The sequence below is a fragment of the Xiphophorus hellerii genome, chromosome 15 (assembly GCF_003331165.1).
Source record: "Xiphophorus hellerii strain 12219 chromosome 15, Xiphophorus_hellerii-4.1, whole genome shotgun sequence".
Taxonomy (NCBI): domain Eukaryota; kingdom Metazoa; phylum Chordata; class Actinopteri; order Cyprinodontiformes; family Poeciliidae; genus Xiphophorus; species Xiphophorus hellerii.
The window spans coordinates 146,106-251,344 of NC_045686.1; the positions used below are offsets into that span (position 1 = coordinate 146,106).

Genomic DNA, 105,239 nt, shown 5'->3' on the forward strand with positions numbered 1-105,239 from the left:
AGCTACTGAAGCTTTTTAAACCCCTAAATTAATTTATAGACACTCAGTCTGCAACAGTTCTGACTCCCATCATCGGATCCAAAGTGATTTACAATCTATTTGCTAATTTTTCTCACTTTTCACTCCTCAGCAACTTTGTTCCAATTCCCGTGAAAGCTTGGGGTGTATTCCTAGCGCTGCGTTTTCAGATAGGATAAATAAATCAAGCGCAGACCCAACAGAGAGCAGGGAAAGCGACTGGAACGAGCAGCATGGAACAGAAACAGGCATATGGTGAAGACGCTGGAGCTTTTCTGCTGTATGAGAGGAGGACGGCTTCTCGCTCACACAGACTCCCAGATCTAATTGAGTCAGCTGTTCATACGCTGATGATTAAGGTGAGATTTTACTGAGTAAATGTTTACAGAGGCATCGCAGCTCTTCCCGCCTCAGCCACAGCTGTGGCAATGTCCCAAGAACCTCCAGAGAACGCAGTTAGCCGGTTCACACCAGGTGACAGCGCTCATCTTTACGCTACCAAGCCGCTAAATGATCACACATTAGAAAATTACATTTCCCCACACAACCCCAGTACTTTCTAACACTGAAATGATCTGCTGTTAGGTGAGTTCATGAAGTACAGCGCATTTGTCAAACTCGAGGCCCAAGGGCCAAACCTGGCCCGCTGTAGCTTTTTATGTGGCCCTCTAGACTCCACATTACATCAGTAAGCTCCTCCAGTTTTTCACAAATCTGCAAAATTCACACAAAATTAACTGATTCCCACATTTTTTTCTGATTTTACTGACATTTTTTCTCAAAATTGGCCAAAAACATTGAGCTTAAGTGACTGCTGCCTCAGCCTTACTTGATGTCAAGTTATATTCTGTGATCGACAATTAGATCAATTAATAAAAAGTTACATTTGACGTAGCGTAAAAATTTCTTACAAATATTTCTAAATTAGCACCACAAAATCTGTGATTTTGTTTGCAAAAAAACAAATAAAAACACAAATACGATCATAAAATCCTGGATGGACTGATCAATGTGAAAAGATGTTCAATATTTTATTTGAAGAAACACTTAGTGAATGCTGAAGCAGCTGTTTATTGGTATTTTAACAATTTAATGGCTGTTTCACTGTTAGGGAATTATTTACATAAAACAAGCTCCTATATGTAGCTGGAAAGTTTCTTGTAACTTAGTTCTGTCTTAATGGGCGTGGCCCACGTAGTTGTTGATCTGTGGACCAGAACGTCGCCGGCGTCAACAGAACCGGAACCAGAACCGGAGAGGAGCACAGACTGGTTCTGATTGGCTGCTCACCTTCACGGTCGGGTAAGTCCGCCGGTTCTTCTCGCTGGACGCCCCCGGCAACCCGCCGTGGGACGGGCCCTCGCACTCGTAACGGAACCGGAACCCTCTCTGCAACGGCAGAACCAGAACTGGGTCAGAGCAGAACCGGGTCCAAACCAGAACCAGCCCCAACCTAACCCCACTGAGCATGGGCTGCAGGCTGAGTCATGTGACCTGCATCACTTCCTGTTAGTAAATGACTGTTGGACTAACAGGAAGTGACACGCTAACGGCCGGAGGGGGAATCACCTGTTCCCCTGGAATTCCCACCTGAACGGTTTTCTGTCCCCAGAGTTTTCCAGCTTCACTCTGAGGTTCTAACAGCAGAACTTTATAATTTATTTACACATTTGATTAAATCTGAACATAAACATCCTGGAAACACGAACAGATCTGATCACTTCCTGCTCTGTAGTTTTAGACAAGTCCTCTCCAGGCGGCCAAGTTTCTCATTATTTTAATCTTAATCTGTGATTTCAGAGTCTAAATAATATTTTATCAGATAAATAAACTGAATATTTGTGTCTAAAACTAAAAATAATCTGTGAACTCTTTATTCTAGACAGTCACGATGTCCAAGAGAGAAATAATGACGTCGTCAGCATCACGACTGAAATACAGAAACAGGTGTGGGCCGAACAGCCCAGAAACACAGCCTGAGGTATGGAAGGCAAGTAGGGACAAAATTCAATAAATAAATACATAACTAAATCCTAAATAACATAACTAAAAACATAAAACAATTTAAAAGGCAAATGTGTTAAGAACATATTTTAAACCTATAATGAGTTTAACATTATATTTCCAGAAAGCTTCTGTATGGAGGGCCAAAAGAGACAAAGTTTATTAAGTTAATACATCACTAATTAAATGTACATAAATAGGTTTATGTTTAAATTAATCAGTGGACAATAAATGTATTAAATATGTAAATAAATCATTAAAATAAAAACAGATCCACATTAGCCCCGCCCCTCCATGTTTCTGGTTTGACAGCTCAAATCATTTCATGGCGACGCTGCAGGAACCAAACAATAATTAAATGAAATCGCTAAAAATAAATGGAATTAATTATCTGCAGCATTAAAATAAGTTTTTATTTTAATGATTTAATGAATTTATCCTAAAGTCTCAAGGTTCGGATTCTGTTTCAAAAATTTAAATTGTTTTGTTGTTAGCTGTTAAACGTAGCTTCAGGGGTCAAAGGTCAAACAACCCGAAGGTTCTTCTTCCTGTTTCTGGTCATCGTTACAGAGGTTCTGATTAACCGGGTCAGAATTATTTTGTTGGACTAAAGGCTGTAAAAGGTTCTGGAACCGGACCACAGGTCTGAGTTCAGACAGAACCAGAACCAGCAGGTTCTGCTTGTTGCGGGTCGGACTCACCTGTTTGGGTTCCTCAATGATCTGGATGTATGGACCGTGAGCTGCAACACAGAACAGAACCGGGTCAGAACCACTGACTGACCGACAGTTTCCCTGAAGCTCCTCTAGAAGGTTCTGGACTCCCTGGTTCTGGGTCGGCCACCGGACCCCTGGAGGTTCCGGGACGTGTTCTGGAATGGGTTGGACCGGCGGGTTCCAGGTATTAGAGAAGGGTTCTAGAAAAGTATGCTGGGTGCCGGGGCTGTGGTTCTGACCCGGAACGACCTGACACATAGAACCAGAACCAGAGAGCAGATCTGGTACCAGCAGCCAGTGGGTCCGGTACCAGAGAGAGAGGGATGTGAAGGGTTCTGGGAGCTACTCCCTGTGGAAAGCCACGACTCCACTGACCCGGTCCAGTTGATTCTGTTCTGGTCTGCCGGGCCTGCAGTATGTTTAGTGGGCGGGGCTAAAGCCGGAGCAGCTCACCTGTCTCAGGTATGTACGGCTCCGTCTTGATCTCCATCGGAGGAATGAAGTCATAGGGAGGAAGTTTACTAACTGCTGCAGAAGAAGAGACATCAGATCAGAACCATCAGAACCCGATCAGAACCTCCAGATGTCAGACAGGAACTCACCATGTTGTCGTCTCCGTAGCTCACGAACTGAGGTTCAGTCATCCTGCAGCAGGAGCACAGTAAGACACCGAGTGAGTGAGTGAGTGTGTGTGTGTGTTTGGGTGTGTGCATCCGTGTGTGTGTGTGTGTGTGTTCTGGGTCGACCCGGCAGAACCGCCTCAGATCCAAATAAAAGCTAACAAACAGAGGCTCCCCCTCCCCCGCCTGTTTCAGTCACTTCCTGGAAGCCGACTACAGGAAAACCCCCAGAATCCCACAGCAGAAAGGGGCGGGGCTTCCAGCCTGCTGATGATGTCATACTGCTGCTATGGCAACCAGAGAGGCAAGCAGGAAGAGCCAAAACCATTATGAGAACCAGAACCAGGGGGACAGAACCTCCAGGCCTGATGATGATGAAGGAACATAGCGAGGAAGAGGAGACACCAGCCTGCAGCCAAAACCAGAACCAGAACCAGAACCTCCAGCAGTCAGAAGCAGACCCGGCGTTCTGTGTTCATCTACTTCCTGTCTGGTGGTTTTTTTGACTTCCTTTGACTGTCTCTCAGAGAAAAACCCGGCTGCCTGTGAGTCAGAACCGACCCAAGGCCCGGTTCCCCAGCGCCGGGACGGCCCCCAGCGTGGCGCCAGCCAATCAGAGCGCAACGGGAGGACAGAAACCTGAAGGGGGAAGTCGGCAGGAATCCACGGCGGGAGATTTTACTGATGGTTTCTGTGAAACCCGTTGCCGTGGCAACGCCTCTGCAGCATGCCGCAACCTCTGGTGACACGGTTCTGGAGATCCAGGAAGGTTCTGGTTCTGGACCAAACGGCAGTCATGATGCTGACCTCAGGTTGGTCACATGGCGCTCTACTGAGCATGCTCAGTCCAGTGTTGCTGTAGGACCAGCAGTACCCGGGGGGGTTCTGGAGGTTCTGACCCAGGTCGTTGTGATGAAGACGTACCTGAGCGCTCCGGCCATGTCTGGAGGTGAGGAAGAGGAGGACCGGATCTTCCTCCTGCCGGGTTTTTCCTGCAGAACACAAACAGACATGATGAGAGTCAGGAGATCGGATCACCACCGGCCCAGAACCTCCTCTGAACCCGATAGGACCATCAGCTGCTCAGCAGGTCCAGAACCTCTAGAACCTCCTGGTCCAGCCTGGAGCCAGAACCAATCAGAACCTGGACCACACTTGGACCAGAACCAGAACCACCATCCCAAAGGCCAGGCAGGCTCTACAGCTCAACCGGGTCATGGAGAACCTTCTGCTGGTTCAGGACTTCCTTTTACTCCCAGATTTCAAAGTAAAAGCATTCCACAATAAAAACATCCGGAAAATATCAGCATATTTATGATAAAAACCTGAATTATTTTAAATTATTTTACGGAAGAACTGTCACAGACATCAAATCACGAAGCCATGTAAAATTAAAATCGATCATTAATCGATGTGATTTCGTCATTTTCCCCAGAACCTCTTGAGAACGGAACCAGGATTACTGAAACCCAGCTTAACCAGTAAACATTAGCTGACCCCATTTTAAACGGGTTTGGCGCCAGTAGAACCGGGCTTCTTTCATCCGAACCAAGTGATACTTTAACTTCAGCTTCGGTTCGGATAACTACCGAACTTTGAAGGTGGATTCAACGGATTTTGAGCCTGGCCTCGCGTTTTAGCTCAGATTTAGACTCCAATTTAAACCCGTCCGGACTGTTTTGGCCCCAGTTAGAACCCAGTTGGTTCCGTTAGAAACCGTTTTAGCAGTAAAAAATGTGAGTTTTTACCTGGTTTCTTTCTTCGCTCTGACTGTCCGCTTCTGTTCGCAAAAACTCCCGAACTGAACCCAGAAGCGTCAAACTGGCGCACGAGGAGGACGGGGGACTTCCGGTTCGGAATTTTCAAAATCAAACCTGCGACGTGTTTGTGTTTCTGCGCAGCTTCTTGTCTGTTGCTCGTTTGAGTAGCAGGTGTAGGACAGCTGCTGTCCCCCTGCTGTCCTCCAGGGACACTGTCCCACCTCCTGCTATGGTTCCCGGGGATGGGTTTGCTCCTCCGCCGGGCCTCCGGTTCTCCAGAATTTTGCTGAAGAACCGTTCTGTTGGTTCTGCTGAGTTGGACCGGAGACACATGGACGACAGAGGACCTGCAGGACTCGTTCTGGACACCGCTGTCCTTCAGGGACTCAAACAGTAAAGTAATTTCCTGAAGTTCGGCCATTTTTACTGATTTTATTTTGAAACAACAAACAGGATCGGAAGTGCCTGTCCCACTCGTTTGCTCCGGCTTGACGCAGCTCAGAGCCGTTGTCATGGTGACCTCAGGCTGTCAGTGGAGTCGGAAATCCCCGAACCTGAGGGGAATTCCGGAGCCTCGGCAGGAACACGGACATCTAATTGGTGGAAACATAAGGTTAAGTCCCGCCCCCGAAGAAACGGCCAGTGGAGGAAACGATCAAATAAGCATCATAACGGGATTTATGGTAAATCAGTAGAAAACAAATAGATTTTTATACTTTTCTGCAGTAATTCAAATTAAACTCTTCACGTTTAAAGACAGTGCTCCAAAGATTTTAATTAAAACGAACAAACAAAATTGATGCATTTAAAGCTTATTTTATTCTGAGAAAAATCCTGATTGCTTCAGTTTAAACACGTCGCAGACTTTCAAAGGCTATAGTTACGTAACAAAATGAGAGAAAACAACCGGAAGAGGTTTATTTGTGCTTTATTTAACTTCCTGTTCTCACAAAAAGCTAAACCAACCCCTGAAGACGGAAGAGCAGCTTCAGTTAAAGCAGGCAGATCAGAAAAATAATCATTTTTCACGCAGCATAAACAGACTGCCTCAAGCTTTCACAAGGCGCCGACAGGGGGCGCCACCTGCGTTTGCATAGATTATTACAGAGAAACGGAACGTTCAGAAACAGAAGAAATGAACGGAACTTAAGATCCGGATCAGAAAAATAAAAAGACTTTCCGTCCACAGAGGACCTGAACCTGAGGGAGAATTTAATAGAGGAATAATTTTACAGATTTGCAGCAGATTGTGTTATTGCCTGACCTTTACCAGCTACATTCATTTTAAATCTTAAAAGATTTTATTTGTTTAGGTTGTTTACAATCAAATTAAATATCTTCAATAACACAAAGCTGATTAAAATATAAATATAGAAGTAATGAACAGAAGTTCAGTGATTTCATAATTCTCCATTCATTTAATTTCATTTTACAAACATTTTATACACTAAATTTAAGACTCAGAGCCGGCCCAAGGCATGTGCAATTAAGGTCATATTCAACTGCTGTTATGTGGATTTCTCTCTTATTTATTTCAGAATTGTACATTTTCATTATTTTATAGAACTTTTTAATTTGTCTATGAAAGATGTGAATGTAATTTGGTTTTATTTTGTAACAGTTTAATCACATTTTACACATCTATTCAAAAAACTAAAGACGTTGTTTGAATATTACTTATTAATATCCCACAATTAAGCACCACTCGTCTTTTCAAAATGCTAATTATAATGTTGATTTTTAGACGTTAAAAATGCATCCATCCATTTTCTAACACCTTGTCCCTAATGGGGTCAGGAGGTCAGGAGGAGCTGCTGCCTCTCCAGCTACGTTCCGGGCGAGAGGCGGGGTCACCTGGACAGGTCACCAGTCTGTTGCCGGGCAACACAGAGACACACACACACACACCTAGGGAGAATTTAGAGACCAATTAACCTGACTGTCATGTTTCTGGACTGTGTGAGGAAGCTGGAGAACCGGACAGAACCCACCAGGGAGAACATGCAGAAAGACCCCTGGCCGGGAATCGAACCCAGAACCTTCTTGCTGCAAGGTAACAGCTCTACCAACTGCTCCACTGTGCAGCCCTACGTTAAAAATCAACCTCCATAATAATAACAGTATGATGACAGCCAGTTATAAATGATGCTAAAGGCTCCATGTAGCCTAGAAATGATGACGTTTGGGTGTTGACATGTTGGTCTGGGGCCCCAAGAGAAGATCTGCTCAGGGCCCCAAAAAGGCTTGGGCTGGCCCTGGAAAATGTGCAAAGTCACTTTGGTAAAGTTGATTATTTCTACAAAACAAAAATAAATCTGTTTTCAGACGATTCTGAAAATAAAATCTAGTTTTATGTTAAATTGTTAAATATTTTGTTGCAGCTTTTCAGGGCGATCTTTGGTCAAAACACATTCATGATCAGACAGCTGGGAACCCGGTTCTGGTTCTGGTCGGGTTCTGTCCTCTACTGGAAAGGTTCAAGAGGTTTTGGATTTGATATTGGTACCAGAACCGGGCCTGAGAGTTTTGGGTCGGTTTGTTGCTGCTCCACTGGCGGAGCCTTTCTTCCACCGGCAGGGTGGAAGAAAGGCTCCGCTTTCCCCCCCCCCTCCTCCCATCCTTGTATTCTTCTCTGTTAATCGTTTTCTAATAGATGACTGCGTGTTTTTTAAAAACTCAATTGTTTGTAAAAGTTTTGTGTTTCTTTTTCTTGTTAAGAAAAAGAAACAAACAACAGCAGAATTTAAATTGGAGGAAAGAGAACCATCTGGAGTCAAGAACCCGACCAGAACCAGAACCTTTAACCGGGTTGATAAAGTAACAGAAACGTAAACGAGGTGTATGAAAACATGGGACCAGAACCATGTGGAGGTCCAGTAGAACCAGTCAGTGGTTCTGACCCAGTCCATCTGACTGCAGCAGAACTTTCATTCTGCCAGGGGGCTTTTATTTTGGAAGGAACTTCCTGGTTCTGTCCATCAGAACAACCTGTAGTTGGAGTCAGGGCGTTCCTTGATCCGGCCCGGTCCACATGGTTCTGATCCGTCTGAAGGCCTCAGTGAGAGGTGGCTCTGCGGTCCGGTGGGCTGTGAGGAAGAGGAGCGATGAAGCAGCAGGAGCGCCAAGGGAGGCGGGTAGCGTCTGGAACCGGAACCGGAACCAGAACCTTATGTGAAGATGAGCCCAGAATCACGGTACACCTTGAAGATCTTCTCGATGGCGTTGACGTACGCCGCCGTCCGCAGGTCCAGACCCAGCTGGTACCGGCTGGCCGTCTGCATGATTTGCTGCAGGAAACAAGACTTTCAGAATAAAAGCTCCAGCCACCAGGGGGCGCTGCGACTCAAATGATGCAGCTGCTCATATTGTGTGTGTGTGTGTGTGTGTGTCACCCTGGCAGAGCGCTCCATGGTGTAGGCCAGGCCCGAGTGGACGATGTCCTTCTCAGACGCTCCCTGCAGCAGAACAGGAAGGTCAGCACTGAGGAAGAGGAGGACGACGAAGATGTTTGTCTCTCCCTGAGGTCCAGGTCTCAGCCAATCAGAGGCGGTTAGGGGCGAGGCTCCCCTCTGATTGGCTGTGGTAAAGCTGTTCCTGTATGTGGGAGGGACTTTGTGCTGTACCACCAGGTTCCTGTGTGTGGCGCTGCTGAGACCTGAACCGTTCACCGCAGCTGACCGAGAGACTGCTGGTGTGTTCAGAGCCGACACACTTCATACGGGGTGTAAATACTTTATACGGGGTGTAAATACTTTATACGGGGTGTGAATACTTTATACGGGGTGTAAATACTTCATACGGGGTGTAAATACTTCATACGGGGTGTAAATACTTTATACGGGGTGTGAATACTTTATATAGGGTGTAAATACTTTGTACGGGGTGTGAATACTTTGTACGGGGTGTGAATACTTTATACGGGGTGTGAATACTTTATACGGGGTGTGAATACTTTATACGGGGGGTGAATACTTTATACGGGGTGTGAATACTTTATACGGGGTGTGAATACTTTATACGGGGTGTGAATACTTTATACGGGGTGTAAATACTTTATATGGGGTGTGAATACTTTATACGGGGTGTAAATACTTTATATGGGGTGTAAATACTTTATATGGGGTGTGAATACTTTATATGGGGTGTAAATACTTTATATGGGGTGTAAATACTTTATATGGGGTGTGAATACTTTATACGGGGTGTGAATACTTTATACGGGGTGTGAATACTTTATACGGGGTGTGAATACTTTATACGGGGTGTGAATACTTTGTACGGGGTGTGAATACTTTATACGGGGTGTAAATACTTTATACGGGGTGTAAATACTTTGTACGGGGTGTAAATACTTACGGAGATCCGGGCCTGGAACTCCGATGTGGGAACGACTGGAATGGAGCCGTTCAGTTTCCCAAATTTCCTCTCCAGACTCTCCTGGACGGACACTGAGGAGAAACGGGCCGGTCAGAACCAGAACCACCATGACGATGGTGATGATGAAGAGCGCGGCGCTGACTCAGCAGGTGGTAGTTCGAATCCCTCTCGTACTTGAAGGTGAGCCGGCCGTAGCTCACGTGGTTCAGGTTCTTCAGCCACTCAAAGTACGAGACGGTGACGCCCCCCGCGTTCAGGTACATGTCCTGGGTACGACACCGCAGCTCAGACCAGAACCAGAACCAAAAACCAGAACAGAACCAGAACCAAAAACCAAAACAGAACCAGAAGCCCCCACTGACCGGGATCACCAGAATGTCCCTCTCCAGGAAGATCCGATCCGCCTCAGGCGTGGTCGGCCCGTTGGCTCCTTCTGCAATGATCTGTCAGAACCAGAGAGAAACCGGGTCAGAACCAGAGAGAAACCGGGTCAGAACCAGAGAAACCAGGCAGTATATTTGTCAGGGAAACATTTGGATCTGACCCAGAGGAACAGCTGACCTCCAGCGTCAGACGGGTTTATCAGAACTCCAACAGAACCTCCAGTGAACCGCTGACTAACCAGAACCAGGCCCAGTCCAAAGCCAGCCGGTCGTTTTAAAACCATTCATTTATAAGAAAATCTGATCGTATGAACTCATTTATGAATGAATGAATGACATTGTGAAAACATGAACTCCCATGTTTTTCTCCATGTCCTGCTAAATAAACCCAAATATTGCTGTTCAGTTTTTACAGTGTAACTTTACAAACAGGATTTGTTTATTTCTTTATGTTTTAATAAAGTGATTTATGAAAAACAGGAAAAAACATCATTTCCCTTTGAAAACAGGAAACCTGCCAGCTACAGAGTCCAGATGGACCAGAACCTGGTCGACCTGTGGCCCGGTTCTGCCGGTACCTTGGCCTTGACGCGGTGCGCGTTGCGCCGCGTCAGCTGCTTCTCGCTGGCGGCGGGGATCAGGATGTCGCAGTCGGCCTCCAGCAGGCTGCCTTCGTACGGCGTGGAGTCCGGGAACCCCACGATGGTCCCGTTGGCCTGGAGACGGGGAGCAGCGTTAGGGTGCGGTTCTGGACCGGAGCGTGGCCCGCGGGGGGCGCCGACCCACCAGCTTGTAGTCCTCCAGCTGCTTGGGGTCGATGCCGCGCGGGTTCCAGATGCTGCCGTCCATCTCGGCCACGCCCACACACCTGGCGCCGAAGCGGTGCAGGTAGCGCATGCTGTGGAGCCCCACGTTACCGAAGCCCTGCGATCAGAGGAGCAGCCGGTCGGCTCGGAGCGGAGACGCCGGACCCTACCGGGCCGGGCGGCGCCGGCCGTACCTGGATGACGAAGGTCTTGTCCCGGACGCCCGGCGCCAGCCCGACCCGGTTCATGAAGGACGCGTCGTTGATGAAGTTCTCGATGCCGTGGAAAACACCGCGGCCCGTCGCCGAGATCCGGCCGTGGATCCCGCCCTGGCTGATGGGCTTCCCCGTCACGCAGGCGTGGGCGTTGATGTCCTGAGGAGGATCAGACGGGTCAGAACCAGAACCAGGGTCGGGTCAGATGGGCCAGTTGGTTCCGGCTCAGACTCACGTTGTGTCCCGTGGTCGTGGCGAAGGTATCGGCGATCCACGACATCTCCCGCTCCCCGGTGCTCATGTCCGGAGCCGGAACGTCGATTCCGGGCCCTGTAGAACCACACGGAGGGTCAGAACCAGCCGGGTCCGACAGAACCAGAGGCCCTGGCTGTGAGGTGGGCGGGGCTTATGAACAGGAAGTTGGTTTCCTCACCGATGAATCCCTTCTTGGCGAGCTCGATGGTGAACCGCCTGGTGATTTTCTCCAGCTCAGTGTCCTGGAAACACAGATTGGACCAGAGGAAGTTCTGAATGGTTCTGGTCCAGATGAACCCGTCCAGAACCCTGATTAAGACGTCCTGTTGGTCTGTAACTAACACCTCATCATTTAGCAACGATTAAATCGATTAAGCTAATCAAAAATTGGCTCATTCTGCAGATTTTTATTTGATAAATAATTAAATTCCCTTTATTGCTTTAAATGCAGTAACATGATTCCATTTGATCTGTGGATGAATTATTGATTAACTGATTAATAAGTGGAATCAAAGGTGATTAATAGATTATTTTCCAGAATATGAAACTAAAAATGTTTTTAAATTAAATGTTTCTTGTTCAGTTTTGGGTTTTTTGTTCTTTCATCTTCAGAGTCTCTATCGATCACTGATCGATTTTAATATCTGACTCTGCTCTGCTGCGGCGCCCCCTGCTGTGCGTCTGATCCACTGAACCGGTCCGGTGGGTTTATTCAGCGTCTCCACAGTTGAACCGGTTGGACTGGACCAGAACCGGGCCGTTCTGATCCAGACACGCCTTTGTTTAGCTTGTGGGCGGTCCGGTTCTGTTCTGGTTCTGAAGAAAGATTCTCCATCCGACTACAACTGGTACCACTGAGCTGGAGTCCAGAACCAGTTCAGAACCTCCAGGTCGGTTCTGTTTCACCTTCTGACCCAACGAGACTTCATTTAATATTAATAATGATAATAACGGGTCGCACTGTTGCTTTGAAGGTTTTGGGTTCGATTCCTGGCCCGGGTCTTTCTCCATGTTCTCCCTGTTCATGGTGGTTCTGTCCGGTTCTTCGGGTTCCTCCCAGTCCAGAAACACGACTGTCAGGTCAGTTGGTCTCTAAATTCTCCCAAGGTGTGTGTGTGTGTGTGTGTGTGTGTCTGGTTTGTCCTGTCTGTCTCTGTGTTGCCCTGCGATGGACTGGCGACCTGTCCAGGTGACCGGACCGAACCGAGTCCAGGCGACCCGTCCAGGTGACCGGACCGAGTCCAGGTGTTTCCTCTTTGTTCTTTGTTTCTGGTTCTGTTCGTTTTGGACTCGATTGAACATTTATTTCACTTTCTTTAATATTTAAGTTTAAATTGAGTAAAAACTTCTGGATAAACGATGTTTTGGTTATTAAAGACTCTCCAACAGTTTCATCCATCAGGCTGTGATGATGCTGAATTCCCTCCCCTCAGCATCAAAGCGGCCAAGAAGAAGAAGAAGAAGAAGAAACCCAGAACCTTACACAACTGCCCTCCCTCCTAACATAGAGGGCAAATTCAGCATTTAAACTCTGCACTTCTGCCACTATTTTTTATCTGTACATCTCCATATACTTATATATATACATATACATTCTCAGTTGTAAAACTTTTATGCTATATGTCTAGTTATTGTACATCTATTTATTAATTGTTTAGGATAATTTTAGTTAGACTGTGTCTTTTATTGTTACTCAATGTTAGTAACGCCCTGTCTTGTATCACTGTGGGATAGTGAGAAACGTCATTTCGATTCCCTTGTATGTCTGGACATGTAAGAGGAATTGACAATAAAGCTGATTGATTGATTGATTGATTGATAAAACATAAAAACTGATACAAATTAATTAATAATCATAGCCTGGTTCTGTTTCCGGTCCAGAACCGACCCAGACTCCGGTCTGTAACGTCCGTTTGATTGAAAAACACCAGAACATGAATGGTACCGGCCCGGTTCTGTCAGAACTCGGTTTTGTAGCTTGGACCTGCTCACCGTGTAGTTCTTGGTGTTGATCTTCACTCCAGCTTTGGCTCCACCAAACGGAACATCTGGAACAGCAGGCGGTTCTGGTTAGGCCCGGTTCAGGTCCGGTCTGCGTGTGTGTGTGTGTGTGTGTGGTACCGACCCACGATGGCGCACTTGTAGGTCATCAGGGAGGCGAGAGCCTTGACCTCGTCCACCGACACCTCGGTGCTGTACCGGATCCCTGAAACAGAACCAGAACCGGGTTCTACTGGAACCAGAACCAGACTGAGACGTTAAACATTTCCATCCCTCCTTTGACCTGCTGGTTCTGGACCCTGTCCCGGCTGACCCGGTACCTTTAGGCTGAACGGTACCAGCCTACAGGTACTGGTTCTGATTGGTCTGTTTGGGTTTTAATACACAGGACTCAGAACCAGAACCAGGCCAGACTGGACCGGACCCAGTGGTTCTGCTGGTCCTTCCTGTTTTTTTCATTTTGACCGTAAAATAATTAAACGTGTAACAATAACAATAAACCCGATCATACAGAATTATGTCCATATTTAAAACAAATCTGAATTTTTCAGGATGAATTTAGCCAGAAGCAGGGATTATTTATCATCATCATCATCATTATTATTAATATTTATATTTCCTCCTCCTGCAGCAGGTACCGGCTGGACTCTGCTGTGTCTGTTCTACATGCTGACTCGGTTCGGTCCGGTTGGGTTCGGCTCTCACCTCCCTTGCAGGGCGTCCGGTGCTGGCTGTGCTGAGCCCGGTAGCCCTCGATCACCTCCCACTCGCCGCTGTCCCTCCGGATCGGGAAGCAGACGCTCAGGACGTGGTTACACGGCTTGATGATCCGCAGGATCCCGCTGACTCTCTTCCGCTTCTGCTCCGGGGTTTCCCGGGTCCTCAGGTCCTCCACCAGCTTGTCCTCCACGATCGCGGCTCCGCGGTCGAAGAAGCCCTCCACCATGGTGAAAAAGTTGGGGTCGTCGCCCCGGTCCGCGGCCTGGCTGTAGCCGCGGCGCCGCAGCAGCGAGGCGGACGCCGGCAGCGCCGAGTCGGCGGCGGAGGCCAGGAGACCACCCGCTCCCCGGGTCAGCAGTTCTCCCAGGTTGCGGTACATTTTGCGGGTGAGCTGGTGGAAGGAGGTCCAGGAAATGGAGCCGCCGAAGCGGAGAGTCTGTCCCGGCAGCGGCGGCTCCTCCTTCCCGCCGCCCCTTCCTGTCAGCAGCCGCCGCGTGCCAAACAAACGCACGCGATCATTTAAAGGGCGCGCCGGGCGGGAGCTGCTGCGGTTAGCCGTTAGCTTAGCTCAACACGAACAGCAGAAACACAGAGGAAAACTGATCATTACGGCTCAACCAGTGAGTTAATCACACAGATAGAGCAGATATCAGTCTGGTATGAAGGTTTCCATCACGTTTGACTCCTTTAATTAAGTTTTGTTAGCAGCGTAAAATAGTTTAATACTAGCAAGCGTTTAGACCACACGTACTTCCGGGAAAACTTTCAAAACAAATGTTCATTAAATAATAAATCCCAGATGCTGTATAATATTTCAAGCTATGGTTAATTTCAACATTTGGTCTTTAAATGATGTTGTTTACAGTGTTTTCCGCTGTGGGGCGTTTTGACAGGTATATGGCTCTTTGCCCACGGCGACACTCCCTTCAGGATCAACCCACTTAATAACAACACGTTGTCCTGGAGACAGATTCTCCGTGGAGAACATTTCCTGAATGTTTCCCTGCAGCGCATTCCTCCAGCGAGGCTCTGGAGAAGCCTTCAGGTAAAAACGGGGCTGTTAAACCCTTCACCAGTATGCCCAATATGTTGTCTGACCAGTAACAGATCAGTAAACCTGTAAAGTATCAACAAGCAGCAACCATGAAGTTGTATTTACTTTTAAGGAAATGACAAACATTAAAACTATTATCTTAACTTTATTAATCTGAAATGTGACTGATTAGAGAACACAGAAAGAAGCTCAAACTATGAGACAGTCAGGCTGATTCAACCTTTAACCTTCAACCTTTGGCTGTTTATAGGAACCAGAACAAATGATTGGTCCAGCAGCAAACTGTAACAGTCAGAGTAAAAAGTTTAAACCTCAAATTAAATCCAGATTAGGATATAAGCTGCAGTGTGACGACCCGGTTTGGTTCTGGTTCCGGGTCGGTTCTGATTCTAGAAGCTGTCTGACCCAGCGTTCTCTCCATTAGACCAGTTAAATCTGAGTGTTTATTATAATTCAGCTCAAACTGTATATTGTTTATAATATTCCCTGAATGTGATTGGACTGATTTGTTATGTTCTGTATGAACTGGACCTTTAGTCTCCCAAACAACCTTGAGGTGAACATTTTGTGTGGTTAATAAATAAATGTAGTTATTTTTGTCCTCATATCGCTTCATTTTTATTTATTTTTTGTTAATATTGCCAGCAGTGCAGCATTACGCTGCGGCGCTGCCATCTGCTGGTCAGACTGGGAACTGCAGCAGTCACAGTCCAAAAGGCCCGGTTCTACAAACGCATCAGAACAAAAAACTGGACCTCAGTGTTCCTCTGATGAACCTTGACCTCTTGACCAACCAGAACTAAATAACCAGCTGCTGTCCCTTCAGAATAAAAGCATCCAGCCCAACATGTTTGACCTAATGACCCAAATGGTTCTGGTTCTGTTTGTCTCCTCAGTGGACACCATGCATCAGCGGCCAAAGATCCACATCTTCCTCGGCGCTCCTCCTCCTCCTCCTCCTCCTTCACCTGGTATGGAGGAAGAGGAGGAAGAGCGTCCTGCAGGATGGAGACACCTGGAGCTCACCTGGAAGGCGGGCCGTCTCCGACCCGCTGCAGGTGAGGGGGGTTTAATCCCGCTCAGGGATTCAGGAGTTCTTCCTGTGTTCTGTCTGTGTGACCCGACCCGTTCTGGTTCCGTTCTGGAGCAAAATGGACCAGCCACCAAGTGCTGCTGGTTCTTTGGGTCGAACCCAAACGGATCCTGAATGTCGATCCTGTTCTTTCAGATGTTCCTGGGAACGAGGATCAGAGTAAGGAGAATCCAACAGAACCGGGTCGGGCCACAAGGTCTGCTAGAGGACGATCTGATGGAGGACTGGTGCCTGAAGCTCTGAGGACCGAGGAAGACTCAGATGGTTCTGAGGAGGATCTGTGTTCTGCTTCGGTCCGGGAGTATCTGGACCGCTGTTTCCCTCTAGCTCCACCAGAACCAGAACCAGAGCAGCAGCCTCTGTCCACCAGAACCCAGTTCCTCAGCACCTGGACTCTCAGCCAGGCCCTGATCCTGAGAGGAAGACACGCTGTCCAATCAGCACTCAGCCCAGACGAAGCCCCGCCCATTCCCCCGTCCGGCTCCTCCAGCACCCCGGAGCTGTTCAGCCCGGCCGCCTCGTCTCCTGGAGACTCCATGGAGCTGTTCAGCCACACCTGTCCGGCCTCCAGGGCGGAGCAAGGTGGGGTCGTCGTGGAGGTCACCGCAGACGGCGTCCTCTGCTCTCAGGAGTCCGACCCCCAGGCGTCCCCCGCATCGCCCCCCTGCAGCAAGAAACCACGACCCTCAGAGGAGTCGACGTCTGCAGCAACAGAGAGCTCCACCTCCACCACCCGTCTGGACAGGTGTGACCAGGTGGGACGCAGGTACTCTGTCCTGGTGGTGGTGGTCCACCCCTGCCATCTGAAGGAGGTCCAGGTGAGTCCAGGTGTTCAACAGGTGAAAAAAACAAATGAAATGTTTGTCCTCTGAGTTTGGAACATTTTCACCATTTTGGTAAAAAATTAAGCCGTGGTTAGCTCTGCGAACTAACAAGCTATCTGATCCGTGTTCTGATCCGAAGGTGCGGTCGGGTCCGTCAGCAGGAAGCCGCATTCCTCTGGCCTCCATGGTGGTGACGGACCAATCAGGAGCCGAGATGAAGGTGGTGCTGTGGAGGAGAGCGGCCTTCTGGGTTCTGACCGTGAGTCCTGGAGAGGTTCTGCTCATCACAGGTACACACACACTCTGGTACCAGACCCGAGAGGCCAGTTCTGGTGTCGGTTTGATCTCAGGTGTGTGTTTGTGTTGTAGGGCTGCAGGTGAGCGAGGACAGGTGGAGAGCAGAGACTGTCCTCCAGTCTACCTTCTCCAGCAAACTGCTGAACCTGGGACACGCCTCCACCTCAAAGCCAGGTACGGCAGCAGCCAATCAGCAGCCAATCAGCAGCCTCCTTTGCCCAGGTGTGACAAACTCTACCTTTCTCTCTCTCTCTCCAGTTAGCCAGCAGGTTAGCGCCCGCGCTCTCCGCTCTCTGTGTGGTTTCGTCAGAGTGCGGCGCCCCCTGCTGGTGTCCGTCCCCAGCCGGCCCCAGCAGGATCTGAGCCGGCTCCCTTACGCCACCCTGAGGTCGCTGCGGGTCAACACGCTGGTTCACGCTCTGCTTCGTGTCACACACTCTCACATCAGCTCAGGTGAGCCTGTCACGCTGGCAGGGGGCGGGGCCAGCGGGACGCATGTTAGCTAAAGCACCTGAGGCAGGTGAGGCTTACAGGTGAAACCTGTTAGTGAGACTTACTGGCTCCTAGCAGGTCGCCATGACGGCGGTGCTGCTGGATTCATTCCTGAACAAACATCAACATCATGAAGCAACATGGCCGCCAACTTTACCTCAGGAACTTTGCCCAATTAACAGGAAACTTAAATCATGTTTTCTGATTGGAGTCTTTCACTTATTTTCAGTGTTTTATGTTAAGTTACATCTTGTATTTTTGATCCGACATCTTGGTGGCAGATCATCACAGCAGAAACTTAAAGAAGCATTAATATTATGACTGGGCAGTTATATCATGTTATTACTGAGTTATTACTGTCTTATTACAGTGTTATCACATTACCATGTAGTCATGTTAGTAGCGCGGTTTAATATTATCCTCTTGTCTTATTATTGTGTTATCAGGATATTATGTGTTATTATCATGTTATTATCATGTTATTATCATGTTATGTCCATCCGTGACGGCTCTTATGTTTCTGTCAGAGTGGAGAGACGAGGCCGAGTCTCGGAACCGCTCTGCGGTCCAGATGAAGGCGGTTCTGATGGTGCAGCAGCCGGGCGGACAGCAGGGGGCGCTGCTGCTGTGGGGGGCTGCGATGGACTGGCTGCCTCGCTTCAGTAAACACAAAGGTACAAGGGGTCAAAGGTCACAGAATGACTTAAAGCACAGCTTTATGTGGAACCGGGTGAGCTGGGCACTGGGCTAATCCAGTCTGGGTCAGAACCCTGGACCGGATCAGGAGCTCTGTTCATTTCTGCCCTCAGATGCTGTGTGGGACTTCAGAGTGCTCCTGGTGAGGGAGGGTTTGACCTCTGACCTCTCAGAGCTGCACTCCACCCCCTGGAGCTCGGTCCGGGTTCTGGACCCGACAGACCGCCGGGCGCTGGACTTCCTGCGGGCGTGGCGCCGTCCAGGGCCAAGTGACGCGGCTCTGGAGCTGGATGTGGACACGCTGTTGTCTCAGCAGTACAGCGGTAAGTCGGGCTGGCCCGTCAGAACCGGAACCATATCAGAACTGGATCAGAACCCTGAGCGGGCTGAAATCGAAGCCTCTTCGTTTTGCTGCAGGTGAGGTGGAGCTCAGAGTCCAGGTGCTCAGCTTCCAGTTCCAGGAGGCTCCGCCCTCCCAGAACCCAGCCCAGCCGGTTCTGGACAGCTCCACGCCGCGGGCCGGCCTCCTGGCGGCGCTGAGCGGTGACATCACCTACACCGGCTGCGGCTGCTGCACCACCGAACTGGACACGGACCGCAACGGGATCTACACGCCGTGCTACGCCTGCCTGCCGCTCACCGCCCTGCGCCGCTTCTACAGGTACCGATGATGTCAGCTGTGATGTCACAGCTGACATCATCGGTACCTGCCACAAACAGCCGTTGAATAATGTTTTAGCCGCTTAATAATGCTAGGATTAGCATTAGCGTCCACTAATTACCATGTTAAATGAAGTTTAGCATTGTCTTTCACTAATTACTGTTAGCACTGTGCTTTAGCATTAGCATTAGCATCTGCTAACCACCATGTTCAGTGATGTCAGCGCTGAGAAACATGGCCGACCTGATGACATCACCTCTGTGTTTCAGGCCAGGTGTGTTGACGGTGAGTGGGCGGGGCTCCGCCCACCTGACGGTCCGGGTTCCTCCTGTTCCTCTGCAGAAAATCCTCCAAGCTCCTCCGGACCGACTCCAGCGCAGCGCAGGTGAGACACTCAGGTCGCATGTGAGGTTCTGACCCGGTTCTGACCCGACTCTTTTCCCTCCTCCAGCTCCAGGTTCTCAGATGCGACAAGTCCAGGTGGCGGCGGAGAAGCTGCAGGCGCTGCTGGCTCTTCCCAGGAAGTGGGTGGTCATCACGGTGCGGAGCCACTTCCTGTGCGACCAGAACAGCGTTCCCCTCAGTCAGGACTTCACTCTGATGGACCTTCAGGTTCCGACCCGGTGAAGAACCCACCTGGTGGGCGGAGCTTACAGTCTCCTCCAGGTGTGTGGACCGGACCTGCTGCTGGCGGGTTACATGACCCATCAGCAGCAGGTTTATTATTATTACTATTTCTGCATAAATCATTTTATCTGACCTGAGTTCAGATCTTCTGATTATTTAATATTTGTTGAGTTAAAGAAGCTGAAATGAAATAAAGATCAGAATAAATTTTATTAAAACATTTTTATTCCTTTAATACATTTTAATATTTGGAAGAGATACAGGAAGAGGAAAAACAGCAGGAGGAGAAAGCCAGGAAGATGATGATGATGATGATGATGATGATGATGATTTCATCAGGATGAAGGTTCAGTTATTAGACGTTTGTTCTGCCACCTCCACCAGATCATCAAACAGGTCTGAAAATAAATCAGTTATTTCCATAAGCAGGAATAAAAACTAATAAAGAATATTTACTGTTTCTAATTTAACACAATAAATCTCTACTTAATTTATTTTTTTTCAAAGAACCTCCATTTTATTTCTGGGGTTCAGCCAATCAGTGTGAAGGAGAATGAAAGCTGCTCCTGATTGGCTGCTTTGTGATCACCAGCCAATGAATATTAAACAGCTTTAATGTTTTTTCTTTCACATTTCAGAAAAATGACAAAATTTCCACATATAATTTATAGTTTGTTTCTAGAGAAAACAAATGATTTGGTTTTAGTTAAAGTTACGAAGAGCCAATGCAGAAGGTCCAGGAGCCACAGGTTGAGAACCCCTGAAGTAGAACTAGAATAAACAGAGTTTCTAGATGTTTCACGTTTATTTTGCTGGTTGAGATGATCTGGGGAATCTGAGGCTCTGCTGTGGCGCCCCCTGCTGGTCAGCCGGAGGCTCTGGTTTAGATTTTATGCTTCAACATTCAGACGGACGTTTCCCTCCAAGATGAATCACAAAAAACTTTTATTCTTGTAATTAAACAGTTTAGTCCAGATTAGCCAAACTGCAGGTTTGTAATCTAATTAGATTAACACATATGGAAAATGATTAAATAAAAAAATCAAGAACTTAATTTGAAATATGTCAACAATTAAGGATTTTTCTACACCTCTAGTTCATCACCTTTTAAATCTATTTATTGCTGATCATCAGCGGATCCTGTGCAACGATTCAACTGCTGGTACCAGGTTCTGACCGGTCCAGACCCAGAGCTCATCCTGGTTCTGCTGTTTGGTGATCTGGTGAAAAATCAGACCTCAGCTCTGATCTCCATCAGCTTCCTGCTGGATTCGCCTCTAAAACGGCGACAGCTAACCTTCTGCTAGACACTGCGAGACGTTTAAAGTTCCCAGAGGAACTGTGGGAACTTAAAGCAGTTTAAAGTTCCCTGGGTTTGACCTCAGGTTGGCAGTTTGAGGCTCTGCTGGAGCAAACTGAGGGTTAAAAATCACAGATTTGGTCTCTGAGAAGCAAAGACCTTCAGAGGATCTCCAGTTTGATGGACTGGTCTGTCCCCTACAGAGACAACCTCAGAGTGTTGGACACCTGAAGACATGCAGGACGTCTGCGTGGGTCTGGATCCTCAACACCAGAACCGACTGACGTGTTGGGAGACGGACTGGGAGAGAATCATGGATCTGAGTTACCTGTTCCTCATACATACCTCTTTCAATAACCGCGACAGTCTGGCCTGGGTTTCCCCAGGCCTCGTCACCTCCTCCCATAGCTCCGCCTTCCTCCATAGCTCCGCCTCCTCCCATAGCTCCGCCTTCCTCCATAGCTCCGCCTCCTCCCATGGCTCCGCCTTCTTGCCCCTCAGCAAAGAGGCCTTGGAACCCGCTCTTCTTCAACCCCTTGTCTTCATCATCATCTTTGTGAAAGACCTTTGAGAAAAATCCTTTATCTTCATCCTTCTTCTTTTTCTTCTTCTTCTCCTCCTCCTCCTTGTTGCTGCCTTTAAATATGGACTTAATTCCTCCCTTCTTCTTGTCCTCCTCTTTGTCCTTGATGCCCAGAGCGCCCTTCACTGCGTCCTCCACCATGTCTCCTGCAACACAACCACAAACATCCAGTTTTACCCTCAGAGGTTCTTCTCCTGGTCTGCAGACATGAAGGTCTCATCCATGCAGAATCAATTATCCTGGTTTAATATCAAACTTTATTTAATGAATAAACTGTGCTTCCTGTTTTGAGGCTACAGATCGGGTCGCTCTGTGCCAGCCACATGGACGACGCCATCCCCACCAGAACAGTGACATGCTTCCCAAAGAACATGTAATATAGGATCAATAAAGTATTTCTGACTTTGAAATAAACTGGAGAGGAAACATCTACATGTGAAGAACTGACCTGAGGAAGGAGAAGCATCACCTGACTGAATGTTTCCAGTGTTTCTAACGGTTGTTAAATCATTATTTGATGTTGGATTCGCTGCAGCAGTTCATTGAAATAAATCTGTTTTTATGGAGATTCAGCCTTTCACAAAGAAATGAAAAGTTCAGAGATCTTCACTTCTGGTTCCTCCTCATCAGAACACCTGAGAAAGCAGCACCAGGTGTTTCTGCGTAGAAACACGGCGTCCAGATCAGCATCAGGAATCCTGTTCATCTCGTCTTTCAGTCGTTGGCAGCTCTTAATCCTGGGAGATCGGCGATCGGCTGATCTATCCCACTGATATTATCTACCTCAGCAAAACTCTGGAAAAATCAACCGCTGTCCTTTTCTGCTCTGCAGTGAGAGGTTTACCTGTTAGCCCCGCCCACCAGGTTAGCCCCTCCCACCACATCATGTCCGCACAGTTAACAACTGTGACCCCCTGTTAAAACCTTTTTTCTATATTTTTTAGTGACATTTCAGACAAAAAAAATCTGAGTCGGCAGATTGGACTTTATAAAGATCAGTGATCGACCAGAAAACTGGTGCAGTTCAGGTCCAGAACAGCTCAGAACCAGAACCTGGTACTGATAAACAGCATTGGTATAAAGTAATGCGTCTGTAACCATGGCAACTACAAGCAGGTCAAAGTTCAGATCCTGTAGGACAGGCTGGAGAGGTTTGATTAAAAACCAACTGATTTGGACCTGGAGCGTCCAGGAGACGGTCCAGGAGACGGGTCGGAGGACGGGTCGGAGGACGGTCCAGAGGACGGGTCGGTGAGGACAGTTTGATTTAAAGCCCTCTGATTGGTTACCTGCGTCTGATCCCGCCCCTTTACCTGAACCATTCTGTTCCTGGGATTTTAAAAAGCAGACTGACTCACAGAGACACATCGAACCAGAGGAGCCGGAGAACCGACCTGCCTTGGTTCTGTTTGGGTTCTGTCTCATCCAGAACCACCTGGACCAGGTATGTACACCTGCCTCCGCCTCAGAGGCCAGATTCCCAGTAAACACAGAGCTGAGGAGCCTCAGGTCCTCCCAGAAGCCCAGAGAACTCACCTGCCCTCAGGTGAGTCCTCCAGGTCGGTACTCACCCACTTTGTCCCCGATGAGCCCGGCCACTTTATTCATCTTCACTGCGTCTCCGCGTCCAGCGCCGTCCAACTCTGAGGACGCGTCTCAAGTGACTGGATGGGAGTCGAAGAAACGGGTGTGTCTGCAGGCCGGCCAACCTGTTCCACCTGCTGCCTCCTTCTGAGCATGCTCAGTACGGCTGACAGGTGGAGATGATGAGTCCTGGTCCACCCAGTCTGTGAGAACGAGCTTTAATCACAGTGAAACTATGACACACAGTGACACACACACACCAACAGTGACAGTGACACACACACACACACACACAGATTAACTCATGTTTGTATTTGTATCTTTGCAGGAATTTTCCATTGACTTCCATTCATTTCTAGAGTCCAACCAAAGGTTGAACTTTATCCAAAACCCGAACGCAGCAACAGCCTGGACCCCACAATGTAGTTAGTGTTAGGAAATGATCCGTGCAATGCAACAAATGCCTGGTACACACACACACACCCACACACACACACACACACCCACACACACACACACACAACAACCTCAGTCAGAGAGAAACGGCTGCAAAGGAAACTGGAAATCAGTTTATTATAAATTTGATTCTGAACTCATAAAAGCTCAGTTTCAGAAACCAATCAGACGCCAGTTTGTCCCATTAGCTCCGCCCACTTCAGGTAACTTCTCCACCTGTTGGAAAACTCTGAACACTTTTCGGGTCATGGAAGCCCGGTTCCCAGAACCTGCTGATTCTTTTGGCTTCTGCAGATTTCATAGAGAAAATAGAACAAGATGTTAGTTTATATTTTATGTCAAACCAGAACCGGATCCATCCAGAACAAGTCCAGAACTGGACCATTTAAGAACTGGGACCAAGTCCAGAACCGGGACGTGCCCCCCGCCCCCATTCATCCCACCCAATAATTTCACTCCACTTGCGAAAAATATTAGACTTTGAAATCTTCCGCTCACGTGCTTTTATTTTGAAGGTGCACCACAGCGCTTCCTGCCCCCTCAGAGGAGGAAACACGGTCTGTCGGGGATGTTGCCATGAATTTCGCTTGTTTAAAGCGTCTTGTTGTCAGTTTACGTTCATATATACTGTAGAACCAAATCTGTTTGGTTAAGTGGTTTTAATTCTGGAATAATCACATGTCCAATATTTCACCACTAACTTTGTCTGAAACTGAGTTACTGTAGACACAATGTTGTATTTCATCACAATGAAACTGAAATGAAAACATTTCGGCTGGTAGAGAAATGTTTTTACTGGCCACTGATTTTTTCTTTTGATTACAAACCCCACCTGTACAAGCAAATTATATAAAATATACGATTTATTCTGAACTCTATCAACCCGATTTACTGACAATAAGTTCACCATACAAATAAACGTATACAGACTAATTTCTTTTGTTGTATAAAGTGTAACGATGGCCACACAAAACCTGATCATACTGACCACTTAACATGTGTATTATATTATATTATATTATATTATATTATATTATATTATATTATATTATATTATATTATATTAGTGCTAGAATAGTGAAGCTGTTGAAGAAAGGTGAGGACAATTAGTTTATTAAAACATGTATTAACCAGTTTTAATTTTTAATAAAGTATTTTATTATGAGGAGAACAGGTCAGGGAGGAGACTGGGGAGCCAGGTGGAGCTTCAGGATGTAAAGACATAAAAAGTATATTATTAAAATAGAACCAGAAAGGAGAACAGGTGAGGACTGATGTCAGGTTGATTTTTTTAAACTTTTCAATATTTTAGTTATTATTTCTATAGTATTTATAAGAGTAATGTTAGGAGACATGAACAGGAGAGATTTTAAAATAAACAAGTGAAAACTTTTACTGTAAGAAACGGATTCTGCAGTAAATAGAGTTGAGATGTATAATAATGTAAACATCTGAAAATCAGTTGTTAAGATTCTGTTTGATGAAACAGTTTATGTTTAGTTAGTTCAGATTCTGATTCTGCATGAAGAGTCTGTAAAGACATGAATCCATGCAGGAACATCAGAGGCAGAGACACAAACAGAACTGTAGATATTATAATGAAACGTTTGTGGCTGAAAATGACAGGAGAGAAAAACATTTAGTCTTTTGTGCCTCAGTGTTTTCATGGCTCATGTTTGGTACGTTGCTGAATGCAGGTCTGGACAGAGAGACGAGTTATGAGAGAGGAGCTGTTAGAGCTGAAAAGCATCATTTTAATTATGTTTGTGGCCAAACATGTAGAGAGTTGTTCAAGAAGAACCAAACTTATTTTGAGACTTTGTTTTTGTTGGTCAAACTGCTGAACTGAGATCAAACCTGCTGAGACCCATTTACTCCAGTCAACTGATATCAACGCATTTTTGACCAATAATCAAATGTATTTCAATCAATACAATTGAATTGACTCAGGCTGCTGAGTCGGATTCATGTTGATGCAGGACTGTTAGCAGCGGAGGGCTGGACTTTGACTAGGACGTTACAGAACCTGGATTTCTCTGCAGTGGTTCTGTTTGGATCGTGGTTCTGAAGCTGGAGTGTTTTCAGCTGCAGGCTGTATGGTGACCACAGCATCACTCCTCCTCTGCCGTGTTTGGTGGAACGTGAGGCGTCTGATCTGCTGTCTGGGTTTCTGGTTCTCATCCCGTCGTGTTCAACAAACTTCCCCAGAATGACGGACTTCCTGTCTAAACAGGAAACTCTAAAATTAAATCACTGCCCTTGTTCTGTTGAGGAACAAATCTATAAATATTTGAGCATTTTAATCTTTTTTAAATGAAGTGCAGCTGTTTCCTTCACTTCAGATGAATAATAAACTCGCCCTTCACCTTCCAGCCTCATTTAATCCCAGAATGTTTAGATTTAATTCACTAAAACAGGAACTTCTGGTTCATTTCCCAGAAAAATAGTTTCATGTCTGGAGAGAAAAAACTTGAAGAGTGAGAAACTAAACTTTATTTATTCAGTTTAGTTTTTACCAAACAAAATTAAACAGCAATAACCAAACATCAGAAATCAGTTTTATATTTTAATATATTTAATTTGACAGTTTATTGGTTCCAGAAAACAACAAACCAGTAAATGTCTAAATGTAGAATTTATTAAGCCAGTTACATTCCCAGTAAGACACTGGGAGGCTTACTGGGTTTAAAACAGGAAGAGAGATGAAACAAGAAGAGCCGAGTTCAGAAACGTCTGAGGCAGAGACGGCTGGTGAAGATGATGAAGATGATGATGACTCCGTCCTCCATTTTCCTTCAGACCACCAGCTGAGGACAAACAGAAACCAAACCTGAAAACGACTCCAGAGAAACGAGACGGGCCAGAACCGGGTAACAGAACCGGGTCCACTAAGAACCGGGTAACAGAACCGGGTCCACTAAGAACCGGGTAACAGAACAAATTTTCTAAATCTTTTGATAATAATGTGATTAAATATCAGGAAGTTCTTTAAACCGTTAAAATAGAAACGGCTGTAAAATCTGGACATGAATCTTCAGTTATTCTGATTGGAGGAAAAGTTTTGTATTTATTTCGTTTTTTATTTTTCCTCCTGATTCTTGTCTTCTTCCTCCAGGGTAAGGTGTGTCAGTGCAGCCTTTGGACACCAGGGGGCGGTGTTCTCCAGGCGTGAACACCTGCTCTGTTTCAGGTAAACTTCTTTGTTGTTAAATGATGTCGACTCACCTGCGTTTCCTCCTTCCTGCCCTTGTTGCCATCAAATTACAGCGCGTCTCCCAGACCAAAGCATCCTTCATCTCCTCCTTTCTTCTTCTCCTCCTGCTGCGGCTGCTGCGGCTGCTGCGGCTGCTGCGGCTGCTGCGGCTTCTGCGGCTGCTGCGGCTGCTGCGGCTGTTGCGGCTGCTGCGGCTGCTGCGGCTGCTTTGGTCCCTTTTTTCCGCCCACGAACTCATCCACCTTTTGCTCCACAAACTCACCTGCAGAAGAAGCAAGAGACGAGTTCTGACTTGATTATACTGAAAGATCCTCCTGGTAAATCTGATCGCAGGTTAATTAAAGACGCCACAGGAATTTTCCTCAGCTGTGGGCGGAGCTCCGCCCCCTCCAGGTGGAGCTCCGCCCCGTCCAGGCGGAGCTCCGCCCCCTCCAGGTGGAGCTCTGCCTGGGTGGAAAGCCGCCTGACGGTGAAAATGTTCTGAATGTTCTGGTTGGTGGTTTCAGCTGAACCTGCACCGGGTTTTAAACCGTCAGCGGCAGTGAGGATGAACAGTGGGCTGGTTTCTATCAGCCTGAAAGGTCAGAGTTCATCTTCTCCTCAGACCGATTCAACTTCCTGTTGGAATTTCAGATGAATATTCTGGTTTTCTTGTTGAGTTTGAATCATTTTTATGGTGAATTTAAAGACCAAAACATGTTCATAAATATACAATAAATAAATGTGAAGTTAAAACGTTTGTGCTTTTAGGTTTTCTTTGTTTTTTGAGAAATGTTTGTATTTTTCAGGTGATCATTTCATAAATGTTTTATTGATGTGTTTGACTTCCTACAAAATCTGTTCAATTTAAATAATTAGTTCAGGCTTCTGGGAAATAAAGAGCAAATTATCATAGAGAATTTTTAACTTGTTTGGAATAATTATTTCCACTAATCATCCAATCAGTAAAGATTAATACTAATAACCTTTACTGACTGACTTCTTTTACTAAGAAATAAGAAACTAAGAAGCATATTTGTCCAAAAGACTAAAACTAGAAGTGCGGACGTTACAGCTCCGGTCAGAACCGAACCGACCCGGTTCTGTCAGCGTTCTCCTTCATTTAGCTCAGACACTGAGGAACAAAAGGCCGTTTGGTCAGAACCAGACGGCAAACAGTAAATATCAGGAGATCCTTCAGACCAGATGCAGCTGCAGCTTTGACCTTTGACCTTGTAGTTTGAGGTTTGTTATTGACAGAAAGCTTCAAGGTCAAAGCAACTCAGATCTCAAATCCAAAAAGTTCTGGAACGAAACATCTGAAAAAAAAGTTTCCTAAAGCAGCTCCTGTAAATACATATTAAAGAATTTAACATTTATTTTTATTTAATTCGCTCTATTAGTTATTTAACTTCATATCAAACTTCATATTGGTTTGTTGTGACGGAGGAATCACATTTCCTGATGTTTGGAGGGATAACAGAGCAAAGCAGCTGAAGATTAATGTTGCAGATTTTATTGATGTGAATTAGAAATTTATCAGCTTTTGTCTCTTTTCCTCCATTTTTATTGACTAAATATAAAAACTTAATCCGTTTTTAACCTGATCAAATCAACCTTTAGCATAAAACCAATGAGGAAACAAAAACATTCTTGGAATAAAATAAAGTGAGTTTTGTTTGAGACTCACCTGCTTTCTGCCCGGCAACTTTGGCGAAATCGTCGCCTCCAGCGGCTTTTTTCAGGAAGTTCATGTCTGCTGCAGGCTGATCGGTGATTATCGGTGATTATCGGTCAGGAAGTGATCAGTGATCAGTGATCGCTGTGCTGCTGGCTCTGGATCAGCTCAGTCTCTTATACCTGGTGGCGACGCCTCGCCGGGGAATTGGGCGTGTTTCTGTCGGACCCGTCAGACCGGCTTGGCTGCAGAGTCAGAGCTGAATTTATGTTCCTGTTCTTTGCCTGCAGCTAAACCACCGGAGATAATTGCTGTGAGGCGAAGAGGGAAGACGCTGAGTCACCCGCTCAGGAATGACAAGAGGCGCAGAAACTCTGACCGGGTCCAGCCCGGAGAACCAGCCGGTTCGGTTCCCGGTACGATCATCATCATCACACCTCCAGCCAGGTGGAGTCAGGTCAGATGTTTTTACAGACGCAGCTGCTCCACCCTGATGATGATGATGATGATGATGATGATCCTTTCAGGTGGCTCTGCTCTCTGATTGGCTGTGAGCAGCAGGTATTGCTGCAGGGTAAGGTGTGTATTTACTGTCTCTATCTGCTGTATCAAACAAACAAGCAAATTTGCTTGGCGTTGCTATGGTAACGGCCCCAATAGACACTGAAAGCCTCCGTCTGGTTCTTCACATGTTTTATACCAAAATCTGATCTTTATGTCTGTCAGGTTTTAAGGAAATGTTTACCATCTTTTTACAAAACATAAATAATTTGATATGAAAACATGAATTTGATCAAACTTCCTGATCAAATTCATGTTTGATTTTATTTCATTATTGTAGTCATTTTACTACATTCTCGTTATTATTCTGTTATCCGAGTTTCTAGTTTTGTGTCTATTTTGTTGTTTTAAACTGAATATGCTTTATGGCCGTCTTGCTGCTAACAGCTAACAGTGTTTCAGTGCAGAGGAACGATCTGAGAGGAGGAGCTGCGCCTCGGAGGCGGGGCTACGGCCACTCAGCCCTTTAGCAGCTAACTGGTTGCCATGGAGATTAAAGAATTTCTCAAACATATATGAAAGAATCAACGCAACACAGCAGGTATGTTTTTGATGAGAGAAAAACATTGTAACATGATGAAGTTGATTTTACATAAAACTGCCCCTTTAAAATTCCAGCTCTGTGATTTGGGTCAAATTCAGGAACCAAAATGTTTGGTTCATAACTGGCAGCAGCAAAATCACCAAAAAGCCCCGAGATAGAAAAATTAATCAGCTGCTTCCTGAAGCCTGTGGAGTTCCTGTCTGTAAGGATAACAATGTAGATTTGTCATTTTTGCAGTCAAACATGTTTTATCTGTAATTATTATGGATCTGATTAGTTTGTAACACAAACAAACTAGAAAAAAATTCCTGATTTTCCTTATTTTTATGTAAATATGGAGTGTTGAAGGTATGAACTGGGAAATGAAATAATAACTGTAGGTTAAAATCTTGTTTATTTCAAATTAGTTAAGAAAGAAATAAAACACAAAACAGTTTTTCCTGTCAGGTTTTCCAGTGTTGATCCAAACTGCAGACAGTCAAAACTTCGTCATCAGTGACGCTCTGATGACAGATAATCCTCTGCTATTCACCGATCGCATGACCGAAATATAATCACCGATACATAAACTCCTCTGGACGCGACAGGATGAGTGTGACTGTGCTTTGAGAAAACAAACTTAATCCGGCCAACAGAATATATTAGTGATGAACAGCAGCAGTGATCAGACGGGCCTCAGAGTGCAGCGGATGTCAGGCTGAATTTACAAGTTTAGGGGCTTGTAAAGATGATTAGCCACAGTGTGTACGTAGTTAAAAAACTCTGAACTGCTTCATGTCTTTGTGAGCTAAAACATAAACTAGCTTAAAGATGCACATAGCATCAGTAAAAGCACAAACCTGTAAATGTGTCATATGAGCAGGTACTGGTGTAAACTGAAGTACTGAGTTAGTTTTATTCAAGCTGAGCTACAGAAGACACATGTGGTATAATTCATCTAGGACTCGTAAAAGTGCATTTTACAAGTTATAGGGTCCAATATGAGTAGGACCACAGATATGACCATAGACCAATAGGACCATGTCTGTGGTCAGTAGGTCAGTAGGTCAATAGGGAAAGACATGCAGCAAATGTCTTCAGGTCTGGACTCCAAACTGTGACGATGGCGTCTTGGACTAAGGCCGCCGCCGCCGCCGCCGCCGCCGCCGCCGCCGCCGCCGCCGCCGCCGCCGCCCATGGTGCTTTGCTTTTAATTCACATTCAGTTTGTTGTTGTGCGTCTATAGGAGAAGATCAAAGGAAGTTACCTTTTCATTGTTTTCACAAAACTGTAGTCTCAAATTGATTGTGACCCCATTTAAAGCGTCGCTACAGAATGAGACCAAAGCAAAGGCGTAACCCTGAAATCAAGACCAGGAAACCCCAGGAGACGTCCTTCTGAGGCAGCTCCATGTTTTTAACTGTCATTGTTATTATGCTGTTATGAGATGTGGTTTTATTTTTCTGTTATTTGGGTGAAACAATTTGTGAACTTTGTTGCAATGTTTCTGTTGCTACTAAATAGAAACCGTAGTTTAGGAGCTGATTAGCTGGAAGAGACAAGTTTTCAAGGTGCTGCTACTCATTTAGTTTTTTCAAGACTTTGCCTGAGGTGGACTCATTCCCTTTTATAAGCAGTTACTGAGATAAGCTATTTTGTTATTTTGAACTTTCTTGTTTTATTTCCATTGTGTAGAAATTCGTGTTTCAGTGGCAAATGTCATTTTGTACAGTTCCATGGTGGAGTTTAAAGAAGTCAAGAATAAAAATGGCCGTTATGATGTGAACCTTGGTGGAAGTGATGATGTTGGTTCCACAGGCTGACATCTGGACCGAGCAGCAGAACCGCCTGGATCAGGTCCAAACACCAGATGCAGTCAGGTGGGTCAGTTTGGACCTTCTTATTAATCATTTCATGAGTTGTACTTTTTACTGCCAAGGAAATTTCAGATGTTTTAAAGCAAAACTGTGTTGATTGTTAAGAAATGGGCTGAATTTGAAAGATCAAATTTACTTAAGGTTCAAATGAATATTCTGATAATCGGGTTCTGTGTCTCTTACTGATCCATAGGATAAATTAGATTCAGACATTTTTATTTTTCTTCTTGACCATCAGTGAGATTCCTGTTTGTTTGATTTTTGATTGGGTGTTTTTCCAGGATGGACTCCGTCATGTCGGCGTCCGGATGCTACAGGTAAGAAGTTCCTTTACAGGAGATTAGAAAAGTTCAAATGATGGAGTCACTCTGAGCTGGATGTGGGACTGGGGTCGTCTGGAGGGGCCTGGTTGACCTTTTGACCTTTATCCTTTCATTAATATCTTCAAAGCCAAAGCAGCACAAACAAAAAGTTTTGTTCATTTTTATTTTCAAACAAACATTTGACATGAATTTTGTCTGATTTGCAGAAGGTGGGGGCGACTTCCCTCAGGTATCGACACCAAACTGTGGCAGTTTTCCTTTGTGATGCTTTTTGTTTTACTGCAGCTTCTTTCGGTTCTCGTTTGTTTCCCTTCGTTCTCCTCTGCAGGAGCTGAAAAGATTTCTCTGCTGGGTTAATTGGCCTTAAACCTGCCACTGCTGATGAAGCCCTTTGTTTGGTTGGTTTGTGTTTTGGGTCATTGTCCTGCTGCATGATAACATTATGACACATTTATCATAATGTGTGGTCCAGCTCTGAACCATCAGCGTTAAACACGACACACCTCAGTCACACCTTCCAAGAGTTTCGCTGACTTGGAAAATGGTTTTGTTCAAACAAAGTTTGTCCCGAGTTATTTAACACATCTTCATGTAACAACCAGGAAATAAAGGCTGAGCTCTTATTCTCATAGTTTGACCTCAAACCAAAAGGTCTGATGGATGGATGTCTTGCTGTTCCAATAATTTTGTGTGTCTGATACTGGTAATAATAGTAATAATAATAATTATTGGTTAAATAAGGTGACCTTTATTTAACCTTTATTTAACCTTTATTTAACCAGGTCTGCCTCGCTGGGATCAGATGAGTCCTGGCCGGTTCTGGTCACTTCTTATGGACCGTCTGGAAACTGAGCTCCTGTCAATGTGAGGAAATGAAACAGAAAACCTTCAGATGGATTTTAAACTCTTTATTTCTTGTAGTTTATAAAAGATTCAACCAGCTGAGCCTGAATCAGAGTAAACTCCATCAGTCTGTTTCTGTTTCAGTGAAGCTTCATGCATTAGAGCCGGATCAGGGGGCGGGGCTTACAGGTAGACAGCACAGGTGAGCAGCAGGAGTTCAATACATCCACTCCAATGAGCCAATCATCTGAAAGCACGAAATCATCCAAGCATAACCAGGAGGGAAACCATGTAACCATGGCAACAAGGCAGTCAGAGCTCTGATTGGTTAATGAGGTTAACGATGCAGAGGAGGAACAGCTGATTAGCAGGTTAGCTTTGAGTTTCTTCTTCTCTCCTCTGTGACGGCGGCTTGCTGTCTGGGAGAAACAAAAAGAAGAATTTAGAAGAAACTTCATGAATTTTACTTGAATCTTAAATGAGATAAAAACCAGAATCTGTTTAATTTACTGAGTTTGTGCTCAGAAGCAACGAGTGACTGAGTTCATAAGGTCTCAGACTTTTAAATATAAATTTATAAACAGCACTTAAACAATACTGCATGTTTAAAACAGATCAACTTGTTTTCTACACAGGTTTCCTAATCTGCAAACAGTCATTGGATGGAAACTTTATTAAAAGAGAGACAAATTAAAATGAACGTTTGTCTCACACACTGAGTTTTTATGAAACAACGGTTCACCACCTGAGATCAGAAACTTTCTCTGGCCGAATGACATCAGAGTCAAAACAGAAACTATTCTGGCATTGGTCTGAAACTGAGCGAAAACTACAAAACATCCAAAGAAAAACTGACAGACCATAATGAGGCTCAAAGGAAGAAGACCTGGTGAAGGCCTGGTGAAGGCCTGGTGAAGGCCTGGTGAAGGCTTTCAAAAGGCCTTCACCAGGCCTTCACCAGGCCTTCATCAGGCCTTCACCAGGCCTTCACCAGGCCTTCATCAGGCCTTCACCATCCCTTCACCAGGCCTTCACCAGGTCTTCACCAGGTCTTCACCAGGCCTTCACCAGGCCTTCATCAGGCCTTCACCATCCCTTCACCAGGCCTTCACCATCCCTTCACCAGGCCTTCACCAGGCCTTCACCAGGCCTTCATCAGGCCTTCACCATCCCTTCACCAGGCCTTCACCAGGTCTTCACCAGGTCTTCACCAGGCCTTCACCAGGCCTTCATCAGGCCTTCATCAGGCCTTCACCAGGCCTTCACCAGGCCTTCACCAGGTCTTCACCAGGTCTTCACCAGGCCTTCACCAGGCCTTCACCAGGCCTTCATCAGGCCTTCATCAGGCCTTCACCAGGCCTTCACCAGGCCTTCATCAGGCCTTCATCAGGCCTTCACCAGGCCTTCACCAGGCCTTCATCAGGCCTTCACCAGGTCTTCACCAGGTCTTCACCAGGCCTTCACCAGGCCTTCATCAGGCCTTCATCAGGCCTTCACCAGGCCTTCACCAGGCCTTCATCAGGCCTTCACCAGGCCTTCACCAGGTCTTCACCAGGTCTTCACCAGGCCTTCACCAGGCCTTCATCAGGCCTTCACCAGGCCTTCACCAGGTCTTCATCAGGCCTTCACCAGGCCTTCATCAGGCCTTCACCATGAAGGCCTGATGAAGGCCCCTCCCTCCACCAGGCTGGCCCCCTGAATCAGTTACTTGACATGTTCACTGAATCTATAAAAACAAAAAAATAACCCAGTCGGACATTTCCTCATGTTTCTGTCTGGGATCGTACAGTGCCCTCTAGTGGTGACCTTTGTAACGGCACTTTGGACAGCTTATGTAATACCAAATTTAAAGTCTTTGATATTCTGCTGTCCCCAAAGTAGTTCACCTAATCAGAATGAATAAATAAATTAATATGCAAACTAACTTTCTCCTGTTATTTATTAAACTCATTTATTTGAGGAGTTTCTCACCTACTGAGCTGCAGGTTCAGGCTGATCTGCTGCTTTAGGGACTGCAGTCTGTTCAGGAGACAGAGAGCAGGTCGTCATCATCATCATCATCATCATCATCATCATTATCATCATCATCATCATCATCATGACTGAATCAGTTTGTTAGTTTTATTAGTGGAACTGATGGAGACAAATGAAGCAGAAATATGTTGATTAAAACTATTCTCTGTAATTCAGCATTAATTTTAATAGAGCAGGAAAGTAAAAACATCTCAGCTACAATATATATATATTATATATCTATAAAGATATATATACTGATATGGCAACAGATCCAATTTCTGTGTCATTCCTTAGACACTGGAAGTAAAGGAAACGTGTAAACTGCGAATTTTAACAAAAAATTCTTTATCTGTAAAAAAATAGCGAAAAATACAAAAATGACGATACATCAGTTTAACACTTCCAAAACATAAACAGCTTACACGGTCAAAAACTGTGTTGCTCCGTGTCTTGGTAATCCGTCAAGCTTTTCTAATACAATATATGGCCCGACAGGAAGCAAGCCTTTCAAAATAAAGCTAAATTTCACGATAAAAATGGCCTGAACAAATATCAGTCTTCTTACTAAATATAATAAAATAAAAAACAAACCATCATACAAATAACTTAAATATTTCCTATTTATGGCTCTAACATAAACAATAGATATGTTTTCTTACAATCTGTTTTATAATTTTATTTTTATAAGCTGTTTAATTACAGCTTATAAAAATGACAAGATGACTAAAACTGGTTGCTATTATGAATTATGATCAGTTAAATCCACCCAATAATTTGGTCTTCTGTTAGATAAATGATGAGTTTTAAGAGCATAAAGTGTCATGCTGCGTCACAGCAGCCCAACCAATCAGGCACCTGCTCTCCTGCTGGCCCCGCCTCCTCCTGAATCAGCCAATCAGAGATTTACCAACAAAAGAAAACATTTTTAAAAACTTACATGGCAGAAATTATATCAGGAATTAATCATTCAAAAATAGATTAATATAATTGATAACTTTAAAATATATATATTTTAAAAATTAAAATGAAATAGATGAAGATTTTTTGTTTTAGGTTTACTGTTCACCGATGTGACGTCACTCACCGTCTGGACCAATCCGCTCGCCAGCGCCGCGTTCTCCACGCTCTCCACCGTCGCCTGGGCAACCTCGTTGGCCCCGGCAACCGCAGTGTCGGCAACAACGTTGGCCTGTTCAGTGGATTTCTGAGCAACTGGGCAACAGAAACCAGCAACATTTAAAACATGAAATATTTTAATCTGAGTTTAACAGAAACATTTACAGCTTTAAACGACCTGATCAACTCAGAGATCTGAGCAACTTGGGGGACAACGTGTCCATCTGGGGGACAACGTGTCCATCTGGAGGGACAACGTGTCCATTTGGGGGACAACGTGTCCATCTGGAGGACATCGTGTCCATCTGGAGGGACAACATGTCCATCTGGGGGCAACGTGTCCATCTGGAGGACAACGTGTCCATTTGGGGGACAACGTGTCCATCTGGGGGACAACGTGTCCATCTGGAGGGACAACGTGTCCATTTGGGGGACAACGTGTCCATCTGGAGGACATCGTGTCCATCTGGAGGGACAACATGTCCATCTGGGGGCAACGTGTCCATCTGGAGGACAACGTGTCCATTTGGGGGACAACGTGTCCATCTGGGGGACAACATGTCCATCTGGAGGACATCGTGTCCATCTGGAGGGACAACATGTCCATCTGGAGGACAACGTGTCCATCTGGGGGACAACGTGTCCATCTGGGGGGACAACATGTCCATCTGGGGGCAACGTGTCCATCTGGAGGACATCGTGTCCATCTGGGGGGACAACATGTCCATCTGGAGGGACATCATGTCCATCTGGAGGACATCATGTCCATCTGGGGGGACATCGTGTCCATCTGGGGGACAACGTGTCCATCTGGAGGACATCGTGTCCATCTGGGGGACATCGTGTCCATCTGGGGGACAACGTGTCCATCTGGAGGACATCGTGTCCATCTGGGGGACAACGTGTCCATCTGGGGGGACAACATGTCCATCTGGGGGGACAACATGTCCATCTGGGGGACATCATGTCCATCTGGAGGACAACGTGTCCATCTGGAGGACAACGTGTCCATCTGGGGGACAACGTGTCCATCTGGGGGGACAACATGTCCATCTGGGGGGACAACATGTCCATCTGGGGGACAACGTGTCCATCTGGAGGACATCGTGTCCATCTGGGGGGACAACGTGTCCATCTGGGAGGACATCGTGTCCATCTGGAGGACAACGTGTCCAACCTTTAACTTCCTGGTTGATGTCTCTAGATGTTGCTTCCATATTTCTACCTAAGGTTTTTCCCTCCTGCAGTGAACAGCCCTCAGCATGATGCTGCCTCCTCCATGCTTCACAGCTGGAACCTGAACTTGAACCAGATGACGGACGTCAGAGTTTCTGCTCAGATTTTTCCATTATTTCACAGAAGGAAGCAGAAAGTTTGAGATTTTACCCTGAAATACGAATCAGGTGCTAAAAATGTTTAGCATTTAGAGAAAATGAATGTTAATAATTAAAACTGTTTAAAAATATGAAATATTTGTTGTGTAAGGACAAACAATAAGGAAGACGTTTATATGTTTAAAATGTGTAAATATTTGTTTTTCTGTGGATTTACTACTGAGCATGTTTATAAACTAAAATATTATTTTATTTGAATTAAATGTTTTTGATTATTTAATGACTAATTCTAAGATTGATGTGGAAACAACAGAACTTTGTGAACAAAAATTAAATTGATTAAACTTGTATTTATTGAACTAGTTTAACCTGAGAGGTAAAATAATAATATAATATTATATTATTTTTACAAACAGGAAGCAGGAAAACATGAAATAATAGAAATAAATGATTAATTTCTGATCATTGTCTGACCTGTGTTCACGCTCGTCACCATTCCCTCCATCGTCTTGTTTCCTGGAAAACATCAGAATCAGATTCAAAACATTTCACTGTAAAACTGAATTTAAATCTGAGTTTATTTATGTAGATTCATCTGGAGGAAGATCCTGATGTTCATCACATCAGCAGCTGAGCCCAGTCCAGTTCTGGTTCTGACCCAGTTCCACCTGCAGAATCATTCATTCATTCATTCATTCATTCATTCATTCAGCTGATCAGGTCTTTGAGTTTTTCAGTCTGAATTCAGAGATTTTTACAGAATCAGCAGCTGATTAAAGACTCCAGAGGAACTGCGGTCCAGGTTCTGTTCAGGTTCTGTTGGACCAGGACCAGGTTCTGTTCAGGTTCTGTTGGACCGGTCCGGGTTCTGGGTTTTTAGCTGGGTGTGTGTTATCGTGGGGCCGGTGGACCATGTGTCGGGTCGGACAGAACCGGTTCTGTCTGATTCCCGGTCAGCTGGTCTCTGTTTCCCAGCAGCAGCGCGAGGCGTTCAGGGGAATCTGAAAGATGAGCTTCTGATGAAGCAGGAAGTCGGAGATGATAAATATTTGATTATTTTCTGGTTTCATTTTATTTTATAAAACTAAATCGAAACTTTGATCTTTGGTGAAAATCTGAACTTTAAAATAAAATGACAGCAAACAGATGAAATGTTTTATTATTGTTACCCAAAGCAGAACATGAATTTTTCAGATAATTTAATAACCGCCTGCATGTTTCTGCAGCAGATTAATGAATAATAAATGAGCTGCAGTTTTTTTATGACTCTAAAAGCTGGAAGTTGTTTATACTCAAACCAGGAATGGCTGGTCTGACTTTGGGCTTTTAATTTGAAAAATCTTTTGACGTTTTGCCTTCATTAAACAAAGCAGAACATGAATCAGGTCAAAGGTCAGATCAGAGCCTCACATCATGAAGAAATGATGAGGCAGAGTTAGAGATGAACTCTGGATTTATTAAATTAGTTTGAATATTATTTCCAGATATCAGATTAAATTTGTTTTATTTACTTCTTAAAGTTTTCTTCTTTATTTTCTGTTGCATTATTATGATTATCTTTCATTTACTTATTTTATAAATAAATAAATTATTTATTCATTTACTTATTTTATAAATAAATGAAACTGAATGAGTGGAAACTTCAGGTTGAATCAGATTCAGTGAATCTGATGAAACTGAAAACATTCATGTTTTTACAGTGTATTAATATTATTTATTAACATTTTGATGTTTTCCCTCTACATGATTTTATTATCTCATTAATTTTCCTCTCAGATGATGAAATAAACTCAATATTTTCCTGTGCAGATTTAAGCCGTCAGCCATGATGACTCGGCGTTTCCTCTCATCCTGTTGGATTTCATCTTTAATATTTTAACACTCAGCGTCTCTTTGTCTCCGTTTTAATCTTCTATGTTATATTTCATTTATTTTCTCCTGAATATATTTAATATTGGGACATTTGCTGGACGTTTTAATAATTTTCCTCTTTTATTTTGTTTTTCCTTCCATATTGAACGTGAAACAGATTTTAAATATTTCTCTGGATTTCCTCTAATGCTTTCATTTAGTTTTTATTTTCAGTCTTTTAAATTATTTTTAAGAGTTTAATAAATCTAGTTTTTCATCTTCTTGTTTTCTTCCTCTGATCTCCAATAATAAATTAATGTTAAATATTATTCATGTTTTAGTTTAATAATCTCCTTCAGTTTTTCATCCTTTATGCTACTTTAGCCGTTTTTCTCCAGATTTCACTGTAAGAAGTGACCCTGTCAGGGTCAAAGGTCACGGTGGTCTTACCCACATACACGACCCCGTCCTTGGTCTTGGTGGCGGCCTCGCCCACGCCGGCCTTGGTCTTCTCAGCGGCGGCGACCACGCCGTCCTTGGCCATGGAGAATCCCTTCCTCAGAGCGTCCATGATGAAGATGATGAAGATGAAGATCCTGCCTCTGTCCTCTGATCCGTCCTCTGATCCGTCCTCCGTCCTCTGCTGCGTCCGTCTCCGTCTGCCTGCGATCCTCCTGCAGGAGGCGGAGCGTCGGGCAGGGAGGAGTCGACACGGAGGCTCCAGCAGGACGAGGATTCAGATTCCAGGAACTTCCAGAACTGAAAAACGTTTTATGGACATTTATTGATGTTTGTGCAGAAACAAACAGCAGCAGAAGAACCGCAGCTCAGGAAGGTTCTGGTTCTGGTTCTGGTTCTGGTTCTGGTTCAGTAGGTGTGACCCTCCAGGATTTTCACATGGAGACACGAAGATGCTGCAACTCCCTGCAGACACGAACGTGTGAGCGACCCGCCCAGAGTCACACCATCATCATCATCATCAGGTCACATGATGCTGAGCAGAACCAGAACCACTGCTGCAGGTCCAGAAATCTGCTGGGGTCAGAACCGGGCGGTTCACACACACACACACACACACAACCCCCCCCCCCCCCCCCACACACACACACACACACACACGCACGCATGCACACACACACACCCACACACACACACACACATGAACGCACATGTTTGTGCAGCTAAACCTAAACCTAAACTAACCATTACATATCTAACCAACCAAAACTCAATTCACACCTTAGTCCTAAATCTGACCCCTGATCCAAAAACAGCGTTTCCCCTTGTGGGGCCCAGTGGGGCCCCACAACATACTATATGTCAGGAAAATGGTCCCCACAAGGTATTAGAAACAAACGCGCACGCACGCACACACACACACACACACACACACACACACACACACACACACACACACACACACACACACACTGAGTGACTCAGCAGAACACACTCTGCGCTCTGATTGGTCGATTATTTTTAGAGGCTTTTATTTCATTCCCCGTCCAAATGGACTGAAGGCAGCGTTATGGGATGCTGACAGTTACCATGGTGACGAGGCCGACCCATCATCTCTGATCAATACCGACCATCAGGCGTCTGAATCCGACCCGTTTAGCAGCTAAATATCGACCCAAATATGAATAAAAATGACAAAGTGTTTTACTAATAATTGCTCTACTTCATATTAACATTATATTATTATTAAACTTATTATTTTAACTTTTATAGTTTTAATCTAAATCATTTCTGAGCTCAGGAAAATATTCATATTTATTATCTATTACTGAACGTTTTTGTTTCTACTATTATTAAGATTAATTTAAAAGAGAAATAAAATAAGTAATAATTCATAAAGTTGATCATAATTCACTGAAGCTTAATGAGTTAATTATTCCTCCATGTTTCATTATAATGAACTATTAGATGTTATGTTGAAAATGATCTTTAGACCTAATAAAAAGTTAAAATGTTTGTTTGGATTCAGATTCTGTGATAAATGAAAAATGTTTTGGTTCTGTTTAAACCCAAATATCATTGAAATCTTTCATGTTTAGATTCTGTTTGGTCTTTTATTGTAATCTTGTGACTCCAGAGAGAAACTGAACATGAGACGATCAAAACATTCATAAATAAAATGTTTTGCAGAATCTGAGACTAAAACCAGACATTTATCATCCACAGAGAAGCAGTTCATGTCTCAGATCAGCTGAGTGAGGAAAGTCTCTGCTGCCTGCTAATGGGTCTCTGAGGGGGTCAAAGGTCAGGGGGCATTCCTACTGACTGCAGGCAAACCTGATGGGCCTCCAGAGGTTCTGCTGACTCATCAGAACCTTCAACAGGTCCAGAAAGGACAAACTCAGCCGGAGGGTCGATAAACTGCATGAACAGAACAATTCATCTGGATCACAGGCTGAGTCAGAACCAGAATTCTGCTCTGAGGTCCAATAACGTAAAATACAGTAAAGCAGAGAACAAAGTGGGTCCAGGAGGACCTGGAGGGTCCTGGAGGACCTGGAGGGTCCTGGAGGATCCTGGAGGACCTGGAGGGTCCTGGAGGATCCTGGAGGACCTGGAGGGTCCTGGAGGGTCCTGGAGGATCTGGAGGGTCCTGGAGGATCTGGAGGATCCTGGAGGATCTGGAGGGTCCTGGAGAATCCTGGAGGACCTCTTTGGGCACCACTGCAATAAAACAACTTTATTATTTATCTTAATAAATAATAATCAACTGATAAAATATTTTAAATTAAATGCAATAACTTTTATAGAAACATTTAATCTCCAGGTTCCTAAAAGTTTCAGTTATTAGAATATTTAAAGATGAACTAAAAACAGGAAACAGTTTAAACTGTGAAATAAAATCTAACCAGGAGGAGGTGCTGCCCCCTGCTGGTCAGACAACCAACATCACATCAGCCTTACCAGAACCACCAGCCGGACCCATTCTGTCTAAGAACCGATCATGTTTCAGTTCAGAGTCATAAAAAAATAATAAAAACGACTCAAATTAAAATTTACTTTCCAAGTTTAACATGTGAATAAAAAGGTAAAAGTTTAACATAAAAAATGTCCTTTTTATTTTTAATGTTAAGTTATGAATGAGTCAATAGATCTTCACTAACCTCTCAGACCAGCTTCATTAAATCGGACCTGGTTCTGGTTCTGGTTCTGTTGTCAGAATGAAATAATGAGACTAAAGCATCTGAACCTTTTAATTCCAACACAAATATAAAGATTAAAACACAAAACTGCTTGTCAGTGAGAATCAGAACCTCATTTCTTCTGATTCACAGAAACTAAAAACGATGATAGCGAATCTACTTCTCTGAAAATTTATGTTCAATAAAAACCTGAACACAAACAAAACTAAATGTTTGAGATTCATCCTGTTTGGATCAACTGGACTGAGCCAGAACCCAGAGTAAAATATTCATAACGCATTTCAGAAGTCATGTCATAAAAATCTGCATCACTGTTAGATAAGTTATTGTTTTAAAATAATTAGAAAATGTGACATCTAAGATGTTTTCCTTATTAAACAAGCAAAAAATTTTCATTTTTTGAAAAATGTGTCAAAATTTGGTAAAAATGTTGTTAAAAAAACAAACATGTATATTTCTTGTCTGTATTTTGTGATTCATGGGGAGCTGCAGCAACAGCGGCCTCCTGTGGTCAGAAAAGGAAGCGCTGAAATGAAAGCTCTGCTCTGAGACATGAAGACAAGGACAGTTTCTGTCCACAGGAGACACTGGGACTAACTGAAGCAGTGCATTATGGGAAAACATGGAGGCTGAAGCAGAAGAACGTTGAAGATCAAACTGGAGGAAATCAGAAGAACAAAGAACCAATCCTGAGGCTCAGGAAGTGACGTCACAGAGACAAACTCCCTCTTTGGTGTGTAATTATGTTTATGTTGTAATAAAGTCTCTTATTTGGTTGTTTTGTGTCTGATGGTATTAAACTGCTTAAAATATTTTATAATTTTAATATTATAAAGGAAAATGTAGGTTCAGGAAACAGAATCTAAAATTATGATTATTCCAATTCAACTGAAACAAATCATATGAAATTTGAGCATTTTTATAAAAATGAAAATTTTTTCTCATTTTCTTTGACTTGCTGAAAAGAACTGGGATCCACAAAGTTTTCAACAGCAACAACAATAAGTTTTATTTTGATGCTGTTTGTGTCTCAGAGGGAAAAATCATTTTCTCAGCAGAGCAGAAAATAAATCTATCGACCATTTCTTCTTCGTTTCACTCATTTTCCTCACACTTTAAAAAAACAGCACACATTTTATTCTAACTTTATTGATCCAACATCGGTAACCAATCAGGAATCACCAGGAGCTGCAGCGCCTGGTTCAGCCTGATGGGGTCAGAGGTCACTCTAAATCACCAATCACACACCAGCCTGCAGCCTTAAAGGAGCCATGTCTGTGTCGCTCTTTGCCAGCCTGGATCCAACTGAGGTTGAGTAAAAACGCTCATTTCTTTTACTTTTACATTTATTTTTACTTACTTACTTTCTTATTGTCTGATTTGACTTGGTTTACATTTACAGTATTTCAGTTTCCAGTCACAGTTTTAATAAAATCAATAAAAATGGCATCAAAGCGTTTCTGATTCTGGGTCCAGTGAACAAAAAGAGGAGATGTGACCAGGGCGCCGCTGGGGGGCGGCAGAGCTGTTGATGCAGCGCAGCATGAGGAAAACAAACCAGGAAAAGCAACTTCAGCACCACTGGCAGAGAAACGGACTCAAACCAGCAGCTGAACGTTTTGTGATGATTGATTGGAAGAATTAATTCAGCAGTTCTGCTGTTTGAAGACAATATTTGCTTTAGGTTCATATTTTTCATATTTACTGCTGATCTGTAAATCCCACCAGGGGAGGAAACGGGAGGCAGGACCTCCTCCTCCTCTTCCTCCTCTTCCTCTTCCTCCTCCTCCTCCTCCTCCTCCTCCTCCTCTTTAAAAGCAGCTGTGGTTCTGGCCGGGCTTCACACGGCCAGCAGACATGGTGGCAGTGGGAGAACTGGTGCTGGTTCTGGGTTTACTGGTAAGCGCTCACTGTGAGGTGAGAGCGCGGGACCCTGAGGTGGAGGAAGAGGAGGAGGGAGGAAGAGGAGGAAGAGGAGGGTTTGTGACAGAGACCCTCCTGCCAGCAGGAACTGGGATTTCTCCAGTCAGAACCGGGTGAGTTTCTGACCAGAACCGCCTCAGATTTAGAGGCTTTGTTGCTGCTGGTTGGACCTCCAGAACCGGGTCATGTAGGTGGACCTTATATTGAGTTCTGATTGGTTCTGTTTGGTTCTGTTGGGTTCTGTTTGGTTCTAGCAGACATTTAGTGCATCTTTAAATTCATTCTCTCTGTTTGGTTCTTTTGCCTCATGAAACGGATCCTGTCTGCCGGTTCTGTTGGTTCTGCTGCAGCACCGACCCGACCCTTCAGACAGTCGGGTCAGAACTTGGTGGAACCATCATGACTCAGGGATTCTTCCTGCGGTTCAGCCCGGTAGAGGTGGTATCATGGTGTTTGGGATGATCTCTTTGGACCCATCAGAACCTCTCATATTCCCTGCAGTCGGATCGGTCTGATTGTTTGGTCCAGGATTCGCACCAAAGATCCAGAGTATTTCCTTCCCTGTTTGTCTAAAATGACAACATGTTTTAATAAACATGTTAGGCGGGGGCAAGTAGGCGGGTAATTATGGTCAGAGTGAGGTAATTTCAGACGGGCACTAAGGGCAGCCTGGGGTCCTTCACCAGCCGGCCGTCTGAAGATAAAGGGAGTAGTTAGCTAATGTCAGCGACTCTTATTGTTTCAGGTTGCTGTAGAGTCTTGATAACACACACACATAGTAACACACACACAGTAACACACACACACACACAGTAACACACACACACCCACACACACACCCACACACCAACACACACACACACACACACACACACACACACACACACGCACACACACACACACACACACCAATGGCTTCATGGGGAGTTCTAATGGGAAGCAGGCTTCAACAGTTTTCTGTGTTTTTAGTTTCAGTTTGATCTCCTGGGGGGGGTTCAGAGGTCAAAGGTCACCATGTAGTTGAGCTCTGATAAAATGGAATCAGAAACGTTTGACATTTTTCTTATGGCAGAGAAAATGTGACGTTCTGGAGGAACTTGGACCAGACTTGACCTGAGATGAGACTCGCAGCAAACCAAACGTCCAGCGGCCATTATGTCAGAGAGACGAGGGTTAGGAGGAGACAGGAAACATGGAGGAGAAATGGTTTAAAGGGCCAAAGAGCCAAAGGAAGGCCACTTCTCAGTCTGAGGTCTTCCTCTCTGGAGGCTTTTGTGTTGAAATATCAACATGAAAAATGAGCCGCAGGACAAAATTCATCCTCAAACAATCCAAAGTTTTCATAAATCTGTTGATTTTAACCTTCAGTGACCCTCTGAGCCGCAAGAAAACCTGGCAATCAGAGCAGGAGCTGCCGACTGGAGGGAGATGGACGGGGAGGGATGAAACGTTCCCAGTTTCCCAGTAAGATCAGCTGGGATCGCACGGAAAATCTCTGGTCCAAGTTATGAGAGACAACTCCAGGTCTGAGCAGATCTCCTGCTGTTCCACCTCTGATCCCAGCAGAACCGGGCTCAAAGCAGAACCAGGCTCAAAGGTTACCCTCTGATCCAACCCTGGGCCCAACAGAACTGGGCTCAAAGCAGAACCGGGTCAATGTTCCACCTCTTAACCCAACAGAACCGGTCTTATTTCTTCCCAGCCTGGTTCAGTTCCTCCACATAGCGCCATCTTGAGACGCTTCACCCAAAAAGCCGTTTCAGTTCAATCATCATACTTTACATCCCAGTTTTCTCCCAGGTTTGGAAAACAGTTGAAATAAACTCAGTATTAAAATATCATCAAACTGTAAAGCATTATGGGAAATGACTGATTTCTGACTGAGAGCGTCGGACTGCGAACTCTGAGTGAAGCCAGTCAGTCTAAAGATACATTTACTCCATCAGTGTCAACATTAATGCTAAAGTTCCCTCTAACTTTAACAGGATTTATTGGTATCTGATTTACCAATAATCAGATAACAAGCCTGAGATCTGATCTAAAGATTGATTTTAGTGATTTATAACTGGAATGAGGAAAAACTAACAATTAGTTGTTCAAAGAACTGTAACTATTGATAGGTGTGGGATTAATTAATCTGAAAATGGCTGCCTCTGCTCCAACATGGACGCCACGTCCCAACCGGCCAAACTCTTCTCCTGGGTGGGGTTGACATATGCCAATGAAAATGTATTTAATTAGAACATGTTGACTCATTTACGGTAACGTAATCGAAATGCTGCAGCCAGGCAGCATTAGAGTCGAAACAAATCAATCTGATTATCAGAAATCAAGTTATTAACAGGCAAAGTCTTTAAAGATAGAGGTCATGTGTTCAGTTAACCACATTTAATCATTTTATTTTCTGTCAGTCATAAAATGAGATTTCCACGACTTGCTCTTTCAGGTTAAACTTTATTAGGTTTTTACAGTGAACGCTGCCTGAATGCAGCAACAGCCAGAAACAGCAGAGAGGCGTGTTAAAGTTCAACTCTGACAGGTTGGAGGAGGTTTGGTCCAAACTGAACTAAAACTCATGAGCTGCTGTTTGCTCTGCAGCAGATGAAAGATCTGATATTAAACATTTGTGTCATCAGACGGATCCACCAATCAGAACCAAGCTTCAGTTTTTACTCCACATTTCACTGCAACCTGCCGGCTGATCATCACTGAACCAGAACCACAACAAGGCTTTCATCAGGGAACGAGGCCTGCGTCTTTAACTGATGGCTTCATTCCTGATTCAGCTCCATGTTCCCAGTGTTCCCAGTGTTCCCAGTGTTCCTCACTGAGCTGCAGGAAAACTCCATAAACTCTCTGGGAAACGTAGAGATGAAGTGAGGGAAAGTTTTCAGGAAGTGCCAGATTCTCTGAGGTTGAAACATGACCCCCACAGCTCTGCACAGGAAGTGACTCATTAGGAAATGACACAACAGGAAGTGACTAAAGGAGTTTCAGCGATTTGTCCACATGTTGGAACAATGGGACAGAAATGTGTCTGTTTTCTGGGCCTCGGGTCAGATCAGAAGGAATCTGGAGTCTGCTGTTCAGGTTCAGCTCTTCACGGCGGCCATGTTGGTTCACCAGGAGAACATCTGCTCCCTTCAGGCTGGATCTGAGGAACTTCTGATCCAGATAAATCCCAGCCAACATCTGAACTCCTGCAGGGTTTAAAAACAGCTCAGCAGGAGCCAGAAAGGAGCCAGAGAACTTCCACAAACACTGAGCTGGTTGGGAAACATGAGGCGCGTTTCGTCAGGAAACCCCAGAATAAACATCCAAACCAAACACAGAGCGGACGCAGTGACCAATCAGCTGCAGGCTTCGCTCCCAGCTGGGTCACATCAGCAGTCAGAGCCACAGATGTTCCTCAACAGATTTATCACCTCTGATTTAGTCTGACAACAGAAATCTAACAAAGCTTCACTGATTTCATATCAGCTGCAGATTGTTAAACGTGATGAAGATGATGATGATGGGAGCTGCAGATGAAGAGAGGCGTATCTGAGAAGATCCTGCAGGATCTCAGCGGATCAAACAGATCCAACGTCTAGAGGAAGTTTTTGACATTTCTCTGCTTCTAAATAAAGAACTAAATCTTCTGATCGTTACCAACAGAACATTCCTGGCTGTTCTACAGATTAAAGAGCTTCAGATGTGATGATGCTGAAGCTGTGAGCCGAACTGGAGGAGGAAAACCTCAAACATCACAGAGTTCGAGCAAAACCTGGATTCAATGAGCAGAAACACAAACACGACTTAATCAGTTTAATCTGAAGCGGATCAGAACATGGTCCCGAACAGAACCAGAGATCCTGAAACAAACCGTACATTATCTGTGTGTGTGTTTCAGGAACTGGTGCGCCTTCGTGAGGAAGAGTGTGCAGCTGGTGGCCGAAGAGTGTAAAACATGGAGACACGTCCAGAACCAGAGTCCCTGTCCCCGCGAGTCACCTGGCTGCCAGAGGGCCACGTGAGTCACTTTTACCAGTCTCTGTGTGTGTGTGTGTGTGTGTGTGTGTGTGTGTGTGTGTGTGTGTGTGTGTGTGTGTGTGTGTGTGTGTGTGTGTGTGTGTGTGTGTGTGTGTGGGTGTGTGTGTGTGTGTGTGTGTGTGTGTGTGGGTGTGGGTGTGTGTGTGTGTGTGTGTGCGTTCTCCATGCAACAGGATAAACTCACCGGCCACTTTATTAGGTACGCCTGTCCTCTCGCTTATTAACACCAACAGAGAATCAGCCAATCAGGGGCCAGCAGAGTGGAGAAAAAAAGTTTTTAACTGTATTACATATTTAAAATATAAAAATAAAACAACTAAGATACAAAGCACAGGCAGAGTGTGAGAGGAATGTGACTGGTCGGGTCAGAACCTGGTGGAACCATCATGGATCCATCCTGACTGTGGTCAATGGGTCGGACTGGAGGAGGTGGTATCATGGTTTGGGGGAGTCTTCTCTTTGGACCCATCAGAACCTGTTCTGTTCTGATCACAGTGGACAGGTCCCAGCAGAACCGGGTTCCTTACGGCAAAGATCAGAACCTCTCAGATCTGGTTCTGGATCTCAGTCCAAAAGAACCTCTGTGGTTCTGGTGGACTGGAGGTTCTGATCATTCAACCATGAGCCCTACAACGGTTCAATGACAATATGGACCAGAACCTCTGAGGACTGGTTCTGTTGGGTCGGTGCCAGCCGGTAAAGCTCTGCTGGTTGGAGGATCAATTATTAATTTAACTCAAATCAAACCTGATAATATAAACAATAGTTAACCTTTAACCCCTCAAGAGGGAGTAAACCAGAATTAACATCAGGGTTCTGTTCAGGTACCGGTTGCGGCCCGGCTGCCAGAAGCAGAAAGAGGTCACGACCTTGGTGTGGCGCTGCTGTCCGGGTCACGGAGGTCCAAACTGCGACCAGGAAGGTGAGATCAGAAAGTTCATGATGAACGTAGAAACCTACAGCAGAACGGAACCGGTCCAGAAACGGTTCTGGTGACGCAAAACCGTGTCTGCGCAGAAGGGTCCGGTTCTTTATCCGGGTTCAACAACAACCAGGATAAAGAACAAATAAATGATTCTTTATTACAGCAGAGGCTCCTGCTGCTGCTGAGACTTTAATAAAACTAAACATTTTCATTCATAAAGTTTCTTTGAACTTGGACTGGAAAACCACCGAGAAATAAAAATGTCCCATTTGTGAAACTGGTTAACTGGACGACCAGTTCAGCAGCAAATCCTGTGATGTGAAAGTTCAAAAACATAAAAGGCAACAGAGAAAACTGAGAACACGACCCAAACCGAAACTGCAGGAGGAACCAGATCAACGTTTTACATAAAGACCAGAAAAGGATAAAAGGCGAATTTAATAAAACGTCAGATTTTAATTCCAGAGAAACAGAAACTGAAGCGTTTCTGTCGGACCCATCAGGCCGGCTTCCTCTCAGAACCGGGTCGGGTTGTTCTGACCCATTCCATCCCCCCTTCACACACACACACACACACACACACACACACACACACACACACACACACACTGAGCAGAGATGGGAGGAAACGTCTTGATGAGGTCAGAGGAAGCTGCTGGGTGCGTTTGATGTAAAGTCAGAGCAGCTTGGACGGGTGGAGTTTGGTCCTGGAGGCAGACCAGTGACAGACCAGTCCCACATCACCATGCTGCCTCCGCCGTGCCCAGCGGTGACCAGCTGGAGCTCTGAGCTTCACTCAGAAAGCTGCCGCCATGTTTTTGTTTTTAGTTGTTTGTTGTTTTGCCGCCATCTTTAACTCAGAAGCCGGTTCCTCCTCCAGGCTGGACCTGTGTTCTGGTTCTGGTTCTGAGGGGTCCGGTTGTTTACGGCAGTATTTCTACCCCCTGGGAACCAAACACTAAACTAGACCTCTGACCTTTAGAGCGTAACAAAGCAGAGCAGCCTCGCCTCCACAGGGTCCGGCCCGGGCGGTTCCGGTCGGGTCCGCTCCCACCATGCCTCTGATTCAAGCTGCTTCCTGTGGGCCGAGCTCCCAGCAGACAATGAGAGGAACCGCAGGAAGAACACGCTGGAACCAGAACCAGAACCAGAACCTCTCTTGGACGATGTTGAGGTTCTGGTCGGTTTCCTGTTGATTTCATCAGTGTTGAGATGTTTGCAGTCTTACGGTGAAACCCGGTCCGGTCCGGTTCTGTTGACCCGTTTCTGGGATGTTCTGACCCAAACCCATTAATGAAGCAGAACTCTGCTCTGTTTCAGGTGACCCAGCTGGACTTCAGCGCCGGGCCGACCCGGACCGGGAGCAGAACGACCATCAGACGACCTTCACCGACCCCTACGACCCGCAGGGCTCCGCCCACCCAGGAAACGCCCCCACTCACCGCCACCACCCGATTTACCACCAGAACCAGAACCAGAACCGGCCGCCGCCTCTGAGCCGGTCTCAGGGTGAGACCAGAACCAGAACCAGAGGAATGTTTTAACTGATGAATGGAGGATTTCCTGCTGCCTGGTCACATGACCACCGATGACATCACACCCTCACTTCCTGTTTCCCACATGTCCTCTGTGACCTTTGACCTTACTGCTTGCCCACCATCATTCTGCTGGTTCTGGTTCTCCTGCAGAGTTCAGGTTCGGTCCAATTGGTCTGGGTCCTCTTTCAGGCCTGCAGGTTTCCTGTCGCAGCGTGACCTTTGACCTCTCTGGGAGAAACACAGCAAGTGTTGGAGGAGGAGAACCGGGCCCTGATCTGGACCAAATGGACCAGAACCAACAGAATTGATTCCATGGTCGGACCGGTTCTGGTTCTGGTTCTTGATGTTTGCAAGAGAAAGATCCAGAAATTTGGCTCCAGAACCAGCTGGAGGTTCCCATCCTGCAGAACCAGAACCAGAACCAGAACCCAGTGGTTTAACCTGCAGCTGATTCTGCAGAAGGTTCTGGTTTCAGTCTGACTGGTCCAACAGCTGACCCAGCAGGGCGGTTCTGGGAGAGCCCGGTATGGATCTGGGTCAGTTTCAGAACCGGTCCCCAGGGAGGTCCGGTTGGGCCCGTGTGGGTGTGAGAAGCTGCTCTGCAAACATGAGGCACCGGGTTTGGACCTTCCCACAGGAAGAAGGTTCTGTTGGTTCTGACTGACTCAGACGGGTTTTAGATAGAAACCTCTCTGCCTCTGGTTCCGGTCAGAACCAGCAGGTCCAAACGGGTCAGAGCTGAATCTACTTCTATTTTAATGCAGCAGACAGAGAAACATCTGGGTTCTGACATCAACAGAACCTCAGACTGGGTCGGCCTCAACTCCTACCAGAACCGACCCGGAAAGGATGCAAATGTATTTCACTGGTCCCTCCTGGACCAGAACCAGCCTGAGGTTTGGTCTCATCGTCTTCATGTCCGTGAACTGGGAGGTTTGTTTTGGGTCGGCGCTGGCCCGGACCAGCAGATCCTTTAAATCTTCCAGATTCCAACATTCTGTTCCATTTCCATTGATCTCCTGGCAGAACCCGGGTCCTTCTGGACCGGCGCCTCGTTTCTAACGCGGTTTGGTTGATTCAGGAGAGCAGCTGGACTCTGACTGAACCCAAAACGTGGCGTCACTCAACACCAACCATGTTTTCTTCCTGTTGCAAGCAGTGATGTGTTTCTGTCGTCCAATCAACGGACGGTATTGTGTGACGCCAGTAGCTCCTCCATACCGGACCGAACCTTTGTCCTACGGACCTACGACTGCACCGTACCGCTCAGTACCCGCTCTGCCTCCTGGTGTTCTGCAGTGATGCTTCATCCAGGAGATGTTTGGAAATGGCAGAGTAGCCTTCACCATGGATTACTGTCTGTCTGAGATTCATGTTTTTAGCATCATGAATTTCCTTCTTACCAAAAGTGTCAGAGTGCTTCATGTGTTCAAGTGCCGTTAGCTAAGCTAACCAGAGGTTCAGTTCTGAGCGAATCCTCAGGAATGGTGTCAATCACCTTGATGTCTACTAATCAGTGTCTGCTAGAAACATTAAGAGTTTAGAGTGATTTCATCAGGGAGCTAATGATTCGTACCTCAGCTTCAGTACCAGACGGTGTTCCTCAGGGGTCCCTCCTTGGATCTCTGCTGTTTGTTTTCTTACCCAGAACAGAAGCAGAATTTGTCTTGATGCTGATGATCCTGTGTTGTTCTGCTGTGTTTGCTGCCCTGAACGGTTTGGTCTCTGCAGAGCTGATGGTGTTAAACTGTGTGTCTGTCAGTAGAGGGCGTGGTTCTGCCTTACCCAGACGTCCCTGCAGCCCTCCCCGTCCCCGACATGATGGCGCTGGTCCTGTCCCAACTGCACCCCATTCTGGAGGGCTTCAACCGCTCTCTGGAGCGCCTCCACCACCATGTGGGGGCGCTATCTCAAGACGTGGCAGAGATGAAGGTCAGCCGGCGGGGAGTGGAGCCCCAGGAAGAGGAAGATGCCGAGGAGAAGCTGGAATCCAAACTGGACGGAATGTTCCAGGAGATCGGGAACGTCCGCAGGCAGATCCAGGAATGGCGCAGCGACACGGAGAGCAGACTGAACTCCCAGCGCGACGAGATGCAGCTCAACCTCAGCAGCTTCAGGCTGGAGGTGGACCAGGAACTGAAGCAGCAGCAGAAGGTGCTGCAGGTCAGAAACTACCATCAGTGGTCACAATCAGGAAGCATTTTATTCCAACCACTTTAAATCTCTGAACCATGTCCGGCTGCAGGCCCTGAACGCAACACAGGCTGGAATGAAGCTGGACCGGGACCGGACCCCTGAGGACCACCAGCTCTCCTCCCAACGCCCAGCTGACAACACGGCCCTGTGGGACGCCATCACACGGCTGGACAACATGGTGGTCAACAACACCATCAAGGTTCGTCCAATCAGGACAGCAGCTGGTCCAATCAGAGCTGAGCACGTCGACTGGAGGCCAGGTGTGTTTCTGTGCAGGTGGAGGAGCTGACGGAGGACCTGGATATCACTTCAGCCGACGGCCAGCAGATGGCGCTGCAGCTGAAGAATCTGGAGAAGCTGATCAACCAGACGGCGCGGAAAAGCCAGATTCTGTTCATGGAGACGGGTCTGGAGGTGGAGAAGTCCAAGGTGACGGTGGAGCAGCTGGTGGAGCAGCTGGTGGTGAACTTAACGCGCTACGAGAAGGACCTGCGGGAGAACACCAAGGACGTGGACAATCTGTACAAGGATTTCCACAATCTCAACCCGACCAAAGACTGCAGATGCGGCGACCTGAACGCTGCGGTGACTCGCCTGGAGAGAGGCGTGGCCAACGTCACCCAGCTGGCCAATCAGAACAGGCTGGAACTGGAGGAGAACAGCGAGGTGGGTGGAGCTCCTTGGGGCGGAGTCAGCGACTGGGAGCCGGCGGTGGAGGTGCTGCAGGCGGCTCTGGAGCAGGTTTGTTCATTTAGAGGTTCTGGTTCTGATCATAGAACTGCAGGAAATGATTTTCATTACTTCCAACTAAGTCTGCATTATTTCTACCAGCAATGTTCAGTCTGCTTCAACACATCTCCAGTCCGCTTATTTATAAACTTTGGTCCGGTGGGTGTGAACGCTAGCTGACCTCTGACCTCTGGTCCTCCAAACCTCGGTCTGGGTTCAGTTGAAGTGAACTGTGGTTTGGTTTGATATATGAACGCCAAGCGGACCAGAGACCGCTCGAAAAACAGGAAGCGGACTACATCGCAGGGTATTCTGGTAAATGCAACCAAAGCTAGCATGTTAGCCTAGCGCTAGCAGCAGAAATGGCTCCTGGTCTTTAGCCAAAGACTAAAGAGAAATCCTCCAACACTAAAATCTGACGCCTCCATCTGGTTTCCATCTGGTGAAACAGGAAGTTGCTTTCAGGGTCTGCAGAGGTTTTTGTGTCGTTTCCTTCAGTGGTTTTTGGTGCAGCGCCCCCACAGGCCAGGAGGGGAACAGGTTGGTTTGACTGAGACCAGAGAGAAACTGTATCAAATGTTGAATTCTTGGTCCCAACAGAACCGGGTCTACTGGACTATCAGGTCCTTAAAAGTCCTGAAAATTACAATTTCAACACACTTCAGAGAACCGGAATCAGAACCAGAGGTTCTACAGACTGAAGGTAACTCTGGTGCTCCCCCTACAGGTGAAACAGTCCGTGGCCTTGGAGCAGAACAGAACCAGAACCTTGGACCTCGGCCTGGCCCAGCTCAGCGGGTCGGTGTCGGCGCTGCAGGACGAGGACGTCCAGCTAGACCAGCAGGTGAAGACGCTGTCCACGTCCTTCCAGTCGCTGCTGCAGGACGCCATCCGGCACAGCGACGTGCTGCAGCTGCTGCTGGGCGAGGAGGTGCTAGAGTTCCTGGAGTGGCCCCTGCAGGACCAGGAGGCCCACTCCGTCCCCGCCCTGCAGGAGCAGCTCCGCCGGCTGCAGGAGCAGCTGAGGAGCCGCGAGGAGGCGGAGCTACAGGAGCCAGGAGCAGGTAGGGTCACCTGGAATCACCTGGAATCACCTGGAGCAGGTTCTGACCAGGACAGACGGATCTCTGCTGGTTTACATAAACTTTATTTTTAGCCCAAAGGTTCATGATTTTAATAAAAACATGAACAGATCAAATGAACTTCTGACAGAATCTGTTTCCATTATATTTATTTCTATCAGATTTTCTGACAGGAAGTGGAAATTAAAGTTCTGATCCGTTTGGAGGTTCTGCCCGTTGAAGTTCTATGGTACCGATTAGTACCATCAGAGAATCACTGGCGCCATCTAGTGGCGGTAGATTGAAAGAACAGCAGACATTGTAAATAATTTAAAAACATTATTTTGATTTTTATCCAACTGATCATAAAAGTGAAATATTTAGTGATGGATTAATCTGTTTGCATTAAAAATTATCTCCATGGAAACAGTTTGGTTTCATTATGAACTCTCATCCAGCGTTATCCAAACAGATCCGTTTATTTTATGCATTATAGATATACATATATAAAAGCTTTGAGGTTTAAATTCAGAGAATATTAATGAATATTTGTGAACATTAACAACCAGGAAGCAGAGAGGAGATCCCCGCTGCTGACCAGCCCCTCTGGCCCCCTGCTGGCCGCCGGGAGAACAGCGGCGCTCCGCTCAGGGAGAACCAGCGCCTCCCGCAGGCGGAGCGGGGAGCTGCAGACAGCCTTCGAGACCTGGAGAGGAAGGTGGAGCAGCAGGAGCAGAGGCTGGTCCGGGCGGAGGAGAGGAGCTGCTCCTGTAGCAGCAGCGCGGCGCCCCCTGCAGGACGGGAGGCGGCGCTGCAGGTGGAGGTGCTCTGGCTGCGGAGGGGCCTGGAGGAACACCTGAAGGTCTTCAAGAACGTCTTCAGCAACGCAGAGGTGCTGGAGGCGTCCGGAGACACGCTGCAGCTGGACCGACTGCTGGAGCTGACGAAGAGGAGGGACAGGAAGAGGGGAGGAGGAGGAGGAGGAAGAAAAGGAGGAGGAGGAGGAGGAAGAGGAGGAGGAGGAGGAGAAAGAGGTGGAGGAGGAAGAGAAAGAGGCGGCCAGCGCAGTCGGAGGGAGTCACCAGGTGAGTCACAACTTGATCAGACCAGCATCAGAATTCACCTCCTCATCATCACCCTTCCTCCTCAGGTGAGCTGATCCCATCCAGCCAATCAGGTGTCTCTGTGCTGTTTGTGGGCGGATCGGACAGAACCGTCAGGTTTGGACCGGGTCAGGACTCCAGACTCTTCACGGCACCGCTGGACGGACTCTACCTGTTCATGTTCACCTTGGACCTGAGGCCTGGCTCCGCCCACATTCTGCTGAGGCGGGGCCAGGAAGGGGGCGGGGCTCCGGTGACGCTTCTGCAGCGGCAGGTGAAGGGGGCGGGGCCTGTGAGCGGGTCGGGGCTCCTGATGCTGCAGCAGGGGGAGCAGGTGAGGCTGCAGGTGAGGGCGGAGTGGGCGGAGTCAGAGAGCAACCTGCTGGCCGTGCTGCTGCTGCAGCCAACCACCTGAGGGCGCTGCGCACCAATCAGCTGCAGGGGGCGGAGCCTCCAGACATTAGCACCTTAGAGACGAAGGACGGAACGTTTCAGAGGAAATGCTTTCTTATGGAGGAATATTCCTGCCATAATCCAAGAGAACACATTTTCATTTTGAAAGCAGGACTTCATGTCTTTCTTCTCAAAACTTCTCCTGGTGATCACTTCTTCGTCTCTGCTCGCTTCTGAAATGCCTTGTGGCACAGTCGCCTGGCAACCTCTCAGCAATAGAATGAAAGTGTTGTGCTGGGTGCATTTGTTTCCTTCTAGCAGGTGTGCCTGTGTGGCGGCCATTGATTGTAGCAACCTGCGCCGCGTTACAAGTTTTGAGAACAAAAGACATGAAATTCTGCTTTCAGACTGAAAATCTGTGCTCCAAGATTATGGCAGAAAAATTCCTCCAAACTTTTTCCTACAGGCCATGAACGCACCATAGCGACCTTCAGGGCCTCCTGGATAAAGAGAGAAAAAACTTTCACAATAAAACACAGAAATCTGTTAGGTTAGAAAATATTTTAGTCTAAACTCGGCAACAAACTTGAGAAGTTTTTTTTTTAAATCTGTTTTTAGCCAAGTTAATAATTTGCTAATTTAATATTTGAGTAAATATTTTCTGAATGTTTTATATTAAAATCAGAAACATGGATAATGAAAGAAAAAATACTTTATGTTGTCAACATTTTTCATTTCAGATCCTGAAAACAAAATGTTTTCATCAGCTTCACTTGCAGGAACAAACTGAAGGCAGGAATAAAATGTAATTAATAGAAAAGGCCACTTTTATTATTTTTATATATATGTATATGGATTTTTACATATACATATATATATATATATATATATATATATATATATATATATATATATATAAAATACTAATTTTACACTATATCAATTTTTCTACATGCTGAGTTGTGAATGATTTCTTTATCCATGAGGCCGGAGAAACTTCCTGCTGTTTTCATATGAAATTATTGCTTTTAATGATATTGTATATAATTATATTACATATCCAGTATTATTGAAGTGATGCTTTGAGTTCTGTAAATATAAACAGATTTTAACTGAAGTTAAACTGCAGCTGTTATTCAGATGTAGGGACCATGTTTCACCAGCAGAGGGCGCCGCCGGCTGGCGGGTTTTTATGTCAGATTTAAATAAAAATTATTATTATTATTAATGTGTGTAAACCGTGTTCTGCTTTCATCACTTCCTGTCCAGCCAGAACCCTGTGATGGTTCCGGTTCTGACCCGGTTAGCGGCAGACATGAAGGACTCGTGGTTCTGGTTCTGGTAGTTTGTCTAGAAGCTTTATTGATAACTGTTTACATCTCACAATGCATTCCACAACACGACTCCAGCGGAGTTTAATCAGCACAGGTGAAGAAGAAGAAGAAGTTTATCATTCACGATTAAAGAAGCAGAACAAACAGACGCTTTAAGCTCCGCCCACCTCACCTGGAAACAACACCTGGCGGAGGGAAACGCCCGGCCGTTTCCTAGGAGACAGCGGGATGACGATGATCTAACAGGGTAATGGATTGTTCTACATGGTTCTACAGCTACCGAGCAGCGATGAAGAGTTTAGTGCAGGCCCCTCCTCTTCCTCACAGCAGCCCCTCCCCAACCTGCTGCCTGTGACAGGCTGAGGGGAAGGGGGCGGGGCCAACCAGCTTTAAAATGTTTCCGAGACTCTGATTGGTTCACAGAAATAAAACAGAGCTGATGATCATCATCATCATCATCATCAAAGCCACTGAACGATTCTCAGAAACACAAAATAAGGAATTCTGAAATGGAAAAAAAATAAAATAAAAAGTTTAATAATCTGACAAATACATCATTAAGGGCAGCGCCCACCTGATCCTCCTCTTCCTCCTTCATTACCCCCCTCACCCTCCTCTTCCTCCTTCATTTCGTTTCCTCCTGCCCCCCTCCCCCTCCCATCAGGACTTCCTGAATCCGACCTTTGACCTCCCGTTCCTTCACTCCGCCTTGCGCTTCAGTCCGGGAACCTTTTCCTGAATCCTGAAACACAAACAGGAAACAGGAAGTGAGCCGCCGTACATGTCAAAATAAAACACTTCATGATGTTCTTCACCTCTTAAAGGGCCAGTCCATGTTTCACTGTGAGGTCATCAGTAAGAGACAGAGGTCACTGACCTCAAAACTACGCACATTGAAATTACAGAACTAAAGTGAGGAAACGCAGCAGCAGCATCAGCAGCTCTGTGCATTAATGCTGAGAATATTAATATAGCAGACAGAAGGTTTCCCAGTAACTCTGGGTCACCAGTGAAGTTTCCTGTTCCTCCACTGGGATCCCAGTAACTCTGGGTCACCAGTGAAGTTTCCTGTTCCTCCACTGGGATCCTGCTGTTTGATTTCCTGAATCATTTATTGAATACAATTTAAACTCAATTATATAAAGTGTTCGTATCACTAGGATACGTCATCAGGTATGAATCATCTACTTCCTGGTGAACTCTTTCACATTAAAAGCCTGTTTCCTAAAGTCACAGCTGGGCTTTTATTTTGAAACTCAGCAAAGACTTTATTTTAGATTCTTATTGACTTACTTTTCCACAATATCCTTGACCTGGTTGGTGACCAGCGCCAGGTAGTGATCGATCTGAGCCTGAGAGAGACAGGAAGTTAGACCAGTTGGACCTCCAGCAGCACTGCTGATGCATTCTGGGTAATGTCAGGGTCCTACCTGGTGTTTCTCATAGATGATTGGGCAGCTGAACGCTCCGACCAGACCTGCAAGAGGAGGACATCATTAGAACCCAGAGGACCGCCTGCTGCAGCGCCACCAGGGGGCGCCGCCACAGAACCTCCACTAGAGGGCACCGCCATAGAACCTCCACTAGAGGGCGCTGCAGCAGAACCCCCACTAGAGGGCGCCGCCATAGAACCTCCACTAGAGGGCGCTGCAGCAGAACCCCCACTAGAGGGCGCCGCCATAGAACCTCCACTAGAGGGCGCCGCCATAGAACCTCCACTAGAGGGCGCCGCCATAGAACCTCCACTAGAGGGTGCTGCAGCAGAACCCCCACTAGAGGGCGCCGCCATAGAACCTCCACTAGAGGGCACCGCCATAGAACCTCCACTAGAGGGCACCGCCATAGAACCTCCACTAGAGGGCACCGCCATAGAACCTCCACTAGAGGGCGCTGCAGCAGAACCCCCACTAGAGGGCGCCGCCATAGAACCTCCACTAGAGGGCACCGCCATAGAACCTCCACTAGAGGGCACCGCCATAGAACCTCCACTAGAGGGCGCCGCAACAGAACCTCCACTAGAGGGCGCCGCCATAGAACCTCCACTAGAGGGCGCCGCCATAGAACCTCCACTAGAGGGCGCCGCCATAGAACCTCCACTAGAGGGCGCCGCCATAGAACCTCCACTAGAGGGCGCCGCCATAGAACCTCCACTAGAGGGCGCCGCCATAGAACCTCCACTAGAGGGCGCCGCCATAGAACCTCCACTAGAGGGCGCCGCCATAGAACCCCCACTAGAGGGCGCCGCCATAGAACCTCCACTAGAGGGCGCCGCCATAGAACCTCCACTAGAGGGCGCCGCCATAGAACCTCCACTAGAGGGCGCCGTCGCTCACCAAGGATCAGCAGAGTGAGTCCGTTGAAAAAGGCGCCAATGTAGGTCAGGATCCACATCAGAATCGCAAACTGCAAGATGACAGCGGGAGAAACTGGGTCAGAACCAATCAGAACCTCGTGTTTAATGATCCGTTTATCATCAGAACCAATCAGAACCGGACCCAGAGGTTCTGCCTCACCTTGATGGAGTCCACCAGGTCCTCCACCAGGAACAGACGCCTCAGCTCCTCGATGGTCCAGTTCAGCTTCTCCAGAATCACGTCGCTGTACTTGTGGGCCAGGTCCGCGGACAGCGCCACCTCCTGGTCCAGGTACAGCCTGCGGGGCGGGGCAGAGGTGAGTCAGAAGGTTTCCATGGTAACAGAGTCCGACCCGGCCCCATGTCTGGTTCTGAGGTTTGGTAGGATGTAAAAACGATTCCAGATCCTGTTTGGGTTCATCTGAGCTGCAAACTGAGCAGGAAACCTGCTTTGGTTCTGATCCAGCTGGTTCTGGTCCAGATTCTCTGAGCTCAGCTCCTGATAATCCCTGTTAATGAGTCTGGACTCAGAAAGGTTCTGATCTGCAGCCAGAAGCAGATCAACCGACCATGGAGCTGGAATAATCCCATCTGGACCAGAACCGCTGAGCACAACCAACAGAACCAAAGTGGACCAGGAACCAGGAAGTGTTTATTATTTTACTTTATAACATCTGAGGCACTGAATCTTAAGAACGGATCAGAACCGGGTGAGAACGGATCAGAACCGGGTCAGAAGCGGACTCACTTGAAGGGGTGTCCCTCGTCGGACTTCTGGATGGCCTGCAGGATGCCCTTGTATATCCGGAAGCAGATGGTGACGGACAGCAGCGCCAGGCCGATGTAGGAGCAGACGCTGACGATGCTGCAGACGCTGAGCGACAGCAGCAGCAGCAGCGCCGCGCCGAACACAACGCCCGTCGTCTTCACGTCGCGCCAGTACACCAGCTCCACCACTAGGGGGCAGACACAGACAGACGGTCAGCAGGAACGACCTCTGACCTGCTGGAAGCCTGGTGACAGGAACCAGAACCAGAACCAGAGCTTCACTGCTGAATTGATAAACATTAATAAGTGACCCAGGTGAAACGGAGCAGATGATTGGTTCATGAAGACGGAGGGAAACCTGGTTCAACCAACCGGGTCAAAGTTCTGATCAAGTCCCACCTCTGAAGGTCCAAACCGCTCAGAGACGTGTCACTTCCTGCTGATGTCATGCTAAAGCTAACGCTGCACGCTGTTTGAGCTGCTAAACGGTTAAAGTTTGTGATTCTGCAGCAGAACCAAACAGAGTGGTCTAGTCCAAGGTCCAGATCCATAACTCCTTCCTGCAGTCCGTTCTGGACCAGAACCATAAACACAGGCCTGAGTAAAGTCTTTGATCCACTCGCTAAAACAGGACAACTCATCATTATGCAGGTTTGTAAAGTTACTCTCAAAATGAACAGAAATAATTAGATTTTTCTGCCTGTGAGGAGAAAACAGGTTCATCTGCAGCTTGTTGTTCATTCACTGATAAATGTCACAGTTTCAAACTAATTTTAGCTCCAATGCTGAGTGGTGCGGACAGCAGAGAGGATCATCGGGGCCCCCCTTCCCTCCATTCAGGACATTTCATCCCAGCGCTGCGTGTCCCGAGGCCGAAACATGGTCAGTGACCCCTCACACCCCCACCATGGACTGTTCTCCCTGCTGCCCTCTGGAAAGAGGTTCTGCAGCATCCGGTGCAGGTCCACCAGGTTCTGAAACAGCTTTTTCCCCACTTGCCATCAGACTGCTGAACTCTTAACTGGACTGCACTCAAAAACTGGTCTCCACTTCATACCTTGCACATGTACAGAGCTAAATAACTTCTATTTTACTGTCAGTCCTGCACTTTATATTTTATATTTATATTCATATTTTATACTGTATTTTATTTTATTCTGGATAAACCTCACAACATTGGAACCTCAAACATGTCCTGAGTCGTATGCAACGAAATTTTGTTCTGTATTCACCCTGTGCATGCAAAACGATAATAAAGTCAGTCTAAGTCTAAGTCTAGGAGTAAGCTTACCTTTTAAGCTAAATATTTCGTTAGCATGCTAAATATTTAGCTTGTTTACATTGTTGACTAAATATTTAGCTCTAAACTAAATATTTACTTTGATGAATATTCTTTTTTTTAAATATTTACTTATCTTCTTAAATATTTAGCATGCTAGTTAAATATTTTTTTAAGTTGTGTAATTTATAAGATTGTTATGAGAGTCTATAAAAAATTATTGCTGCTATTTCTATAATTCATCCCATATTTAATGGCGCTGTGAATCACAGACTAACTTCACCTCCTGCAGGTTAACCTGCGTCCAGTTCAGCGGGTTTAAACTCGACCTAAATATAAACTATACTCGGTTAAACACGATTGCAGCTTCCGATTAAACCAGAAATGATCATTTCCGCTCAACTCGCCTCGCTTCCGCCGGTGTTAGCATGCTAACCGTTAGCTTCCTGCAGACAGCCATGTTCCCAGAAGAACCAGCGGCTGAGGCGGACCGGGCGGAGCAGGAGGGGGAGCGAGGCTCCAAATGTGGCCGCCTGCCTCATATGGTAACAGGCTGCCCGCGGCACCGGAGCCGGCTAAAAATAGAGCCCGCACCGCAGCGCTCTCTACCCGGCCACAGATCTGGTTTCACCGCCGCTCCGGTTCAACTCGTCCCGTTTGACCCGCTTCACCTCCCTCCTCCTCCCCGGACAGACCCCCGCCTCACGCCGGGACAGAACCTCAGAGTCCGGGTTAACCTCCGCAGGAGGCCCGCTCCTCCCGCAGCCGGTGCCGGTCTGAGCCCCGCTCCGCCCGCCTCCCGGGCGGCCAAAGCCCGCTGCCAGAGCGCTACCAGAGGACATCGAAGCTCACTAACCCCGCTCGGCGTCCATGTTGAACCTCCCGGAGCCTCCAGCAGCACGGCGGCTCCGCCTCCGGCTGACCGGAGATCACGCTCCGTGGGCGGGGGCGGGACATGCGCAGCTCGGCCCCACGGAGGAGACAATCACCATATTTACTAATTTATTTCCAATATATGATCAATAAACCAGCGAGGAGAGTTTATTACCGTATTAAAATATTCACCGATTTATTAATAAATCTGGATAAATTCCTCACAATAACTTGGAAATGAGTTTATCGATCACAACAGGAAGCAAAGAAAACTACTTCCGTTTTTCAATTCTATGGATATAAATCTGAAAAGTGCGGCGTGCCCTTGTTTTTAACCCGGAACCGGGTCTGGCTGCAGGTCTTCTGAACATCTGTACCAGTTTACAATCAGCTGGACTCAGGTCTGGGCTTTGACTAGGCCATTAGATCCCATGAATCAGCTCTGATCTCAACCATCCCATAATGCTCTGCCCTGTTTCCCACAGCATGATGCTGCCACCACCATGTCCCTCCTGGCTGCGATTCTGAGTTCTGTCCCAGACGAGTCAGAACCGCTGATATAGGTTACTCCGGTCCAGAACCCGACCCGGCGCTGATAAGCCCGGTTCAGTCGGCCCAGGTTGTAAAAGCAGGTCGTAAAAGCAAAGCGCTGCAGATAAAAGGTCCAACATTCAAATCAGCTGCAGGCCAGGTGCATGCTGGGAGAACAGGTCCAGCAGAACCAGAACCAAAGCTGAGGGACACACACACACCGCTGCTGAGTCAGCATGCAGCTGGATCAGTGACAACAGACCAGAACCAGCCTCTTCTGATGGGTTCTGTTGTTTCCTCCTGGTTTTGATCCAAAACCATCAGAACCTCCAGCAGGACAGAACCTGGCCCAGTCAGAACCAGATAACCTCTGGACCGTTCTCCAGAACCAAACGGATCAATGATCTAATCGCCGCCTCAGCAGTCGGGAGGCGGTGCCGAGGGCCTGATCCGTTTGGACCTCTGCAGACCTCCAGCTGACTGCTTGATGAGCAGAACCCAGCAGCTGGTTCTGGTTCTGGTCAGACTGCAGCTTTAACTGCAGTTCCTCTGCAACCAATCATTAACCTGACCTTTGACCTGGCTCGCTGCACGTCCAAAGGTCCCGTCTGTGAACCCGACAACCAGATCTAATCAGAACCATTTGGACCCAATCAGAACCAACCAGAACCAGCCTACCCTGCTCCCTCCAGGACCAGCTGACCGGCTCCTTCCTCTCCATGCAGCTGCTCTCCATGCCGTCCGACCCGATCCGACCCGATCCGACCCGATCAGCAGACACACATTCCCACCAGCCGGGCGAGTGAGCAGAGAGAGGGAGGCTGAGGAAGAGGAGGAGGAAGGACAGCAGCTCCTCCTGCTGTCAGCTGACTGAACCGTGACGCAGCGCCTGGACCTCCTCCTCCTCTTCTTCATCCTCCTCCTCTTTTTCATCCTCCTCCTCTTCTTCATCCTCCTCCTCTTCTTCATCCTCCTCCTCTTCTTCATCCTCCTCCTCTTCTTCATCCTCCTCCTCCTCTTCCTCCTCCAGATGAAACCTTTCTGCATTATTCGCCATAATAACCCGGTTCTGACTAAACCAACTGGACCCGCCCCATTGGAGCTGCTCCACCTCCTGTAACCAGTTGCTCAATGACCTCTGACCTCTGGATCAGGATCTGAGAACAGGTCTGTTCTGTGGAAACATCTGGACCTGCTTCCTCCAGATTATAATCTGACTCCTGCTGCGGTGGGACCAGCTCAGGTTGCCATGGCGACGCAGCCTGAGAGGAAACATGGAGGATTCGTTCACTTAGCAAATCTTCAGGCTATTAGCGCAACATTTAGCTCCAAGCTAAATATTTTGCTTGTAAACTGAATACTTAACTAACCAGTTAGACATTTAGTTAGTTAGCTAAATATTTAGCTCCAGGCTAAGTATTCTGTTTGAAGCTAAATATTTAGCTTGCTAATTACATATTGAGTTTGAAACTGAGATTTCTAAATGAATGGCTGACCTGGTGAAACTGATTTTAAAAACTAAACCTATTTTCTTATATCAGTATTACTTAATTAATTTTTGACGTTAACTTTAAGAACGGAGCTCCAAAGTGAGTTTCTGAGGCTTTAAACCCAACAAGATCTCCAGCGTTAATCCATCAGAGCTCAGTTTTATTTATTTAATCTGGAAAAATGAACGTTTGAGAAAAGCTCGTCTATTCTGTTAGTGGCTGCATTCAGCCACCAGGGGGCGCTGCTCCCTCTGGTCCACTGCAGAGTCCAAACTGAGTCAGACCCAGACAGCAGAAAAGACTCCAGCTCCCATCATGCACTGGGGGATCAAGCTAAAAGCCTCTCCTCCAACCAGATCAACACCAACATGACCTCTGACCTCTGGTCAGTCTGCAGAATCCATCCACTCGCCATGAACATGATTCATTCTGACCCTTAATGATTCCTTTGAACAGTTCTTTTTCCAGCTGCTGTCAGTTTGAAAAACAAAAACTTGTAAAGATAAGATGAAGGTTCTGATCCAGCAGCGTAAACCTGATGGGTTGAACAGAACCGGCTCATCGATAAACACCTGCAGCATTTCAAGTTATCCAGACTGGAAGGAAACCAGTAGGTTCTACAGAGTCATGATTAAAATAATTAGTGATTGCTAAAGGGCACTTCAGCTGCAGTGTTTGTAATTAGAATCAAACAGAAAACCTGCATGTGTCAGTAAAATTGTTCCTCAATGTCTCATTTATGTAGACAGAAATTAAATTCATCACTTTCTCAGTAGATCAAGAATCAATTATCCAAATGGTTATTGATTACCAATGGTGGCCACCGCTCATTAAAAGGTTAGCTGTGCTAACTCTAAAGCTAATGCTAAAGCACAAAATCAACATGGTAATTAGTAGAAGCTAATGCTAACGTGCTACAGCAACATGATTGGCTCAAGTGTGCCCACCACTGCAGCCTGGTAAATTAGTGCTGTAGAGCTAAGTGAGCTAAGCATTGGCTAACGCGCTAAACGAAACATTAGCTTTGCTATTTGAAAGTATATTATTATTATGGTTATTCTGAGTGGATATGATTAGCAGAAGTGCTTCTACTAACAGCACTTTAGAATTTATCTGGAAAAAATCCTTTAGGGGAAGCTAAATATGCTAATCCACAAAACTAAAAGTTAGCTCAGCTGCTAGCGGATTAGCATAGTGTGTCCACCACATCATTCTGTGATCTGTTCATCAGTAGTTCAGGTGAAAGTTACTAGATTGTTGATTAAAGTGTTAGGTTGAGTTATTTTTGTTAATAAACTCTTTTATAATGGAGAGAAGTTTGTCTGTATTTATTCCACAAACATCATTTATGGGTTTATTTATAAATGTTTAGACTGAAATATCTGGCTGTTATTTTCCTGATAATGAAGAAATTCTTGGTTATTCTGATCTAAATAACTAGTTTTGTTAATAATTATTCTGTTTACTGACAGATATTTATAGCCACAGCAAACATTTTGTTTCAGGATCCAGCTGGTGTATGAATACATCTGAGCCAGCAGAACCAGCAGAACCAGCAGAACCATCAGAACCGGATGAGGCAGCAGATCAATGAGGCTGATCGGATCGGATCAACATTACATCAGCAGAACATTTGCTGACTGGTTTCTGGAGAACGAAGTGAGGAGCTGAGAATGTCGCAATGCAGGGAGGAGGAGGAGGAGGAAGAAGAGGAGGAGGAGGAGGAAGAGGAGGAAGAGGAGGAGGAGGAAGAGCAGGAGGAGGAGGAGGAAGAAGAGGAGGAGGAGGAACAGGAGGAGCAGGACCTCCTGACTGGGTTCTGCTTAGTGATCCGTTTCATAACATTTTATTTTCTGATCTGATTAAAATCTTTAATTTTGTTGGTTATGAATGTTTTTCTGAACCCAGCAGCTCCGGAGTCGAGGTTTGCAGAGAACACAGCGGTCCGGTCCGGTCCGGTCCGGTCTGGTCCAGTTCTGTTGAGGGAGAGCTGGGGCCCCTCAGGAGGTGTTGGGTTGCAGAGCCATATCTCCGGTTATTTCCAGAGTCGAGGAAAGCTCGGATACCGCGGTCTAACTCAACACCCTGATACTGAGGACAGCAGCTGGACCGACCCGGTTCTGGTTCCCGCTCACCAGGGAGCGAGAATGTTTCAGGGCAGAGGACGGGTTAGAGGAGAAAACATGAACAAAACACTCCAAAAGTCCAACAGAACCAAACGCAGGAGTTAATGTAGAACAGAACCAGAACAGAACCGGGACGATGCAGGAACAGAAGATGATGTATGGCGGAGGGGACGGGTGGAGTCAAACTGAAAGGTGGAGATGGATGGGATGTGGATGAAGATGGAGGTTCTGGTGGAAACCAAGGAGTGTTTGTGGGTGGATCATGGGGGGGGCAGAGAATGAGGAGGGCGAGGGAGGTGACCGGGGGGTGGAGCATGGGGGGGTGACGTGGGTTGGGGGTGGAGACCATGCTGGGACGACTTTCTGTTACCTGCTCTTATGTTCAGGTTTGGCATCTTAAACAGTTTGCTGCCCGCGGCGCTCCTCTGGGGGGCCGGCTGCTCGGGGTTCCCGGCCGGCAGGCGGGCGGGTGGCGCCTGGCTCGGGGGGGTCTCCAGCTCGGCCTTGGTCTTCTGTGTTGAGGCCTGGGTGAGGAGGTGGTAGGAGCTCTGGCTAAGGGCTTCTGGCTCAGGAACCGCGACGGCAGGCGTGTCCTTCAGGCTGAAGCCGAGGTCATCATCCAGGGGGATCTCTGGAGGCTTCGGGGATGAGAACTTGGAGGGGTCCAGAGCCTCGAGGAACTCATCGATCACACCTCGGGGCGGTCGCTCAATGAACTCAAACTCCTCTGAGGAGACCTCGTGCTCAGACACCTCCTCAGCAACCTCCGGCTCCTCCAGCTCCATCTTCAGGTCTTTCTTCTCCGTTTCTACCTGGAAGCTGGCAGGGTTCTTGGCCATGGCCTCCAGAACAGGCGACAGGGAATCTGCGGTAGGAGACTCAGAGTCTGAATCTTCGGTGGTGGTCTTCTTGCTCTGAAAGTCAAGCGGTTCAAACCTTTCAGGCCTTTTAGGAGAATCGTTGCTGGAGAACCAGTCTTTCTGCTCAATCTGGACAGGTTCCTCTGCTTTGACCTTCGGCGGGGTGGTCTCCTCAGCCTCCTTGACCAGATCAAAGGCTCCAAAGTTTTTGCTGTCTTCAACGGTTGTACCATCTGCAGATCTCGCCTCCATCTCCTCGGTCATCTCCTTCAGGAGAGACACTTTGGTATCAAAAGCAAACGGGTTGTTGGCGGATAGGTTGATCGGAGGGTTGGGGGACTCCATCATCCGGCGTTCCAGGATGGGGCTCTGCTCCTCCGGACTTCCCTCAGAAGAGCCAGAGTCCACTTTGTCAGGGTTGAGAGGGGAAGACTTCAGGATGTCTGGAAGCGACGGTGGCAAAGCAGAATCCTCTTCATCTTCTTCCTCATCATCTTCTTTCAGACCAGATGAGAACTGGTTCATTGACTCCAAGAGGGCTTCACTGGCCGTCTTAGTGGTCTCGAAAAGTTTTCCCCCGTCTAGGATGGATGGTTGGTTCTCCTGGGACTCTCCAGTCTGCCTGTACTGGACCAGATCTGGTGTGGGACTCTCTGACATCTTGGTGTCAGACTTCGGTTCTCCAAAATGGGAGTAGCCACTGTCGGCTAGCGGGGAATATCCGTCAAACGGGTTATTATTCTTCTTTACCTCATAATTCAAGTCTTCATCTTCATCAGACTGGTTGCCACAAACGTCTGGTTCATATTTGGAGGAGCTAATGGGTGTTGTGTCCTTGGTGAAGGAATCCATGGAGACTTTGGAGTTGTCTTCAGATGAGAGGAACGGTGAATCCCAGTGCTCTGTTGGGTTAGAGGAGGTAAGGTGAGACTCATGAACCATCATCAGAGGGTTGACAGGGGAGGGGCCGGTGGAGGACCTGTCTGAGCTAATCATCTTCTCTTCGGGGGAAAACGAAATGCCGCTGTCTTCACACGGATTATGAGGCCCTGAGTCTTTCCCTAAACTCAGGTAGGGAGCAGCTAGGGAATCTAGAAGGTCCTCCTTGGTTTTACCACGTCCGGGTCCAGAGTCGCCTTCTTCGCCATCCCAAGGCATATTCTTGGAGAGAATAGTGGGGGGTGTGATGGAGAAGGAGCCCAGGGGTGCAGCAGATCCTGGGGGAGGGGGCTGGTTGGGACTCTCGGTCAGAGAAAGCTCTTCCAGAGAGTCGGGTGAGTGGAGAGGGGAGATAGGAGAGATGGGTGCAGGGGAGTCACCCTTCTGCCCAAGTTCTTGAGTAGAGAGGGAGGAGGGAGAACGCATACAGCACAAATATCAAAAACATACTCCATTCCTTACAGTGCCCACCACACCTGGGTACAATCCACTCTAAGGAAGGTTTCCAGAGAGACCTGGAGGTCCAGACCAGACAAAAGCTGCTGGACATTCACCACCAGTCCTGCATTCCCCAAAACAGAGACAGCTGTTTGGTAAAAACTCAACGTTTAGGAGCTGCTGGGTAAATTGATCCAAAAGTTCTACACCGACTGGTGAAAACATGAAGGACTGTTCTGATGGACATAATTTGGTCCACATGCAGACCTCTGACTGGGATTTAAAGATTCTGGTTGAAAGGAGCTAGCAGGTCCAGAACCAAGGGCAGACATAATGGGATGTGAAGGAATGGGCAGAAACCAGTGCGTCCTGCAGGAACAGCTCAGTCTCTGAACTCAGATTTCCTACCATCAGGCGTTGGATCTATTCTGTTCCGCGGTTGGCTGGGGTTGGATGGAGATGCCTACAGCAGACAGAGGGCCCATGATGAAACTTCGAATGCCTCGTTTCCACTGGTCAGTGCAGTTTGGTACAGCATTGTGTTTTCATTGTCAAAGTGGCCATACAACCATACCGCATCGCTCCAGGGCCCCTTCATCTGCAGGGCCCCAGGACAGAGGTACGGTACGGTTAAGGTGGAGATACTGGCAACATACAATACCGTCCATTGATCAGCGGACAGAAAAAACCATCAGCAGACACTAATGTGTTACATTTGTTGTCATAGTACTATGACACAACATTAGGCCTTTGGGTTTAACCCAATCTGCCCTGTTACGGGTCCATCTGGCGGTAGATAGGTTCTCCTGTATACGTCGGATCATAACATAGCATATCGAACCGCAGCGCTCAGTGGAAACGAGGCATTAGAGTCAAGACCTATGGAGTTACCTTTAACTGTGTGTACTAGTGACATAAATGAACCACCAGCTGGGCGTTCTGTTCGGTCAAAGTCCAGATCGTTACCCGGTGGTTCTTCTAAACCTGCCAGCTCCCTGCAGGTTGAACCATTTACATCTCTGTCCCTGGTTCTGTTCTGGCACTGAAGCAGAAGGCTAAAGCCTGAAGGGTGTTTAACCTGCTGCCAGTGATGTACAGCAGAGAAAATTCTGCAGGTCCAAACCAGGCTCAGTAGAACATCTGGAGAACCCAGCTGCTCCTGTGTTCTGGTTCTGGGGGTTGAGGGAGGGAAGCGTCTGTCTGAACCGTTCTCTGGTCTAAACATCGAGGCAGGATCTGGTCCAGGTGTGGTGCCAATAATCCATGCTCAGTGAGTCACATGATCCAACATGACGGTCCTCCTGCCTGACCTGGGTGACCTGGGTGACCTCAGTCAGGCTGCAGGACCGTCTGAACCACGATGCATCATCAACACTTTGTGACCTGCTGAAGGTCAGCTGACATGCTGGATCTACTGAGGAGGACGGAGAACTTGCCTGTAGGGAGCTGCATCAGAAGAAGAGGCTGAGCTTTAGCAGGAGAAGATGCATCTGCAGGAGGAGAGGTCAGAGGTCAGAGAGCAGGGCGAACCAGAATCAGGACGCATGCATCAGAAGAAACATAACAGGACATGCTTTTATTTTGAAACAGGAAGAAGATCTGCAATCACATTAGCTTAGCAGGACCGTTTCATTTGTTCTGAACCAACCCAGTACAGGTTCAGATACCATGACAACGGTCAGCGAATCAAAATTCAACCGTTACATCACCAACCGCTGTCCAATCAGATCACAGCGCTGGTTCTGACCCGTCACTGACTGGGTTCTGGTTCTGGTTGAAGGCAAATAAACACGGCAGTTCGTTCAGAGAAATTAGTCCAGTGGATAAATATGAATGATTTTATTAATAACTAGAAGAACTGTTCAAGTTCCATCACGAAGCAGTTCAGGCTGCAGAAGGAACTGTTCACATCCTGAAAGAACTGTTCACATCCTGGGAGAACTGTTCACATCCTGGAAGAACTGTTCACATCCTGGAAGAACTGTTCACATCCTGGAAGAACTGTTCACATCCTGGGAGAACTGTTCACATCCTGGGAGAACTGTTCACATCCTGGAAGAACTGTTCACATCCTGGGAGAACTGTTCATACGTAAAAGGAACTGTTCACCCAGTTGGTTCTGAAGTGAACCCAGTTAGAACCCAGATGATCAGAACCAGAGAAACTTTGTTGGTCTCATTGTCTGTCTGAAGGAAGCGGGTTGGGTCAGAACCTCTGGCCAGGTTCTGATGGATCAGCCATCATCAGAACCGGACATCAGTCAGGACTGGACAGATTCTGATCGTTCAGACAGAACTCTGATCAGGCTGTAAAGTGAGGAAACCAAACAGAACCACCTGACTGAGCTCAGGGTTCTGGGTTCTGTTCGGATCGCTCATGATGAATCTGACCCGGTTCATCAGAACTAGTTCTAACAGCCTGAAGCAGAACCAGAACCTGGCGGCGTCTGTTTGTTTGATCCGACCCAGTGGGATGACGGTGACAGCACAGAGCCCGGTTCTGGTTCTGGTTTCATTAAGAATGAAGCTGGTTCTGGTTCTGAACTCTCAGGAACCTCCAGCTGTAAACAAACCCGGGTCAGCTGTAGCTGGTTCTGACCCAGATCAAACCTCTTCCTCAGGGCATTTGGACCGGCGCCAACAGATTAGAACCAGATTAGTGTCGACACATGGAGCCCGGCTGCCCGACCCAAACAGAACCTGGACCGCCTGACCCGACCCGACCCAGAGAGCTAGCCGACCCACAAACAGGAACACAGTTCAGAACCTGGGCCGGTTCTGGAGAAACTCTGAATGTTTTATTATTATCTCTCAGTCGGCGGCCATCTTGGTTTACATGTGGAGATCCTCAAGGCTCCAGTCTGGTTCCACTTTCTTTTAATAACACAAAACATCCAATATTTGATCAAACATGAATTTTTCAGTGTTTTTCTCCACATTAACTTTTTATTCCTTCAATCTAATCTAAAAATAATCTTGGTTACCATGACGCTGAGACTTTGTTGTTTCTGATAAATATTAGAGCTTCAAAACACAGAGCTGCTTCACCAGATCGTTTCTATCATGACTCAGATGTTAATTTGCTTATTAGATCTTCATTTTAACTCCTCCTTTAATTTCCTTTAAAACACTTTGAATAAACCTTTATTTGTCCAGAAGAGAAGCCAAATGTAACTCGGATCATCCGAGTTTCTTCAAAACATCTCCAGTCAGTAACGCAGTGAATCTGAAAAGGCTTCTGACTGAAGACCGTTGCTCATGCTAACATGCTAACAGCTAAACATGATGACATCATCAGCTGCTGCTCTGGTCAGAGAGATGTTGGAGTTTGGGATTAAACCCTCAGAGACATTCATCCTTCCTCTGGGATGTGGGGTCAAAGTTCAGCTCTGGGTTGTAAAAACTCCACCTTGTTGCCATGGTAATGAAATGATGCTATAAACTTAGCAGATGTTTCCTAAAGGCTGGTAGATTTATGCTTTGGTGACTAAATCTGTTTTCTGATGGGGAAAAATCTGGATTAGAAATGAAGATTTATTTCAGGATGAATCGGATCTTAGTTTTCCTCCAGCAGAACCAGGCTGGGCTGATCCGAACCGGGATCTGTGTTTTCCTTTTGTTCTGGGTCTCGGCCCCACCCTGCCTCCATCACCTCCAGGAGGATCTGAGGCCTGCTCACCTTCACTCTGCATCATCATCCTCATCCTCAGGAACAAACACCTCACAACAGCACCAGAACCGGGCTCTGGACCGCTGCTGCGGACCTGAGCCCTGCAGCGGGACCAGGCCTCTGGACCGGATCCATATCCCGCAGGGGTCGGTCCGGGTGCGGCTGGAGCCCGGACATTACTGTCAGCTCCATCCCGCTGGCCGGCGCGGAGCTGGGATTGCGGTAAACCGACTGGGAGTGGACTCCCAGCGGATTCCTTTGTTGTGACTAATCTGGGCTGGGCTAAGCACCGCTGCTTCCATTATCGGACACGGCCTTGTCTGCTCCGTCGACCGAAATGAGCTCAAATCGACCCGTCTGATCCACATAATTACACAACAGAGGACGTCCAACGGGCTGACACCAGTATAACGCCAGTACAACCGCCTGACATCGCGGAGCTGCTATATTAGGAAAGTTGCGCAGCTCAGACACCTGATGAAGCGTTTTTAGCGTGTCTGTGTTAGTGAATAGCACTGTGGCGCTGTCCGATAATGGAACCAGCCTAAGCAGTACCGTTAGCAGCGCTGGAGCATGAAACGGTCCATACCGCCACCGGTACCGCACACAGAACCAGCTCATATTTATCCAGACACCCCCTCTCTCGGTTTCAGGAACCGGAGAGGCGATTTAACGGGTAATTCACCGGGTCGACACCGACACATAATCCGGTCCAAACAGAATAGGTGGGCCGCATCACCACGGCAAACACCGGGCTAAAACCTGCTGGAAAATCTGCGGATATGTTCCAGAACCTTCCCGGTGAAATGTTCCGATCAATGGGATTCTGCAGATCCATCTCAGCGGCAGGGAGTCAGGCATCAGCCCGGGCAGGAGGCGGTCCTCCCCGGGCTGAGGAGCATCACCGCCCGGCTGTTCAGATTCTCCCTCACCGGGGGATAAAACACTAAAATCCGGTAAAAACCAACCCGCTTCCAGCTGTGGTACCGGTTCTGATGAAACCGAACAGCCTGGGTTAAATGTCCCGATTAAAGAGAGCAGAACTGTTCCCTCAGATACTCACACGAAGCCGGAGCCAGTGGTTCCTGTGTCACCGCGGGCTGCGCTGCTGCCTCTGCCGGGGATGGCGCTGCTTCCCGGGCTGCAGCCGCGAGGAGGGCGTCGCTCTGCGGGGCAGGAGGCTCAGCCGGGGGGGGCCGGGCCGGGGATCCCCGCCTCGGCTCCGGGGGCCACGACCTCCGGCTCCTTCGGGGCCTGGGGTTCTGGTTCTGGTTCCTTTATTGGTTCCGGTTTTGGAACACTTTTCTGCAGCAGCATTGGTTCTGGTTCCTTAAAAGGTTCTGGTTCTGGCACATTTTCCTGTAGAAACACTGTCTCAGGTTGTGGTTCTCTGATTGGTACCGGTTCTGGCTCATAAACTTGTACAGGTTCTGGTTCTGGTTCCCGGACAGTTTGAGGTTCTAGTTCCCAGACAGGTTCTGGTTCTGGTTCCCGGACTGGTTCAGGTTCTGTTTCTGGCTCCCGGACTGGTTCTGGTTCTGGCTCCCGGACAGGTTCTGGTCGGGTGGAGGTCACAGTAGGCTCCTGCAGCCCGCTCTCCTCCTCAGCCCGGTGCCGCTCCAGGGCGTCCTGAGCCCCGCCGACCAGGTCCACGATGTCATCGGGATTGAACAGTTCCTCGCCGGGCCCTTGGTCCAGCTGGGGTTCTGGTTCCGGTTCGGGCTGGTAGTGGTGGCCCTCGCTGAACAGAGGGGTGCTGGAAGAGACCTCCTCGCTGTCTGCCATGTTTCTGGCTCTGAAAAAAGTTTCTCACACAGTGGAAAAAGTTCCAGTTCCGGTAGTTTTCCGCTCTAATTACCCCCCTGAAGCGAACTACGGTCGGGAAAAGCGACGGAACCGCTTCGGTCCGCTCCTCTTTCTGTCCGAACCGAGCCCAAGTGCGCCACGCCACACAGCAGCCCCACGGCGTCGAACCCGAGCCTCAGATGGCGAAACCGAGAAGAGGGAACTCCCGCCAGCCAATCAGGTGCGAACAGAGCTCTGACGGACCTGACCTCTGACCAATCAGATCGATCTCAGTGGGCGGGGCGAAATCTGACACCGCCTCCCTTAAAAGCATGGCGAAAATTTAGAAGAAGCAGTTCTGGGAGGCTGCTACAGTTTGGACCCAGGTTCGGTTTTAAACCGTCCAGGTTCGTTTCTACACCGATCTGGGGTTCAGTTTCCCTCCATGAGTTTTATAACGACATGAATACAATTTACCATATTTACTTTATGTGTTTATTATCAGATATTACACCTGACTAAGCAACAATAGAGAAACATAAGAGGTAAAAGTTACATTTCATGACGAGACAATAATTATTATTATTATTATTTATTTAGAAGCCCACTCAAAACACGTAAGGACACTGTACATTTCAAACAAAATGACAAAAACATGCAAAAATAAATAAAATAAAACAAAATTTTAAAAGTACATAAATAAAAAAATAAACAACATAAAAAAACTAACTAACTAACCAAGAGTAATAAACAAATTAATGTAAAAAAGTAAAGTAATAACCTAAAAATTAAAATAAGACACTTATTTTCAGATACATAACTGGAGTATTTTGATGGTAACTGGGTGTTTCAAATAGAACAATGTAAGAACTACTTTATTTATTTATTTATTTATTCTGGCTGAAATAAATTCATCATCAAAATTCAAATAAGATTTTAAAAAATACGAATACTAGAAATACGAACTAAAAATATAATAATAATATTTAAAATATTAATGTAAAAGATAAAATGTTATGCAGTAATGAGTCGAGCCTGTGAACCCCTGCGGCATGGTGGTGGCGGGGTGGTGATGGGGGGTCAGACCGGAAGTCCAGGAGCGGAAGCTGCAGTCGCCATGGGCCCAGATGTTCAGCAGCAGCTGTGGACTCATCAGGAGTCACGCAACGTTCCTACCGCTGCGGGACGGAGCCGTGCTGCGTTCAGGCCAGCTGGGAAATGAGGGCTCCACCCCTAGTTAGAGGGGTGGAGCTGCAGTGGAGGAGGAGGAGGGATCGATCCGGTGGCAGCAGAGCAGCTGGGCTGGGATCCAGGGCAACAGGGGACAACAGGGGGGCATAAATACCCCGATGTACCCCATAAATACCCCGGACCGGGGTATTTATGGGGGCTTCACGTGGAGCCATGCAGCCGGCGACATGTGAGCCAAGTCACAGCAGGAGAAGCTTTTCTTCTTCTGGGTCAGCCATGATCAGCTCAGAGGCTCTTATTGTGAAGGGGGTTACCAGGGCAACCGGTTCTGATAGATGGAGATGAGAAGAGTGACCGGTTCTCTTCTTGAACGGTCCTGGTCTGACTCAGTTCCTGGATGAACATGAACAGAACTGAGTCATGAGACGGAAACGGGTCAGAACCAGACCGGTTCAGAACCAGACCGGTTCGGTTTCATCTTAACCCGTTCTGCTGACTCATTTATCAAATAACCTTCTGGATGTTTGCAGCTCCTGAACCAGCGGGAGGTTCGGGCCTGCCAGGCCGGACCGGACCGGGTGGTTCTGTCTGACTCTCTGGGTTATCTTTAGCCTCTCAGCAGGATGGTGATGATGGTGATGAAGATGATGCCAGCAACTGCTCCGATTAGCAGCCGTTGCCTAGCAACACCTAGTCTGTTTACAGCGCCGGAGCGGTCGGAACCGGGCCAACGAGCCGCAGAGGATCCAAAGTCCAGTTCACATCAGGTTTATGATGCTGGAGTTTCCACCATGTCTGCTGATCACGTGACCAGCAGCATCTTCATCCTGTAAACAACCATCATCATCATCATCATCATCATCATCATCATCAGCCTCCCGCGGAACCAAACCCAGTCCAAAGGTTTTGGTTCTGGAAGCTCGAAGTATTTTATGTTTCTGTGAATAAACGAGTGCAGAAAAAAAATGTTAAACAACTTTATTAATCAAAAAAAAATTGGTGTTTCTTTAGGATTTTTTCTAATTTAATTAAAATTAATAATAAAAAATAAACTTAAATATCACAAAGAGAAATGAAGTTATATTGGAGTTTCTTCAAAGTGATTCTGTGACAGAAAACAATAAATTAAGCAGAAAAAGATAAATTATGATGAAAAAAAGTCTCATTACTTAAAGATTGATAAATTCCCGTTCCCTGCGGCAGACTGGTGACCTGTCCAGGTGATCCCACCTGGCGCCCCAAAAGGAACCAGCACCTCCAGACCCGCTGGGGTCAAAGGTTGAGACAATGGATGAAGTAGCCGCTCCCTCCAGCAGGGGGCGCCTCTGAGTCTGCACCTGGACTGGTTTATCTGGTTTCTAACTGGGAAGCTTTACAGCTTTACTGTGGTCCGGTTCTGGTCGTCAAAATGTCCTGAACCGGACTGAGACCGGTTCTAACAGAACCAGGGCCAGGCATAAAGAGGTCCAGAACCTCTCCAAACCGGTCCAAACCGGTTCAGAACCACCAGAACCAAATCAAATAGTCAGTGTAAGAAATAAAACTAGGTTCTGGTTCTGATCCGTATCAGAACCGGCCCAGATCCAGATACTGACCCACACTCCTCCTCTGATGATGTCATCGTCTCCATGGTGACGTGACCTCTGACCTTTACCTTGGCTCTGCTGGGAGAGAGCAGAGAGCAGACAGGAAGTGATGTCACAGACTGTAGGTGGGAGAACAGGGTCCGGTTCTGGTTCCGGTCCACTGGCTGCTGCTTGTTCAGGCCTGTGGTTGGTTCTGACCCGTCTGAGTCCGCTGGTACCAGCCCGGATCAGGTCCGGACCCAAGGTTTGACAGAGTGAGGTTCTGTTGGGTTCTGGTTCTGTTTAAGAACCCGTGAACTGAGAATTCACTGAACCGGTTCTGACGCGCAGAGAGGAAGCTCAGTCTGGACCGTGGGGATGCTGGGGGTCAGAGGTCAACCTGCTGGGGGTCAGAGGTATACCTGCTGGGGGTCAGAGGTGAATGTTTAGGGAAATTAAACTAAAATGTGTTTCTGTGAATCGTCTCACTTTCATGAAAGGAAATAAAGTTTTTATTTTGGGAAATGAATCCAGCTTCTTCCATAAATATGGAAAATTATAATTATAAGCAGCCCAACATAAAACATAAAGCACAAAATGAAGCTGAAAACACTAAAAGCCTTGTAGCGTCGGTGACCGTAGGCAGATACCGGATCCAAACCCAGCAGAACCGCTAACGGCAGAAAACAATCATTTATTATCACAGAGAGGAAATTCAGGCAGAACAGAGACAGCAGATTAAAACCAGCGGCTAACGCGCTAATCCACTTCCTGTCTCTGTCCTCCACTTCCTGTTTCCATCCTCCACTTCCTGTCTCCGTCCTCCACTTCCTGTCTCCGTCCTCCACTTCCTGTTTCCATCCTCCACTTCCTGTCTCCGTCCTCCACTTCCTGTCTCCGTCCTCCACTTCCTGTCTCACAGGAAGACATGCTCCATGACCCATTCCCCTTCCAGGTCCGATGTCCAGGGTCGAGGTCCGTGCAGGATGGAGCGGATGGCCTGGCTCAGGTCGGCCCGGTCCAGTTCAGCGCACAGCGCCGCCACCTGGTCCCAGACGTCCACCGAGCAGCTGCTGTCCCCCAAGATGGCCGTCGCCAGCACGTCTGAGAAGACAGGGACGCGTCAGGACGTCTCGAATCCGGCCCGGGTCAGAACCGACGCACTCACCTGAACCTCTCCTCAGGAACCCTTCCAGAAGCTCCAGAGCCAGCCGGTTCTGGTTGAAGTCCGCCAGCATGGAGGCAAAGGTCCCTCCCACAGACAAGATGGCCGCCTCCCCGTTTTCGTCTGCGTTGGTCAGCAGCCGTAGGAGCGACAGGCTGGGCGCGTGGGACAGAACCCACACAGAACACAGAACCCTCTCCTCTGGACACACACAGGACAGGTTCTGGTTCTGGTCGGACCGGGAAGTCCTCACAAAGACAGAGAGACATGAGACACAGTTCATGAGAACCTGCAGGTTCTGGTTCTGGTCGGACCCAGAGAAACAGGCTGACCTGCAGTGAGCTGCTTCCTCTTGATGACCTCGGCGGCGCCGTGCACCAGGCCTCTCCTGCACATGCTCAGTGCGATCTTCTGGTGGAGGCTGCAGGCCTGGTAGACGGTGGAGGCCAGAGCCAGGCAGAGGTCGGCCACGCCCCGGTTTCTCTGAGCATGCTCAGTGAGCGCGTCGCCCACAGCCTCAGAGAAGGTCAGCCTGAGGGGGACGCCTCAGTTACACCAGAACCCGACCAGAACCCGATTCAGAATCTGATCCAGAACCCGACCTCAGTACGGTCCAATCACACGCTAGAGCTCAAGTCTCGACCCAAAGCGTCTGAGATGGATGCCCATCCATCTCAGACCAGAGGATTTTCCCTCGAGCCTTTCGGATTTGGACTCTCTGGTTCCTCAGGCTGTGAGTTCGGCCTGGGCACCGCTAGGCTAACAGTTGGCACCGCTAGGCTAACAGTTAGCTCCATTAACCCTAAAGAGCTAATCTAAGGTATTATTTTAATTGACACTAAAGCACTAATCAGAAACATTAGTCCCACTAATACCAAAGCACTATACCAATACAATATTTAGCAGAAGCTAATGCTACAGCACACGTCGCCCTCCACAGGGCCAGTTTGTTACTACATGTCTCTCTGTTTGTTTGAGCTTCAGGAAGTGATTCTTCACAGAAGAAACTTTCACTTGTTGTTTCAGTTTTATAGTTGTTGAGCTTTGCTAACTGGGATGCTAAATTAGCCTGATTAGCAACGGTAGGCTTCGGTCAGAAGCAGCAGGACATCAGGAGGTTATTAACTGTCTACAGTGATGCATTCTGGGTACAGAATAAACGTCATTTGCTGCATCGCATCACGGGCTGAAAACAGGAGAGGAAATGAAACTGCTGCGTTATCTTCACCTCCTTCACAATAAGAGCATGAATATAAGCAGCTAACTGCTAGAATAATTCTCTACAGTTTGTAACCAAAACCTCAACGCAAATGTTGAAAGTTTCAGGATTAATCTGGAGAAATGAACTGAAGGGAATCGAAGCGTTTCCCAGCCGGGTCCTCCAGCCGCACCAACCTGAAGGTTTCACATGTTTCCTGCTTTAATGTCAGCTGATTGCAGCTCAGCAAACACCTGTCCTCTGAACTCACCTGTCCTCTAAACTCACCTGTCCACTGAACTCACCTGTCCTCTGAACTCACCTGTCCTCTAAACTCACCTGTCCTCTGAGCTCACCTGTCCACTGAACTCACCTGTCCTCTGAACTCACCTGTCCTCTAAACTCACCTGTCCACTGAACTCACCTGTCCACTGAACTCACCTGTCCACTGAACTCACCTGTCCTCTAAACTCACCTGTCCACTGAACTCACCTGTCCTCTAAACTCACCTGTCCTCTAAACTCACCTGTCCACTGAACTCACCTGTCCTCTGAACTCACCTGTCCTCTAAACTCACCTGTCCTCTGAACTCACCTGTCCTCTGAACTCACCTGTCCTCTAAACTCACCTGTCCACTGAACTCACCTGTCCACTGAACTCACCTGTCCTCTGAACTCACCTGTCCTCTAAACTCACCTGTCCTCTGAACTCACCTGTCCTCTGAACTCACCTGTCCTCTAAACTCACCTGTCCACTGAACTCACCTGTCCTCTGAACTCACCTGTCCTCTGAACTCACCTGTCCTCTAAACTCACCTGTCCACTGAACTCACCTGTCCACTGAACTCACCTGTCCTCTAAACTCACCTGGGCTGAAGCAGGAAACACCTGAAACATGCAGGGTGTCTGAAGGACCAGGCTGGGATTTCAAAATGAGCTGCTAATTCTTTCTGCTTTCGGTTCTCCTCTGCTAGAACCGAGGAGAACCGACCACTGGATCCAACCCAACAGATTCACTGGAGAAGCTCCAGCTGATTAGTGTGGCTGGCACCAGTTGGCTGGACCTCAGATGAATTAGGTCACTTTACAGGAATAAATATTTTCATTCATTTTGTCATTTTTCCTCGGTTGTGTTTCTGAACGTTGCTTTCAGAACCGGGTCAGAACCTCACTTGTTGAGCGTGACGGCGTTAGCGATGAGCTGCACGTCTCCGTGCTGCAGAGCCGAGGTCACGCCCCTTAGCGACAGCGCCGCCGACAGCCGGCTGCCTGTCGCCGCGGTAACCAGCAGCGCCCGGAAGAACAGCAGCAGTGGGGGGGTGGAGCCCGGCGGGGCCCGAAAACCTGAGGGAACAGAACCAGAATCAGCCGGGTTCTGGGGGAGGTTCTGGGGGAGGTTCTGAGGGAGGTTCTGGTTCTGAACCTCGGAACATCTCCATGGTGTCCGAGTCCCTCAGGACCGGAGACCGGGCCGCATGGAGGGCCGCCGCCTCGTACTGGGAGGACCGGAGCAGGTCCAGGAACCTGGGGAACAGAACCAGAACCGGTTAGAACTACAGCCAGAACCAGAGTCAGTTACTGGTTGTAGTCCAGGCAGGCCCAGGCGTCATGGTTCTGCCTGGGTCTGGTTCTGACCCGTAGAACCAGACCTGTCCAGGTGGTTCCTCAGCAGTTTGGACTCGTCCAGCCCGGTCGGTTCCTCTTCCTCCAGCAGCTCAGCTGGGATGCAGAACGGCTCTTCATCACCGCCTGCAGGACGGACAGCAAAGGTTCTGAACGGTTCTGGTGGATCACGTCCAGAACCAGAACCTGCTGACACCAGAACCATCAGTTCATTTCCAGGATGTGAAGTCGGACCTTCGTCCTGCACGTCGGTTCCGATCTCCTGGAGGTTCTGGATGACAGAACGCAGCAGCTCCTCCAGTGGAAACGTCTGACCCGATTCCTCCCAGACCATCAGACGTTGACCCAGCAGCTTCAGGCGCCGGAACCTGCAGAGATCACGGGTCAGAGCTGCAGCGCCACCTGCTGGACCGGAGGGGAAATGCAGGAGGATCAGGGAGGCAGGAACCAGAAATTGGACCAGATTCTGGACCGGACTCTGGACCAGACTCTGTTCTGTGTTCTGTAAATGTTTCTGTTTCTGTTGATGTTTAAGTTAAAATAATCTGAGGCTAAAGCCGGGTTCTGGTTCTGGTTCTGGTTGACCTACAGTCTGCTGGAGGAACCTTCATGACCTCAGATGTTCTGATCCGACCCAGTTTCCATACCGGGTCATCAGCTGCTGGTTCTGGGCCCTCAGGAGGTCTCTGTGGAGCTGGTCCTCTTGCAGGTCAAAGGTCAGCTGGGTCTGGACCTCCACAGGACCACACAGGATCTTCCGGTCCAGCAGGCCGTCTCTCCGCGTCTTCAGGTGGTCCAGATGGACCAGCAGAACCTCCGGGTCTTCGGACTGGGCCACGGTCAGACCTGCAGAAAGCAGAGAGGCGGGTCATCAGAGGTTCGGAAGCCCATCCAGAACATTCGGCCCAGTAAGTCCAACAGAACCTGGTATCAGCTGGCTCTGGGTGGTGGCCTTCAGCCTCTGGACCTCCTGCTGAAGTTCTGCTGTCTGGTTCTGGAGGACCATGGTTCTGGAAAGAGAGCAGACATGCTGGTGAACCTGTGGTGCTGTTTGGACCCGACCGGTCCCCACCAGAACCAGCAGCCTCACCTGTGAGTGATGTGAGCCGCATAACCCAGCAGGGACTGCAGGCGGGACGCCGCAGCTTCCTCCTCCCTCCTCTTCATCTCTCTGATGACGCCGTCGTACTCTGACTTTATGTCCAGCAGGAGCCTCCTATAGGCCGAGGCTCGACCAATCACCTGCAAGATACAGACCGGACCTGTATGGCTCCAGAACATTCTGTTAAACCCGACCGGATCACTTCAAGGTTCTTCCTGGAGATCTCTAATACGCTAGGCTAACAGCAGAGCTAATTTTACATTCAGCTCTTTAGCATGTTTGCTAGCTTTGACAATGTTTAGCATACTTAAGGCACCTTTAGTTAATTATTTGAGATAAATTCTAACGTGCCAATTTAAGAGTCTGTTTGTGTCACCTACACATGGTGGATGTAAACATGGTTGAAATAAACGCTTCAGCATTAGCTTCTGCTAAGTATCATGTTGGTGTAGTATATTAGATACACCAACATGGAATAGCTAGCGCTTATTGCTAGCGCTTTAGAGTTAGTGACCGTGAGCGGTGTCCATCACTGCCACTCAGTTTGGGTTCAGTCTGGTTCCTCAGTGATGAACCTGAGACTGTGGTGGAGGTTAACCTTCCAGGCTGACAGAACCTAGTCTAGATGGTCAGAGAAACCCAAAAGACCTGCAGCAGGCTCAGGAGAGCTGAATACAAAGACATGCCACACTTTCCAGATTGTTATCTGTAAAAGAAAATCAAGAATAGTTGTGTCTTTTCTACTTTGAGGTTTGAGTTTGGACTGGAAAAACTGCATAAGAGGGTGAATAGTTCTGCAACGTCCTGTATAAAATGGACAAAAACTGAAAAATCTCTAGAAAACTCAGAGAGCAGTTGTTCCAGAGGAGAAGAAAGTCTGGATCACATGAAGGAAAACATCAAGGACCAAAAGAAAACATTTAAATGGTTAATAAAATCCTTCACCTGTTCATAATATCAGAATTAGAACTTCCATAAGAGTTTTGTGTAAAACATTTAACCCATTCAACCCTTATTTTCTCAGCTGACTCGCTCACCTTGTTGAACGCGGAGCGGTAGACGATGTATCGCAGCTCATCAGTGCCCTCTTCTGGACACTGCAGGTACTTCTTCTCTTTCTCGATAAACTCGTTTAGAGACTGAACAAACGTCTCGTCACCCTCACACACCTCTACATCCATCACGGGACTCATTTCTGGATCTTCTGTGTCATTCTGTTCTTTATTCATCTTGTTATTATCTAGTATTAAACCAACGCTAACTCTTCTGCGTATTAGCCGTCAGTAACATAGCAATCGTGGTGTTACCATGGAAACCGAGGACCTCTTAAAATCATGTTTTTGATCATTTGAGTTATATTACTTCAAGTATTTACCTTAATTTTATTTTGATATATACAGGGCCGAAATATGTTATAATCAAAAGTAAACTAACGACGATACAAAAATACTGTTTCTGTTTTTTAATCAGGCACAATAAATGCCAGCTACCTCCGTTGAATCGCGTGTAGGAAACCCCGTTCTTTCCCCTTTGAGGTCCTCTTCTCAGGATCCGCCATTAGGAGTGAACCGGTGGTGAGTGGTGCTGCGTGTTTTTATCACTTTTTAATAAAATGTAACAGCATTTTGGATCAGTTTTCAATCTGAGTGGGTTCCGATAGTCTCTCCGTGTGTTTCCGTACAGGTGGACCGAACCTCACGATGCAGATTTTCGTGAAAACCCTCACGGGGAAAACTATAACCCTCGAGGTGAGCGTGATGGAGGGTGGCGGCGTTTACTTACTGCGGTTAATCGGAGTTTTACTATTTAAAGGAGCACATATTAAGCTTGTTTTCTGATTGTTATGTTGATGTATAAGGTAATAATGCTTCGGTTGGTCATAAAACGCGGCTAACCTGAAGCTACGTGGCTAAAGTTGGTAGAGCAGTAAACACGTGTAGCCGCAGAGGTTCGTTTAAACGGAGCAGATTGAAGAACTCAGTGTTGGAGCTCATGCAGTGGTTTTATTCAATGCCATCAGGTTACATGTGTTTTTATTTTCCAGGTTGAACCTTCAGATACTATTGAAAATGTCAAGGCTAAGATCCAGGACAAGGAAGGTGAGTGTCAGCTGCGGTCATCCATTCAGGTGGTTCTGACTGATCCTGGTGACCCTGAACGCCTCTAAATGAGATCCAGCTGGACTTTATATTAAAACTGAAGGAAGAAGTTCCTATGAACGAATGTCTTAGATATTATACTTCTGATTCTAATAATGACCTAATTTACTTCATGATTAAAAATGTCTACATAGTTTAGAATTTTTTAAAGGCACTTTTTCAGTTTTACACCAACTTCATGTTGTTTATGTCTTTACAAAAGGAAATCTATCATCTCATTTGATGAAATTAGCTGGAGTAATGACTTAAGTCCAGACAATTGTAATTAACTGAAAGAATATTTACAAACTGAGTTTTCACAACATATTAAAGAAGGTATTAAACTTTTCATATCTGTCGGTGGATATTGGAGGGTTTCTCTAAACTCAGGGTGACTGTTCTGTTCATCTGTTCTGACATGTTTGCTGATAGTTTGCTTCTGCTTTGCAACTAAAATAAAAGAATCTCTGATTGGCTGTTCATGTAGAAGACAGGTTATCTGCAGCTCAGAAAAGTTGCTGGTTCAATTCCAGACTTCCTCAAAGTGAAATTAGAAACATGAATCCAGATGGCTGCTTCATCCAGTCAGGGCCATCAGTTTAACCTGAGACTGTGGAGGTCATTGAAGGGGTCTCCAGGTCATTGAAGGGGTCTCCAGGTCGTCGTTTCTCCAGGTCATCTAAATTCTTGCTGATGTTCCTGCAGGAATCCCTCCTGACCAGCAGAGGCTGATCTTTGCTGGGAAGCAGCTGGAGGACGGACGGACGCTGTCGGACTACAACATCCAGAAGGTGAGAAGAACTCTGCAGCTTTCAGTTCTTCTGAACAGATTCAGTTGAAATGTTTTAGTTCATTTCTTGAACTGAACTTTGAAGTTCTGTTTTTATTCTAATTTAATAAAAAATATCAAATTTATTTCAGGCTCAAGGTTCAACCAAAACAAACCAGAGACGTCCACTATCATCCAAAACAAGATTACATAATATTTAATAACTGTTTGTCTATGGCTGTTATTGGGGTCATAAGGCCACGATGATTTTATCTTCAGATGAATTGAAATAATAAAATTAAACATGAGGTTTTTAATGCTGCAGGTCCAACATTTCTCCTCTGATCCGTTTTGGTTCAGAAACATTTGATGCATCACTGAGGAAACGTGAAGTCAGTCTGATTCTGAGAGTCTGAACCCAAACTGGACACAGTGTCACGAGTTCAGCTCCACCTGCTAAAGTCATCCTCCAGATGTTCTGTAATGAAATGAACATGTTTAGTTTTCTTACTGACAGTTTGAACTCTGGAAATGTTATTCATCATTTTGTTCAACATTTTAACAATCACTGTTTGTCATCATACATAGTTACATATTCATTGACCAAAACCAACCAGATCATCTGCATGTTTCACCTTCAGTCTGACCATGTGAGGAGTTATAACATTAAAAAAACAAACTTAATGTTTAAACATTGCCAGAGATCGCTGCCATCTTTTTCCTTGGAGTCGATCAAAATCATTTCTGCTAAATTGCAGGATTATTTCTAATAATTTTGGTCTAATACAATAAAGACATTTGACCTACGTTCAGCTCAGGAAGCGGAGCATCACCACACAAACCGAATCAGATCGAAGGTTTTCTGCTTTTTCTCCAAATTAACATTTTACCAACCAGCTGCAGCAGAGAATCTCTGAACGGTTCTGGACCGGCTCAGTGTTGGTTCTGGTGGCCTGCAGGTGGCGCTCTGACCCGCTTCCTGTTTGCAGGAGTCCACTCTGCACCTGGTGCTGCGGCTGAGAGGCGGCGCCAAGAAGAGGAAGAAGAAGTCCTACACCACACCCAAGAAGAACAAACACAAGAGGAAGAAGGTCAAGCTGGCCGTGCTCAAGTACTACAAGGTGGGCGGGGCTTCTGGGGTCGGAGGGCGGCGCCTCTTCCCTTCAGCTGCTGACTGTTTCTATCTGCAGGTGGATGAGAACGGTAAGATCCACCGTCTGCGGCGCGAGTGTCCAGCTGACGAGTGCGGCGCCGGCGTCTTCATGGCGAGTCACTTCGACCGCCATTACTGCGGCAAATGCTGCCTGACCTACTGCTTCAACAAGCCGGAGGACAAGTAGAGCTCTGGAGGAATAAACAGTTTGGTTCCACATGCTGCAGTCTGGGTCCTTATTCCACCAAACACTACGGGGTCAGAGGTCAGGGTTACAAACATCCAGTTTCCATCAGAACCAAAGAGCCCATTGGTCCAGAACGGTTTCTGCTTTTCTAGGTTTTATTCCAGCAGTTGTCATGACGACAGAGCAGGGCCGGACCCAACTCTCTGGGCCCGGTGCCTGATGGATGGGGACAAAATTTAAAACATGAACCCAAATTATTTAGAATGTAATTTCCACAAAGCAAGTCAAAAAGTTACAAAATAAAATGCTAATTATAAACAAAATCATAGAAGGAAACCATCAGCTGGAGCCCTCTAGTGGTCACTGGATGGATTTATTAAAGCCAGTTTAATAAAACTGGTTTAATGAAACCAGTTTCTGTGATCAGAACCAGTATGGCCTGTGGAGGAACCAGCAGCCTGAGCCCAGACCAGTCAGTCAGCAGGAATCTGGTCGCTGATGTTCCTCTGATTCTGTTTCCCAGAAACATTAAACCCATTAATCAGAGACCAGTCAGCTTCCAGTTGCCCCGCAATAACTGGAGGTTAATGTCAGATTAATATTTACAACCTGACATGAAAATCTTATTTTCTGAATGACCTCATTGACCTGAAGTCACTGGAAAACATTTTCTTTTCTAGAGCTAAGAATAAAGAATAAAACTTCATGTGAACTCAGGATCCTGATCAGCTCGTCTTAATAGCAGCTTTAGAAAAGAACCTTTTAGCAGCTATTAAATATACACGAAATATATGTTGAAATAAAAGTAATTAATCTATATAAAGTCTTTAACTTGGTGATGGAGCTGCTGACAAAGGAACTTTTCAGTCATAATTTATGGAATCTATATTTGCCTACAATTTAAAACAGTTTCACAATTCAGTAATATTTTTTGTGAAGAATTATCACATAGTTGCCTTTTATTGTCTGAGATTATCAAGAGCTAAAAATATAAACATGAGATTCTATAACAATCAAAATGTTATTAAACATTTCAAAAGCAGAATAAATAACTTCTGTATCAAACTTTGTATTTTTCCATTATGTGATTCTGATTCCACAGCTTTTAAAAACCTTTGATCCTTCTGACTCACAGCAGGAGAAATATGATTTGATTTTAATAAAACAAATATTAAAGATGCAAAAACCTTTTTTGGGTTTGGTTGGAGCAGAATAGAGTTATTACTGGATTTTATCAAATAATTATTACTGGATTTTATAAAATGTGGCTTAAAGCTGAGATGCTGATGTTTGGATATGTAAAAATATATATTCCCTCTGAATATAAATCTATAAATAGTTTGGTTTCTGTCAGTACAAAGCGAATTTCTCTTTGACCAATAATTTAATGCCATGGTTTAAAATTGTTTTAAAACTCTTTATGCTTTATTGAATCCTTTTGATGATTGATCTGATTATCATCACGTTCTACAAATAAATTATGTAATTAGTCCAGGGGGAAAATGTAGAAAACAGGTGGTTATATTATATTATATATAATATTAATTTCAATAAAACGTTTTTGCATTAAATCATTTTTCACTTGATGAAGGTCAAAAGTGGAAAATCTTTATTTTTTTCTTTCATTCAGATTTTCTACCTGAAACTGAAAAGTTGCACAACATTTTTCTATTTTTGTTGTTCTGGTTTCTGGACTCATCCAGAACCTTCTGGGTCAACCGAACCAGAACTTGTGACGAGGCTGAATGATGAGACTTGAATCGTTTCCTTGAAGCTTTTTAATCGTCTGTTTGGTGGAGAAAAACAAGCAGAACTTTCTGAACTTTAACCCAGACGTTTCTGAAGCTGGTTGGTTTGTTTCTGCCACCTGGAGCGCCAGCCGGGTGGAGTCAGCGGTCTGAGTTCCTCCATCGCCTAAAGAGCTGGAAAATGGCGAAGAAAACTGGATGTTGAACAGAGGAAGTGACATCAGAGTTGGATGGAGATCTGAAGAGCAGAACCAATCAGAACGCCGAGGAAACAGGAAGCTTCAGTCTGAAGAGCCCAAAGGAAACCCGATGAGCTCTGCAGTCCAACAGAACCAGAACCTGCAAAACCACATCCAGGTTCTGTTCAGCTGAACACAGGAAGTCTTTTCTTCGCCTGCTGCTCAGCTGGAGCCACACGGGTCCAGCAGAACAGAGGAGGTTCTGGAGGAGGTTCTGGAGGAGACCAGGGTCCACATCTGGACCAAGAGTTCTGCTGGCTTTGGTTCCGATCCGGCTCTGTTCTGGTTCTTCAGGGAAGTTCTGGATCTGCTCAGCTTCTTCTGTCTCCTCTCAGGTTCTGGTTCTGGTCGTGACCTCTGACCCCCATGAACCTGCTGACGCCTCCCTCTCTGTTTGCTGCCCAAACGGTACCGGGCCACAAAGGCTGGCCGGGTCGGGCAGGAAGCTGCTGGCGCCGGGCGGCCCGCGGGTCCACATGGCGCCGCCAGTCCGTCTCCGGGGGAACGTCGAGGCGCAGAGGCTGAGCAGGAACGTCTCCTGACACACGGGGGCGCCGTGGAGCAACAACAGGAAGTGACGCCTGACGATGGCGGTGGGGGGCGGGCGGGGCGCCATAGAGACTCTGTGGACCGGAACCGGCAGAACCGGGTCTGGGCCTGGGGAGGGAGGAAGAGGAGGAGGAGGGGGGCCAGGCACGGCGAGGAAGAGTGGCGTAACTCATGGCGACGCCGTGGAGAGCCGAGGGAGTCGGGCCGCTGTCAGACAGAACCAGAACCTGGTGCCAAGGAGAACCTGAGGAAGAGGAGGAGGAAGAGCAGAGTTACCTGGTGAACACCTGCCTGGTTCTGGTTCTGGTTAAAACTAGTTTATTTAGTCGAGTTGTTCAGGTTAAAGTCCAGTTAACCGACCAATGAGACAAAAGGAACCAATCAGAACCGACAAGAACCCATCAGAACCGAATGCAGGAAAATGAAAAACTATTCAAAACCTTTTATGATTTTATTGCTTTTTAATTCAGTTCTGATCAATAAAATGTTTTTTTCTGTTTGTTCTTTTAAATCGTCCCGGTTTTTGTTTCTGGATTCATCAGAATTATGAAGCTGAGAATCGTCAGCCGGTCGAGGAGGAACCGACCAGAACCCATCAGAACCGACCAGAACCGATCGCTGCTTCCGTCTCGGTTCTGATCATCAGCAGGTTTGGTTTTGAGCAGGAGAAACTCAAACGGGTCGGTGGTTCTGGATCGAGGCTTCCTACGGACCGCCACCCGGCCAACGTGAGGTCCAGCTGCTGATGCTAAGCTAACAAAGCTAATGCTAAGCTAACTAGACTAGCGAGGCTCGGCAGGTTGAGAACACGGAGTTAAAAGTAAAATATGTTTCAACTTGTTTATGTTAAAATAAATCAATAAAGTTTAGATCAAATAAAAACAAAGAGAATAACAGCAACAGGAAGTGATGCAATACTCCTTAGCCAATCAGAGCCGCAGGAAGTCAGCCATGATGACGACTGATTGGTAAAACTAAAGGAAACATTTAGTAAAGTGAACCTAAAGAACTGGTTAGTGAACTGATTCAGTGAACTACATGAAGGATGTGAACATGAACCAGTTCCTAATGAACAGTTTGAGTTTCACCCAACAGGAAGTCAGCAGGTCAATGAGGAAGAGGAGGAGGTGGAGGATGAAGAGGTGACGGGTTACCTGAGCGTCCCCAGGAGGGGGGGGGCCGTGGCGTCTGCGTGTGGGGGGGCCGTGGCGTCTGCGTGTGGGGGGGCCGTGGAGCCGGAGGGCCGTGGAGTCGGTCCAAGGAGGAAGAGGAGCAGTGAAGGTCTGAGTGTCTGAGGGGGGGTCTGGACACAGAGGGGTCCTTCAGAGGTGGTGAGGAAGAGGAGGGGGATGAAGGTGAAGGGAAGAGGAGAAACAGTTAACATGATGAAGATGAACTGAACAAACCCTGAAATGTTCTGATCCGACTTCCTGTCAGCATGTGTCTCCTCTGAGCCACCGTAGCTTCAGCAGATCAGACGTTCAGCAAGAGCAAAACATCAGGGTTCCTCCGCAGGCCGAGTTCAGGACGGACCGGGCCAGTGGACCGGGCCGGCGCCGCCTGGCAAACCGGGCTCAGGGCAAAACTAAACCAGAATGTTTAACCAGCAGCTTGAGGCCGAACAAGCAGAGGAACCTGAAACTAAACCTGATGTTAAACCTGCTGAACTTTGACCTCAGTCCAAACCTGCTGGACTCAGAACAGAATTAACTTCCTGGTTTTATCTGGTCTTTGAACTGAGTCAGTCTGAATCACCAGAGGAACGGTTCATGAAGCAGGCTGCAGTGACCACATGTCACCACCAGGTGGCAGCATGAACCTGTGTGTGACGTACACAGCTGCACTGGAGGTTCTGCTGGAGGTTCTGCGGTCTCGACCCGATGACGGTTCCGCTCAGACTTCGAGCGAGGCGTCGCAGGTTCTCTGCACTGTAGTTCTCGTCTTCGCCTGCAGGGGGCTGCAGAGGACACGGAGGAATCAGTGAGGAAGAACGTCAGGATGAATCTGGTTTCATTCATCAGTTTTTAGGATTTTACTTCCAGACTCAAAGATAAAAACTTGTTTCTGTCAGAAATCGATTCCTGCTGAAGGCGAAAACCGGCTGCAGCAGGAAATTACCGTTAGTTACCTTCAGAACCCAGATGTTCAGAAAACCCAGAAGGTTCTCATGTCAACCAGAACCACAGCAGATTCTGTAAAAACCTAAAACTCCAGTTTATCGATCAGTTTACTGAATATAAACTGATCGATAAACTCTCTTGGTTCTGGTGTTAGCAGCAGCTTCCTGTGGGTTCTACCTGCTCTCCAGGTGAGACCGGTCTCCTGTAGGCGTTTCTCTCAATTTCAGCCGTCGGCGTTTTGGAGCGTCTGGATCCGGATGGCGTTCTCCTCACCGCTGGAACAGAAACAGGAAGTGTTCACACTGATGTTCACATCTGAAGAGGAGTTCCTGCCATCTGGGCTCCTACCTGCTCTGCTGCCCCCTGGCTGCGGGCTGACGCCACGGCTGCCCCGCGGCATGCTGGGAGCCTGCAGGCTGGCCTGGTACAGCGTCTCCAGCTCCGATAACTCCTCCCCCTCTGCTGCTGCATGCTGGGAGTTGTAGTATCTGTTGACGTTTTCGGCCCAGCGTTGAACAGGCAGGGCGGCTCTGAGAACCTGATTGGCTGGTGGGGAGCAGCTCCTGATTGGCCTGCCCACAGGTGGGGCGGTGGGGGCGGAGCATGAGGGAGAATCCATAACATCCAGCTGATCCGGGGTTAAACAAGACCACTTCCTGGTTGGGCAGGAGGAAGGGGGCGGGGCTAGGTTTGTGGGCGTGGCCTGTTTGTTTCTGCAGTGATCCTCCATCACCTCATGATGCCTGTTGTTACCTCCAGCAGGGGATGGAGTTTGGGAACATGGCCACTGAGGGGGCGGGGCTTGTGACGGCTCAGGCCACGCCTCTTCCGGTGGAGGGGGCGGGGCCACGTCGTCCAGGTTGGTTTCCACAGCGAGAGCAGGGAGGGACCTGGCGCTACCGAGGGGTTTCCCAAAGCCAGAGCAGGGGCTCCTGCTGGAGGCGGGGTCAGAGGGCAAACTTGATGCAGGAGGGAGGGGCTTAACAAGGCAGGTGAAAGGGGGAGGAGCCTGGTGGTCTTGTCCGGCAGCTGATTGGTCGCCCTGCTTCTCTGTCAGAAGAACTGGGAGCTGGAGAGGCTTTGATCTGCAGAGGATGGAGAGAAGACTGAGGTCACCTGCTGCTCTGAGGGGGCGGGGCTTAGACGTTATGACGTAGTAACGTGTCACAGAAATGGAAAACAGATCCAGCAGCTCCACTCTGATCCTGACAGTAGGGGGCAGCACTGAGCCCCAACAGGCTGGGCCAGCTGGCCTGTGATTGGCTGAGCAGAGCAGGTGGTACCTGGGCTGTTCCAGCGTCTGCTGCTCCTCCTGCTGCTCTGCTTCCTGTTTTACTGCCTCTGACTGCTGCAGCAGCAGCTGCTGCATGCGCTGCTGCAGGCTGCGGCATCTCCTCATGCAGCGCTGCAGCCGGCTGTGGCTACCGGCTCCGCCCTGAGCCGCCGCCGGCCGCAGCTTGGCTGCAGCGGTGCAGGAAAACGTAACCATGGAAACAGAAAATAAAGGAAAAGGAATAAATGGAAAAGAAAAGGTGAATAAATAATAAAACACTGTGATGAGGTCATGCAGAAATGTTTAAAGGAAACAGGAAGTGAAACATCAGGAGGCGATGCGGCCTCATGGTGGCGCTGTGAGGAAATCAAACAGAAAGAATGGAAACCCAAACCAATGAAACCGGGCCGAAGGTTCTGGTTCTGTTTCAGGACTGATCTACTCTCATCATTCACAGACTTCTTCTGCTGCAGGTTTCAGGCAATTTGGACCGGATCAGAACCCAGAACCAGCCGATCGACCGACTGACTAGAAACAGGAGCTAAGGTTCCTCTGAGAGACCGGAGAACCCGGTTCTGGTTCCCCACCAGGACTGAGATTCGTTATGAAGGGGCGGGGTCACAAAGAGGGGTGGGGTCACACAAAGGGGCGGGGCTTACAGACGGCTTCATTGACCGCAGACAGCGCCGCTGCAACGTCGCCCGCCTGCTCCAAGCGCAACGACTGGTCCAGCAGGAGCTCCGCCTCCATCACACACCTGTCAAAGCTGTCGCCTTTACCTGCAGAACACACACATACACACACACACACACACACACACACACACCCACACACACCCACACACACACACACACACACATACACACGCACACACACACACACACACCGTCAGTAACAATGGCAGCTGTTTGTTCATCACTTCCTTTGTATTTCAGTTGGAGTTTGTTCAGCAGATCAGTGGAGAACATTCCTGCTGCTCCATCTGCTGACCACACACACACACACACACACACACACACACACACACACACACACACACTGACACACACACACACAGAGTAACAGAAGCTCCCTTAATAACAGCAGCACTGCGGCTCAAAGGAAAGCTCTCCAAAGGGTTGTGAATACAGCCCAAAAAATCATTGGCTGCCCTCTCCCCTCACTGGAGGACCTGCACAGCGACCGCTGTCTAAGAAAAGCACAACACATCACAAAGGACACTTCTCACCCCGGACCTTCTCTGTTCACACTGCTGCCTTCAGGCAGAAGATACAGAGCAACCAGAACCAGAACCAACCGTCTCAGAGACAGTTTCTACCCGACAGCAATAACAAAACTAAATGCAATCAAAAACAACCATTAATCATCATGAATGATGTCTGTGAGAATGTGGCTGTTCTTATTTAGTGGGTTTTTTTTACCAGTTATTTGTTAATTCTTACATTGTGTGTGAATTGTGAGACAGTTATTTTTTGTTTTTAAGCATATGCACTGACTGATGGCACCTTTTAAATTTCATTGTTCTTGTGACAATGACAATAAAGATTTATCTCATCTTATCTTAAGTTCTGGCTCAAATCCAGAACTAAACGTAAAACTATTGTTTCTAATAAATGTTATCAATATGATCAATAAGAATCGATCAGCTCCTGGTTGATTTCCTCTCCTCCTGCGGCTCCATCACGTCGGGCCAACAGGAGGTTTATGAATCCATCTGCACAAACTCAACCATGAATATCTACAAGCTGCTGATGGTTTCGTTACCGTCACACAGATTGAGTTGATACTTTGACTGGTCCAGTTTTCTCTCTGACCTGTGGAGTCTTCCAGCTCTCTGGACTCTAATCACATCTGGATTATTTAAAACACGACTGGAATGAAGATCCAGGGAATCTTCATACATGTGGCCAGATTCTGTTCAGGTCAACCTGATCCCGTCTGTTTCTCCTTCTGATAAAAATCACACCGTGATCAGGAGGATTTAACTATTCCCCCAGATAATATGTGGAACCTTGAAGCAGCTGAGCTACAGCAGCAGATAACATGAAACCATCAGGATCCAGATAATGGTTTGTGGTGTAACGTCTTGGTCCATTTTGGACCCATCAGAACCTCCTGAGGTTCTTTTAAACCATCTGCATGATGAGGATCATCCCTCATTCAGGCAGAGCGAAACTCCATGTCACAAAGTCCAGATGGTCTCGGCTGGGATGTTCTGGTTGAACATGGAAACCAGACCAACAGGTTCTGGAGGATCCGCTCCGGTCCGGCAGCTCTCTGCTGGAGAACCATCATCAGTTACCAGGAACATTAGATCCAGATGAACATGGACTGCTCTGTCTTCAAAGAACTGCAGATTTAACCGTCCATCATCTCAGGAGCTCAGTGGATCACCAGGAGCTCAGTGGATCACCAGGAGCTCAGTGGATCACCAGGAGCTCAGTGGATCACCAGGAGCTCAGTGGATCACCAGGAGCTCAGTGGATCACCAGGTTCTGCAGTCCAACCAGAACACGAGACGACAGCAGATCCAGCAGGGATCAACCGTCAGGATCCTCCATCCTGAGTTACCTTGGATCTGCAGCTGGTCCAGGTCCAGGTACTTGCTGGGTCTGGGGTTGAAGCCCAGCGCCTCCTCCCTCTCCTTCTCCTGCCGCCGCTGCTGCTCCTCCTCCCTGGCTCTCCTCAGCACCTCCTCCTGCAGCTCGTCCAGCTCGCTGCGGCCTGCGGGGGGCGCTGCGGCAGCAGGAACATCAGGGTTACAGACAGACTCTGGATCGGGTCCTACAGACGTCGGCCTTCGTACCGAGGCTCCCCCTGCTGGAGGAGTGGAGGTCCTGCAGCAGAGCGCCGCTGCTCTTTGACCTGATGTTCCTCCATGAGGGTCCTGAGGATGAGGAGGAGGAGGAAGGCTTCTTCTCACCACTGTCCCTGCAGACACAGTGGATCATATTATGGGATGTGATTCTTCCAACAGCACCCAGAACCAGAGTGAAGCTGTAGGTCAAAGGTCAAGTCTTAACCGTCTCCTGTTGCTCTTTGACCCCAGACCCAGAGACCTGAAATTCATGAATGTTGTTTGGGGCTCCTCTGGTAACTCTGTGACCTTTCACCTCCGGGTTTGGGGCCTAACAGTCTCACCTGTCTCCCAGGCTGAGGTCCAGGCTGACGGGGCTGCCGCTGTTCCTGTCGCTGCTCTCGTAGCCGCTCTCCATCCTCTGGATCAGCCTGGGAGGAGCAGGAGGAGCAGGGAGCTGCCGTCCTGTGAAGGAGCTGGGGAGAGTCCGGGAGAAGGCCGCTCTGATGGACGGCGCCTCCTCCTGGCCCAAGGAGGCGGTGTGGGCCCCGTCGGGCTCACAGGCTCCTCCTCCCAGGGGGCTGTATCCCGCCTGCCTCCGCCGCTCGCGCATGAAGATGGCGTCGATGTTGAGCGTCTCCTTCCGCGGCCTCCACGCCGGCCGGCACCTCCCCACTCCTCCAGAGGAGCTGGCTTTGGACTCGCTGCTGGTGCTGTCGGCCTCCCAGTCCTGGACTGGAGAGGAGGAGGAGCTCAGAGCTGCGTCTGCAGCAGGGAGGAGCTCGGAGGAGAGGACGGCGGCCGGCAGAGAGGAGGAGGACGAGGAGGACGGCGGGCGGATCATGTTGGTCATCGTCTCCTTAAAGTCTCTGAGGCGACCGGCTGAGGATGAGGAGGAGGATGAAGGTTTGGGGAGGTGCCGAGGAGCCTGCTTCTCCTTTAAGGTTTCTCCTGGAGGACAGAGGAGAAGAAAAACATGTAGAGGACGAGAGGAGAGACGGAGGAGGACAGAGGACAGCAGCGATGAGGAACCAATGGCGAGAGACTGAGGACATGAAGAACCGACCAGATTAAACCAGTTTGAACCAGATTAAACCAGTTTGAACCAGATTAGATTAAACCAGTTTGAACCAGATTAGATTAAACCAGTTTGAACCAGATTAAACCAGTTTGAACCAGATTAAACCAGATTCAGTACCAGATTAAATCAAACCTCATCATCACCTGCTTGTTTTATTCTCTTCATAAACTAACTGATGTAATAAACTCTTTATTCTGATCTTTGCGTTCTGGTGACTCTAACTTCCTGTTTATTAGATTATAATTTATTTTATTTCCTCGTTAATCTAAGCCCCGCCTACCATCGCTGTGGTAACCTGCCGATGGCGGATCGAGTTCTGGTTTGATTCGCCGCGACCAGTTGGAGCTCCGCCTCCTTTCTGCGGCCCCGCCTCCTTTCCTCAGAGGCTGCTCGGCGTCCGCCGCGCGGCCTTACAATGACAGGCATTATGGGATGGTTTACCCATCATGCAACACGGTGAATGAGTGAATGAGTGAAGCAGTGAGTGAGGACAGCAGAGGACAGTCTGGTACCTATGGCGTCCAGGCTGCAGAGGGAGGCATGCAGCGTTCTGTCGGTTCTGTCGGGTCGCTCCATGCAGACGAGCGTTCCCTGGGAATCGGAGGAGCAGCGACTCGCCACGGCCTCATGGTGGGACTGGGAGGACTGGGAGGACTGGGAGGACTGGCGGCCACAGTAGCTCTCTGTGGACGAGTCGGTTCGAGTGTCGCTGGAGATGGACGGCTCACGGCCTGCAGGGGGCGGCAATGGGTCATTTATGAGTGAAACACAGAGAGCTACCGGTAGCCCTGTAGCAGCTAGAGCCGCTGTAGAGCTACCAGCTGTAGAACTACCAGCTGTAGAGCTACCAGCTGTAGAACTACCAGCTGTAGAGCTACCAGCTGTAGAGCTACCAGCTGTAGAGCTACCAGCTGTAGAGCTACCAGCTGTAGAACTACCAGCTGTAGAGCTACCAGCTGTAGAGCTACCAGCTGTAGAACTACCAGCTACACCTACATATGTAGCTGTAGAGCTATGTACAGCTGGTAGCTCTACACCTGTAGCTGTAGCTCTACAGCTGGTAGCCCTAAAGCTGGTAGCCGGTAGCGGCGGCAGGTCGAGTGTCTGCTCCTCATGTTACCAGAGTCCTCGCTGTCGTAGCCGGCCCTGTGGAGGCGCTGCAGGTCGAGGTGCGGCGGCAGGTCCTGCAGGGTCACCGGCGTCCCGCGCGGGTCGGCGTACAGCAGCAGCAGCGGCTGGTAGCGGCCCTTAATGCAGCGCGACACCACGTCCTTCCACCGGGGCCCGATCTGAGGGAACAGCAGAAACAGGGAGGGGAGGGGAACAGCAGGGCCGTGTTGGACCCGTTCACTGAAACCTCTGACAGCTGGAGGTCCGGTTCTGGACTGGATCGTGATCAGAAGGCTAACCCAGAACTCCAGAACCGACCACCGGAGAACCAGAGGAAACCTGAGCTCTGCTCTGGTTGCCATGGGAACGAATGTTTCTGATTGATATAAACACAGAAACATGAAACTATTATGGGATGTTTCAGAAAATCAGTGAGAAGATTTCTCACGGTTTCTATAGAAACGAAGGTTGAATTTCCATCAACCATTTTCTTTTCTAAAGTTTCTTCAATAAAATCATAAATCAGGTCAAATGTTTACATTTCTTCAGTTTTTCCCAAATCTCTTGTTTCAGTATTGATTCAGGTTTTCTAACTGAAAACTTTCCATAAACTAAAGAAAACTGGAACTGAGCTTCAACCAGTTTCTCTGACCTTCCTCTAAAAACCCAAAGTGTTGGAAATAAATCGTCTGGTTTTAAAATCTGATTCTGCTGTAAACGTGAGAAAATGATCCGGATCCGGCCAGCAGCGTCTCACCGTCTCTGATGGAGAAAAACTTCCTTTAGCTTTTCTCTCTCTATCGTTTCCACCCGTCCTCCGTTTTCCAAAGCAGCGCTCGGACCGGACCGGACCGGACCAGAGCAAAGAGAGTAACGGTTTGTTCAACAGGCAGAAAGAGACGGGAGCTGGTCTGCAACGTGGGCAAAAAGTGTTCACTGATCTGACCTCTGACCTCTGATCTGACCAGCTGCACCAACAAACAATGGAGGGATTTCCTGTTTCACAAAGAAAGAAAAACCAGAGCAGGAGAGAGAGAGAGGAATGGAGGGATGGATGATGGAGGGATGGATGATAGAGGGATGGAACTGTGAGCTGAAGTGAGGAAGAGGAGCAGATCCTTCATCCTTCATCATAATCTGGTTATTTCCACAGATTAATTATCAGTTACACTGTAAAATATGACTTTATTCTCTGACATTATGCTCATATTTATGACTTTATTTTGGTATTTCTATAACTTTACTCCTGGTTTACTAGTTTTATTAAGTTATTATGACATTATTATGAGTTTTTCTTCATCTAATTACAACATTTTTCTTAAAGGGAAACACAACTGTTTATAAAAATAGACCTTATTTGAGAAATATTTATCTTAGTTTTTATACATTTTAATAAAATATTTTCACAGGAATGTCGCCATGTTGTACACGCTGCAATGCATTCTGGGTAAATGATGTGCCTGAATCCTCCAAGTCCACCTCGCTGCAGCAAACAGGAAGGGGCGGGACCACTGTCAGTCTCAGACCTTATTTGGAAATGGGACCATTGCACTCCAGAAGTGAAGGGGGCGCTATTTCCTATATAATCCGCGGTCTCCTGTTTTTATTTTCTTTTGAAATCTGTGATATATTTTCATCTTTAGGAAGGATTTTCACTCTCAGCATGAATTTGAACTTCTCTCTTTTATTTACTTCAGCTCAGCTCACAGTTTTTAACAGATTCTGTAGTTTTCTGTGAACTTCTAAATCTGCTCCTTAGTCGCATCTTTTCTGGCCTGATACTGCCTCTAGTGGCGTGGGGTGGTAACACAACTAATATAATTACATCTCACTGTGACCTCACTGTGACCTCACTGGGACCTCACTGTGACCTCACTGGGACCTCACTGGGACCAACAGACCCTCCACCAGGTTTAAGGTAATAAATCGGACTCCATCAGAACCGGGCCGGCTGGTTTCGGGTCTCACCTCCTTCACATGAGCGTCATCGAAGTACATCCACCTCCTGATCTTGGTCTGGAAGAAGAAGGTGGAGTAGTGCTTGCCGTAGTAGCAGACCACGCCCACCAGGTAGAGCTCGGCCCGCCGGGCCTTCTCCTCCGTCACCCTGTAGAACAGCTGCAGAACCAGAACCGGGTCAGCCCGTTTGCCCGCCGCGCTCCGGTTCACCTCCAGGTCGGTTCCTCACATCTCCGAGTCGCAGGCGGGTTCCCAGAGAGTGGATGACGTCCTCGGCCAGGTCCGAGTGCTCCGAGTCCCACACCAGGCCGATGCTGACGATCTCTGGGCTGTTGAGCAGAACCCGGGCGATCCGGAGCTGCTGGCCGCACCGGCTCTGAGGACGGGACCAGAATCAGGACTGGGACAGGACCAGTATCTGGGCCAGTACCAGTATCAGGACCAGTATCTGCTTACTGGGCAGGTGCGCAGGTCGCCCATGCTGGCGTTGCGCAGCAGCTCTCCGAACATGCTGGGCGTCGGATTCTCTCTGGACTCCAGCATCTTCACCGCCTGGTTGCTGAGGAAGAAGAGGAAGAGGAGGAAGAGGAGGAAGCAGGGCGACCTGATCAGCCAATCAGCATCCAGCAGTGACTCTTCCTCAGGACTTTATGCCAGGAAACAATAATCTCATTTTATTACGGATTTATTCTGGTGATTTCATCACTTCATGTTTGCATCATTTTCATATTTTATTCTTGTATTAAAGTATTAAACTTATTCTGCTACGATCAAAACTTCATATTATTTTGACTTTATTCTTGCAATATTACAACTTTATTCTCATTATTTCAACCTCATTTGCATAATAACATGTCTAATCTCATGATTCTGACTTTATTAGGTTAATATCATGAATTTATTGGTTTTATTCTGGAGTTCCTCCAGGATTTGTGCCCAATGTTTTGCATTTAGAATCATTTATTTTAATGTTAAATGTTATTTCTTTGCTGCTGTTGAATCCTTTGCAGACAAAATGTAACAGATTTATAAACTAAAGCTCCTTTTATTTCAGTGAAAGTTTTTTCTTTTAAAGTTTCTGTTAAACTCCTGATGAAACAGATCGTGACCTCTGACCTCATGGATCTGAACTTCATTCTGGTGAAACTCGTCTCTGACGACATCAGATCGTCTGTCGTCGGATCTCTGATGGAAACTAAATATTATTTCATTTTGGTTTTTAAACTGGATTCTGATGAAACGTCTTTATTTCCATATTAAATAAAGATCTAGACGTTTACAGGTCTAGAAATACGTTGATAGAAGCTGAAGCTCTTTCCTGGACCTCCTGGTTTCACTCAACCTGCTGCAGAAACACTTCGGGTGTCTGGTTGCCAGGGCGACCCCGAGGCGTTGCCTAGCTACCGCGTCAGAGTCCAAGATGGCGGCTCTGAAAGGAACCCACCACAGCGAGGTGGTGGAGATGTAGTGGACCATCTGGATGAAGGGCAGCGGGTCGGACGACGCTCCGCAGCTGCTGCACACACACTGGGGGGAGACACCGGGTCAGTCTCACCCGCTGTACAGACCAACACACCTGCTGATGGTTCTGATGGTTCTGATGGTTCTGTCGGGCCGCCTCACCTGCTCGAACAGCGTCATGGCGAACTTCTGGTGCGGGATGCAGTGTCTGGCGGTGCAGACGTCCTCCTTGGTCTCGTCTGAGATGTGGAAGTGGATCCTCATCAGGATGTTCTCCTGTGAACACGCAGAACCAGAGTGAAGGTGCGATCGGACCGCCCGGCTCCGGCCCGGTTCCGGTCCGGTTCCGGCCTTACGAAGCACTCGGCGGCGTCGTCCATGACGCCCAGCTGGAAGCGCTGCTGGTCCTGGAAGCTCTTGGCCAGCGCGCTGCGCAGCGCGTCGGACGGCAGAACCTTCTCACTGCTGAACTGGAACTGGGCAAAGATGTTCTGGAGGAGAGCAGACAGCGGGTCAGAACCGGACCGGAACCAGGCCGGGACCGGGCCGAGCTCCTGGTCCTCACCTTCAGGGCGCAGAAGATGCAGGAATCCTCCAGACACTTATGGGAGGAGAGCTGACGGAAACTCCGACGGAAGATATCCAGGTGCCACAGAACCTGGGGACAGAACCAGAACCAGAACCTGAGGACAGGACAGAACCAGAACCTGAGGACAGGACAGAACCAGAACCTGAGGACAGAACCAGAACCAGAACCAGAACCTGAAGACAGAACCAGAACCAGAACCTGAGGACAGGACCAGAACCAGAACCTGAGGACAGAACCAGAACCTTTTATTATCGTTTTATTTACAGTCAGATACATGGAACAGTTCTGGTTCTGGGTCTAAACGGACCAATCAGATTGCAGCAGCCTCCACTGGTCTGAGGATGATGATGATGAAGATCCTCTACTGGTTTAACTGGTTTAACTGGTTCTGATCGCTGCCATCCCCGCCTCCACCACCAGGTGTCACTGAGGGCTCCGGACCAGAACCGGACCGTTGGTGAGACGGGTCAGAACCCGTCCGGATTTAAACGGGCCAGCGTTGATCAGAAACGCTCAGTGGGCCGAAGCAACGGGGTCAGTTTAGAGGGAACCAGAACCAGAGACGGGCTGAGCAGAGACAGAACCTGAACGGACCGGCCCGACCCAGCAGGAAGTGCTGACTCAGTTCTGTTTGTTCCTCCGTCCCGCCGAGTCCAATATGCTGCCGGGTTCTGGTACCGGACCGTCTGCTCACGGCTCCGCGGGACGCCCAGAGCAGAACCTGGCAGTGGAACCGGTCCAGGACGCTGCAGCGCTGCGGCTCTGGTTCTTATGGACCTGTTCTGAGGTCCAAATGGCTGCAGGAAAGTTCTGGAAGAACCGAGGAACCGGTTCTGCTCTGTTGGATCACAGAGTTCTGACGGGTCGGTTCAATCCGGCCCGTTTCGTCAGAACCATCACTGGAGGCGGCCCGTTTCCCACTCAGCAGGAACCAATTGGATCTTTCAGATAACTGGACCGGAACCGGTGCTGGGAAAGGTTCTGAGGTTCTACTGCAGCAGGAACACAGCGGTCCAGAACTATGACCAGAACCGGGTCAGATAAAAATCCAAACGCTACAAGTTCAGCAGAATTTAACCGGATCGACGAGTCGATAAAGAGATATTGATATTAAAATAACTAATTAAGGGGCGTGCCGTGGTGGCGTAGCGGTTAGCGCGACCCGTATTTGGAGGCCTTGAGTCCTCGACGCGGCCGTCGCGGGTTCAATTCCCGGACCCGGCGACATTTGCCGCATGTCTTCCCCGTTTCCTGTCAGCCTGCTGTCATATAAGGGGCACTAGAGCCACAAAAGACCCTGGAGGGGTAAAAAAAAAGAAAAAAAATTAATCATAATCAATAACAGCTCCACCAATAATAATAATTAATAATAACAATTAATAATAATAAATAATGATAATAATAGTAATTATAATTGATAATAATTATTAATAATAGTAATAAAAATGATTAATAATAATAATCGATAATAGTAATAATAATTAATAGTAACAATAAATAATAATAATAGTAATAATAACTGACAATAATAATTGATAATAGTCATAAAATAATAATTATAATATTATAATTATAATTATATTATAATAATAATAATAGTAATAACAATAAATAATAATTAATAGTAATAATAAATAATAATTAATAGTAATAATAAATAATAATTAATAGTAATAATAAATAATAATTAATAGTAATAATAATGTAAAGTGTCGGCTCCCTCAGCCTCAGTGGAGACCAGAACTATTCATACTCTTAGCATCTTTAGCTAAAGCTAATTAAACCATCACCATGTTTCCTCTGACTGCAGTAATATTAAAGTTCTGGATCGGTCCGGTCGGGTTCTGTTCTGATTCTGGTGGTGATCTGTAGCCTTCCTCCTCAGATTAGGGTGATGGTGAAGAGTCTCTCCAGCCTCACACAAAGACTCGGACTTTTATAGAAATAAAACAGATCAGATATTCTGGATGTGATTTCTATGTTTTATAATCTGTTCAGAGAATAACAGGATCGCTGTGTGTGTGTGTGTGTGTGTGTGTGTGTGTGTGTGTGTGTGTGTGTCTCTGTGTGTGTGTGTCTCTGTGTGTGTGTGTGTGTGTGTGTGTGTGTGTGTGTGTGTGTGTGTGTCTCTGTGTGTGTGTGTCTCTGTGTGTGTGTGTCTCTGTGTGTCTCTGTGTGTCTGTGCGGTACCTGCAGGGCGCTGTTCAGGAAGCAGCTGTTCTGACCCGGCTCGTTGCTCAGCCCCTTACTGGGAGCGATGGACGCCATGGTGTGCGTCGCCACCACTCCCTGTGTGCCTCCGCCGCCTCCTGATGCAAAGTAGTTCCTCTTCCAGGACATGCTCCTCCCTCTGTTGCGGCCCGGCCCGGATCAACTTCCTGGTTCTCTGGTCCAGGGATCCATCTCCTCCGGACCGGAGGACGCAGGTGAGGAAAACTCCCGGACAAACCCCCAAAAATCAGCTTTTATCAAAGTTTTCTTCTGTCGTTTTACCATTAAAATAAAAACAATCCAGGAGATTTACTTCAGCTCCAGCAGCTCAGGCTTCCAGTGAGGATTCAAGGAATGGTTTTATTTCCCAAATCTGACACTTTGAAAGGCAGATCAGGGGTCAAAGGTCAGCGCAGGCGTCTAGGGTCGGCACAGATCTGCAGGAGAAGAAGAAAGAGCCGATCATCCCGGAATAACGAGATTCCTAAACAAACATTCCCGTTTCTCTTCCTGAAACTGAGAAAATCCCAAAGCTTTACCAGTCTGATGGGCCGGATCAGAACCTGTAGACCGGGCCAGGGAGCCAGAACCAGCAGATACAGTCTGGTCTGAATCAGAGCCCGGCCCGGCTCTGGACGCTGACGCAGCAGAAACTGAGGCTCCAGTAATGACAGAGGAAAACCCAGAATTACTGGTTCAGACGGTGAGTCACTGCAGCTGTCTGGTCCAGTGCCACCAACCGGGTCAGAACCTGCCGGGACCAGACTGTGACTCAGAACCACAGGGTAGAACCGAGGGGGTTCTGGATGAACAGACCCACCCATGGAGCCGGTTCTGAGACTCTCAGGGAGCAACAGGAGTCAGAGGATTAAGGAGCGCTGCAGGGAGCGCTTGTTTACTACACCAGCAGCCAGACAGACTCCACCCCAGACCGGACCTGGCTGGTACTGCCAGGCGGTTTTGTCTGCCACCAGGCGGCACCACTGAGGTGCTTCCTGCAGCAAACAGTCGGATCAGCTGATCACCGAGGGATTACAGAGTCTGAGTGGAGCTGGGTTCTGGAGCCCACCGACCCGTCAGGCCCGGTTCTGACACAACTAGAGGTTAAACCTCAGACTGTGGAAGAAACATCCCTGATTATAAACCTTTGACCTTTGACCTGCTTCACCCTCCAGATTAATCCCAGCAGTCTGGGGAAAGTTAGTTAGATGGAAGAACTTTTTGACCAAATACTGAGGAGAATTGTAGTAGTTTAGTAGCTAGTAGCATTTAGCGTTATTAGCGTTTATTAGTTTAGTAGCTAGTAGGATTTAGCGTTATTAGCGTTTATTAGTTTAGTAGCTAGTAGCATTTAGCGTTATTAGCGTTTATTAGTTTAGTAACTAGTAGCATTTAGTGTTATTAGCGTTTATTAGTTTAGTAGCTAGTAGCATTTAGTGTTATTAGCGTTTATTAGTTTAGTAGCTAGTAGCATTTAGCGTTATTAGCGTTTATTAGTTTAGTAGCTAGTAGCATTTAGTGTTATTAGCGTTTATTAGTTTAGTAGCTAGTAGCATTTAGCGTTATTAGCGTTTATTAGTTTAGTAACGCTGGTGGTTTGTTCATGTCTGCTTTCAAAGTCAGCAACAACGCTAAAACAAAAATAGCTC

The 105,239-nt window shown here is 47.3% G+C and overlaps 9 protein-coding genes and 1 long non-coding RNA gene across 23 annotated transcripts; 4 read left to right on the top strand and 6 right to left on the bottom strand.

The window, feature by feature from the left end:
- Nucleotides 1–8,043: 8,043 nt before the first annotated feature.
- On the bottom strand, nt 8,044–14,347 carry LOC116734121 (glutamate dehydrogenase, mitochondrial-like). Its single transcript, XM_032585288.1, has 13 exons — nt 13,861–14,347; nt 13,280–13,360; nt 13,147–13,202; nt 11,333–11,396; nt 11,135–11,229; nt 10,879–11,058; nt 10,665–10,802; nt 10,457–10,594; nt 9,858–9,938; nt 9,638–9,761; nt 9,475–9,566; nt 8,511–8,573; nt 8,044–8,405 (listed from the first exon to the last, which is right to left on the bottom strand). The coding sequence occupies exons 1-13, from the start codon at nt 14,252–14,254 to the stop codon at nt 8,286–8,288; spliced, it is 1,626 nt and encodes a 541-aa protein (XP_032441179.1). The 5' UTR covers nt 14,255–14,347; the 3' UTR covers nt 8,044–8,285.
- A 20-nt stretch (nt 14,348–14,367) lies between these two features.
- Nucleotides 14,368–21,488, top strand: LOC116734119 (shieldin complex subunit 2-like). Of its 2 annotated transcripts, none has more exons than XM_032585286.1 (13): nt 14,368–14,495; nt 14,769–14,920; nt 15,826–15,987; nt 16,158–16,840; nt 16,986–17,136; nt 17,216–17,317; nt 17,402–17,596; nt 18,163–18,309; nt 18,445–18,654; nt 18,749–18,992; nt 19,262–19,377; nt 19,444–19,658; nt 21,123–21,488. In XM_032585286.1, exons 3-12 carry the CDS (start codon nt 15,834–15,836, stop codon nt 19,617–19,619), a joined length of 2,178 nt encoding a protein of 725 aa, XP_032441177.1. In that variant the 5' UTR covers nt 14,368–14,495; nt 14,769–14,920; nt 15,826–15,833; the 3' UTR covers nt 19,620–19,658; nt 21,123–21,488. The 2 variants fall into 2 exon arrangements, with proteins under 2 accessions (XP_032441177.1, XP_032441178.1); XM_032585287.1 differs by having other exon boundaries at nt 14,378–14,532.
- Nucleotides 21,489–21,609: 121 nt separating this feature from the next.
- Nucleotides 21,610–22,070, top strand: LOC116734122 (uncharacterized). The gene is made up of 2 exons (XR_004342174.1): nt 21,610–21,715; nt 21,802–22,070. It is a non-coding gene; the product is annotated as an uncharacterized LOC116734122 (long non-coding RNA).
- Nucleotides 22,071–26,095: 4,025 nt separating this feature from the next.
- On the bottom strand, nt 26,096–28,564 carry LOC116734545 (coupling protein TraD-like). Its single transcript, XM_032586020.1, has 3 exons — nt 28,426–28,564; nt 26,768–27,018; nt 26,096–26,349 (listed from the first exon to the last, which is right to left on the bottom strand). Exons 1-2 carry the CDS (start codon nt 28,487–28,489, stop codon nt 26,804–26,806), a joined length of 279 nt encoding a protein of 92 aa, XP_032441911.1. The 5' UTR covers nt 28,490–28,564; the 3' UTR covers nt 26,096–26,349; nt 26,768–26,803.
- Nucleotides 28,565–32,590: 4,026 nt separating this feature from the next.
- Nucleotides 32,591–39,515, bottom strand: LOC116734544 (gamma-synuclein-like). Of its 5 annotated transcripts, none has more exons than XR_004342238.1 (7): nt 39,308–39,515; nt 37,481–37,522; nt 35,641–35,768; nt 34,512–34,559; nt 34,212–34,266; nt 33,401–33,448; nt 32,591–32,955 (listed from the first exon to the last, which is right to left on the bottom strand). XR_004342238.1 is itself a non-coding variant. In XM_032586019.1 (5 exons), exons 1-4 carry the CDS (start codon nt 39,426–39,428, stop codon nt 34,512–34,514), a joined length of 339 nt encoding a protein of 112 aa, XP_032441910.1. In that variant the 5' UTR covers nt 39,429–39,515; the 3' UTR covers nt 32,591–32,955. The 5 variants fall into 5 exon arrangements, 2 of the variants coding, with proteins under 2 accessions (XP_032441910.1, XP_032441908.1); XR_004342236.1 differs by having other exon boundaries at nt 32,591–32,959; XR_004342237.1 differs by having other exon boundaries at nt 32,591–32,959; nt 33,401–33,459.
- A 4,327-nt stretch (nt 39,516–43,842) lies between these two features.
- Nucleotides 43,843–56,437, top strand: LOC116734644 (multimerin-2-like). Of its 3 annotated transcripts, none has more exons than XM_032586154.1 (10): nt 43,843–44,054; nt 47,834–47,953; nt 48,798–48,895; nt 50,219–50,407; nt 52,199–52,590; nt 52,682–52,831; nt 52,909–53,373; nt 54,089–54,425; nt 54,992–55,507; nt 55,573–56,437. In XM_032586154.1, the coding sequence occupies exons 1-10, from the start codon at nt 43,876–43,878 to the stop codon at nt 55,938–55,940; spliced, it is 2,814 nt and encodes a 937-aa protein (XP_032442045.1). In that variant the 5' UTR covers nt 43,843–43,875; the 3' UTR covers nt 55,941–56,437. The 3 variants fall into 3 exon arrangements, with proteins under 3 accessions (XP_032442045.1, XP_032442042.1, XP_032442044.1); XM_032586151.1 differs by having other exon boundaries at nt 43,844–44,054; nt 52,199–52,599; XM_032586153.1 differs by having other exon boundaries at nt 43,844–44,054; nt 52,202–52,599.
- An 811-nt stretch (nt 56,438–57,248) lies between these two features.
- Nucleotides 57,249–74,578, bottom strand: LOC116734401 (reticulon-4-like). Of its 4 annotated transcripts, none has more exons than XM_032585772.1 (9): nt 74,052–74,578; nt 73,642–73,759; nt 70,346–70,399; nt 60,354–60,561; nt 59,766–59,904; nt 59,586–59,655; nt 58,683–58,729; nt 58,546–58,604; nt 57,249–57,994 (listed from the first exon to the last, which is right to left on the bottom strand). In XM_032585772.1, exons 1-9 carry the CDS (start codon nt 74,361–74,363, stop codon nt 57,952–57,954), a joined length of 1,050 nt encoding a protein of 349 aa, XP_032441663.1. In that variant the 5' UTR covers nt 74,364–74,578; the 3' UTR covers nt 57,249–57,951. The 4 variants fall into 4 exon arrangements, with proteins under 4 accessions (XP_032441663.1, XP_032441662.1, XP_032441664.1 ...); XM_032585771.1 differs by lacking the exons at nt 73,642–73,759; nt 74,052–74,578 and adding exons at nt 67,043–68,866; nt 73,373–73,476; XM_032585773.1 differs by lacking the exon at nt 70,346–70,399.
- Nucleotides 74,579–77,613: 3,035 nt separating this feature from the next.
- On the bottom strand, nt 77,614–83,480 carry LOC116734399 (clathrin heavy chain linker domain-containing protein 1-like). Its single transcript, XM_032585769.1, has 10 exons — nt 83,244–83,480; nt 82,195–82,346; nt 82,029–82,114; nt 81,752–81,950; nt 81,131–81,472; nt 80,905–81,005; nt 80,654–80,825; nt 78,617–78,816; nt 78,288–78,485; nt 77,614–78,223 (listed from the first exon to the last, which is right to left on the bottom strand). The coding sequence occupies exons 1-10, from the start codon at nt 83,433–83,435 to the stop codon at nt 78,036–78,038; spliced, it is 1,830 nt and encodes a 609-aa protein (XP_032441660.1). The 5' UTR covers nt 83,436–83,480; the 3' UTR covers nt 77,614–78,035.
- Nucleotides 83,481–83,676: 196 nt separating this feature from the next.
- On the top strand, nt 83,677–86,485 carry LOC116734400 (ubiquitin-40S ribosomal protein S27a). The gene is made up of 6 exons (XM_032585770.1): nt 83,677–83,780; nt 83,890–83,954; nt 84,251–84,305; nt 85,050–85,135; nt 86,103–86,234; nt 86,304–86,485. Exons 2-6 carry the CDS (start codon nt 83,907–83,909, stop codon nt 86,451–86,453), a joined length of 471 nt encoding a protein of 156 aa, XP_032441661.1. The 5' UTR covers nt 83,677–83,780; nt 83,890–83,906; the 3' UTR covers nt 86,454–86,485.
- Nucleotides 86,486–88,045: 1,560 nt separating this feature from the next.
- On the bottom strand, nt 88,046–103,769 carry LOC116734398 (inactive ubiquitin carboxyl-terminal hydrolase 54-like). 4 transcript variants are annotated; one of them, XM_032585766.1, is made up of 23 exons: nt 103,570–103,662; nt 103,170–103,312; nt 101,356–101,448; nt 101,147–101,281; nt 100,953–101,066; nt 100,774–100,856; nt 99,786–99,888; nt 99,559–99,705; nt 99,339–99,488; nt 97,381–97,549; nt 96,773–96,991; nt 96,541–96,669; nt 95,524–96,130; nt 95,189–95,313; nt 94,954–95,118; nt 93,042–93,161; nt 92,393–92,570; nt 91,891–92,194; nt 91,458–91,668; nt 91,287–91,384; nt 90,824–90,946; nt 90,144–90,309; nt 88,046–89,233 (listed from the first exon to the last, which is right to left on the bottom strand). In XM_032585766.1, exons 2-23 carry the CDS (start codon nt 103,170–103,172, stop codon nt 88,752–88,754), a joined length of 3,924 nt encoding a protein of 1,307 aa, XP_032441657.1. In that variant the 5' UTR covers nt 103,173–103,312; nt 103,570–103,662; the 3' UTR covers nt 88,046–88,751. The 4 variants fall into 4 exon arrangements, with proteins under 4 accessions (XP_032441657.1, XP_032441655.1, XP_032441656.1 ...); XM_032585764.1 differs by lacking the exon at nt 103,170–103,312 and having other exon boundaries at nt 88,214–89,233; nt 103,570–103,769; XM_032585765.1 differs by lacking the exons at nt 96,541–96,669; nt 103,170–103,312 and having other exon boundaries at nt 88,214–89,233; nt 103,570–103,769.
- Between the last annotated feature and the right edge of the window lie 1,470 nt (nt 103,770–105,239).

Coding starts and splice junctions, on each gene's coding strand:
- LOC116734644 (XM_032586151.1), top strand. CDS start 43,876: ATGGTGGCAGTGGGAGAACTGGTGCTGGTTCTGGGTTTACTGGTAAGC. Junction 44,055..47,833: donor ATTTCTCCAGTCAGAACCGG/GTGAGTTTCTGA, acceptor TGTGTGTTTCAG/GAACTGGTGCGCCTTCGTGA. Junction 52,832..52,908: donor TGGTCAACAACACCATCAAG/GTTCGTCCAATC, acceptor GTTTCTGTGCAG/GTGGAGGAGCTGACGGAGGA.
- LOC116734399 (XM_032585769.1), bottom strand. CDS start 83,435: ATGAATAAAGAACAGAATGACACAGAAGATCCAGAAATGAGTCCCGTG. Junction 82,347..83,243: donor ACCGCTCCGCGTTCAACAAG/GTGAGCGAGTCA, acceptor TGTATCTTGCAG/GTGATTGGTCGAGCCTCGGC. Junction 81,473..81,751: donor AACCAGCAGCTGATGACCCG/GTATGGAAACTG, acceptor TGATCTCTGCAG/GTTCCGGCGCCTGAAGCTGC.
- LOC116734121 (XM_032585288.1), bottom strand. CDS start 14,254: ATGTACCGCAACCTGGGAGAACTGCTGACCCGGGGAGCGGGTGGTCTC. Junction 11,230..11,332: donor CGCCAAGAAGGGATTCATCG/GTGAGGAAACCA, acceptor GTGGTTCTACAG/GGCCCGGAATCGACGTTCCG. Junction 9,567..9,637: donor TTCGAACTACCACCTGCTGA/GTCAGCGCCGCG, acceptor GTTTCTCCTCAG/TGTCCGTCCAGGAGAGTCTG.
- LOC116734545 (XM_032586020.1), bottom strand. CDS start 28,489: ATGAACTTCCTGAAAAAAGCCGCTGGAGGCGACGATTTCGCCAAAGTT. Junction 27,019..28,425: donor AGTTGCCGGGCAGAAAGCAG/GTGAGTCTCAAA, acceptor CTTCTTCTGCAG/GTGAGTTTGTGGAGCAAAAG.
- LOC116734398 (XM_032585764.1), bottom strand. CDS start 103,719: ATGTCCTGGAAGAGGAACTACTTTGCATCAGGAGGCGGCGGAGGCACA. Junction 99,489..99,558: donor CCCGCCTGCGACTCGGAGAT/GTGAGGAACCGA, acceptor CTGGTTCTGCAG/CTGTTCTACAGGGTGACGGA. Junction 92,195..92,392: donor CAGACGCTGGAACAGCCCAG/GTACCACCTGCT, acceptor CATCCTCTGCAG/ATCAAAGCCTCTCCAGCTCC.
- LOC116734400 (XM_032585770.1), top strand. CDS start 83,907: ATGCAGATTTTCGTGAAAACCCTCACGGGGAAAACTATAACCCTCGAG. Junction 83,955..84,250: donor GGAAAACTATAACCCTCGAG/GTGAGCGTGATG, acceptor TTTATTTTCCAG/GTTGAACCTTCAGATACTAT. Junction 85,136..86,102: donor CGGACTACAACATCCAGAAG/GTGAGAAGAACT, acceptor TCCTGTTTGCAG/GAGTCCACTCTGCACCTGGT.
- LOC116734119 (XM_032585286.1), top strand. CDS start 15,834: ATGCATCAGCGGCCAAAGATCCACATCTTCCTCGGCGCTCCTCCTCCT. Junction 15,988..16,157: donor CCGTCTCCGACCCGCTGCAG/GTGAGGGGGGTT, acceptor CTGTTCTTTCAG/ATGTTCCTGGGAACGAGGAT. Junction 17,597..18,162: donor ACACTCTCACATCAGCTCAG/GTGAGCCTGTCA, acceptor TGTTTCTGTCAG/AGTGGAGAGACGAGGCCGAG.
- LOC116734401 (XM_032585771.1), bottom strand. CDS start 73,439: ATGCCTGACTCCCTGCCGCTGAGATGGATCTGCAGAATCCCATTGATC. Junction 70,400..73,372: donor CGGAACATTTCACCGGGAAG/GTTCTGGAACAT, acceptor CTCCTCCTGCAG/ATGCATCTTCTCCTGCTAAA. Junction 58,605..58,682: donor TCATCTATGAGAAACACCAG/GTAGGACCCTGA, acceptor TGTCTCTCTCAG/GCTCAGATCGATCACTACCT.
- LOC116734544 (XM_032586019.1), bottom strand. CDS start 39,428: ATGGACGCTCTGAGGAAGGGATTCTCCATGGCCAAGGACGGCGTGGTC. Junction 35,769..37,480: donor GGTGACGAGCGTGAACACAG/GTCAGACAATGA, acceptor TCTGTTGCCCAG/TTGCTCAGAAATCCACTGAA. Junction 34,560..35,640: donor CGAGCGGATTGGTCCAGACG/GTGAGTGACGTC, acceptor TCTCCTGAACAG/ACTGCAGTCCCTAAAGCAGC.